The 140,843-nt window shown below is 47.0% G+C and overlaps 7 protein-coding genes across 13 annotated transcripts in view; 3 read left to right on the plus strand and 4 right to left on the minus strand.

Moving 5' to 3' along the window:
• Mlxip (MLX interacting protein) overlaps positions 1-22,570 on the plus strand; it is a 52,413-nt gene extending 29,843 nt beyond the window's left edge. Inside the window, exons 2-17 of the mRNA XM_051176644.1 lie at positions 7,741-7,847; positions 8,459-8,544; positions 9,810-9,899; positions 10,251-10,292; positions 10,574-10,745; positions 11,384-11,473; positions 11,967-12,058; positions 13,198-13,837; positions 14,641-14,762; positions 14,868-15,024; positions 16,787-16,908; positions 17,878-17,976; positions 18,075-18,202; positions 18,421-18,544; positions 20,055-20,184; positions 20,758-22,570. Coding sequence (XP_051032601.1) covers positions 7,741-7,847; positions 8,459-8,544; positions 9,810-9,899; positions 10,251-10,292; positions 10,574-10,745; positions 11,384-11,473; positions 11,967-12,058; positions 13,198-13,837; positions 14,641-14,762; positions 14,868-15,024; positions 16,787-16,908; positions 17,878-17,976; positions 18,075-18,202; positions 18,421-18,544; positions 20,055-20,184; positions 20,758-20,879 — 2,323 coding nt within the window. The 3' untranslated portion in view covers positions 20,880-22,570. The remainder of the gene's footprint in view (positions 1-7,740; positions 7,848-8,458; positions 8,545-9,809; positions 9,900-10,250; positions 10,293-10,573; positions 10,746-11,383; positions 11,474-11,966; positions 12,059-13,197; positions 13,838-14,640; positions 14,763-14,867; positions 15,025-16,786; positions 16,909-17,877; positions 17,977-18,074; positions 18,203-18,420; positions 18,545-20,054; positions 20,185-20,757) is intronic.
• A 24,394-nt stretch (positions 22,571-46,964) lies between these two features.
• Positions 46,965-48,179, minus strand: Il31 (interleukin 31). Its single transcript, XM_051176372.1, has 3 exons — positions 48,164-48,179; positions 47,872-48,020; positions 46,965-47,276 (listed from the first exon to the last, which is right to left on the minus strand). Exons 1-3 carry the CDS (start codon positions 48,177-48,179, stop codon positions 46,965-46,967), a joined length of 477 nt encoding a protein of 158 aa, XP_051032329.1.
• A 6,945-nt stretch (positions 48,180-55,124) lies between these two features.
• Lrrc43 (leucine rich repeat containing 43) lies at positions 55,125-73,344 on the plus strand. The gene is made up of 15 exons (XM_051176373.1): positions 55,125-55,179; positions 56,472-56,534; positions 56,651-56,764; positions 56,873-57,009; positions 59,772-60,032; positions 61,599-61,709; positions 63,991-64,130; positions 66,112-66,350; positions 66,832-67,046; positions 67,532-67,881; positions 70,752-70,893; positions 71,066-71,179; positions 71,269-71,457; positions 71,848-71,881; positions 73,186-73,344. Exons 1-15 carry the CDS (start codon positions 55,125-55,127, stop codon positions 73,311-73,313), a joined length of 2,292 nt encoding a protein of 763 aa, XP_051032330.1. The 3' UTR covers positions 73,314-73,344.
• Positions 73,345-75,499: 2,155 nt separating this feature from the next.
• On the plus strand, positions 75,500-76,899 carry B3gnt4 (UDP-GlcNAc:betaGal beta-1,3-N-acetylglucosaminyltransferase 4). Its single transcript, XM_051176645.1, has one exon. It carries the CDS (start codon positions 75,706-75,708, stop codon positions 76,744-76,746), a length of 1,041 nt encoding a protein of 346 aa, XP_051032602.1. The 5' UTR covers positions 75,500-75,705; the 3' UTR covers positions 76,747-76,899.
• Positions 76,891-88,784, minus strand: Diablo (diablo IAP-binding mitochondrial protein). The gene is made up of 6 exons (XM_051176646.1): positions 88,660-88,784; positions 87,795-87,921; positions 83,338-83,469; positions 81,877-81,987; positions 81,682-81,778; positions 76,891-77,634 (listed from the first exon to the last, which is right to left on the minus strand). Exons 1-6 carry the CDS (start codon positions 88,755-88,757, stop codon positions 77,438-77,440), a joined length of 762 nt encoding a protein of 253 aa, XP_051032603.1. The 5' UTR covers positions 88,758-88,784; the 3' UTR covers positions 76,891-77,437.
• Positions 88,785-93,853: 5,069 nt separating this feature from the next.
• Vps33a (VPS33A core subunit of CORVET and HOPS complexes) lies at positions 93,854-115,297 on the minus strand. The gene is made up of 13 exons (XM_051176647.1): positions 115,176-115,297; positions 113,834-113,899; positions 113,299-113,426; positions 111,826-112,012; positions 109,294-109,410; positions 107,885-108,059; positions 103,911-104,107; positions 100,268-100,394; positions 98,887-98,954; positions 97,524-97,661; positions 95,838-95,975; positions 94,882-95,050; positions 93,854-94,355 (listed from the first exon to the last, which is right to left on the minus strand). The coding sequence occupies exons 1-13, from the start codon at positions 115,275-115,277 to the stop codon at positions 94,174-94,176; spliced, it is 1,794 nt and encodes a 597-aa protein (XP_051032604.1). The 5' UTR covers positions 115,278-115,297; the 3' UTR covers positions 93,854-94,173.
• A 4,189-nt stretch (positions 115,298-119,486) lies between these two features.
• The window catches only part of Clip1 (CAP-Gly domain containing linker protein 1), a 106,091-nt gene continuing 84,734 nt past the window's right edge, over positions 119,487-140,843 (minus strand). For all 7 annotated transcript variants that reach the window (XM_051176652.1, XM_051176651.1, XM_051176649.1 and 4 more), the window contains 6 exons: positions 131,902-131,954; positions 125,414-125,531; positions 125,187-125,337; positions 124,609-124,658; positions 121,547-121,671; positions 119,487-121,060 (listed from right to left, as the gene is read on the minus strand). In XM_051176652.1, the coding sequence (XP_051032609.1) occupies positions 120,835-121,060; positions 121,547-121,671; positions 124,609-124,658; positions 125,187-125,337; positions 125,414-125,531; positions 131,902-131,954 (723 nt within the window). In that variant the 3' untranslated portion in view covers positions 119,487-120,834. The remainder of the gene's footprint in view (positions 121,061-121,546; positions 121,672-124,608; positions 124,659-125,186; positions 125,338-125,413; positions 125,532-131,901; positions 131,955-140,843) is intronic.

Consider the following 140,843-nt stretch of genomic DNA (forward strand, 5'->3'; position numbering starts at 1 on the left):
ATCAACACTCACTAGAGGCAGCCCCAGGGAATCTGACTCTCTCTTCTACTCTTCTAGCCTTTGTAGGAACTCTGTGTGAGAGAGAGAGAAAGAGAGAGAGAGAGAGAGAGAAAGAGAGAGAGAGAATATTTGTGCACCCCCCCATGTACAGACATACACATAAATAAATAAATCTTAAAAACAAAACCAAATGGAGCCATGTGTGGTTCAGTGGAATTGCACCTGCATATAGTCTTGGGGTAAATACCAGCATGGTTTAAAAATAAAGGAAGCCATAGTATATAATACATTGCTGGTTAACAATGCCCTGTATGGATTTTTGCCTATATATCAGCAGTATATAGCAACACACCTGTGTTTTTTAGATTACCTCAGAATGTTCAACTATGTGGATATATTTTAACTAACCTCTTTAATTGAACATGTACTTCATTTCTAGCCTCTTCCTATGATTTAATATCCCTTTATTTATGGCTTTGTGCCCATCTTTAAATGGATCTGCAGAATTAATTCCATAGGAGAAATTTTGGCTAACAGAATGTACATATAAAGTATAAATAGACAGTTGTCAGCTTGTTCTTCCAGAAGACTTAGTTGTTTTTGCCCATTGTTGTCCTCAGTGGCAGCTCAATAATGAGACCCCTCTTCCAGGTCCTGAGTGGCTTGGAAATGCTGTTAGATAGGATTTATCTTGGTACAGGTTTTCCAGAAGTTTGGAAGGACATGGTGGAGCAAAGGTCACCTCCTGGTGGCCCAGGGTACAGAGACAGAAAGAGGCTGGGGACAGGGTCTTTCTGAGGTGTTTCTCCAGACCACTTTCCTCCATTTAGGCCAGTGGTTCTCAACCTGTGGGTTCTGACCCCTTTGGAGTTTGAGTGACCCAGAAAGCACAGAAACTTACATTATGATCCATAACAGTAACACAACTACAGTTAAGAAGTAGCAATGAAAAGAATTTTATGGTTAGGGGTCACCACAACATGAGGATCTGTATTAAAAGGTCACAGCATTAGGAAGGTTGAGAACTACTGATCTAGGTACTTGCTCATTTTTTAATCATTAAATTTTATTTTATGTATATGGGTGGTTTTGCATGCATGTACGTCTGTGTACCACATGTATTCCTGGTGCCCTTGAAGGCCAGAAGAGGGTATCAGATACCTTGGAACTGGAGTTACAGATAGTTGTGAGCCATCGTATGGGTGCTGGGAACCAAACTCAGGTCCTCGGGAAGAGCAGCAGTGAACTTAACCTCTGAGCCATCCCTCTCTCCAGATCCCCTAGACACTCCCTCTTAATTCCCAACAGTGCCATCTGTAGCTGGAGGTTTCTCGTCCCGCCTGCCAGTTCCCAAATAACCATTCTAGGGCTTAATATTAATTATGATTGTTTGGCCAATGATTCAGGCACATTACTGACTAGCACTCCCAATTAAATTAAACCATTTCTATTAGTCTACATTTTACCACGAGGCTCATGGCTTGTTACCTCACATCTTGCTTCCCCAGTGGCTACATGGTGTCTCTGATTCCACCTTCTTTCCCTCTGTATCTTTGTTTGGATTTCCCATCTGGCTCTATTCTGCATGGCCATTGACCAAATCAGCTTTATTTACCAACCAGTAAAAACAACATACATACATTATACATATACATATACATATACATATACATATACATATACATATACATATACATATACATATTCACAGCATACAGAAGGACTTCCAACATCATCTCCCCTAAAATTATATATAACAAAAGAGTTATCAAGCAAGAATTACAGTTTCGATATTTGGTTTGTTTATATTTGGCAAAAATTAAAGAAAATACTCCATCTGTCTTATCTTTCTGAGTCTAAAGTTTTATATCTAATTTACCTTTTTTTATAATGAAAGAAAGCTATAATTAAAGTATCTAGTTTTCAACTTCATCAAAGACCCCAGAAGGATATAATATCTAAGTAAACAGGAAGTGCATTGTAAGCAACTTCCAAAACTCTAGAAATGACAGAGATAGCTGGCTGCCTCTACAGTCACCCAAAGTTCTGTAACATTGGGGCATCCATCTTTGGCCTGTAGGCCTAGAGTCTCTGACAGACTTCTCAATGAAGCAGGAAATTTGAAACTGTGCTGCCTATATTGGCAGTTTGTTAGTCATTTTTAATCTGGCCTGCAGAATGTCTGACAGACTCTTCCATGAAGCAGGAATCCTGAAGGGACTGTCCCATCTTGTTTCGGGAAGTTAAGCAGTCATTTTCCTGTAGGTCCCTGTAGGTCCTGCATGTCCAGTTTATACAGCATATTGTCAAGGTGTTCAGGCAAGAACAGTTTCTTACCCAAATGACTAGTCTTGCCACATTGCTTCTTTGGTGCCCATCATCCTCCTTGAAGTAATTGGTGCTTCCAGGAGCAAATGTGTCTCACTCAAAGTCTTAAGTTCTTAAAACATTTTAAATGCCATATTCTATAGGCATTTGAAGGGTTTGAAGATTACCTATCCATCTGAAATATATCTCTGCATATCTAAAAAACCTATCTAACATGACTACAAGCCTGACTATCATAATGACTATTAATTTATATTTCTTAACTATATGTTATAGTTTTAACTGAGCTGTGTAAACACAATTCCTTAAACAAGAGTAGAGATATACAAACAGTATAACAAAATTGACCTTCAGTGTGTATCATTAGAACAAAATCCATACTAATTTTTTCTTTAGAGAGAGATTGATTGTAACCATTAACCATTTATGATCAACCCCCCCAAACAAAAACAAACATTTATAAACAATATTTGGGAATTTGGTTGTAATTTTCTAGACTACTTCCTGCTGATTAGGGGCTCTGTTGATTTTATGGGGAGCCTGAGAAAATCTAGAATTATGTTCAGATCCTGATTGGGATATTTTGTGTGATTGGTCATCTCAGCCAGTAGTTCTGAAACTGTTGTGGATATTGGATCACCTGGGCCATCATTTCTGGGGGTCTTGTTTGATCAAACCATATTAGTCTGGAAGGAATCCACAGCTTTTCATCTGCTGTGGAAACAGAAGCAGAACCTTTTTTCCAAAGCAACATATCCTTAGACTAAAATTTTGAAGTCAAGATGCCTTTAAAATATATATGTTGGTTTAGCTTAGCAGCCCCCTCATTCAAGTCTCTCTGTAGTTAGCTCATTAACAGTCAAAAAATTTAAAGAAAACACAGTAGTATATAGAATTCCATCTTTACATGTCCCATTATAATGTTTTTTAACTCTTTCTCCTTTATGGACCTCAGTTTATTATCCTTAAATTATTTTTTTTTAATCTATGATTCTACCTGTCTTATATCCTTTCTCTCTCAAGCCCATGCACATTTATCAAACACAGTGTGACCCATTTAGAGGCCTTTTTGTCTGAACTGTTCTTGTTGTGTATCTGTAATCCTTTCTTTGACCAGGAGAGTTTTTAAAAATGGTAAGTGGGCTTGGCTAGGACTAAAGCAGCTGGCTCCACCCCATTCCTTGGCTTCCTGAGAATCTAGCTTCATGGTCAAGGCACTGGCAGGAGCCAGATATATCATTCCCAACTCTCGGGAGGTTTTAGGTCCATACTGCCAGCTACTCATAAAACTCCATATTAGTGTTTGGAGGCAGGGCCCCTTAAAAGAGCAGAGTGGTTTTTGCTGCTCACGCTGAGTCAGGAAGTTGTCTCTTAAAGGAGCTGTGCCTCTGCTTGTCTTTAGCAAACAGAGCCCATCTGTGTTGCTATCAAGAAGCTGTGCTTGACTGTTCTTTTGTGTTTAAAATCCCTTTTTAAGCTTTTGTCAGGTTTTACCTGGAAATTCTTGCTAAACATTTGGGTCCTACATATAGCTGGAGGTTTCTCAGCCTACTCATCAGTTCCTAAATAACACTCTACAGCATAATATTGATTATAATTGTTTGGCCAATGCCTCAGGCATATTGCTGACTAGCTCTCCCAATTAAATTAAACCATTTCTATTAGTCTATATTTTACCACGAGGCTCATGGCTTGTTGCCTCATATCTTGCTTCCCCAGAGGCTACATGGTGTCTCTGATTCCACCTTCTTTCTCTCTGTATCTTTGTTTGGATTTCCCATCTGGCTCTATTCTGCATGGCCATTGACCAAATCAGCTTTATCAAGCAATAAAAGCAACATATATATTCACAGCATACAGAAGGACATTCCACATCAGCCATCAGATGCTAACTACTTATCAGTCCAGTGATTGAGACAGTGATTGGGACAGAGTCCTTAAGGTCCAGTCATTTGCCCAATGCTCTGACCATGCTACACTGGGCAGCAGGACTGTAACACTTAAGACTTCTGGGACAATGCCTCATACCTTTGACCAGTTACAGTGTTGAGATGTCCATTCACTAGCACGGGTAAACAGAATGCAGTCTGTCCATGTGTTGCGTGGCTCTCCCTGGGAGATGTAAACAAATGTTTATCACCCTAGACATGGCACCCATGACAGAGTAGATGTCATTCCACTCACATGGGCATTGTCAAGTTTAATTGAGGGTTACTTGCAGTGGCCATACCACAAAAGTTGTCTAGTTCCCCTCCTTACTCCTCAGGGAGTGGGAGGGCTGGTGGGTCTACAATACTACCTTGCACCCAGAATGGGCCCTTCATGCACTGCCTTGTGAGCCTCCCCCGTTTGCCCTTCTTTAGGGGGATGTTAATAGGCCAGAACTAACCCAGCAAGCTGAGTCCTTGGCCCCTCCTGCCCTCCGTGTTTTCTTGATTACCCAGTGCCTTCTTTTTGAGGCTTGCACTTTAATTTCCATTCTAAGGCAGTCTCTTGCCAGACCTCTGAAAAATGCATGGTTTGCTAGCACCAGCCAACAAAAGTTTAAGAGGACCTTTGTTGTCCTGTGAATTTCCTGGTTTTTTTGTTGTTGTTGTTTTTGTTTTTTGTTTTTGGTCAGCAACCCTCCTTCTAGGAAGGGGGCAGTGGCAGAGTGTTGAAGACTTCTTCATGGAAACATTAAGCATTTGTTTAGTAACTGGATTTAAAAGTTCCTCTGTGCCTGCACTGAACCAGCAGTCCTGAGATGAGTCAGAGCTAGACTGTGATGGCCTTTTCACAGGTTGGGAGTGGGGCTAAGTACCTGGTAAGCGTTCCTTGGAATCATGCCTGTGCCACAAGAAGGACAAAGTTCAAAAGTATGGGCTGGAAGAAGCTTCCAGGTACTGGGGAGAGGCCAGTGATCTACAAATTTTCTTTAGTATTTCTGGTTATGTTTTTATGCAAGGCTTATGCTTGAACTCTTGCAAGTCAATGTGGGAAGCAGAAGTCTAATCAGAGAGGCTTCTGGGTACCCTGCTTTTGGTGTTCTCTCAGGGAGTGACTGACCTCTGCTGCTTTTCCTAGTTTGTGGGAAACTGGATTTGTGGTGTGATGAGAAGGGCTCCTATAAACATAGGCCCTCTCCTTCTGTGAGATGCCGAAGAGCCCAGCAGGAAAGCAGTTCATAGTACTTCTACCACTGAGCTGTATTCCCCCGGCTTTCTTCACCGCTTGTAACCTCTGATATCGTGTAACTATGAGCAATGGTTGTAGGACTTGTCATCCATTCTGTAGACCAGACAGGGTTTGGGTTTGGTTTTTGACTAGTTTCTTTATGGATCTATAGCGCCACCTGCTGGCTGTAGAGATATTATATAAACATGCCATGATGGTGGAGGTTTAGAAATCTCTGTATTCCTGCTGAAGTTTGACTGTATTTGCTGTAAGTATCCTGAATAAGAGAAACATCTTAGCAAGCAGTGGGGGAGAAGTGAGGAATCCTCACACTGTTTACAGCTCAGTATCCTTCCCTGTATCTTTTGTTCCCTTCGTGATACCGACCTGGCGGCACTATGTAGTCTGCCATCAGATGAGATTGTCATAGCACACTGGTCTTCTTTTTCATAGGCACATGGCAGAGCTGAGATTGGCATAGGTGAGCCTGGAGGGTGACTCTGCACAGCTATTGACAGGGTCCTAGCATCTGTTTCTTGCTAGGACTTTGCAGCCATCTCTGAGGTAGTTAGTACTCAGTCAGATTCTGGTACTGCTGAGCACACGACACAACCATGTAACCTTGGGCTTCACGAGGAAGGAGTTTTAGTTAGAGAAAAGGAGTTTTTATTTTAGTTTAGTTTTGTTCCTTAATTTCACTTGTATAATAGAATTGTACATCAGCCAGGCCTGGGATTGCTGGAGGACCTTGCACAGGATGGGAAGGAGGTTTGACTTTGTTGAAGGCAGGAGCTGAAGCCTTGTCTGGACTGGCCCTGCAAGGATCTTACATCTCTGACTAGCCCCCTCTGTGTTACCTCAGCATTGTCGCAAGCCAGGAGGAGCAGTGGGGACCTCCCGTCTTCTCCTTGGCCGTAGCTTGGGTTTAGCCTCTGCATTGGTGTTCTTTCGCACAGGATCTGGGATGGCGTGGGCCTCTGTGTCATCTGTGTGCTCCCCCAGTTCTTAGATCCTTACTCACAGAGTAGGTGCTTACTGCCCATGGCTCTGTAGATGCGTTCGTTTGTGTGTAGTGGGGCCGACCTTCCTCAGATACCTGTTCCTGGGATTGAAGTAACACGAAGCATCTTCCTCTTCTACATGCATACACATGTGTACATGTACAGACACACCCTTATCCAAACCTTCTTTAGCCCCATGTGAACTAAAAACAGTGTCTCAAGGCATCAAAAGGAGCAGTCTAGAAGAGGCCAGCACTGACCTAGAGCAGATGTGTTAGAGCAGGGGCCAGGTAGGAAGAGCTCTTTAAAGAGGAAGAAGCGTGTGTGTCAGACACAGAGTAGAAGGGACATGGATGTCTCATGACTATTTTGCAAGCCCCAGTCAGTGCTGTCATCAATTGTAAGAGTATGTATGCCTCAAAACCCTAGAATTGGATACTGGAGAGGTGACTCAGTGGCTAAGAGCATTTGATGCTCTTTCAGAGGACCCAAGTTCAGTTCCCGGCACCCACATCAGATGGCATATAACTGCCCTATAACTAAAGTTCCAGAAGATCTAAAGCCTTCTTTCACCCTCCATGAGTGCACACACATAAGAAACACACACACACACACACACACACACACTTTAAAATAAATCTAAAAAGTTCTTGTACAGGAAGTTGAAAGCACTCAGACTAGGCTACTAACAGGTAACATGAGCTCCCTGGTGGCACAGCCATCTTGGTAGTTCATTTTCCCAGGTGCTGTGCCAGCAGCCACCTTTTAGCGGCTGAGAAGAATCACTTTCTCAGATGGCTTGAGATGGGCTGTTGGCGGCTGAAAACAAAAGTTGTTGGCCAAGGCCTGGTAGAAAGTGCCTGGTTCCCGTGGTCACTTGATATTAGTCTAGGCTGGCTTTGAATTCAGTCTTCCGCCTCTACATCCTGAGTGCTGGGAATAAAGATGTATGCTACCAAATCTCACAACATGTATTTTAAATGTTTAATTATGAGAAACGTTAAGGGTAAGCAGGAGCCCAAAGCATCCAACAAACCTCATGTCTGCTCACGAATTGCAGCATGTCCTCTAAGCCTGAATATTGTCACACCCCACTCTCCTCATATGCTGTAAAGAAATCCTGGAGTGACTGTGTTCAGTCAGGTCTGTCCATCTTGTAATGGATCAACCCAGGGTTCTGGAGTCTAGAATGATTGGGTCCCACTTTTATTTTCTGAAGAGCTAGTGACTCTCCCCTCTTTGTCTTGTTTTCCAGTGGGAAATTAGTGTCTCCAAAATGGAAAAACTTCAAGGGCCTGAAGCTCCAGTGGCGGGACAAGATCCGGCTCAACAATGCCATCTGGAGGGCATGGTACATGCAGTGTAAGTGTTGCAGGCTTGGCAGTGGGTGGGTTATGCCACAGGGGCCCTTGATTCTGTGGTATCAGAGCTCTACATCTTGGAGGCCTGAGCACCTCAGGTCTGTAACCTGCTCTTAAAAGATGTTTGAGTGTCTGTGATAGGAAACCAAGTGATCATACATCCCAGGAATCAGGCCATTCACCAGCCATCAGGCAGAGTCAGCCAGCAGAGCCCAGAGTCTGGAGGGACAGACATATAAGACCTTGACCATAGTGTGTAGAGTGCATGCTGGGTACTTGAGCCCTAAGGAGAGTTGAGAATGTAGCCAAGAGGTGATATTTAAGGATCCAAAGAGCAGTTTCTGTTTCTAGCAGGTTAAGAAGACATGGGTACCACTATAGAGCTTACTCCTGGCTAGCTTGAGGATGGGAGGATGTGGGCTTGAGCAGTGGACGCTCCCACTCACTGGCTGGCTGCCTTTGTGTTGATGAGCAGCTTCATTTCTTACTCGGTTTTCACTGGCATTCTTTGCCTTGGGCCTGCATGCTCCAGTGGAAGAAGGGTGTGACCGTTTGAGTAGAGCTCCTTCAGACATCTTGTGCAGTTATGATGTTTTTCTTCTCTCAACCCAGATTTGGAGAAACGCAAGAATCCTGTGTGCCACTTTGTCACTCCACTAGATGGCTCTGTTGATGTGGATGAACACCGCCGGCCAGAGGTACTTAACCAGCAAGTGATTCAATAGAGGGTAGAAGGAAGTGTTCTGGAAAGGAACCCTGCCTTCATTTCTCAAGAAACAACGCACCAAAGGGCCACATTCTGTGGGGAAACAGAGTGGAATAACCGAGCCTGTGCTGTGCTCTTAGTAGACATGAGGAGGGACAGTTCCCAGCCTCTGACAGTTGCCAGCCTCCCGGAGTCTATCCATACTCCTTACATATCCCTAGACAAGCTGACCTTATGGGGCTTCATTCTCTGCTTTCACATAAAGTTGGTATTTCTTCTGGGAGATCTTCAGGGAAGGCTGGCTGTCTAACAGATAGAGAAGAGCACATGCATGTCCTCTAGAGCCATCCCTAATGCCACCAGCAAAACAACGACTCCAAAAAAGTTAGAACTCCGTGTTGTTCAGCTCACACTGGAGGTGCAGACCGTAGCATGCACCAAGCCCTGGCTTCCATCCCCAGTACCACATAAACTGGTCATGATGTCAAAACCCTGCAACCCCAGCACTGGGGAGGCAGAGGCAGGGAAATCAGAAGTTTAAGGTCATTTTTGATACATAAAGAGTTTGCCCTATCTGAAAAAACAACTTAAGATGGATGAAAAGAGGTTGAAGGAAGAGTGGCTTATTTTACTTTTACATTTTGTTTTCTTATTTTGCTACTAAGGATAGAATTCAGGGCCTCTTCCATGCTGGTCAAGTGTTATACCATTGAGCTATACTGCCTGCCTCAAAGAACTAAATTAAAAAAGTCTTTAGATGTGTGCGCGCGCGCATGCATGCAGGTCAGAAGACAACTTTTGAGAGTCCTTGCCTTTGACCATGTGGATCCCAAGCCCAGGGTCATCACGCTTGATGGCGGTGCCTTTACCCACTGAGCCATCTCACCACCCCTCACCTTCACTCTTTGAGAGCATGACAGATGTGCTGCAAAGGGGCATTTGTGGGCCACCTGTGAGTTTCCTTAGCATCCGCAGGCAAGGAGGAAGCAGCTCTTCTGCGTCCTGTGTGAGTGCTGTGTGCTTCCTGTACCCAGTGCAGTCACCCTTGGTGTCATTTTTAGCCAGCCTGAGGCCGAGTGCAGTTCAGAAGAGAAGAGCTGTGCCCAGGGAGTGCAGCTGTTGTCTCTGAAGCAGCCTGGGGGTTTTCTGACCAAGAGAACTATCTGAGGCCGCTTCAGTGACGGATGCTGGGTGCTCGTGGGCTGACATTTGATCATCATCCAAGACCTGCTTTTCATGTTGGCCTCTCGGTTGTAGGCCATCACCACAGAGGGCAAATACTGGAAAAGCCGCATTGAGATTGTGATCCGGGAATATCACAAGTGGAGAGCCTACTTCAAGAAGCGGGTATCTACTGGCGAGGGCCCTCAGAAGAGCATGTTCTGGGAGTTCAGGGCCAGGGCTCGGGGTTGGATGGGCAGGAGATGGGCCTGTATTCAGAATGTGACCCTAGGCTTAGGCTCCACAGCTGTCTCACCAGTCATGGAGCATGGCGTGGGAATACTGGACTCAACAGTGGCTGTGGTTTCCTCGGCCATGCATAGGGTTTCTCTGGGTGCACATTCATGGGATGCACCCAGCAGGATCCCATCCCCTAGCTGGCTTCCCACATAGTTCACTCACAGATGAGGAGGTGAAGTTGGGGCAGCCCAGGGTTCTCGGCGGCTGCCCCATCGTGTCCCTCCCACTTGCCCCCAGCTGCAGCAGCACAAGGACGAAGACCTCTCTAGTCTGGCCCAGGTAAGTGAGCTTGCATGCCCTGCCCTGACAAGATGCAGCAGTGACTTTGGTGCCCCAAGAGAGTCCTGTAGTGGAAGGCCAGACCCAGGAGCAGCTCCTGTTCACTTGGAGGCCCTGCAGGTGGCCCAGGAAGCAGGTGCACTCTCTGTTGGGTAGGCTAAGGGAATAGCTCTGAACGCCTGCGCTTCCTCGCCTCTTTTACAAAGCAACCCTTTAACGCGTGCCAGGACTGAGGATAGTAAGTCCCACTGCCTTTTGACTCTTCCTCCCCTGTTGGCTAGGATGATGACATGCTCTATTGGCATAAACATGGAGACGGCTGGAAAACTCCAGTCCCCATGGAGGAGGACTCACTGTTGGACACAGACATGCTCATGTCAGAATTCAGTGACACCCTCTTCTCCACACTTTCTTCACACCAACCAGTGGCCTGGCCCAACCCACGGGAAATAGGTAACTAGTCTCTGCCCTAGGACAACTGGCTTCCTTCTCCATGAAGATTCCTCTAGGCCAGGCTTTGCTTCAGGGCGTCTCTGAGCTGTTACTTGACACTTGTTTAGGCTAGGCAAAGGAAAAAAGAAGGATTGCCCAAGCTCCTTGTCTGAGGGTCTGGTGCAGGCATGGGCGGGGACTGGAAGTGGGGGCTACAGGGGTGGCCACTCTTCTTTTAGTCCCACAGTGAAGAAGCAGCAGGCTCTGATCTGAGCTGCTTCTGATACTGTCCTCGTAGTGTGGGGTGTGTTCCGTGAATACTGCGCTCACGGCATCTCACCTGGAGGCCTCCAGTCTTGCAGGGATGGGCGGCTGTGGGGATGTAAAGTGGGGTGGAAGGTTGGGGCTGCTCTTATATTCCTGGTGATTCTAGCATTGCCTGTCTTTCCTGTCTTCTGAGGGTGGAGAGATCATAGCTATCTGAGATGAGACTGGCCACAAATCCCCAAGAATGTGGAAATCCCAGTCAGCTTCCTACTTTGTTAGAAGATTCTAGAGTGGGTAGGGCCAGGAGGGTCTGTTTCAGAACTAATTGTATGTTTTCCTTTGACTTCGTTTGAGGTAAACGTGTTCCCCTATCCCACTTGTAATTCTTGCAGCACATTTGGGAAATGCAGACATGATCCAGCCAGGCCTGATCCCTTTGCAACCCAACCTGGACTTCATGGACACCTTTGAGCCTTTCCAAGGTGAGGGCAAAGGGTAACATGATACTTGGATCTCCCCTGCCTATCCCTTATCAGACGAGTACCCCTTTTGTAGAGAGGACAGTTGGAAATGTGTGTAAAGGAAAGGTTTAGTAACTGCAAAACCTGGAGAAGTTTACTGGGACATTGGAAGGGAGTTGGCGTTCTCAAGAGTGAGTGCATTCTTCCTGCTCGGAAGCATCCTCTTGGCCTTGACTGTGAGCAGTTCCTTCTCTAGGCAGCAGAGGGCACTGTGACACAGCCACTTGCCAGTAAAGTTCCTGACCTGAGGTTAGGTCACCTCACTGAGCTTGGCTGTTTTCCAGACCCGAAACACTTGGTATTGCAAATGTTCCAATCAGAATCCTCTTTCTATAGAAAAAAATTATCTTTGGGGGGAGGGGTGTGGGGTAGGGTCCAGGTCCCTGCTTATGTGTCATAATTCTAGAAAATGGTAAGCTCACAGACTTCAAAAGACTCTCATGTTCTTTTCCAGATCTCTTCTCTTCCAGCCGATCCATTTTTGGCTCCATGCTGCCTACACCTACGTCAGTACCTGCCCCAGATCCCAGCAGCCCACCTTCTCAGGTAGAGGAAGCTGGGGGAGCAGGCAGGCAGGAAGACAGGGCTATCTTCAGACTTTACAGCCAGAGCTAGGCTAATGCTGTGACCCTGAATTGACAACATGCTGGGGCCATTGCTGGATCCAGTGCTGAATGCATGTGGATGCAAAGAAATTATGGAGCCCTCTTTGAAAGCACCCTTAACTCCCCACAAGGTGGGAGTGTTTTCCTACCTAAGGGCCCACGTGATCTTTCTCCAGCCAGCCCTTTTCTTTCTTTTTTGGGGGTGGGGGGAGGGATTGTTTTGTTTTTATGTTCGTTAGTGTTTTGCCTGCATGCATGCCTGTGTGACAATGTCAGAAGCCCAGGACTAGAATTATAGACAGGTATGAGCTGCCATGTAGGTAATGGGAATCAAACCCAGATCCTCTGAAAGAGCAGCTAGGCCATCTCTCCAACCCCAAGCTAGCTCTTTTCTAAAACAAGATTAGTTACAGAAGAAAACATGGATCACTAATGAAAATATATTGTTTATTATTTTTATTTTTTATGTAGCAATTAATAAAAGGCAATTACAGGTGTTAGGGCTACAGAGCTGGCTTAGGCATAGTTCTCTGCCCTGGAGGAGCTCTCAAGTTGGTACTGTATTCGCTTAGTCACCGGTAACCTGGCACCTTCCCCACCTAGCTCAGATAATCGTTTCCTCTGTAAAGACAGATCTGCACCGGTGATTCCTCATAGCTTCTCCACTCAGGAAGAGCTAGCCTGACTGCCAGTTGATACTGGAAGCCGTCCTGGGGGAACCCCTGAGCAGCTGTGGTCTAGGCTGCTTCTGCTCTGTAACAGAGGATGGCAGGGACTATGGGGAAACCTGGACCAGACTCTAGAAACCAGATATCCATGGGCTTCTGTGCAGCTTTGTCTGAGCTCTGTGTTATCATTAGTTCTTTATGGAAACAAGACCCCTGCTGACACCCAGGGAACACAGATCCATTTCCCCAGTAGAGAAGTGTGTTGGGCCTAGGAGATAACATTTCTATCCCTTAGTCCTTTGGTCCCTCAGTAACCATGTCCACAGTTAGTCTTTGTGTTATGTAATGCTAAACAGTGAGAACTAATTATCTAATCATAGCTTTTGTTTCTTCATGTCTCTTCCTTCCTCAGGGGAACATCTTGCCAAATACAGCTCTTCCCACTGTGAGCCTGCCCAATAGCCTTGTTGCATCTTCTGCAGCCCCCTCCCTGGATCCCACAGATGGGCAGGGTTGTGAACGCACTTCCCAGACTGTGGACACATTTATTCAGCCTGCAGACTTTGGTCCCTCTGAGCCACCACTGAGTGTCCCCCAGCCCTTCCTCCCTGTCTTTACTATGACCTTACTTTCCCCTGGCCCTGCTCCAGCACCTGTCCCAACTGCATTGCCCTTAGTCTCTCCTCCTGCCTCTACTCTGAACCCCTCAACCCCACCAGCTTTCCTACAGCCACAGAAGTTTGCTGGAGTCAGCAAATCAACCCCTGTCATTACTCACACAGCCTCTGCCACTCTTACCCATGATGCTTCTGCCACCACCTTCAGCCAGAGCCAGGGCCTTGTCATTACAGCACACCACCCAGCCCCTTCATCATCCCCCTGTGGTCTGGCACTATCACCCATACCCCAGCCACCCCAGCCTCATTTAACTTTTATACACCCCAAACCTGTGTCCTTGACTGGAGTGAGACCCAAGCAACCCCCCAAAATAGTGCCTGCTCCCAAACCTGAGCCTGTATCCTTGGTGTTGAAGAATGCCTGCATTGCTCCAGGTGAGTTGGGTTAGGCTGGGCTTAGCCTGCCAAGAATGCCAAGGGAATAACGTTTCCCTTTCTCAGAGGCTTTAAAATCCTATCACCTCCTTCCCTCTTCAAACAAACAGAACAGTGTGGATAATTCATACGTGCAATCTGCCTTTCTATTCTGTATGGTTAAATGTTGTCCAGTCCTGGTCTGGGTGTGGTGCCCCATAGCTGTAACTCCAACACTTGAGAGGCTGAGACAGGAAGATTTTGGGTTTGAGGCCAGTCTGAGTTAATATAGTAAGTCTCAGGTCAGCCAAGGCTATATAATGAGACCTTGTTTAAAGAAATTAAAATTGGGCTAGTGAGATGGCTCAGGAAATAAAGACACTGCTAAGCCTTAGTCTGATCCCCAGGATCCACATGATGGAAGGTGAGAATCAGTTTCCACAAGTGTCCTCTGACTTCCACACATGTATTATGACACATGCATACCTGCACACATGTACACACCACACAAAATGTATAAAATATAATTTAAAAACTAAAGTAGATAAAAATAAGAATTAGACCTAAAAACATGCTTTGAGAATACATGGTCATGGTCATCTCTTTCTAGGGACTATAATAGGACTCTGTCAAGTGAAAATATAAAAGTGTTTCAGATGCCCTGGGGCTTTGTCTCCCTGCCCCCTTGGTAAGGAGCCACGTGCTTCACTAGCAGTGAATGTGATACCCTGGCTTTTCCCGCCATCTGCAGCTCGGCCATTTCGTTAATAGCAGCTCAGGCTGAAGGGTCAGGCCCTCACTGTCACCCCTCTTCATTCCTACAGCTGCCTTCTCAGGCCAGCCACAAAAGGTGATCATGACATCAGCTCCTCTGAAGAGGGAGGGGATTCTGGCATCTACTGTGTCCCCATCCAATGTGGTCATTGCTCCTGCTGCCATCACCAGGGTAAGGAGAACTACTAGGCAGGCCTTTAGTGTCCTCACCCCACAGTGGCCTGTGTTTGTGTGCCCTCTATCAGTGGTACATGACCTCCCTCCTGTGTCTCCTTAGGCTTCTGGAGTCACAGAGTTCCTCAGCCACAACACAAGCAACCAGCCTACACCTGTCTCTCGGCTCTTCTCTCCAAGTACAGTGCAAGACTCCCTGGTGAAGGGCGAGCAGGTTCCACTGCATGTGGGTAGTACCCAGGTCCCTGCCACAGGCGCTAGTGAGTATCCTCCTGGCTGAGGTGGTTGGGGCTTCATGGAGGAAGTGAGCGGCTTGCCCCCGGTGGGGAGGCCATTCACAGGTTCCCATAATCAAGCTGGGCCTACAGAACTTTAGTCTGCATAGGCTGGGGAAATGGTTACTGGGCATCAGGGTAGCTGTAGCCACTCCAGAAGAATATGGGTGCAAGGGGTGACAGGTATGTCACAGCAGGGAAGAGCTGGCACACTCAGGAAACCACACACAGAAGGCCAGGCTGCCAGCTTCATCCAGAAAGGGGCTGAAGATTCTTGTCAGCAGTCTGGAAAACTTGAGCCTTGTTTGCTGTAGCTATGAAGCCAACAGCAGGATTGTTACAACCATCTCTCCTCATTTCTAAACCACTGCAAATCTGTGGCCATTTTCATAACCTTACGACTGAGGACAGTCAGGACAGTACTGGGTTTGTGTGCGTGCGTGCGCGCGCGCGCGCGTGTGTGCGTGCGTGCGTGTGTGTGTGTGTGTGTGTGTGTGTGTGTGTGTGTGTGTGTGTGTGTGTTTTCTGTTTGGTTGGTTTGATTTTGGTTTTTTGATACAGGGATTCTCTGTGTAGCTTTAGAACCTGTCCTGCAACTTGATCTGTAGACCAGTCTGGCCTTTAACTCACTTCTGAAGTCTACCTGCCTCTCCCTTCAAGTACTGGGATTAAAGGTGTGAGCCACCGTCTCCCAGCGACAGTACTGGTTTTGCCTGGTGACTTGTGTAGTCAGAAGGTCGGGCAGGGGATGGGGTCCTGTGTCATCAGTATTGGGCTGCAGGTAGAACTTGGGTTCCTTCCAGTGCCATAGTGGGAAAGGAGCTAGAAACACAGCCTGTCACTGTGCTGCTCCTTAATGCCTTTTCTCCTTTGCCAAAACCATGGCTGCTTCTGAGTGTCTTACCCGGGAAGACATGATAAGGAAGGGTTTCCAGCTGAGAGGGGTGGACTTATCCAAGGGCAGCTGTTGCACAATGGGATTCTTCAGTCTGGAAAGATACAAACTCAAGAGCTAGAAGTCAAGTTTCTCATATTATCCAGGGAAGGGAGGCTGGCCTTGCCTGTGGGTCCATAAAGCATGATGTTTAGAGCTGTGAACTGAGGCCTGGGAATCTAGCAGAAAAGAAATTTAACTGGAAGCATTTGTTAGAATAAAGTGAAACAGGCCAGGCAAGTTCTAAGGGACTTAGGAAATGGCTCCCAAGGGGCACCAGTGAGTGGGACTTATGTCCTATGTGACCCATGTAGGTCACAGCAATGCTGTGGTCTCTATTCTGTGTGGATCAGAAGGTGGTAGTACTTTTTATTTAACATTTTCAGTGAGTGAAAGAGTAAGAAAGTATACATGTAGAGTTTAAAGAACAAAAGTAGAGCACATGCCAGTATGCTGAGCACGTGGGTGAAGAGCTACTTATGGCCTTATAAAGCTGTAAGGGTCTCTGGCTGCCTTGAGGTGACATTTTAGGGATTGGGTTTTCAGTTCAACCTTTCCTCTGAGCAATTGCTGACATCAGGCCATATTCCATCCACATCCAGCTTGCCCTGGAAACAAGAAATCCCCTTAGGGATATGGGTAAGGGTTTCTCCAATATTTTCTCTGGGGTAGCCATAAAAGGTTAAAAATGGACTTCCAAGCCTAAGGACTTGCAGGGAGTCCCTGCTGTGGGGCCAGGACAGGAAAGCCTCACTTCTTATTTTTCCTGTCCCCTCTCAAGGTTTGCCTGTTAACAGAATTTTTTTTCCTCAGGCCGTGACTGTCCCAACTCAGGGCAAGCCTCTCCATGCCCATCAGAACAAAGTCCCAGTCCTCAGTCTCCCCAGAACTGCTCAGGGAAATCCACAGACCCCAAAAATGTGGCCGCATTAAAGGTATGGCTGATTTCTCTTGTGTCTTGATTTCCTTGGAGGGGTTCGTAGGGAAGGAAGAGGGAGAGCTACAGATCCAGAAACACTAAGGTTAAATCAGCTCCAACCATTCCCATCCTACTGCAAGTCCATGGTGACTAGGGCCTGTTCAGAGCCCAAGGACCAACCCCGAGTCCTCCTGACACGGTAGGGGTGCGTGTGACCCCGAGTCCTCCTGACACGGTAGGGGTGCGTGTGACCCCGAGTCCTCACGACACGGTAGGGGTGCGTGTGACCCCGAGTCCTCCTGACACGGTAGGGGTGCGTGTGACCCCGAGTCCTCCTGACACGGTAGGGGTGCGTGTGACCCCGAGTCCTCCTGACACGGTAGGGGTGCGTGTGACCCCGAGTCCTCCTGACACGGTAGGGGTGCGTGTGACCCCGAGTCCTCCTGACATGGTAGGGGTGCGTGTGACCCCGAGTCCTCACGACACGGTAGGGGTGCGTGTGACCCCGAGTCCTCCTGACACGGTAGGGGTGCGTGTGACCCCGAGTCCTCCTGACACGGTAGGGGTGCGTGTGACCCCGAGCCCTCCTGACGTGCTGGGGTGCGTGTGACCCCGAGTCCTGCTGACGTGCTGGGGTGCGTGTGACCCCGAGTCCTCCTGACGTGCTGGGGTGCGTGTGACCTTGGCCACACCAGTTGCAGGGAGGAGGTTGGACTATAAGCACTGGGTTGTGGAGAAGCAATAAGTCTGGCCGCCAGGGGCCAGGGCACACACTGCTGCCCAGCCCGTGAGTCCTGCCCACGTGGTCCCTGCTGCCTCGCTCCTATTAGAGCTTTTTAGTCTCTCCCTCTGCATAGTTTTTTGGCCCTGGCTTGTCATGTGCCCCGAGACACAAGTCTTTCTTTGGCTACTCAGCATTGTATTGGGCAGCAAGGAGGAACAAGTTGGTTGCCTGTGTCTCAGTGACCAGTTGATTCCTCAATAGAACCGGCAGAAGCACATCTCAGCTGAACAGAAGAGGCGTTTCAATATCAGGATGGGCTTTAACACCCTCAACAGTTTGATCTCCAATAATTCCAAGCAGGTAAGTTGCCTGGGAATGGCAAGGTATCATGATATTGCATCCTTCCTGTCTGCCGCTGGCCTAAGAACTGCCGCATCTGAGCCACCTGTCCTCCACAGACCAGCCATGCCATCACACTGCAGAAGACCATGGAATACATCACCAAGCTGCAACAGGAGCGGATGCAGATGCAAGAGGAGGCCCGGAGGCTTCGGGAGGAAATTGAGGAGCTCAATGCCACCATCATGTAAGGTTCCATTTGAGCACCCCACCCCATGCATTTCTATGTCTCAAAAGCAGAGGGACCCTTTGTGGTCTTTGCTACCTATATTGCAGCAGTTTAGCTCCCTGTACTCCTCCCACAGGCCTCTGCCTATATCTGGCTGTGTTTTGCCTGGTTGGTCCCCCAGGGCCCTGCTCCACCATCACCTGCCCCAAAGCATCCCCTGACTACTGTTGTTTCAGCTCCTGCCAACAGCTGCTACCTGCCACAGGAGTCCCTGTCAACTGCCGTCAGTTTGACCACATGAAAGATATGTTTGATGAATATGTGAAAAGCAGGATCCTGCAGAATTGGAAATTCTGGATTGTATCCTTGGATTTTCCTTGCTCTTCCCTTCCCCAGGCAGCACACTGAAACAGTAGACAATGCTCTCGGGCACCCCTTGAAGAAGAAAGGTTCTCACAGTTAGAGTTCAGAAAGAGAAGGCTCTGGGCTGGCCCTAGGGGCTGGAGAGATCACATCCAAAAGGCTTCATGGGAAGGGGTAGGTGGTGTGGTGACCTGCTTTACTCTCCTGTCTTTTGCTGCTGAACTCAAATGATCCTCCTGCCTCAGCCTCCCAAGTAGCTATAGGCGGGCTTTGAAACCTGTTCCCTCAGATTTCTCCCTGCCTTTGTGTCCCCTAGTCTTGAGTATCATAGTAAAGTGTGTCTACCAGGTGCCAGGACCTGTCTTAGGGCCAAGGCTCTGATCTCGGCCTTTGAGACGGCAGCATTGCTGTTGTAGGATGATTACTGTCTATCTGCTCCACAACAACCTCTGCTCAGAACATGATCAGTGTGTGACAGGTCACCTACGGCATAGGACAGCCAGTGGGAAAAGACAATTGTATGGACAGAGAGAAAGCATTGTGAGAGTGAATTGTGTATGTGTGTGTGAGAGAGAGAGAGATGGAGAGAGAGAGAGAGAGAGAGAGAGAGAAAGGGAGAGAGGGAGAAAGAGATAGAGGGAGAGAGAGGAGCCCTGTGCTTCAAAGCCAAGTTGATTATATTTTTTTTGCTTGTTGGTTTTTGAGACAGTCTCACTTGTAGTGTAGGCTGGTCTGGAACTTGCTTTGTAGCACAATACTGCATATCCTCTCCCTCTTAGGCATACCGCCATGCCGATTTGTGTATTTGTACTTTTATTAGTATTGAAGATGAGACACAAGGCCTCACGTACACTATCTAGGTAAGAACTCCATCAGTGAGCCGACAGTATGCCTCATTCCCTAACTTGTTTTACTATATTACTTTCTACCAGTGGTCAATAAAATGGCACATTCTTCATTTTCAGACCAAGGTGGGTACTGAAGACATCAGAAACATTTCTGTCTCCCCTGGACCCATCCTATGACCTTTTTTGGGAGCTCTGCAAAAAGTGGTGAGCTTGCAGGCTGTGTACAACACGAAAGTCAGGCCTCAACTTCAGACAGACACTTTGCTCTTGAGTGTTGTATGCTGTGCTTCTCATGTTCCTGGCAGCCCACGTGGCTCCTCTTTCCCCACAGCCGTCTCCTGTAACTGACTGACCTATGGTCTCATGTTCATTCCATTGTGTTTACCCCGTATCTAGCTGAAGAAACTTGTTTTTCTGTCTTCTGTCTACTCAAAGATCACTCATAGTAAGAGCAAACCGCTGACTCTCACGGTGGGCACTCTTTGCCTAGCAATACCTGACCTGTCCCTTCGTCTCTCTGATCAGTTTTCTGTCGGCAATTCTTTGCCATTTCTGAGGGAAGTCAGCAGGTAAGCCTGGCTTGCTTGAGTCTCCTTCCTTTATCTGTGTGCTCCTTAGCCCTCCTCAGTGCCCACGTTTCCTTAACACAAGTGCCGTAGTTCAGCATGATCATCAAGCCGCTGTTTGAGTCTTTCAAGGAGATGGTGTCCACCAGCAGCCTGGAAGAGTTTCACCGGACGGCGCTTTCCTGGCTGGAGCAGCACTGCTCTTTGCCTGTCCTCAGGCCAAGTGAGTGTGGGATGCCAGAGTTTGGGACTTCATGTTGGTCCTGAGAGGAGAAAAACCCTCACCGGGGTAGTGCTTAGGAAAGTTTACACTCTACTGCACAAAACCAGGCCAGCCAGGTCAGAGGTACAAGGACCAGAAAAGCTGGAGGAGCCAACATGGGTCCCTGCAGGCCTGCAGTCTAAGCAAATCCAACTTACATTTATTGAATATTTGCTGTTTGTCAGACTCTTTGTTTTAAGTGAATTTGGTGTTTTCTTACTTAATTTCTTATTTAGTTCTAAAGCTACAACCATATGTTAAAGTTATAGAAGTTCAGTATTAAAGCAAGAGCAATGCTCCGGCAGTAGGAATGGCTCAGAATCCTTGGGCTATTTTGCAGCCCCTCTGGGATCTACATAGGCAGATGTGACACTGGGTTCCAGAATGGGGCCTCCACCACTTTTCCCTGCAGTTGAGCTCTGGCCATCATCCTTGGTGCTTGGGAATCACTGCCTAGGGTTGCATGTGTGAAGTTTACATCCTGTCTTTCTGAGTTTTGTGTTCCAGGCTAATGACTGCCTCTCTCACACACAGTGGTACTGAGCACCCTCCGGCAGCTGAGCACCACCACCTCCATCCTCACAGACCCATCCCAGTTGCCAGAACAGGCGTCAGAGGCTGTTTCCAGGATTGGCAAGAGACTGGGGGAGTCCTAAGTTTAGTTGTCATGTGGCTGCATGAGATGCCTGAAGATCCCCCTGTACCCTTCCTGATGCACCGCCTCAGGGCTGCCCTTGACTCCAGTGGCCCACTGCACCAGTCAGGGTGATGCTGTGCTCAGGTCTGAAGCAGGTTTGGACCTGCCCACAGCCGTGTCCCATCTTGGGAACTCTTGCTGTGACCTCTAACTCAGTGACCTCAATCACCAGTCTCCCCTGCATTTGGGGTGACCCAGACAAAGGGAAACATCGGCTGTTGTAGTCTTGCTCTCCTCGTGGCCTATTGGAGTACAATGCCATCAAGTGGAAGGCAAGGAGACAAAGCCTGCTCCTGTGGTGGTGAGGGTCATCCCGGGTCCTCAGAATGCCTTTCTTGAGACTTAGAGACTTGACCCCTATCGCATTGTTACCTACTTGTGCTCCTCTGGCAACCCCTGCACACTTTCTGACCACTATAGCAGCAGTGAAGTCTCTAACTCCTGCAACCCTGGCAGCCCTCGATCCGCTTGGCTACTGTTCTGACATCTGCAGAAAGGAATGTGCCTCCTCCCTGGTGTGTTCTATTGGAGGGGGAAATCTTCTCCACAAACCCCAGAGCACACATGGAAAACAATGGGTGCGGAGGCCAGCTGGACAGGACGACACCGCAGGCACTGCAAGGCTGCTGTTCTGGGTCAGAGTCCCTCCAAGCAGTGTCCTGTCTATGAGGTCTCAGTTCTGCCCGGCGTTGCAGTCACCATGACCTTCCCAGCTTTGCCAGGGACTTCGCCCACCTGAGGCCCTTCATGCCTGTTCTCCGCCCACTTGTCCTCCTCAGTTGTGGAAAAGGCAGGTGCACTCCAGGAGCAGTCTCATCCTTGGTTCTAATGTTTGGAAGGCCACACTCCATGTTGCTGCTGTCATCCTGGTCATTTTATCTGATGTTTAACTGGGAGCTCCAAATCGGGACAGTTCTCAGACCAAAGATGTCATCCCGCTAAAGAAGTCTGACCCATCTTGTGTTAGGAGGAAGAAACAGAAAGCTGACAGGCAGGATGCCCAAGAGTTGGCCCTTGAAGCTGTCTCCAGACTAGATGGTAAAGAGCTATGCTCAGATTTGGACCAGTGAAGTTTGGAGGATGACATGTGTCTGTGTTCAATTGCCCCAGTATGTGTGTTACAGTTGGTAGAGACAGGGAGATGTTGGGGGAAGGTGGCACTTGAGCCTCATCTTTCTCTTTGCTGCCTCTGAGATGCTACAGGCTCTGAGATGCTACAGGCTCTGAGATGCTACAGGCGGTGAGGTACTCTCTCCGGCACTCAGGGAGCCCAGTCAAGGGCACCTCCTGGGAAGAATGTGCTTTTTTTTTTTTTTTTTTTTTTTTTTTTTTTTTGTCCTGCTGTGACACCTAGAGCAGGTAGCAGGCTTTTTCTTGGACTCTGTCCTGGCCCCTCGTCACCATGCTGCCTGTCCTGGGGGAACCACATGAGGAGGAGAGCCCATCGGAAGTTCCTGCTGATGCCTGAGGCCTGCCCTGGACTAAGTAGGTGGAGAGCAAAGAAAGGGTAGGGGCTGCTGACCATGACACCATTGATGCTGTGAGCCCTGACCACAAGCTTGCTCCGTGTCTAATTTCTATCCTGTTTGGGAATAGCATGGTGGCCCTCCTCAGCCGTCCCCAAAACATGTTTACATGTTGAGAAATGAACACAGGCACATAGGCTGGACCTTGGAATTTCTACCAGGCACCCGTTCCTTTCCCTAAAGCAAGGTGAAATTGTTCCTCAGAAGGTAAAGGCCACTGTGGCAGAAGGAAGAACTAAACTGCTGCTGGGAGGCCCGAGAAGCCCAGCCCTTCCTCCTCCCGGGCCACAGGCCACAGGCCACACCATGGCCGTGAGGACTCCTGCCTCTCTCCGTCCTTGCAGGGGAGTAACCTTGTTTTTAAAACTCTGTGGGTATAAGATTGGCCCTTTGCTTCTCTTGCCTACCTCTCCATTTTGCTGAGTTAATCTCACCCTGTTTCATCACGTTTAAGGCTGTTAGATTGTGTAAAACTGGGGGGTTGGGAGCGGAGAGGAGGATGGGAGGGAGGGAGGGAGGGAGAGAGAGAGAGAGAGTGTGTGTGTGTGTGTGTCTCCGTCCGTGCATCCTGGCAGACTTTATTAGGTGCATGTTTTTGTTTTCAGTGACTCCATTTCCCTCGCCTTGGTGCTCATTCTGCCGTGACTATGAGGTCACAATGCTTTAAAATCTCCAGGACTGATTCTACCTTGGAGATTTTCTTGTTTTGAAATCTTGCCTGATGAACCTGGCCAATCAGAGGGCCCTGGCCTTGACTTCTGTCCTGGACACCAAGGTCAACATTTGGGAATAGCCAAGGCCACTCTGCTGGGGATCTCCACTGGGCGCTGACCACACTTTCCGACCGGGGTTTGTTTACAGTTACTTTCACTCCCATTCCTGTCCCCACTCACGTTGGAGAATAAGACTATCAGCCTAAAAGGATGAACCACAAAGCCACCTGGAAAATCTCTGCAAGTGTTTCTGTTGAAATCTTCACGAGCCATCAGCGCGTACTCTGTCTGTTGTTTCACTATGAGTGAGTGCTGCAGAGGCAGGGTAGCTCTGGCTAAGGGCTTCCTCAAGTTAACAGAAGGTTACGAACCAGCTGTCACCTTCAGGAGAGGCTGGCCATGATCCCGTGGTTTGACACAGCACAGAGGAAACCCTGCGGCATCGGGACTTGGTGTTGACATACCGTGACTTGTAAGAGAAGCTGGGAGTGGTCAGCCAACATGAATTGTCATGTGACCCAACCATGAACCCTGGATCTTGTCTGTGTGCTCAGGACCTCTTACCTCCCTATAATCCCCCCAATATGCATACTTTAGAGATCTGTCCTCAGATCTATGCTCTGACAAAGAATGACACCCCTGTGGATTCTTAGAGCACATGACACCCATTCACCCATTCCTGCCATAGTCCAGCGACCCGTGGCACTATGGCTGCCCGCTGGACCTCCTGCCCTTAGCTCAGGCCTCGGCTCCATTCACTTGCTAGCTCTTGTCTTCCTTCCACACTGTCAGAAAACCCTTTCTGTATCCTAACCTGGCTCCTCAAGGCTCTCAGTCCCATTACCTGAGGCCTCCCAAGAGTGCCTGAGTGTGGGGGTCCTCTCTTCTCTCCTGAGGGTAGAAATGGCCTCTTCCTAGACGCCTAGATACCAGAGCACAATTGAAGCCCACCGGTGTGTGTGGAACTTGGTGTTTCAGTGTCGTGTGGTCCTCTTGGCAAGGTGTGTGGACGGCGATATAAGAACAGTTACCCAGAATGCCAGTGTTGTTGAGAAGTGCAACTTGGAGCTTGGTCCCTTGATGCCTTGTTGTGTTTCAGAGGACCTGTTCTGGGTTTGCATGTCTAACAGCAAAGGGACAGTTAGGTTGCTGTGGAAGAGCAGGAAGTTCAGGGCATGTGTGAACTGTTCCTTCAGCACACCCCTTGGCCAGGATCTGCTTTGCAGGTTTTGAGATTCTTGTTGTTTGTTTTGTTCTGGTTTTTTGAGATAGGGTTTCTCTGTGTAGTTTTAGAACCTGTCCTGGAACTCACTTTATAGACCAGGCTGGCCTTGAACTCATAGAGATCCACCTGCTTCTGCCTCCTGAGTGCTGGGACTAAAGGTGTGCGCCACCACTGCCCAGCTAGGTTTTGTGATCTTGAGGCCTGTGGACAGCCGGTGGGAGACACCAGGAGTGTGAGAGAAAGCCTTAGGAAATAGCCCCCACCCTGTGTCTCTTCAGATGTGGGCAAGAACAGGTCAGCTACCAGCTCTTTCTGAGGAATGGGCCTCCCTGTTCACTAGATAGGACTGTCTGCTTGTCAGAGCTTGCAAGACTCAATCTTCTGGAAGGAAAAGGGAACTTTCCACAGTGAATGTTAACGTGTGTGCACGCGCACTTGCTCGAACTTGTGTGTGTGTGTGTGTGTGTGTGTGTGTGTGTGTGCGCGCGTGCGTGCATGTGTGTTTACTTCGTGGAATTTTATTTTTGTGAAATACCTTTCCAGTTATTTAGCAGAATTCACCTATATCTCCCTGCCAAACTTAGGTTCCACAATTATAACCCTGGGCATAGTGAATTTGGAATTCCTTTGGGATTTCTGATCTGGCATTCTCAAGAGCTGAGATTATGCAAGGGAGGGGAGACACTGACATTTTATACATTTCCTCGTTTACACCCTGCAGGCTAAAAGGTCTCATGGCCTCCACTAGGCTATGTCTCTCTTGGGGGGGGTCCAGTACCCCACCCCCAGGCACTCTGCCACCCGACTCTTCACCCTGTAAAGGGAAAGCAGGCTTTCTCTGCCTGCTTAGTGCCCCTGCTGAAACAGCATGTTTTCCTTCAAGCTCTCCAGGTTTTAGCGTCTGTGCACAGGCTGTCTGCTGTGTGCCTTGGTGATGGTCTAGGGTTCCTTTGAGGGCAGCTACACCTGGGTTAGGGTCACTGTCACCGAAACCAGAGATCCTCGGGACTGCCCGCCTGAGCCCAGTCCTCTTGATGCCCTGCTGTTGACAGGCACAATTCCACCAGCTGTACCCAACACTACAATGCATTTTTAAAAATATATTTGCATCTAAGACAATAAAAAAAAAACTTATTTTTTTTGGAAAGCTTGTTCTGTGTGACCATCAATGCTGCCCATTGAGCAGTGGGAGGGGGGTGAAATGAGGTCAGAGCCATGTGATGTCCTGGCTCGACGGCAGGCTGGCTCTCTGCATCCTGAGGAGTTGATAAAGTTTAGCCAGAAACGTAGGTATGTGGAGTGGGTGAGCAAGAGGATTCTGGAGGTATGTCCAAGAAGATGATGGTCCTAGAAGCCCACATGCCCGAGAGAACTGATGGCAAACACTGGACATGGTGAGTGCTAGCTCTTCCCCACCTCACCCACCGACCCCCACCCCCGAGACAGGGTCTGTCTTTGTAGCTTTGGAGCCTGTCCTGGAAATCGCTCTGTAGACCAGGCTGGCCTAGAACTCACAGCCACCACTGCCTGGCTACCTTTTATACCCGATGGTCAGGTAACTCATGGAGCTCTGTGCCCATAGTGTACATTACTATTAGCATGGCCTATGCTGACCTGACAGCTTTAAAAGGGTCCCAAGCCATGGTAATGGCCAAGGACACAGTGGGTCTCCCTGCTAACTGTTGGCCCAGCACCCTTTGTTCAGCGCTGAGAAGGTTCTGCTCATGCCTGTTTAAATTGAAAGCTTTCCTTTCTCCATATTATCTTCCCAAGTTGCTCAATTCACCCTGACTCTCTGCACCTGGACAGAGTGGCCAATAAGAGTCAGCCTTTATGGGAATTACTAGTTTTTTTTTTTTTTTTTTTTCATGAGGTAACGGTCTAGATCTAAATCTCTGTACCTGAAACTCTGTGAGCTAATAAGCACACTTATCTTGTCAAAACGCCACACCTCCAAGAAACTCATGACATGAAGCAAGATGCTAGGCCCTGAGAACTGGAGTCCCTCCAGAGAAAGGTGAGTGTGGTTCACAGGCTTGTTAGCTAGAAGGACCTTGGTTTCTGCTGGGCTACATGAGAAGTATCTGCTCTGTTCTTACCAACATTCAGAATCCATCTCTATGTGTCTATGGGCTTTTAAAGATTCCACAAGAGGCAGAATTTGGAGGAGGCCAAGTATGGAGTCTGGAGAGCCAATAACAGCAGTTTAAGTTTGGAGCAGAGTGAGGGTGTGGTCAGTGTCCCCGAGAGCCCAGTGGCTGGATGTGTATTGAACCCCTGCTGTGGTCAGACTTTACAGTGTAGAAACCTCTGAACAGTTCTCAAGTTCATGGGATGCGTATTCCTGTTAACACAGGGAGGCCAAGACTCTGAGAAGACGGAAAGGTCATCTTCATCTTTTACCAGGTGCCAAGCCCAAATCTAAAACCTCGCCCTTGATACCCTCATCCTCTCACCTCCTTGGCCCATTAACACCAGACTCATTCCTTCTCAGTTCCAAGTCCATCCGTTTTGTCCAAGCTCCTGTCATCACTCCATGCCTGGTTATGTCATTTCCTAGCTGACACACACAAGGTGTACTCCGTCCCAGTCTGTCTGTGTCTCTGCCTCACAGTGGGGACTTTCAGGGACCCAAGTCTAGTCATGTCACTCTGTGTCCAGCTTCCTGGGTAAAGCTGCACACCCTAATGCAAGCCCTTTCCCTATCTTACCCATCTGGCGCCCGCTTGCCTTTGCAAACCCATCTTTGTTCTTTGTTGTTCCATGCATATACAATGCATAGATTGGTATTTTATTTTCCAAGGTTTTCCCCAAGGCAGGTTCCCTACACCCAAACCCTTCCCTGTTTTAATTCTTCCCCACCCCTACCCCTGCCCCCAGTACTAACACTTTTTTCTTCTCCAGGTTTAATTGGGGGACCGGCCCTAGTTCTCCCTCCAATCAGCTGGCCTCAAAGAGCCCTGCGTTCCCCAGAACACTGGTGTGTTCCAGATCACTCTGGATTTCTTCACAGCCCATTAGGACCAAGACACATTGCCTCTTGTTCACTGTGACACCCAGCACACAACTAGCATACGGGGACCTAGGTGACCTGTGGATCAACTCTAGCCCCAGGCTTACTCACTGGCCACCTCGCCTGCCGTTCCCAGAAAGGGTAAAAGAAGAAAGATTTCTGTGTAACAATTCCAGAAGGAAGGACTGCAGTCAGCAAGTATAAGTGACAGGCTAAAGAGGATATCAACTGTGATCACATAAGAAATTTTAAAACATTGTATAGAAGTGGATCATCTGGGCTGGAGAGTTAGTTCAGTGGTTAAGAACACTCGCTCTTGAAGAGGACCTGCTTTTGATCCACAGCACCCACATGGTAACTCACAGCGTCTGGGGGCACCAGACATGCTGGTGGTGCACAGACATAGGAAAAACACCATATACACAGAATAAGGGGGAAATGTTTAAAAAGTTATTTCTGTTTTATGTGTATAGGTGTATCTGTATATACTACCTACATGCCTGGTACCTACGGAAGCAAGAAGAGACCATTGGATCCCCTGGATCTGGAGGTACAGATGGTTGTGAGTTACCATGTGGGTGCTGGAGGTCAAACCCAGATCCTCCAGAAGAGCAGCCAGTGCTCTTAATCTCGGATCCTTCTCTTTAACCCCAGTATTAACTTGAGTGATTTAGGTTATAGATATAAAATAGACTCTAAATGGCATTACAAACATCACTTTGATAGGAACTCTTCACCACAGCACTAGTGATCAAACTCAGCCTTGCGCATGCTAGACAGATGCTCCACCACTGAGCTACATTCTTGAGACTTTGAGATAGGGTCTCACTATAGAGCTCAGGCTGGACTCCAGCACACATCCTCATGCCTGGACTTTTGGTTCTAGAGATTGCAGTTGAGATTCTTGGGTTTTGATAGCTTTTGTTGTTGTTGGAAGGTTTTTTTTTTTTTTTGTTTTTTTTGTTTTTTTTGTTTTGTTTTGTTTTGCTTTGTTTTTGGTAGATCAGGTCAGAATATAGATTTGTGGAGGACCTAACATTTAGTGAACATCTCTCTCCTCTCCCCAGCCCCCAACACAGGGTCTCTCACTATGTAGTTCTGGCTATCCTGGAATTTACTCTGTAGACCAGGATGGTCTTGAACTCAGAGATCTATCTGCCTCTGCCTCCCAAGTGCTGGGACTAAAGGCACTGCCACCATCTCCCAGCCCATGAACAAGCCTTTTTAGATAAGGTTTCCCATATACACACAGTAGTGGATAATAGTATAATGGACACCTATGTCATTAGGTGTCCTAATGGCCATCATCTCCAGTGATCACCCAGGACCAGTTTGCTTTCTACCTACCTTATCCTCCCTTTCATTATTTTGAAGCAAATCCAGACACCATCTAGATTTCAACTGTTAACAATAGCATTTTTTAAAATTAGTGGGACATGGCGGAAAACATCTCAGCACTTGGGAGGCCAAGGCAAGCCGGTCTTTGAGTTCAAGCCCACCCTGGTCTACACAGCAAGTTTCAGGCCAGCCAGGACTACATGTAAGACCCTGTCTTAAGCATGCAAACTAACAAAAATTCCCTCAAATCCCCCAAATTTCCAGAAATGCATTAATACTTGTTAAGTCATTCAGAAGCTCCTGACAGGTTACAGTAGATTAAAAACTTGGAGAATGGAGCTTTGTAATCAGATTTCTCTTTCACTGAATCATTAGCTAGACAACCCTTATTTAGAAAAGGAAAGAGCTTTCTAAGATAAGAGCTTACTTTCCTGCCTGAATGGGTATGGTACAGCAGCGGCCTAATCTCTTTATCGAGTCTGATTGGGTATAGCTCCTGGGCTGTTTGGTTCCATTACAGTTATAGTGGGGGTGGGGTCTGAGCCAGCAGAGACTGGCACCCTGCCACCCACTCAACCAACCAGCCCCATTCTGTTGCAGCTGTTGCTATCTCTTGAGTTACTACCCATGCCACCCATCCGTGGGGGTGTGAGTGACTTTCACTGGGACACTTAGAATTGCCTCCAGCAATTTCCCCTCTGTCCCAACATCCGCTCCTCTCTTCTGGCCCCCTTTGATCAATATCTATACACTGAAGCCTAGACTTGAACTGAGTGTCAGGAGTCCAGCAGTAACTTTCCTGGAGATCAATCAAAACTGACATTGACCCCAAGTGATGGGATCAGCATACAGGGCTCTGAGATGCTCTGGGAGCTGGGAGGGTGAGAGGCAAGCAGTGCTCTTGTGGTAGCATCTGGGCCAGGAGCCACCTTCCAAGCAAAGTTAGCCAGGCCAAGGAAGGATCGCACAGGCAAAGCCTGTGGGGATAGAGTGAATTTCAAAGGAAGGAATGATTAAGTTAATGATTAAGTTAATAACTTAACATGTTAGATTTTTCGAGAGTTTTGCCCGCCCCAGGGTTTTTTCTTGTCCCTTACCTCCTCTGACTTTTGCATTAATCTCCTTTGTCACTGACTCATTCATTCCTTTCACAAATTTCTTTCTCACCTCTCTACATCTTAACAGCCTCTCTGTAACTTTCAATCTCCCCTGCCAAGAAGGTGTTCATTCCCAGCACACACGGCGCCGGCACCGCCATCTCTCTACAGCCTGAAGCCAAAGCTGGATTCTGTCTTCTCTTCATGTCTCACAATTTTCACTTTCAGTAAGTTCGCCAGAAAGCACACAGATCCATTCACCATTCTTCCAGAACAGAGCCCACAGACACACTTGGACACTCACCATAAATAACACAACCTCCACCTTACACTGCCTTCCCATTCTGTGGCCCGGGCTAAGGATGGCTTTGCCAATATTTCCTCCCCAGCCACATCGCTTTCTTCCTCCACGGTCTGCCAAGGCCTGGCTCAGGCTACCATGGCCTTTGAACTCCCACCAATGCTCCATTTCTGCCAGTCACTCACGTCACACACTAACCTCTACCTAGTAATGTAACCCTCAGTACCACTTTCACGTCATTACCATGACAGGAGGACAAGGACCACATCTCAAGTTATCTGCCATCTGTCATGCATACAGCTGCTACACCCAGAGTGCTTAGTAAGGTCATGATTTAAATCACATCTACCACTACCTGTTAGCATAATGCAGCAGCCTGTGAAGAAGGTACTATTATTACTCCTACTGTAGAGATAAGGAAATTGAGGCTTAGAGAGGCTTATGTAACACCAGCACCAAATGCTGATGTGAGCTGTTGTCCTGGGTGTGTCTGGCTCTAATGCCCGGTCAGGGATTCCCCTGAACTGGTGGCAAGTATGTGCTGTCTCCTCTGCTGGACATTCACATTAGCCCGTTGTGTCATCAGGGTCTGCAGAATAGAGATGCTGTCTCGCATTTTGCACATGAAAGCCAAGGAAGGCTTCCTTTGCTTGACAAATAAAGAGCACGGGGAACTACTCCAGCTTGATAAAGGACATCTGTGAAATGGCTACAGCTAGTATATTGAGTAGTGACAGACAGAAAGTCTCCTCTAGGATCAGGAACAAGATTGGGATGCCACTTTGTGCCACCTCTATTCAGCATTGCTCTGGAGCTTCTCTATAGGGCAGTTAGGCAAGGAAGAGGAATATGAGATGTTCAAGTTCAGAAAGGAAGAAGTAAAGCCACACCTTGCATCTAAGTGCTAATGAGAATCCTGTTCAGCTTCTATGACCAGATGAGAGTGGGTATGTTTACCATGGTATGCCTGTAGGCAACAAAACTATGTGTAGATGGCATGGTGCTATACATAGAGATATCCAAAAAGATACATGCACACATACCCCTGTTGGAGCCAATACTCGAATTCAAGAAGTAAGATTAGTACACAAAAACCGAATACGTTCATGTACAGCAATAAACAGCCTGAAGATGAAATTAACATCCTAGGGCTAGAGATATGGTTCAGTGGGTAAAGGCACTTGCTATGTAAACCAATGACCAGAGTTCAATTCCTGGAACCCACATAAAGGTAAGAGGAGAGAGTAGAGTCTATAATGTTGTCCTCTGGCCTCTATACACATACCATGGTTCTGGCATGTGCACACACGTCATGCACACACACATTAATAAATAGAACAATCCTATGTAATGTACCATCAAGAACAAAATCCTGCCAGGCTGTGATGGCTCATACCTTTAATCCCAGCACTCAGATGGCAGGGGTGGTGGATCTCTGTGAGTTCAAGGCCAGCCTGGTCTACAAAGTGAGTTCTAGGACAGCCTCCAAAACTACAGTGAGCAACCCTGTCTCAAAACAAACAGACAGACAAACAAAAAAGCCAAAATAAAAAAATCCTAGGAAATAAATTTAACCAAGACAATACAAGACTACTACAATGAAGATTTTCCAACAAGCTGAGCTCATGTCTGTAGTGTCTACACTCAGGAGCCAGGCACAGATGAATCTCTGTGAGTTCGAGGCCAGCCTGGACAACACAGTGAGACTCTGTCTCAAACAATTTTTACAATATTGTTGAGAAGTATTACTAATAATAAAAAGGAATGCTTTTTAACTCAGTTCAGTAACACCAAGAAATTTTAACTCAGTTCAGTAACACCAAGAAATGAACTGTTTATATGTAATAAAATATAGGTAAGTGGTGGAATTACAGTCATATACCATAATGTACCACAAACAAACCTCAAAATCATGGTAACTGAAATGGGCCAGTCACAGAAGGTCACATATTATACAGTCACACACAGATGAGGGTCCTGGGTAGCATATAGACATCCAAAGAGAATGCATATCACCAAGGACACTAGAAGGTGACATTGCTTCAGAACCTGTTGGTAGTGGCTATGCAACTTTGTGGACATACCAAATATTGCCAGATCATGCGCTTTAATTTTGCTAACTTTATGCTGTATGAATTTCTTTTTGTTTTGTGTTTGTTTTTTGTTTTTTCCCTTTGGGGCAGGGTTTCTCTGTGTAGCTCTGTCTGTCCTGGAACTACCTCTGTGGACAAGGCTGACCCCAAAGGCTATGAATTTTTCTATTTAAAAATGAAAGAAATTATCCCAGAATGTGAAAGGTTGAGTGATGCAGGAGAATCATGAGTTTGAAGCTAGCTTGAGCTGCATATTTACACACTGGCCCTGTCTCAGGGCATTCTGTGCCCATGGTTTGGAAGACTTGCCCCTGTTACAAATGACATGTCAACGTGAGCTGTAGACTCAGTGCAGTCCTCATCAGATGTCTACCTGCTTTCTGTAGAAACAGACAAACCAGACCTAAAATCGGCCTGTAAGACAGGGAACCAAGAATAACCAGAACAATCTGGAAAGAGCACGAAGCTTAAATCCCAATTTCAAAACACTGTCAGCTAGGTGTCTGGGCTCCTACTGTTATTCCAGCACTTGGGGGGCAGGAACAGAAGGACTTCAGCAAGTTCAAGGCCACCCAAGACTACATAAGGCCCTGTCTCAGAAAACAGACAAAAACCCCATTTGTTGTAAATCTATACTTTTCCTAGAACTTGAGCAAGAGGATTCTAAGTTCCAAACCAGCCTGGGCTACCTGAGACCCTGTCACAAACAAAACTAAAAACAAGATGAGGCAAAAAAAGAGCTGGGAGATATATACATATACATATACATACACATATACATACACATATACATACATACATCTCCCCAGTGGTAGAGGAGTTGCCTGGCATGTGTAATGTCTGTAGTCCTGGGGCAAAGTAAACAACAGAAAGTAAAACTTGTTGGCAAGAATATGGAGACAGCTGTAGCAGGACCTCTAGTGATTAGATAGTGGGGAATGTAAAATATTGCATTGTGGGAAATAAGCAGTGCTTCCATGCTGTGCAAGCATGAAGACCTGAGTTTGAATTCCCAGAACCCAAGGAAAAGGCCAAGAGATGGCTCAGCAGTTAAGAGCACTGGCTGCTCTTCCAGAGACCCCGGGTTCAATTCCCAGCACCCCTGTGGTGGTTTACAACCATCTGTAACTCCAATTTTGGGGATTCAATGCCCTCTTGTGGTATCTATGGACACCAGATACCCAAGTGGTCTTCTGACCTCCACAGGTGTGCCGTGGTGTGTCACACACACACACACACACACACACACACACAGATACCAAACAAGGATCTTGTCATAGTTTTATGAAATGTTTATACCAAATTACAGCCAAATGTGGAAACAGCTCTTGAGTTGTTGACTATATTAAGCTGAATGAGATCTGTTCACATCAGGGAATATTACTCTTATCAAGAGGAATGGAGCACTGATATATGCTACAACATAGAATTTGATAACTGGATATGCACTGTGGTGTTAATTTTACATGATAACTGTGGGTGTTCACTGCAGTGTTTTACATGATAACTGGGGGTGTGAAGTGTGTCAGTGCTTTACATGATAACTGTGGGTGTTTACTGTTTTACATGATAACTGGGTGTTCACTGTGCTATCTTACATGATAACTGGGGGGTGTGCACTGTAGTGATTTACATGATATCTGGGGTGTGCACTGCGTTGATATTTTACATGATAACATGGACTGTGGTGGTGTTTTGATTGTTGACGTGACACAACCTACAATCTCCTGGGAAGAGAGACGCACCGAGACACTAGAGCAGGCTGGCCTGCAAGTGTGTCTGGGATGGTCATTATACTGACTGGCTTAATCAGTAGGGGGGATCCAGCAGGAAGTGTGTGGCACCACCCCCTGGTTTTAAGCCCTGGTCTGCATAGAGGGGAAAGCTGGCCGAACACTAATGCACGCATGTGTACATTTGTCCTCTCTCTGCTCTTGACCATGGATGGGGTGAGACAGATAACTCAAGCTCCTGCCACTGTGACTTCTCTACCATGCCAGACTGTAAGCTGGAATTGTGAGCTCAAATAGACCTCACCCCTAAGTTGCGTTTCTTTTTCAGCCCTCAGACTAGGTCTCACTGTATGTCCCTGGCTTACTGTGTAGTCCAGGGTGGCCTTGAACTCACACCTTCTTGCCTGAGCCTTCTGAGTACTAGAATTACAAGCAAGTGATACCACTCCCTGCCCTAAATGCTGCTCTTCAGAAAAATAAGACTAACCTCTCTAAAGTAACATTGCATAGTAAATGGTAAACCAGAAACAAACCAAATAATATCTGATGTTAACACTGGTGCTGCTGGAAGCAATGTTTCTGGGGCCCTTGGCTAAGAGTTGAGATTTAGAGTTGCCATTGTAAAGGACTGTCATTTTGGATAACCTCCTCAAGGGCTGGGAGAAGGGACAGGGCACTGGTGATGCTGTATACGGCTATACAAGGGGCCATCTCGCCTGACAAGCTTTGCTTGTTCTATGCAGCTGAAGACCAGCGGCGCAGAAAAGAACTGTCAACAGCAGACCGGCTGACCTCGAAGATCCGTGAGGGGAAACTTGTATGTTCCCACCCCACCATTAGGGTGAGAAGTCCTGGGACTGTTATTTACCTTTGCTGATAATGTCTTTTAACCATTTCAGTTTTAAATTTTGAAATCATATTTATTAATCTTCTGGACTTCCAAAATAATACTAGTTAAGCAGGGTGTGGTGGCTCATACCTGTAGTGCTCTCAGGAGGGCTGCCCCAAATCCAACGCCAGCCTGCATAGTGAGTCCCAAGCCAGCTAGGGTTACAGAGTAAGAGTCTGTCTCAAAAATCATTGCAGGATGGCGGTGGAGAGGTGGTTCAGCAGGTAGCGGTAAGCCTGATGGCCAGATCCCCAGAACCATGTGAAAGAAGGAGAGAAAAGTCTTCACAAAGTTGTTCTCTGGCCTCCACATGCATATTGTGGTACGTGTGTGTCCACATGAACACACACAATTCATACATAGATATTTTCACAGTAGATATTCTAAATATTCATAACAGGCATTTTAATAAGCATTCAATATGTTCCTCCCCAAAGATGCTCTTCCTGCCAGGCTTGCTTTCCATTTTCCTGTGAGACTTTAGCTCTAGCTCTAGCTCAGGAAGAGAGCATCATTATATAGTGTGTTGATGGGGGATGTCCTTCTGTATATGTGTTTCTCTTATTGGTTGATGAATAAAACACTGATTGGCCAGTAGGTGAAGGAAGATAGGCGGGGCTAGGAGATGAGAATTCTGGGGAAGGAAAGAGAGAAGGAGGCTGTGGAAAGGGTTGTCATGCTGCCAATGGAGTAACATGCCAGATTATGGGTAAACCACAGCCTGATGGCAATACATAGATAAATAGAAATGGCTCAATAATTAAGACATAGCTAGCCAGTAAAAAGCCCCAGCCACTGGCCAGCAATTTTATAATTAATATAGCATCCGTGTGCTTATTTGGGGCCGAAGCAGTTGTGGGACCAGCTGGGAAAGAAACTCCAGCTACAGTATTTGTTACTGTGAGTCAGGGTCTCTTGTTGCCTAGGTTAGTCTCCAACTCTGTAGCACGGCTGGCCATTAAACTTATGATCCTTCTGCATCCACCACCCAAATGCTAGGGTTACATATGTATGCCACCATGTTTTGTTCTGGCCATGGTGTGTCATACCTATAATCCCAGCCCTTGGGGCCGGGAGGAGGGAGGGCTGCTACATGTTTAAGGTCAACATGGGCTACATAGTGGTTTTCAGGACAGCCTGAGCTAGAGATTTTGTCTCAAAGTCTTATAACCTGCTCTTACACATTCACCTGGCATTTTACCTGCTGTAGGTATCCTTTGAGAAGTGATGTGAAAGGCTATATAGGTTGATCACATAAGGAGGAACCTTTTTTTTTTTTTCTGATCATTGCCTTATGTTAAACTGTTTGGATTGCATGGTGGCCATGAGAATGTACCTCTCACATCCCTTACTTTGAGAAGTGTGATTGGCTGCGAACCTCCAGTGCAGGCCCTGCTTTTTACCGGCTCCCCCCAAACAGTGGTATAGCAGCGACTGAACTGGCTCATCCTTGGGAGACATGGACTCCTCTGGCTTGATTTCCCAGTAGCTAAGTTAAACCCTGTTAGTAGAAGCCATGTGTGGGAGGGCGCCCATGCCTACCAGCCTAGGACTCATAAAGAAGGCAAGAGTGTCAGGAGTTCAAGGCTAGCCCCAGCTGCACAGAAAATTTAAGGCAACCTGTGTGCCCTGTCTTAAAAAGAAAAAAAAGTCAAACCAAGCAGAAAACCATCTTAAACCAGCTCCACAGGTGAGAGCTGCCTGCAGCTCACCCTTCACTCCTTGCTTCTCCTTCAGCAAGGACCGGACCTCCCCTGGGGTCAGATAACCCTGCTGTGCTCCCAGACCCTCCCCATTTTCCCTCACAGGCTCCCGCTTCCAATCTCTGACAAGGTTCTTATAGACACAGCCCCTTTGCCTTCTGTGCGCAGGTTTGTTTCCAGTGGAATTCCTGGTGCTGGTGCGAACATTAGTGTGCACAGCTTGCCCACTTTGTGACCAGGTTAGGGCAGGATACCAGGAAAGCCCCTGGCTAAGGGCATCCTCCTTCCAGAAGACTGACATCTGTTTCTGGGGTGGCTCTTGGGGCTTTTGGCACCGTTTCACTTTATAAGCACCTTGACTGACAGAAAGCCACGCCTCCTCTCTCCTGTGTTTGAGCAGCTTCGCATTTACTGGCTGTTTGATTTACTGTTTGACTTTTCTGTGTGCTTGTGCTTCTGAGGGCGTTTGAGCTTTTCTTTTCCTCTCCTCTGTCCTTTCCTCCCCCTCACATGCTTCTCTCCCCTCTCTCTTGCCTACTAGATCTTCTATTCCCTCACTTTTCCTCATGTATCTTTATTCTCTAGAATAAGAAATGACATCATTCAGAAGTCTTGTCTCGGGCCTGGACAGAGGCTCAGTAGTACAAGGGTACTTGTGACTCTTCCAGAGGACCTGAGTTTAGTTGCCAGCACCCATGCCACACAGCGTATGAACACCTGTAACTCCAGCTCCAAGGGACCCAGTGCCCTCCTTCTGGCCTCCGTGGGCACCAGCTTACATGTGGCACAAGCTCACAGTGGCACACGTATACATGGATACAAGTAAAATCTTTTTCTTGCTACCCACTGTGGTACACAACTCTTCTCCCAGCTACTCGGGAGTCTGAGGCAGGAAAACCACTTGAGCCTATACAGTAAAGGCCAAATTGGGCATCTTAATTTGACCTAGTTTTTGTTTGTTTGTTTGTTTGTTTTGCTTTCACCTTTTCCTCACAGCTTTGTATTCCTAACATTCTTTATAAAGTAGGCAAGCACATGTCTTTGCCCCCAGAAGCTCCCCCCGGAATAAATCAATCATATCTTTATCATTACTTGCTGCTTTGTGCCTCTGCCTCTGGATTGTGGGTACTGACAGCCTACACCATCACACCCAGCAGCACTTGACTTTAACAGTCATTATTGTGTTTTGTTTAGACCGCAAAACCGCACCGTGAAAGATGTTTGGGATATCTAGTCTCCCACAAAATGCCAAGGTCTGCTTATTTATCCTTCAGCCTCTTTCTAGGTTTTGGTTAATCATGACCCAAAGAAATTCTAGCTACTTGAGAGGTTTTTTTCTAGTTGGGTTCCAGTTAACTCCGGTTTATCACACTTACCATCTGTGGTTGGCTCTATCCAACATCACTGCCTCTAGAGAAGGCAAATATGAGTGAGATCCTCTTGCATAGTGCTGTGGCAGGTGGTCTTGATTTAGAATGAATTTCCCTCTAATCTCTCCTATCTCTCCTCTACACTTTTCTTGTTTCTTAGAATCTCTGGGGGAAAGTAGGCATCAAGACAAATGTCACCAAAGTAGTGGGCCACCTGCATCAGGCTTCAGGGCTTATATCAAAAGTATTGGTCCCGGTATGAAAGTCGCTGGGCTACTGAGGAACAGTGGGTGAAGGCACTTGCTATATAATGTACTGTCTTATACTTATTACTGATACAGGCCCTCAAAACAAACAGGAAATAATTGAGTGACAGCAGGTGTACTGATGTCTGTTCTCAGATGGATGAGCCTTAAAGCATGATGCCGGGATAGGAGCCAGACTGGAAGGGCCCACACACAGCATGGGATGCTGTCTACATGACAGTCTAGAATGGGCAAACCCATACAGCAAAGAGATCAGTGCTCACAAGGACTCGAGGAGAGGGGACTTGGAAGGGACTGCTAATGTGACTGGCAAGGAATTTCCTTTAGGAATAATAAGAATGGTTTGGGATTAGATGGTGGTTATGGTTGGTACAACTCTGCGAGGACACAGTGTTTCGCCAGTTCAGGACACAGTTATTTTCAGAGAAATGTGTCATCTAGTATGTTGTCCGGATATGGACACCATAGCGTATACTTGGAGAAACCCAGAGGAGTGGCTCAGTCACTAGGCTTAGCTCGACAGATGGGAAACATGAGGTACAGGATACTGCCAGCATAACAGAGCATATCATTTTGTTGTGTTTTGCATTAGCAAGTAGGAGGATACTCTAAGATAACGCTAAAAGGTGTATAGGGCTGGGAGTATAGCTCAGTGCTAGAGTGTTTCCCAGCTAAGTCTATCACTGAAAAAACAAAACAAAAAACGGTAAGTGTTGATGCATGTCTATCTTCCCAGGACTCTCAAGGCATAGGCAAGAGGATCACTTGCAAGTTCAAGGCCAGCCTGGTCTACATAGGGAATTCCAGGCCAGAGCCAGGGCTATATAAACCCACCACCACCACTAATGTAGTATAGGATAGGATAGTATTGTATTGTGTATATAGTATTGTCTTGTATAGTATAATCTCTCAGTTAACTTTTCTATTGCTGTAATAAAACACCGTAACCAGGACAACTTTTAGAAGAAAGCATTTAATTTGAGAACTCAGTTCTAGAGGGTTAGAGCCTATGACCATCGTGGCAGGAAGCATGGTAACAGGCAGGCAGACACAACACTGGCGTAGGAGCTGAGAGTTTAACATTTGGTCCACAAGGACAAGGCAGAGAGAAAAAGAGAACTAACTCAGAATGGTATGGCTACCCTCAGTGAACCTTCTCAACAGGCCACACCTTCTGATCCTTCCCAAATAGTTCCACAAACTAGGAAAGAAGCACTTAAACACATGAGCCCATGATGGCCATTCTCATTCAAACCACTATATATGTAGTATGGTACAGTATATAGTACAGTATTACATAGCATAGGTAGTGCAGTATAGTATAGTGTAGTGTATGGTACACTATGGTATTGCATAGTTTAGTACTGTTAGTATAATACAGTAGAGTGTAGTACAATACAGTATATTATATGGTATTGTATAGTATAGTATAGTATTGTATTGTGTAATATAGTATCATACAGCATGGTATAGTATAATGTAGTTTAGTACAGTATGGTATTGTATAGTATAGTATTGTTTAGCATAGTACAGTATAGTATAGTACACTGTAGAATAATATATTATTGTATAATAAAATATGGTATTGTGTGATAGTAATATAGTATGGAATTGTATAATATAGTATAAGAATATCCCTCAAAATCTGGGTTAGAAACTTGGAACAATGGAACTACCGGGCAGTGGGTAGAGCCCAGCAGAAAGCTAAGTCACTGAGGTCATCCCTTGAAGGAATTATTGGGACTCCATCCTCTCTTCGCCTTGCTTTCTAGATTCACCATGTACCGAACAGGTTTCCTCCACCACGTTTTTGCTATGGTGAGCAGTCCAAAATGACTGTGAACAAAACTCGGTGATACTGTGAGTCACGATAAGCCTGTCTTCCCTTTCCCATTCTACTTTCTTCCAAGAGACTGTGAGTGAGGTTATTCTGAGCCAAATATGAGTGGCCCCTAGCAGGAAACACGGAGTCAGGTTGCCCTGAGTCCCTCTTCAGCACGGAAGCAGTTACTAGAACTTCTGTCGTTGCCCAACAAAAGAAAGTCGCAGAGCTGCCTAGACGACCCAATGGCTATGATGTTTGCCGTCGAGCCCGATGACCTGAGTTCAGTCTTGGGGCCATTATGTTGGAAGGAGAGAACTAACTTATGTAAACTGTCCTCTGACGTAAATGTTATACCTAAACACCACACACACATAAATGAGTAAATGAATAAATGTAATTAAAAGAAAGTCCTAAGTCAAGGAGGCATTTGCCATCTGCATGGTTGGGGACTTTGGGTAGGCTGGTGTCTTGGTTTCTGTGAAAAGACACCATGACCAAGGCAAGCATTTAACCGCAGGGCTTGCTTACAGTTTCAGAGTCCATGATCACTTTAGTGGGCAGCATGGTGGCAGGCAGGAAGGCAGGCATGGTGCTAGGGCAGTGGCTGAGAGCTCATATCTGATCTGAAAGTTGCAGGCGAAGAGAATGAGACTGGACTTTAGAAACCTCAAAGTCCACCCTGGAGACACACCTCCTCCAGCAAAGCCACATGTCCTCATCCTTAAACAGTCCACCAACTGAGAACCAAACATGCAAATATATGAGCCTATAGCGGCCATTTCCATTCAAACCCCCACAGTCCCTTGCAGCAAAGTGGGAAAAACCCAGATAGAGGCTTCAGATGTTATCTGATGACATTTTTTTTTAAGATTTATTGATTTTATTTTATGAGTATGAGTGTTTTGCTGGCTTGCATGTATGTATGCCACATGCGTGTATGCAATGCCCACAGAGGTCAGAAATCCCCTAGAAATGGAGTTACAGATGGTGGGTTCTGGAAATTGAACTCAGGTCCTCTGCAAGAGCAGCAAGTACCCTTAACTGATGAGGAGCCATGTCTCCACTTCCCAGCTCTTGATGGTATTATTTTTAAATATTTTTATTTATTCTGACAATTTCATACATGTTTATAATGTATTTTGTTCCTATTCAGCCCATTACCTTCTCATGTCCCTTTCTAATGTCCTCTGAATGTCTTCCCAAGAAATCCCCCTCCTAATTCATATTGTGTGTGTGTATGTGTGTGCTTGTGTGTTTGTGTGTGTCTGTGTTGGTCTGTGTATGTATGTGTGTGTCTGTGTGTTTGTGTGTCTGTGTATGTCTGTGTCTGTGTATTTGTATGTGTGTGTCTCTGTGTTTGTGTGTCTGTGTATGTCTGTGTCTGTGTATTTGTATGTATGTGTCTCTGTGTCTATGTATTTGTGTGTCTCTGTGTCTGTGTATGTGTGTGTCTGTGTATTTGTGTGTGTCTCTGTGTATGTGTGTGTCTCTGTGTATCTGTGTGTATGTGTATTTGTGTATGTGTGTGTTTGTGTGTGTGTGTCTGTTTATTTGTGTGTGTCTCTGTATTTGTGTATGTGTCTGTGTATGTGTGTGTCTCTGTGTATATGTGTGTGTCTGTGTATGTGTACATGTGTATCTGTGTATATGTGTGTGTCTATTTGTGTCTGTATGTGTGTGTGTGCGTATGTGTACGTGTGTGTCTGTGTATTTGTGTGTGTGTGTACCTGTGTGTGTCTCTGTATATGTGACAGAAGTGGGGTGGGTGGAGAGACTGAGAGTTTAATTAGTGTTGCTTGTACGAACATGGGTGTGAAGTTATTTAGTGAAGCATCAACAACTTAGCCAATATCTACAGCACTGGTGAATAATGCTACCCCCCCCAAGCCATCAACCACCAGTGGGTCCCCAAGGGCTTCTTCCTTTTAAGTTGGCATCTCAGGTGTTTTGTCACAACAATGATGGGAAGTGAACATGTATAGTAATTCTACAGACCAGTAATGACGTTTATTTATATTGTTTACTGTGCCTAATTTTGTATGCTCTACATACTTTTTGGTTTAGATGTTGAAGACTGAGCATACACAGCTCTGCCACTGAGCTCTGCCCCAGTCTCTGTGCTGTACTTTTGTGTGATGGCAGTGCAGTAGGCTTGTTTGTTCCTGTGTCGGCACACACAGTAGGCTTGTTTGTTCCTGTGTCGGCACACACAGTAGGCTTGCTTACACCTGTGACAGCACGCACAGTAGGCTTGCTTACACCTGTAACAGCACACACAGTAGACTTGTTTACCCCTATGTCAGCACGTGCACCCATGAATGATGTGTTGTACTATAACATTATAGCAGTCAGTAGGAACATTGATGAACATAGTGACTGGAGTAGCATAGATGAGTGCCTAATTCTGAAGACTCAAGCACACTCAACACATTAACTATGTCAATTATAGTCCAATAAAGTTGTTCAGCCAGGTGGTGGTGGCGCACACCTTTAATCCCAGCACTCCGGAGGCAGAAGCAGGTGGATCTCTGTGAGTTCAAGGCCAGCCTGGTCTACACAGCGAGTGCCAGGACAGGCTCCAAAGCTATACAGAGAAACCCTGTCTCAAAAACAAGCAAACAAACAAATAATATTAAAGTTGTTTATGTGCATGCCACACACCTACCTAGACCACAACTCAGAATCTCCAGGTATCAATCAAGCCTAGGAATTTGGTTTGTGTTTAAACACTCCAATAGGACCACCTACATACTTTGGAAACAGTGACAGGAGCAGAGACTTAGTCAGACCCAGCACATGCCTATAATCCAGGACTCAGGAGTTCGTCAGGAAAATTGCAGCTTCCAGGCTAGCTGAGCTATACAGCATTAACCTCACTGAGAAACAGAGTAGAGCATCAGAATACGCGGGGCCTCACCACTGCACACAGGCTGAGCCACCACTGGTGTCCCCCACAAGGTTTGAGACACTCCATCTGAGGGAGCATTCCATAGCGTGGAATTATGTTTAGCATTAGGAGTGGTGGTATTGTGTGTAGATGGGGTGTGTGTGAATGCAGATGCTGCAGCATGTTTCCGGAAGTCAGAGGATGGCTTCCACCTTGTGTCTGAGGTGGGTCTCTCTTGGTTTTGCTCTGTGGCAAGCTCTATGCTGGCTGGCCCAGGGTCATCAGTGTGGATCTCCTGTCTCCACCTCCCATCTTGCTGTATGAGTGCTGGGATTACAGATGTGTGCTACCACATCTGGCTTTTACCTGAGCTCCCGGGATCAAACTCAGGTCTTAAGACTTGAGTGACAAGGGCTTTATCTGCTGAGCCATCTCATGTCTAGTCAAGCAGGAAATTAAAGAGGGATCAGACCTGTCATAAGGTGTCTTATTCCTGCAAAAACAGCTGTTTTTTTAATGTACCTATACATGATATGTATGCATGTATGTGGCAGTCAGAAGACAACTCCAGCTGTTAAATCTAGCCTTCTACCTCATTTGAGACAGGGTCTCTGGTTCACCACCATATATGCTAGGCTGGCTGGCCCACGGCTGTCTAGGGGTTCTCCTGTTTCTATTTCCCATCTCATCATAGGTGTGCTGGGATTCTAGGCATGCACCGCCACTTGGGCTTTACCTGGGTTCTGGGGATCTGAACTCAGGTTCTCTGAGCACTTTACCCCCTGAGCCATCTCCCCAGCACAACAATGCAATTTGAATCAGAAGCTGCTACGGAGTCCCCCAGCCCGGAGCTGACTCATCTCGAGAACTGTGGGCTTCCAGTGACGGGAGACAGGCTGAGGGACCTAGTCCCTCTGCGGGCTGATTCTAGTGGAGTAGGAAGTTGAAGACACTAGGGATAGGCAGTGGCCCTTAGAATCTCTGTGAGCTTATTGTCTGTCACCACTTAAATCTGGGACACTGTGTAGCCACTGAGACCTTAGCCTTCCTGCTCCTAGGCAAATGAGGACTGATTTCCAGCCATCTCGGCTGCCCTGCGTCATGACCTCCTTATTCAATGTACGGCCCTTTGGTCATGAGTACCAAGAAGGCCTCACATTTCCAGGCAGCATGGTCTACTTGGCACACATTATCAAAACAGTCCTCAGGTAGAGCGGGGACATCCTCATGACAGAGTCAGCAGGACATGGTTGACCCAAAGCTAGAACATAGAGATCAGTGACGAAAGCACCAGTTGGGAAGAAACGGCTCAAGCACAGCACCCACCTTACCCTGCTCTCCTCAACCAGCTCCTCTACTCCATAGAAATCGCTTTGGTTCTTGTCTCCTGGACTCAATCAGTAGTAGATAGATAATGTGTCAACCAAAGGCAGTGTTCCAAGAGCAGCGCTGACCCAAGAGTTTGCTGTGCTGGCAGGAATGTTCTGCATCTGTGTTGTTCAATGAAGAGAGGGTGGCCATCAAGCCATTTGGACTGTGTCAGTAAGACTGAAAACTGAGGAATGGAATTTAAAAAACAAAACATGTTTCAGAGGCTGGATGTGGAGTTCAGTGACACACCATGATTTCAGCAGGTGGAAGACTCCAGCTCAACCCCAGCACAAAAACAGACTAAACCAAGGAGGTGGGGGTGGTGGCACACACCTTTAATCTGGGTTCCAGGCCAGCCTGGTCTCCAGACAGAGCAAATTCCAGGGTAGGCAGCCAGGGCTATAGATAAGAGTAGGACCTTGTCTCAAGACACAAAGCTAGGCATGGTGGTACACAGCTTCAATCCCAGTCCTCAGGAGGCAGGCGGATCTCTGTGAGTTTGAGACCAGCCTGGTCTACAAGAGCTAGTTCCAGGACAGCCTCCATAGCCACAGAGAAACCCTGTCTGGAAAAAACCAGAAAGAAAAGGAAAGAGAGAGAGAGAGAGAGAGAGAGAGAGAGAGAGAGAGAGAGAGAGAGAGAGAGAGAGAGAGAATGGCACAATCTCTCAAGTTAGTGCCTAAAAAGAAAAAAGAAAAGGGAATCCCCATCCACCTCCACTGAAAGGAGGTGTGAACAAGAGTTTGTGGACATTTTTGAAAACCATCACCAAGTTTGCCCATTGCAAAGAAGATGGGTTTAGCCATGCCAGTTTCTAATTTTCATATTTTCCTTGGGAATAACTGCAGCATTTTGATGATTTTCTGTTCCCCTCATCCCCCCCCCTCTCTCTCTGTGTGTGTGTGTGTGTGTGTGTGTGTGTGTTTTAAGATGCAGGCAGTTTCTCTGTGTAACAGCCCTGGCTGTCCTGGAACTCAGAGATCTGCCTGCCTCTGCTTCTCAAGTTCTGGGATTAATAGCATACTCCACCACTGACTAGCTACTGTTTATATATTTTTCATTCTCTAAGGAACATTTGTCTGCCTCACTGTTTCTCTGGCAAACCATTTCTTTCATGATGGCCTCATGTCTGCTTATTTTTCTCTTTGAAAGGACAGTTATATTTTGTCTTTACCTCCCAGTTTGGAATAGATTTTCTAATAACAAAGGTGACCTAAGACAATCTGAAGAAGTTATGGACTGCCACAAAAGGGGAGGATAGCCAAACACTGCCACTGAAGACAAGAATGTCTGGGATTCCGAATTCTGCGAGCCTACAGCCATATGCCACCCTGAGCCTGTTGGACCGCATGTGAGCATGGTGGGAAGTCAGAGCAAGAATGGGAAGTCTAGCTGGAAGGTGTGCTGCATACCTTTAATCTCAACACTGTGAGGCAGAGGCCAGTCTGGTCTACAGAGTGAGTTCCAGGACAGCCAGGGCTACACAGAGAAACCCTGTCTCAAACAACCACAAGGAAACAGGGGATGGGGAGACATGTCCTGCTTAACAGCTCAGAACCCTGACGACATCTCCCCTTCTGTGTGCTCTTCGGTTCATCACCTCTCTCTTCCCTGCACCTGTTTTACTAAAGAGACGATGAACGCACTGGATGACTCTAGATCCGTGGTTCTAGATGTGAGCACATATGGAAATGAATGCTCAGGCGGTGTTAGGACCAGGATTACGGGGCTGATAGTTTACCTTATGCACAAGTGCTGTCATGCTCAAGGCTCTGGGTTCCATCCCTGGCATTGCAACAAATAAAACTTAGTTGCTAGCCCCATGCTTAGACTATGCAGGCGAGCAGGTGGGGCCAAGGCTTTGTGTTTCCAGCATGACACTGGGTGCTGTTGCTGCTGAAATTTCCCAGACACTTTGAGACCTCCTCCATCCAGATGCCCACTAAGGACCTTATCAGCTTTCACCCAAACAGCAAACCTTGTGTCTTCTGTGAAGAAATCCCTAGTGAAGAGGTCTAACAGGAGAAGATGCTGGGAATGAAGTGAACACTGAGTGGCTGCCCTGTACCAGGACACTGAGCACCTCTGAGACCCAGTCTGTCCAGGGAAGGACTAAGGTTGGGTAGAATAATGAATTACAGGCTGGAATCTGGGTTATACTCCTAAGCAGCTGTGCAGCCCTGAGTAAGTGACTAAGGGACCGCGTGCCTCAGTTTTCTAGCCTACGTACAAAAAGGACATCTGATGCTGTTGGCACTATTTGTTCTTAGGTCTGCCCAGTGGAGGGAAATGGCAGTGACAGACCACTCACTATTTCCACAACATTCCCACTCAGCAACGCCGTCCAGTCTGGATCCCCACCCTCTGATTTCAACGCCATCACAAACTGCAAACTAGATTATGAGATCATGTCAATATAATTTATTAAATAGCCTCTGAGGGTTCCTCCAAGGAGTGTTAACAACTCAATATATAAATACCAATAAATAAATATAGCTGCCACTTCCAGCCCCCACAAGGGAGGAAGAATAAGGTTCCAGTGGACAAAATAAAGGCATCATAAATAACAAGGCTTCCATGATGGCACAATCCCTTTTGAGTTAATCCCTGCCGTGCAAGCCCAGCCCTCTAAGGACAGGTGCTGCTGAGAACACAAGGGCTCTTCCTTCCCTAGAGCGCTTCTCCATCAACCAATCAGCACACCCTGTCCTTAGCCTCCAGTTCTGCCATGCAGTCTGAGAACCGTTTCAAGACAGTCAGTGTAAAGATTTTGCGAGCATAGAAATCTTTAGGCCCAGATATGTTTGGTTTCGGTGGGTTGGAACACCTGATGTCGTCGAGCCGTTTTGTGACATTAGTGGTGTCTGCTCTGTTATCACTCAGCCTTTTGGCCATCTCCAGATACGCTTGGATGGTTGAGATGTTGGTTGATGCTTCGCAGCCCAGGGTGAAACACGGCAGCTGGAGGGACTCATCTGTTGGCACCCCAACCGCATCTTTTTTGTGCTGTAAAGAGGACAACGTTTGAAACACCATGAGGACGAGGTTTGTAAGAACCCCCAGAGATCTGGGCAGCTAGTATCCAGTGCCTTCCTCTGTATCTAGCACGACTCAGATCTTTTGTAATTGGCACAGCAACCCCGTGAGGCTCAGGCCATCACTAACCCGGGGTCTGCAGGAATCATCACTGCTTTATAACTGTCATACATGGCATACCCACCCAGGCTGGCCATGTTGATGTTTCCCTAAGGGTGCTCTTTGCTCCTGTCCCTCTGCCATCTGGCTGAAGCCACCCCAGCCTGCAGCAGGCTGCTCTCAGATGCTCAGAGGTGAGTGGTGAAAGGGGACTTATCTGAGTTCCCATGCAGCTCCTTCCTCTTCCTGCCTGGGTACAAATGCCACTGTCAGTACTTGCTGGTAGAGGGTGGTTTAGTCTGCCTCCTCTGTTAGTGCATTTACCCCCTCATAAATACCCCACCCCAACCTGTCTGGTTCTTTCCCTCCATGGCCGATTTCACATATGGAAAGAATAACTGTTCTGGAGAGCAAAATAAGGCATTTTAAAGAAGCAGATTGGAAAAGAAATCTCAAGGGCACTTACATAGTCTTCAAAAAGTTCCTTAGACTCGAGTTTCAGGAGTTTGAGTATAGTTTGTATCATAGTTGCTGTTGGCGCACCAAAGGATGGGCTGCAGATGGCCAGCCAGGTTCCTACGCAGCATAGCAGCACCAGGGCCGGCTTCGTTGGTCCTGGAGAGAGAGAAGGGTGCCATGAGGCTCATGGGTGAGATGCCTCTGCATGGCTCAGCACTGCCTGGTGTCCCTATCGCATGCCCCTAGTATGATCAGAGCCATGGAGCTGAAGCTATGGTGAGCTTCAGGGCCAGTGGTACCTGTGTGGAAGATCATAGTGATGGTGAGGGACTGAGGAAAACCTGCTCTGCTTGTGGCTTCTGGAGCTTGATGTGTTCGCCATGGCCACCAGGCAATATATAAAGGGCTGGCGTGAGGGAAATCAAAGACCCGCCCATGGCAAAACCATTGCTCAGCTTTTCTCCAGAAAACACTTTCAAAACGCTGCCAGCCACGGCTCGGGGAAAGCAGGGCTGGAAGGAAATGCTGAGGTTACCCTCAAGGCAGGCAGAGGCTTGAGTCATGACCATACATGCACGCGCGCACACACACAGACACAGACACATACACATACCACACAGGAAGGCACATGCATTTTGGGCATCTATTTCTTCTTGGAAAGTGCTTGTTGACTTAATGAGAGGAAATTTTGAAGCTCAGAGTTGAAGAGTACACCACTGAGGAAGAAGTGGCTTAGCGGGGGCTGAGGGTTGGTGCCCTGCAGGGAATTTCTGGGAGGCCACGTGGAGGCTTAGAGTCACCATGAAATCCACAGAGTGATCCGTCTGTGGGCATTCCTGACGCAATCTGTGCCGGTGAATGGGGATGGCTCCAAAGAGCACTGTGTAGGTGTGAGTACGAAGCTTCCGTGCCGGGATGCTTGGGGTTGTCCATGCATGCTCACCTGTGTCTTCATGACTTCTGGCTCCAGGACCAGAACCAGGACTCTCAAGAGTTACTTGGTGGTGGTGCCTTCCATTTCCCAGGTAATGGGAGTAAGTGGGGGTTAGTTGTTGGAAGAAAGTGAGGTGGCACACACCTGCAATCTTAGCGCTCAGGAGACTGAGAGACAAGAGGGTCACAAGTTCAAAACCAGTCTGAGCCATACAGAACATCACTGTCTGAAAAGTAAATTAACTTTTTAAGCTTTGAAGAAACATTTACTACTGAATTTCAAATAATACATGCAAAGTAGGTGAGACATTCTTTTTATCATCTTTAGAATCAAGATATCCTTTAACTATTTATTAAAAATTAAAGAGTTGTTCATGGTTTGGAGAGATGGCTCAGTGGTTAAGAGCACTGGCTGCTCTTCCAGAGGTCCTGATTGATCCCCAGCACCCACATGGTCACTCACAACCATCTGTAACTCAGTTTCAGGGGATCCAATGCCCTCTTCTGGCCTCTGTGGTTACCAGGCAGGCAAGCAGTACAGGGACACATGCCGGTAAAACACTCATACACACAAATTTAAATAAAGAATTATTCAGCCAGACATAGTGGCTCATGCTTGTAATCCCAGCATCAGGAGGCAGAAGAGGGAGACTTGATGCCAGTTTGGAGCCACCCTTTTGTCTACACAGCCTAGATAGGGCTGCAGAGTGAGACTGTGTCTCAAAGAAGAAGTTTATTGATTACTGGTGGACACTTCCATCACATGCCCAAAGCTCTACATTCAATACCCAGTGTTTCAAAACATATATTGAAATCTTTTTTTTTTTTTTGTTAAGATTTATTTTGAATGTGTCAGTGTCCATGGAGGCCAGAAGAAAACAACCATTCTCCTGGAGCTGGAGTTACTGGTGGTCATGAGCTGCCCAATATGGGTACTGAGAACCGAACTCAGGTCCTCTATGAAAGCAGTGACACTGGCCATCTCTCTAGCTTCCCATTTGCTCTTGTTTGTTTGCTTGTCTTTGAAGGTTCAGGGTCGTTTGGTGTTTTTTGTTTTGTTTTCATTTGCTGGTTTTTTTTTGTTTGTTTGTTTGTTTTGTTTTTTGGGTTTTTTTTTTTGTTTGTTTGTTTTGTTTTTCAGATAGAGTCTTTCTATGTAGCACTGGCTGTCCTGGAACTCATTACATAGACCAGGCTGGCCTCTGCCTCCCCAGTGCTGGGATTAAAAACGTGCACCACCAACACCTGGCTATTTGTCACTCTTAAAGACTATTTTTGACTGGATTCTGACTTAGAAGCAGCCCAGGAGTATTTTTCTTGCCTTTTTCCCCCTCACAGTAGCCAAGGTGAGAACACTCAGACTGACACCCACAATGCACCCTGAACAGACTTGTGCTGCTGTGCTCCTGTTCTCCTCAGTCCTTAACTAGAATGTTCCTAACCCACCAGGCGGTAATGGCTGCACCTGTCAGCCCAGCAGAGTCAGGCAGGAGCGGGTGTGTCTTTGAGTTCAAGGCCAGCATGGTCTACAGACCTACAGTTCTAGGACACCCAGGGCGACACAGAAAAACGCTGCCTTGGGGAAAAAGGAAGGAAGGAAGGAAGGAAGGAAGGAAGGAAGGAAAAAGAGGATGAGAGGGAGGAGGAGGCCTTTCACTCAACAGCCATGGGTTAAGACACCCTTCTTCATTAGAAAACCTTATTTGTCATTCCCACCACAGATTCGGACCACATAACCCCCCACCATTCACCAGAGCAGCAGCAGCTACTTCTGTGGCCATGTGCTTCTCATAGAAAGTACGAAGTTTGCATTCCTCATCCACTTTAGTGGGTTTCTGACAGCGGTGGCTGGGAAGGTGATACTTAGCTTCATCTTAACACAGCCCACTACCTAAGGGGTGCCATGACAGAGAGCTCCCAATCTATTTATTTATCTTTATGGTTTTCTGAAACAGGGTTTCTCTGTGTATCCCCGGTTGTTCTGAAACTCACTCTGTAGACCAGGCTGGCCTGGAGCTCAGAGGTCCCCCTGTTCCCCCCTCCCCTGCCTCCTGAGTGCTAGGATTAGAGGCCTGCATCACCACCACCTGGCCCCATTTTTTCTTATTTTGAGTGTCACCTGTGCCCTCTTCTAGGTCCTCAGGAATTGTGACAACAAGCTCAACAAAGCCCCTGTCCTTAAGCCTTTTAGGGGACAAGAGGCAGAATTAAAAAGCATTCACAAAGTCAGGCGGTGGTGGCCCACACCTTTAATCCCAGTACTCAGGAGGCAGAGGCAGGCAGATCTCTGTGAGTTCAAAGCCAGGCTAATCTACAGATCAAGTTCCAGGACAGCCAGATCTACACAGAGAACCTGTCTCAGAAAACAAAACAAAACAAAAGGTACTCACAAGTAGGAAAACACCCAGCAATAATAAAACTATGAATAACTACCTCATGATTGGCTAGAGAGTGATGTACAAAATACCTTAAGTCAAGGGATAAGACATTTAAACTGAGACCAGAAGCTAGGCATGATGGCTCACAAAAAGTTTGAAGCCAACCTGGATTATGTAGTGTTTCAGGTTTGCCTGGGCTGTGGTGTGTGATAATCTTAAAAAAAAAAAAAAAAAAAAAAAAAAAAAGCTGACTTAGCAGTTAATTGGTTGGTTGATTAAGACTGAGACCTGGAGGATAAGAACAGCTGTGGGGCGGGCGATCTGAGGACAGTGTTCCAGGCAGAGGATAGGCCACTGCCAAAGCAGGCATGGTGAAGAGGGAGAGAGACCGTGGTGGAAATGTGGGCAGAGGCCCGAAGGACCTTGGGGCCACGATAAAGAGCTTGGGTTTTCTTCAAAGTGCGATGAGACACCACCAGATAGCTTTAGATAGGGACATAGAGGACCTGGTGTGCTTCTGAAGAGAGAAAATGGGCTGCCGAGCTAAGAGAGGAGTGGTGATCCCAGATGGAGGCAGGGAGCTGAGGAGGCATCATTGCACACGTGTCCAGGTGAGAAGAAAGGACGGCCTGGACCGGAGCAGGGTAGGCGGAGGAGGCGGCGTCAGAATGAGTGCACTGATGGCGGAGATGAATCCAAGGGATGGACCAAGGATAACTTCCGGGTTTGGGAAGCAGCAGCGGGGCACATGGTTTGTGATGAGGAAAGAAAAGTCTGCAGAGAGGAAGTTGAGAGTTCTGCTAGGAAGAGTACACTGTGATACCATTGGTCATCTTTCTGTTACACTTAAGCCATGATGCTGGAATCCAGAACTCAGAAATGAGGTCAGGAGTGAGAGGTGCATAGTCCCCGGGATGTACAACAGGGCGCACCGCCAGGAGCGTGCATAGTCCCCGGGATGTACAACAGGGCGCACCGCCAGGAGCTCTCTGCCACTTTCAATTCCACCTTTGCTTCACTTCAGCGTCCTTTCCTGTTTTTCTCACCCATGCTTCTTTCAGTTTTTTGGAAGTTCCACTCTTACCCTAGACTGCCTTGGAACTTACCATGTAGCCAAGGCTAGCCTCAAAATCACAGAGATCCTCCTGCCAACTGGATCAGCCATGCTTCTCCCCATAGGGGTTAACCCTGGCTCTTTGCTTCATTTTCCAAACCCCAACTTAATCTAACCTTATGGTAAAGCCAGCAATAGGCAGGGCTGGACCGGCTGTTGTTTATGTTCACTGTTAGATTGCATGGCAAATGGGACCCTGGAATGGAGATCCGCTTTAGATGAGAGATTATCTGGCTACTTGAGTTGGTTTAGTGCAATCACGTGAGCCCTAAGGACTAGATGCAGTACCACAGTATAGGGCTTACCTACCTTTTCTGAGGTTCTATGGATCCATTCGAGAAGCCCACCAGACAACAAAACTGAAGGAAGGTGGGTATGATGGGACACACTTTAAAAAAAAAAATCTCAGAACTTGGGAGGTGGAGAGACAGGAGGATCAGGTCAAGGTCACCTTTGACTATATGTCAAGTGCCAAACCAGCCTGGGCTATATGAGACCTATCTCAAAAAACAAAACAAAACAAAAAAACCCCCACAAACCTATAAACTATAACAAATGGGCTGTGGCTCCGTTGGTGGAGAACTTGTTTAGCCTACATAGAGCCCCAGGTCCCGATCTCAGCACCATATAACCCATATAACCCGTATAAACTGGTGGTGGTGGTGCACGCAGTACTCAGGAGGTGAAGACAGGGGAATCAGAGAACCAAAGTCATCCTTTCTACTTACCAAGCTGGAGGCCAGCCTGTATGCCAGACAGACACAGCACCAAGTTAGGACAGAGGAGAAAGGCAGAAATGTCATTGAGGAGGAGTTAGATGCCATCGCTGACTTGAAGAGAGAGGAAGCTCTCTGGAATGTATGAGAGCAAACAAATTTAACTTAAAGGTGTGAGCTTGGTACAAGAACTTGAGCCCTAGGTGGGAACAGGAGTCCCAGCCTGTAGCTTCCTCTTTTCCTCTTAGGTCTGTAAGAGAAAGATTGAAAGATCTACCTACGGAGTGCTGGACTTTCATTTGTTTGCTTTGTTTTTCAGATAAGGGTCTCACTTTGTAGCCCCAGCTAAGCTAAAACTCACTGTGTGGCCCAGGCTTTGAGCTTAGAATAATCCTCTTGCCTCATCCTCCTAAGAACTGAGATTGTTTTTACTATTTTACATAATAATGGGCTTTCATGTATGTATGTATATAATGTATTTTGGTCATATTCACACACACACACATACACACATGCATGCATGCATACATACATGCACACATTCTTGCTTCCTTTTGTCTCCCTCCTCTGCCCCCTGCCTCTCCCCAGCTAGTGTCCCCTTCTGTTTGCATGTCTTGTTTGAATGACCCAACAACTTTCATAGGGTTTCTAATAGGAACAGGGTAAAGTGTTGACAACAGCATGAGCCCTTACCAGTGGCTACGCCACTGAAGAAAGTGCATCAGTCATTGAACTTACATAAACCCTCAGGGAGGGATGGGGGCCATGAGTCCTCCCACCCTCCCTCCATGATGCTGAGTCAACAAGCCCAGCCTTGTGCAGATAAGTGTTAGTGTGTTCTCTGTGTAACAGCACTAGCTGTCCTGGAACTAGTTCTTGTAGACCAGGCTGGCCTCCGACTCATAGATCTGCCTGCTTCTGCCTCCCTAGGGCTGGGACATGTGCCACCACCACTCTGAAGATAATTGTTTTTATGAGAAGGGGGTCTCACTGTGTAACCCATATTGGTGATCCTCCTGCCTCCACCCCCCCTAGAGCTGGGGTCATAGGAGTTCACTATGTCCAGCAACTCAACAAGAGAGGAATAATACAGCCCCCAGTGAGCACTGGTTCCTTTCAGCTCTCCTCCATGATGTGCCAGAATTCCAACCATTGTTATGCCACAATGCCAGCCATTTCAGCAACTTTCTGTGGAGACTGGATTCAGGTCTTTGGTAATACAAAACAAACTTTCAAATGAGCTGAAGCCCCACCCCCATTTCTATTCTCTTAAAACCCCAGTTTGGGGCTGCAGAGATGGTTCAGTGGGTGATTGCTGTCCAGACATGAGGACAAATCCTCAGAGCCCACATAAAGCTGGGCACAGTACTAGGTGTTCATAGCCCTAGCCCTCCTGCCGAGAGCCGGTGGAGACAAGAGGATTCCCTGAAGTTGGTAGACCAGTTAGCCTGGTGTATGCACCTGAGAACAGTAAAGAGACCCTGCCTACACCGAAGTGGAAAGTTCAGACCCAGAATTGTCCTCTGACTTCTACATAGGAGTGCCCTACCCCACTCACACACATTAACACATACACTAAAATACAGTCTGAGCTAGGCGTGGTTACACACACCTTTAATCCCAGCACTCGGGAGGCAGAGACAGTCAGATGTCTGTGGGGTTGAGGCCAGCCTGGTCTGCATAGTGAGTCGCAGGCCAGGAAGAGACTCTGTCTCCAAAAAGGAAACAAAGAAAAATCCAATCTGGCAGAGCAGTGGTAAACACAGTTGCTTTCCCAAGCCCCCTCTTCCCTTCTGTAACCACATGCTCTGTCCTGCTTTCTCAGGGTTCCAGACTAAGCACCTGCCTGCTTGGCTCTTTTCTTCATGGACATATCTCCAAGGCCTCCATCTTTGACCTATATTCTACACCTTTAATGACCCCAAGGATGTCTTGACTGGATCTCAAACAGCACAAATTCATGGATGAACCAGGGTAATTGGAGAAGTGGATACAAAGAGATGTGGCCTGGAAAAATGTAGAAGAGGTAAAATCCAGAGAAGATGGCTGGCTGTGGAGTTGGAGGAACAGGAGGGAAGTGAGGGCTACTTAGAGGTTTCTGGCATAGGCAAATGGGTACATGGCAGTGCTGGGTAAGAAGATGGAGCGGGGAGAGCATTTGGGGCGTGAGGAAGGTAAGTACTTGGGTCCTGACACTGAGGCGAAAAGCATGGAAAACAGCTGGAGATCTTAGCAGCGCACTGGACTTGGATTCCTAACACAGGAGGGAACTGGAGATGCCCATTGCCATACAGTGCCTGACACAATAGCAAGCCTACAGCAGAAAACCAGCAGAAGAGGAGCTGGAAGAAAAGGAAAACAAGAGGGAAGGTGACGTGGTGTACAGTCGAAGACAATGCGCCCAGGAAGGAAGGAAAGGGAAGCTGCCATGAAACAAGCTGAGAAGTGGCTTTCACCCAGAGGACATGACTGGTACCCTCGTAAGCCATGGAACGGAAGGACCAAAGATAGGCCTGCACAGCCTCTGTAGGTTGTAAAACTGCGGTCACAGGCGCTCTGCGAGGGTCTTTGAATAAGTAGCTGGGGTAGCAGTCTCACTGTGGCATCAAGGGAAAAGCCAGAGTAGTTTGCACTGTCACGAAGCTGGGTGAGAAAGACAAAGTGACGGGAAAGGGGGGGGGGTGGTGAAGACAGCAGGGGCGTGCCTTAAGTTCACTGGACTCTCCAGAGCTGACCACATCCTGAAGCCAAGGGGAAATCTCAGCTCTCCAGATATTTACAACTTAAATTGCAACTTAAAACCACTAACTGGGGGAGTGGAGAGATGGCTCAGCAGTTATGAACACAGGCTGCTCTTCCTGAGGACCCAGGTTCAGTTCCCAGGACTGACATGGCAGCTCACAATTGTCTGGGACTCCAGTCCTAGGGGAATCCAATACCTGCTTCTGGCTCTATAGGCACCAGGCTTCCATGTGGTGTACACACTTACACCCAGGCAAAGACACACACTAGCAACAGTTTAAAAAAAGTATAGTGAAGCCCGATAAACAATAAACAAGTTGTGAAGCCCTGCATGGTGGCACACGCTTTGTAGTCCCAGGACTCAGGGAGTGGAGTAGAAGGATCGGATCAGGGTCCTTGTCTGAAACCAGCCTGGGCCCTGTGGATGAATCTTGAAAACATCACAGATAAAACAAAAAGACATTAAAACAATCTTGCATATGTCTCCACCTTTGGAATAAGCTAACAAATGCATAGATACCAAAGTGAATCACTGTTTGCCACTGGCTGAGCAGATGGTAGAATGCCCATTTGCTTCATTGGTTTGTAACTTGAGGGAAAATGATTAGGTTCACAGTGATTATACCAGAAATCACAGAATTGTGCACTCTGAGTTTTAGGGTTCACAAATCATACCTCAACAAAGATGTTGCATTTACTAGTCACTTCATTCCATTAATTTCAGAGACCACCAGCGGAGAGCCCCTACTGTGTGGAGGTGCTTCGGGGGATGGCAAGATAAAATCGGGTGAGTCTAAAATGGGTCTAGTGGTCAAATGGTTCACGGATAAACAGAGAATCATACTGGGATCCCCTAATTGGAGTCCTAAGATGTTTAACCTTGGGCTGATTTTTCCTCTTCAGATCTACCAAATGGGGCAACAGTCAACACTTTCCACAGACAGTATGTGAGAGGAGGGAAAGAATCCCCTAAGAGGCGCCCACCGCCTGATGTTCCAAGGTGCTGCCGCCAAGGGGGTAGGAGCTCAACCGGGGTCTTTGCTGCTGGGAAAGTTAGCGTCCACCAGCTTCCGCACCCATGGTAACGCGTCTAGAGGTTGCCTAGCAACGAGCCTTCTTCGCAAGCCTTCCGCATGGAGAGCAGAGACTCCAGCTCGAGGAGCAGTAAGACCAAGGGCATACCCGGGACCTTGAGCACCGCTGTGCATGAGCACCTGCGGAAGCTGTGTCTGCGTGAATTCCCATGTGGCACCGGGAGCTGGGTGCGTGCTCACCACGCGGGGGGGGGGGGCGGGGGGCGGGGGGCAGGCAGTAAGGGAGAGAAGGGACACAGGGGTGGACCTGGGACTGGGCCAGAGTAGCTGCAGGGAGTAGACCGGAGTAGGTGGTACCTAGCTGGGAACTAGGCTGCCTTAGGGGTCAGGACATGCTCAGATACAAGTTTGAGGCCTGAGGGGAGGTCAGCAATGTGATCATTTGGCATTGGCTGATTTGGGAGTTGGGGTGAACTGAGGGGAGTAGAACATCGAAGGAGTTAAAGGACCAAGTGCCCACCTTGCCATGGGAACACTGATCCAGAATGGACTGACCCAGCACATCAAGCTGACCTTTTGGCCTCATGCTAACCTAGAGCACCTGGCTGGCCAGGCTCCAGATGCCATAGTGACGAGATCCCTGAATGGAGAGCTTTGGTCTCCAACAGTTTGCTCTACAACCCCTCATGAGAATAAGTAGAGAACATGGATCCCCTGTGCTCTGGGGCTATGGGACTAGCTTTCCCCTTCCTGAGGATCGGGTGGGAAGGGTCTTCTGCCCCTCTATCCCTGTCCCCTTTCCTCATGTAGCTGTGCTGGACTTGGGATGCCTAGGGTGCTATATGACCCTGCCCTCCTTCCAGGCTGAGGAGAGACTGAGGGAAAGATAGCCAAGGGCATACTCAGCACAGCTGGGGGGAAAACTCTGGTCCAGCAGGGCAGCAAAGTCCTTTCCTTATTACCTCCCCGTGTGCATTCACCCTCGATGTCACCAGCTGGGTGCACAGGGTAAGGGCAGGAAGCATGATGAGATTTAGAGGTCCATCTAATGAGGCTGTCAGCCGAGCCTCTCCACACTCTACCCTAAGTAAAACAGCCAAACTGCCTTTCCTGCTGTAGAGGAAAATAGCCGCCCATCAGCGATGTACTCCATTTGTTTAGTCAACAGACGCATGCTGAATGGCTACCCTGTGCTAGGTGCTGTTCTAAGCTTTAGAACTTCAAAGATGGATCTAGGGAGAGTGATGTAGCTAGGTGGCGGAGTATTGTCGGTAAGTGTCCAGGGTGAGGCCTTTAGTCCCACCCCCGGCACCAAACCAAACCAAATAAAACAAGCCCATAAAAATCCAAAGAGCCATGTTTCAACTGTTGCCTGGAGGCGGTAGATTCTGAGGAGCAGACTCATCTTTTACTCACCAAAGCTCAAATTTCACCTTTTACCTTGCTGCCTCTTCAGAACGCCTTCCCTCAGTGAATTCTCGGGTTCCCAGATTGCCCACTGAGCCTCCTGTACACACTTGTATTGTCGTGTCAAACATGAAATCTTGTATTCATCACATCTCCGTGTGGGCATGCTCATGTCAGGGCGGGCGCTCTCAGGCTGGAAGACAGCATTGGATCTCCTGAAGCTGGGATTACAGGCGATTGTGAGCTGCTTGACATGGGTGCTGGGAACTGAACTTGAGTCTTCTAGAAGAGCAGCAAGTACTCTTAACCACTGAGTGCCAAAATCTACTCCAGAGTGAAGTGAGGACTAAACTGGTCTTTGAACTATTCTGTGTCTTGCTGACACACATCGGCAGCCCTAGCACTTGAGGGGCTGGGACTGTACAGCAAAGCTCTGCCCCCCACAAATAATTACCATGTGCCAGGCACATAGCTCAGTAGGCAGAGTGCTTTCTGGCATTCACAGAACCCTGAGTTTGAGTGCCTACATCTCCTCACACCTAGTGTAGGGATGCATGGCTGAAGACCCTCAACTTGGGAGGTGGAAGCAGGAGGCTGAAGGGGTTCAAGATAGCCATCTGCTATGCAGTGAGTCAAAGCCAACCTGGTCTACATAAGACCAGGACCAGAGCAGTGGCTCAGGGGTAAAGTTCTTCCTGTCAACCCTGATCCCTGGGGACCACATGGTAGCAGGAGACAAACAGTTCCTGCAGATTGTTCTGTGAGCCTGTGATAGCTATTCTTGCTTACTTCTAGAATGAGCTAAACTCCAGGTAGCTGGGGACATCTGCGAGGTAGTTTTTACCTGAATTAAAGTCGTCTGAAGTGACAAGGCCTACTTTTTGCTGCTGTTGTGTTGTTTGGTTTTTTTTTTTTTTTTTTTGTTTTTTTTTGTTTTTTTTTTTTTTTTTTTTTTTGAGACTGGGTTTCTCTCTTTGTGTGTGTAGCCCTGGTTGTCCTGGAACTCACTTTGTAGACCAGGCTGGCCTCAGACTCACAGAGCTCTGCCTGTGTCTGCCTCCCAAGTGCTGGAACTAAGGGTGTACACCATCACCACTTGGCTAGAAGACCCACTTTTAAAGGCTCTTTTGAGGTGGGACGATCCACATTTGTCTGGGCCACACCCTCTGGTGACAGCCTAAGGGGCATGGAAGAAGGAAGCTTGCTCTCTCTGCCTACTTCTCTTGCTCTCCCTGGCAAGTCCACTGCTGCTCTGGCATTAGCGTTTACTTCTTCAGGGTTCTGGCGTATTCTGAAGTCGAGCTGAGACGGTCAGCCTTGTGGACTGGGTCTCTGTTGGATTCTTGGACCTTTCATTGGTAGACAGCCACTGTTGGACTAGCTGGACCACGGCCTATAGGCCATTCTAAGTCCCCTTTAATCCTGTGTGGGTGTGTGGTTTCATGTTTTGTAAACTCTGTTCCTCCAGAAAACCCTGACTTCTACAAAGCCCCACATGCTCTCGCTGTGATGAACACACGAACACATACCCAGGCACAACGCAATAAGTCAATGTGAGAAGGGTTCCATCTCTCCTTCTGCAGAATAAGTCACGCTTTCTTCCTCAAACATGGCGAGCCTGGAGGGACTTGGTCCCCGAGGAGGAAGAGACCTTGAGTGCCAGGGAAGAGACTGTGGAGGCCCTGCTCGACCTGGTGCAAAGCGAGCACTCGCCCTGGGCTCTGCTGAAGGATTCCAGTACTGAGGACCGGTTCCTGAGAGAACTGGCCATCCAGAATCCACTGATGATCAAAGACACTTTCTTCTACTCCTACTTCCGGTCCCTGCGCATGGTGGACAAGGAGGTCAGTGCTTGGCATGAGCACTGGAAAGGAGAGGGATCCAGTGCTGGGGAACCCTGTCCTTTAGGGCTCTCCTTATGCAGTAGGAGGGCCTCGGTGACCTTGGTTGTGTATGTATCTCTGTCTCTAACCCTGGAGAAGCTCAATCCTGTATCTTCTTTGGCTGACTCCTTGCACACTCTGCAGTGGGCCCTCTAGTAAAGACATTTCAAGGGACCATGATGCTTCCTTTTACTTGGAAGTGTGAAGAGAGAGTCTGGAGAGGATTGGTTAACATCAAGTAAGTCTGCTTTTGAAATGGCAAGGATGCCTAGCCTCCCTGTATCCTTCCTTCTTTCTCCTGTGACCCACTCAGACCATTTTGTCTGGAACTTTCTGGGTCCTGGGGAAAACCCCCAGTCCTGGACACACTAGGAGACTTGGTCACTGTAGGAAATGGAAACTCATCCTGGAAGGACTTCTGATGTCCTTGAGGCTATAGGAAACTGGGACTCATGGGTAGGGTGATGAGGCAGCTGGTAGGCCTTGCTCCATCTGACCCACAGTAATTCTGGAAGACCCAGCAGGCCACCTGTTATATGATTTTCTTGGGAAGATGTAAAATTTAACAGGAAGTTCCAACAGCCCTAAGAATGACTCCCTGAAGCTCATGTTGATGAGTATGTTTATTGAGTTGCTTATAGAAGTGATGGATACAAACATTCCCCTCCCTATCCACATCTCCCTCCATCCTTCCATTCGTCCATTTACCAAAGTCCTGTTTTGTTTGTCTCTGAGTTCACAGAGGGGCTTTTGTAGGCCTGAGTTCTCAGTACCATGCAGAGCTAAAGCTGTAGATGTGACTGTAAGGCTCAGACAACAGGGTGCAGGCAAAACCAGACCATGCCAACAAATGTTTCTGTGTGCTCTGCCAGTCTCCGGAGACTCTGTCCCACCAGGGGAAGGATGGCAGCTTGCAGCAAGATGGAATTACCCCGAGGGCTGGTCCTCTCATGGCAGTAGTTCTTGGGCTGTTCTTGTTCTCCCAAGAGTCCCGTGATCCACTGGGATGGAGAGCAGAAGCTCGCTTTTAGAGGTGGACTGGGCTGCAAGAGCCCCTTACCCCTCAGAACTCTGCCGTGTGGTGGCTGTGTGGGAGGGAAAGAGTGGGAAGTTGATGGAGGTTGGGGCTTAACTAGGAATGGGTGAGCAGTTGTAGCACTTCAACTGAGGGATGTCACCCGCAGATGTCAGGTGTCTGGACACTTGTATCGGAGCCTTTGGGAGGTGCAGCCTTGCTGGAGGAAGTCCATCACTAAGGGTCTGTAGCTTCCCCCGCTTCCTTGTTCTCTCTGCTTCCTGTGTGTGGTTGGCACGTGATCACTCAGCTTCCTGCGCCTGCTGCCATGCCCTCCCCTCCGTTATGGACGTCTAGCCCTCTGGAGCCAGAAGCCCGAACTCTCCTTAAGTGGCTTTGTGGCGGCCTTTTGTCACAGCAGCAGAACAGTGGCTAACACAGCTGTTACCCTCCTAATATGAGTGTGCTACCTGGCTTGCCAGAGTCCTCGGTTTCCCTTCCTTTCCTTTCAGGTGAGCCTTGTGGACAAAGACCTCTTAAAATTTCTGAAGCTGGAGGAGTTGGTTCTGAGTGCCAACAAAATTGAGGAAATCGATGCTAACAATCTGCCCCCAACGTTGAAGGTACGGATCCTGTCTTTATGGGGTCTGAGCCAGCAGCTCAGAGGTCCCTGCCCCAACCTGTCCCTCATAGCTCAGGCTAGGGTGGCTGTGTGCTGAGATCCAGCCCCAGCTTTTACAACATGTTCCTCTGAAAGGTACTGAATCCTGTGGGACTCTGCAGTCCCTCCCCTCCATGGTGCATGCCCCAAGAACCAAAGGGAGGCACAGCAGCCAGAAAGGGGAATGACCCGAAACCTGTGACCAGATGAACAGATGAGCAAATGTGGCCTCTCCATGCAATGGGACATTGTTCTCTTATAAAAAGGAAGGATACTGATAGTCACTTAGAGAATGTCACAATAGATGAAAGAAACCAGGTTTTAAAGAGAAAGGGAGTTTTTAAATTATTTGCTGCTATTTTATGTGCATTGGTGTTTTGCATTCATGTATGTCTGTGTGAGGATTGTTGGAATCCCTGGAATAGGAGTTATACAACAGTTGTGAGCTGCCATGTAGGTTCTGGTAGTTGAACCCAGGTCCCCTGGAAAAGCAGCCAATGCTCATAACTGCTGACTCATCTCTCCAGCCCCAAGAGAGAGATCTTATGTAAACTTGCACTTAATGAAATATGTAGAAGTGAAAAATCCACAGAAATAAAAGCCAGTAGAGGTCTCAGGCTAGGAAGCTTACTGCTTAGTGGGTTTTTTGTTTGCTTGTGTTTCTTTCGGATGCCTGTTTGAGGTGAAGATGGTAGCTGGCACCGTGAATGTAATTAAAGCCTGTGGATTGTATACTTGACATAAAATTTGTCACATTAAAACAATAGATGAGGAGCTAGGTAGGAGAGATAGCTGGCTGTCAGGAAAGAGCTTGCCTTGCAAGCATGAATGCTTGAGTTGGGGCTCCAGAACCCATGTGAAAAATGTGGGGTATGCTTTTAATGTCAGTGTTGGAGAGACAGAGACAGGGGGATCGTTGGGACCATCTGGCCAGCCAGCTTGTCTATATAGCAAGTTCCAGGTCAGTGGGAGACCCCTCAAAAAAACAAGTGGTCTCTGAAGAAGCTGAGACTCTCTTCTGGCCTCCACACCCCCCCCACACACACACACGCACACACACGCCGGACTTCATCCTGAGTCTTCAGCTAAGCTTATCAAAATGGCACCACTGACGTTCAATGCTGAGATAGCAGTCATCATGCCTTGTCTCCGCCCCACGCTCAAGACAGTACCAGGTGGGCCTTAGGCAAGAAGTCCCTGTGAAGGAAAGAAGGCTGCTGAAGCAGAGCTTATTCTATGGCCCACCCCTCCCTGTGTGTTCCCGTAGGCTAAGAGAGTGCTGGGGTGGGAGTTCGAGGCTGGCCTGGTCTGCAGAGCAAGTTCCAGGATAATCAGAGCTACACAGAGAAACCCTGTCACGGGGGGGGGGCGACGACTCTAGGCTGTATGCATCTGATCCCCACCACTCCCCACCACCTCTGTAAACGACCTTCCCTTCTGCTGCAATCGGTTCTTCCTGCCCCCCCCCCATTCCCTTTCTCTTTTGAGACAAGGTGTTGCCCTGTAGTCCAGGCTGACTTGGAATTTGCTGTGTAGCCCAGGCTAGGCAGAAGTTGGAGCCTTCCGTTTCTGGGCCCTGAGTACCCGGTTATAGGGACACGCCGCGGCACCCACTCTTCCTACATTATTCTGTGTGTAGGGAGCACATGTGCCACAGGGCGCATGTCAGATTAGGGACAGCTTTATAGTTGTTTCCACTCTGGTCATCTGGCTCGCACACCAAGGGCTTTTACTAGTTCCCATCCAAACCCCCTTTTTTGAGACAGGGTCTCCTCAAATTCACTAAGTAGCCAAGGATGGTCTTAACTTTTTTTTTTTTTTTTTTGAAGTCAGGGTTTCTCTGTGTGGCTTTGGCTGTCCTAGAACTCACTCTGTAGACCAGGCTGACCTCCACCTCACAGAGACCCGCCTGCCTCTGCCTCCCCAGTGCCGCAATTAAAGGGTTGTGCCACCACTGCCCGGCAATCTTGAACTCTATTCTCCTGCCTCCACCTCTCAAATACTGGGCTTACAGGAGCACGCAGCATGCTGGGTTATTCAGTGCTGGAGGTATCACCAGGGATCCTGCACATGCTCCGTCAGGTCTCTACCAACCGAGCAACGAGCCAGCCTCTTACTATATTTTTTAAAGCAAGTTGGCAACTCATACTCTTCTGCTGTGTCTCCCTGGGTGGGGTTAGGAGATTAGGAGCCGGGTGCGTGAGACAAGCCCGTCAGTCATGGTTGGTGCTATCCTTTCTCAGGTGCTGGAGCTATATGGCAACTTGATCACCAGTATGGAGTGTCTGTGCTCACCGCCACCCCCAAACCTGCAGCACTTGGGGCTAGGCCACAACAAACTGCTGGGGCCTCTGGAGAGTCTGTATGTCACCTCCAACAACTGGTAACTTGGGAGCCTGGGTGAAAGGAGGGACAGCCATGAAGGGAGAGGTGTGGGGGCCGGAGGACTCGCTTTGCGAGTTCTGTGACTTCTCCATGGCTGCTAAAACCCACACTAGAATTTTATTCTCGCTCACTCACAAAGTCCTACTGATGACAGGGCTGGTGGGCGGGAGTGGAACCCGTGTCTTATGACAGGGTCCTCAGCACGGCTCTGTGACATTGCAGCTGATCGTGTCTGGGGGACACTTAGCAGCACATGGCCTCCAGCTGCTGGGTCTCTCTCTACCTCTCCCTGCCCTTCCTTGTGGAAATGAAAAATTTCTGCAGGTAGAGCCCAAAGTCTTCCTAGGGGAAAAGCGCCCCACACTGAGAACCACTGTTAGAGACAACTCTTGGGTTGCCACTGTAGCAGAACATTCATGAGAGATCAGGGAACCCCGTCCCCCATTTTTTGTTTCCTCGGAGGATTAACAGTGGAAATTTTCAAATTCAGGATGTGAGAAGTATGAAGAAACCAGTCGCCATTTATAAAAGACCATCATGGGGGCAGAAAGATGCCCCTGGGAGAAAGAAGCCTCAGGACTTTAGCACCCCAGGGTACTCCCACAGGTGGCGGTTTATGCCGCCCCTTCCCCTTCTGTTTCCCCTCCCCCTTCCTTCCCTTCCCCTCACCCCTTCCTTTTGAAGACAGGATCTAATGTAGCCCAAGCTTGCCTCAAACGCAATGCATATCTGAAGATATGGTAAACTCCTGATCCCCTCCTACACCCGACCCCAGTTTCTTAAGGACGGTCTAACCATTCATTCCCTCTTGGAGATGGTCTCTGCCGCTGCCATCCTATCTGCATCGTCTCAGCCCCCCCCCCCCATCCCTTGCATTGTCTGCTGCCTTCAGCAAACAACACAGATAGGAAACCATGCAGCCGGTCTCCTGGGACCATTAGGTTCATGCCACTGGCTGAGCGCAAGTATCTGGCTTTTTATTCAAAGTATGTATTCTAACCTTGGGCTTAATGCTAGCTCTGGATTTGACAAAAAGCTTGCATGAACCCCATTTTTTCTACGGTTAGAAGGGAGATCTTTCCTGGGAACCTGGGAATCCATTTCTCCCCAGGTCTCTGTCTCTCTCTCTCTCTTTGTTTTTGTTTATTGTCCTCCTGCTTCTGCCTCCCGAGTGCTGGGACTAAAGGCGTGCGCCACCACCGCCTGGCTCTCCCCAGTTCTCTTGAGGAAGAATGACATTGTTCAAGGCCTGTGATGATGCATAGTTCCCCTTGCCACTTTCCAGGGACTGGCCAATGGCCATCATAGCAGAACAGGACGTGGTGAGAGGCGAGGCAGAAGGGGGAGCGTGGAGAAGCTGGGTTCAGCCTGTGGGAAAGCCACTGGGTGACCACGACAGTTGGTGTGACGATATTCCCCGGTGCTTCTTTGGCCTCTGGCCTCAGAGTCAGCTTGCTCTGTAGTTTGTGGCGTGGGGCAGAGCTCTGCCTGCTCCTGCGTCTTTGTCCCTGCTGGAGGCCAGTCCTCTCATCTGCTCATACTACCCCATTCTCCCCTCTCATATCCCCTGTGAGACGCAGGCATGCTCCCTGTGGCCACGGCCATTATTGCTTTGAAGAGAGGGTTCCAGCTCAACATCTCTGGATGCCACAGCCTGGTGCACCCCCTTCCAGGTCCCCGTCCTCTCCCTTCTCCCTCATCTACCCTCCTGCAGCGGCGTCCGGCATGTCTGTCAGTGGGGATCTGTGAAGAACATTCTAGAGGCACAGCGCTGGGCTGATAAGTTAACAGAGAGGGGAGTACAGGCAGAAGTGAGGTGGGAAGGGCGGAGAGAGTCCATGAACACAGTCTGTGTTCTGGAAGAGAAACGGAAACATAGGCTCAGGAGCTAATCTGGGTCCAGACGAAAGGTATGTGGCCCAGAGCGCTGTGCCTTCACTCACCCAGCTCCCTAAGCAGCATCTTGGCCAACCTTCCAGGCCCAAACTCGTCTCCCTGGACCTGGGCTTCAACGACTTGACGGACGTGCAGAGCATGGTAGCTAGTCTCGGTACCTTGCAGCACCTGAGGCTGCTAATACTGCAGGGCAACCCACTGGCCCTGGTGCCTTACTACCGCGGCTTTGCCGTGGACAGCCTGGCACACCTCTGTGTGCTGGACGACATCACCGTGTCTCCCAGCGAGAAGCACCACTTCCGGGGACTCAGCATACATGGTGGTAGGTGCAGTGCAGCACGCACCCTGACCTCGGCTTTGCCCACCTCAGCCCTCTCAGCTAGCCAGCAGCTCCACTAGGTGCCTGGCTTGGGCTTTCTCTTGTGGGACGCTGTGGCTGGGACTTGGGCCGCTTCTGTGGCTCTTTGTTTCTATGGTGGCTGGACATCACCCCCTTGTGGCCCCTGATACAAGGTGCATCAGAGCCCTTTGGCATCCCCCGGGGTGAGTGATGATGGTAGTAGTCACAGGCACCAGATGAAGGAGCTGGTGTTCTCCACCTCCCCCTCCCTCAGAACTGCCTCTGCCAAGCACCTCTCAGCAACCAATTTGGCAAATAGGAAAACAAGGCTCATCCCCAACTCACTCCCACTGAACTTGGCGGAGACCCAACTCTAACTCTGGGGGGGGGGGTGTCACCAGACCTATGCCTTTGCTTTCCCACTCCAGCCGCTCTCTCTCAGCCCTGCCTTTACTCCTTGCAGACCTGTTGGCACGTGAGGCACAGTTTGTGGTGACTGTTGGAAATGTCAGGGGGGTCATGGACTCCTCTGTCTTGGACCCAGAGCCAGGGCCTGAAGGGCCTTTCATCAGCTACAGCTATTATGTGACCTATGACTTTGTGGAAGATGAAGACAGCGAAGGGAATGTGTCCCACAGTGGGATGGCGGAGACACATCCAGACAGTGTTCTGGCTGAGGTATTTCCTGCTATCTAAGGGGCCGATTGGACTTCACACAGGCCTGCGGGCTTTTGTATGCACACAGGACAGCTTTCTATGGCCCCAAAATTCCTCAACACAGAATCACACGCCCCTCCATGCAGGGACCTGGTTTCCACCTGATATCCCCTCCCCCAGGCAGGGTGAGTCTCAGCCCCCGCTCACCTTCTGCCCTGTGACACCTGAGGAGGCAGAGCAGAATTTTACCCTCAGGCAGTTGTCCCTGGCCCCACTGTAGAATTTTCACAATGTTTCCTGCCGACCTCTGCATCTCAGGCAAACCCAAGCACACTACCCAGGCAGAGAAGTGTACCATCTTTGTTCAGATGGACCTTGTTTCTGCCTCCTGAGTTTGTGTTGTCGGGCTATGCTTTGAGTCTGTGAGGGCTGGGATGCAGGTAAGAGCTGTGCACTCTCTCCAGAGGTGCGTGGGAAACAGTCTGAGGCGTGTTTGTCCTCTCCAGGAGATTGTCCAGCCCTCCTCCAGTGTGGAGCAGTTAGATGAGATAGGGGGCGAGGAGGACCAGCAGAGCCATCCAGTGCCCCAGCGCCGGACCAAACAGGCTCGCCAGGCCCGCCAAGGTGGCCATCATCCGGAGTCTCCTGAGGTCATAACCAAGGAGATGTCTGAGTTTATAGCCGAGGAAATGAATCTGATGGCCGGGGACTCCGCCGAGTCTGGGGTAACAGATATGGAGGAGTCGGAGACAACCATTTCCATACGCTCTGCCCCCCTGCCACAGTCTCTTGCCTCTTCAGAAGAGCTGTCCAAGCTGCGGCCACTAATAGATCCACCGCACTGTCCATCCCCAGGGTAAGAGGAGAAGGCTGGGCTGTTGGGGTAGGCAGAGCGTCTATCTGTGCTTGTCCCGGGCCAGAGCTGCCCTTGCATCTTCCCGTGAGTGTTCTGACTGCTGAGGCACAAAGAGCTACCAAGGCCGTGTCTTCTCATTAGCTAGCTGGTAGGCTGTAAGCTAGTGGTAGCTTTGGGCTTAGCCACAGACCCTTTTCCGGAGCCCTAACCTCCCACTCAGTACAACTGAGCCCCTGATGCCTGGGGGGGGTGGGGTGAAGGACAAAATTCTCTGAAACATGGACTCTGCTGTCAATACAGGGTCCATCTCAGCTATTAGAATCCTATTCTTACTGCTTTTCTTTTAAAATCAGAACAACAACAACAAAAAAACCAAACGTGCTTGTTTTCTGTATATGCATGTTTTTCCTGCACGTACATGAGTGTACTGTGTATGTATCTAATGCTGGAGGAGGCTGGAAGGTCCAGGGTCCTCTGGAATTGGAAGTTAGAGCTGGTTGTAAACTGCCATGTGCATGCTGGGAACCGAATCTGGGTCTTCTGTAAGTGGCAACTGGTGTTCCTAATCTCTGAGCTTTTCAATCCATCTGGGAATGTGTTCATGTAAAACGTAGCATAGCGAGGCCCCGGCTTCAAGGCAATAGGTTCTTCCTTTTGTTTGCAGTACTAGAGGCAGAAGTAATGACCTCATACTACTAGACAAGTGCTCTGTGGCAGATTCCCCCAGCCACAGCCCCTGTTTCACTTTGTGCCAGCCTTGAACTTGGGGCCCTCCTGGCTCAGTCCCCTGAGTAGCTCAAATTCCAGGCACCACCATACCTAACAACCAAGTTGTTGTTGCCTAGCTGAGTGGTGGTACTGCACTCGGGAGGCAGAGGCAGGTCTGAGTTAGAGGCCAGCCTGGTCTATAGCGTGAGTTCCAGGACAGCCAGGACTACACAGAGAAATCCTGTCTCAAAAGCAGAGAGAGAGAGAGCATGCGCTTGAGGGAGAGCATTGTGGTACATGCTTGTAACCACAGTTTAGGGAGCTGAGACAGGAGGATAGTGAGTTTGAGATCTGCTTGGACTCTATAGTGAATGTCTCTGAATGAATATATCTTTTGATGAAAGGAAGGTTATTTTGTTGACTTTTTGTTTGTTTTTCCAGACAGTTTCTCTGTTCAGGACGATGTTTTCTGTATGGAGATCAGAGGACAACTGGCAGGACTGGGTTCACTGCTAGAATGTGGGTCCCAGGGGTAGAAATCAGGTAGTTAGGCCTGGTGTCGAGCTCCTTTACTCACTGAGATATCTAGCTGGTCTGCAAATACAGTTTTGAAATCTGCCCCAATATTGCTGAGTTGTTCATGTCTCCTTTCAAATCTGTCCATATTTGCTTCAGATATTTTTGTTAACTGTCTTTTTTTTTTTTTTGACAGGGGCTCATGTAGCCCAACCTAGCTGTGGGCTACGTAGCCCAATTTTACTATGTAGCTGAGACTGGCCTTAAATTCCTAATCTTCCCTGGGCAATGGTGGTCCACCTATTTAATCCCAGCACTTGGGAGGCAAGGCGGATCTCTGTGAGTTCAAGGCCAGCCTAGTCTACAGAACGAGTTCCAGGACAGCTAGAGCTGTTAACACGGAGAAATCCTGTCTTGAAACCTCCCAGCACCACACACACACACACAAATCCTAATGTTCTTCCTTCTACCTTCCAGATGCCACCACATGTGGTTTTGAGTGAGGCTGGAGATGGTGGACTCCAGGGCTTTGTGCATGTGGGCAAAGCTCTCCATCACCGGGGTCACATGCTCAGTACAGCCCTTTGACATGTACTCACATTTTAAAGTCCATTTCTTTTCCTGATGTTTACTGAGTCATATGCATAGACTAAAGCTGACAGAGTTTTATCCTTAGCAAAAAGCCCAATTGCAAGGTTGGCTGCTATCTGAAGCTATCATCCTTGGCAAGATTATACCGTCTTCAACCCTGTTGCTGGGGCTGAGCCACAGTGATCACTGGGAGACCAAGCTTCTTTGTCATCATCTCAAATCAGAACTCTGTGTTTAACGTCCCTTGCCCAGCTGTCTGCCCCCCCCCCTCCCCCGGCTTTCTATCTGCTCCTCTCTATATGTCTGTCCTGATTTGGCTTCCATACAATCACAGCATTTGCCTTTCCATATCTGGCTCATTTCTTTGAGCACTGGTCAGTACTTTCTTCCGTGTGGTCTTCTAGTGATGGAGAGACCTCCTCTTACCCATCCACCGCTTAGCCATGGCTAAGCTTCCAACCCTTGGCCTTTATGAATGATGCTACTGAGAACTTTGGCTATGAACACCCATCAGTCCCTGTCAACTCTTTATTGTGTGTTCTTTGGAATTCCGGCTTTTCCACACATCCCAAGAGAACTCTCATTGCTATTAAAATGTCCCTTTGTAATGATTGTGTTTAAGATTTTTTTTCCATTTTGCTGATTTTTTTTTAACTTGGGAGTTGAATATAGTGGTACAGACCTATAATTCTAGCATTTAGGAAGCAGAGACAGGGGGATTACTTCAAGTTTGAGACTAGTGTGAGCTATTTACTGAGTTCCAGGCAAGCCAGGATTACAGAGTGAAACTTTTACTTCAAAACAAAAACCTTTATGGATTCCAGCTGGTGGGCATCCGCTGTCCCACACTGATCGTGCCCAGAAGGAATTATCGGGTCAGTCATTTGTCTCTCCTTTGCCGATGTTTCTTCCTGGCCTTTTGGTTCCTCTGCCCGGCCCAGGTCTTGGCCTTCACTATTTGCGAGTGTTGGCTGTCTTCTTGGGTGTCCCTCGGCCTTGCCCCAAGTTGTCAGCACAGCCCCTGACAATTACACCACATGTCTCTCATTCCCAAGGACGGTCCTCTTCAGCACTGTCCCCAAGCCCTGGACCGATGTCATCCCTTGCAACTATGAGATGAAGCATACCCTCAAGGAGCTGGTGCGGGTCAAGGCCTTCCTGCTGGCAGGGACCACTGTGACCATCGTAGAGGAGAAGGTGGGCAGAGCAGGGGCTCTGGCCTCTCATTGGCCTTTCCAATGACCTTTTTATCATCGTGTTGTCATTTCCCGGCTCCCTCCTTCGCTGCCTGTCAGAGCCTTTCCAGAAAGGACAAGGCGGCTGGGACCCCAGTAACCCTGCTCATCACAGCCTGGCTCTTGACCTGTAGATCCTCTCCTGGCCTGTGATGCCAACTCCTGTGGAGAGTCCCTTGCCTGCCAAGAAGGGGAAAGGAGACAAAAAGGAGAAAGAAAAGAAACAGAAAGCAGAGGAGGCCGCCAAGGTACCGGCAAGGCCTGCGTGGGTCACCTCAGGGCAGGGAGGGAGTGGACCGGGTCCTGCTCACACCTGTGCTTGTGGCCTTGCCCACAGGAAAAAAAGGGACTCAAGAAAAAAAAGGAGCCTCCCAGGGAGCTTCGCCAGGACCCGCCCGTGTTGCGTGTGCTGGGTAGTGGCCTGGTGTGCCTGGAGCCCTTGCTGGCAGGGGAGTCAGTGGTGACCACCGTGTGTAATTTTGGGGTGGTCCGCACCGTTGAGTCCGACAAGCTGACTTATGCCAGGGTACTAAAGGGCCCGCGGTCTTGCCCTTTTGGCCCTGCCCCGCCCCCTTCCTTCCTTCCTTCTTTCCTTCCTTCTTTCCTTCCTTCCTTCCTTCCTTCCTTCCTTCCTTCCTTCCTTCCTTCCTTCCTTCCTTATGTATGGCTTGCTGGGCCAGGCAGGGATAGGGTGGAGACACCTCGGAGTGGCCCTGGTTGTCTGTCAAGTCTGCTGGGCACCTTTGATGGTGTGGTGACAGCTTCTCCTCAAGTGTGGCCCATGTCAGGCACCCTCCTCAGCAGGAGCACCCAGTTCCTGGGGGAATGCAAGGACCAGGGAGGGGGTGGGTGTCCCCAGAGTCAGCCTCTGGGCTGGCCTTGGTCCCAGTGAGCCCTGGCCTTGTGGTTCTTTCAGGAGTCAAAGAAGATAAAGAAAGTTCCCAAAAAAGGTAAGTCCCATCTGCGGCCACTGAGGGTGGGGTGGGGACTGAGGCTAAGGGGTCATCCTGGGTGCAGAACCCCAGGAACGAGGGGACTTTGGGTGACTTTCATCCAGCATGGAAGCCACTCCAGAATCGTTGGGATAGCTGCTGAAGCCTGGCTGCCAGCTGCAGGCTGCCATGCGCTGGGAGGGCTCTGGGGTGGGGGCTGGGGTGGGCTGAGTCTTCCTGGCTCAACCGTGCTTTCCCGAGCCTGTACTCGGTGAATACCTGCATTTCTCAGCTAGGTTCTGCTTATGCTGGAGCTTTCTAGCTTCCTTCCCCTTCCCCACCCGTCCCCTCTTTCGTCTTTCATCTACCTGTGTAGTCCAGGCTAGCCTCAAACTCAGGATTGCCTGCTCCCAGTTTCCTATGTGTTAGTTTTGAGTTTTTCTCGTTATTGTTGTAGAGTCAGGCTTCTGTCTCCCTGACCAAGTTGGGACTCACTAACCCTGAATTCACAATTAATGGTACTCAGAGATTAGTTTTTAAGCACTCAATATCTTTAATAGAAAAACGTCAAGCCGGGCGTGGTGGTGCCAGGCTGGGAGGTACAGGCAGGAGGACTGAGAGCTTCAGGTCATCCTCAGCTGCCTGAGTTTAAGGCTACCCTTGGCTGTATGAAACCGGTTCAAGAAGCAAGCAAGCAAGCAAACAAAGAAGGCTGGGCCCTGATGGCCTATGCCTTTAATGGCAGAGGCAGAGGCAGGTGGATCTCTGTGAGTTTGGCCAGCCTGGGCCACCAAAGCTCTCCACAAATTGAGCTACATCCTCAGTGTCTTTCCTTTTTTCTTCCAGACAGGGTTTCTCTGTGGCTGCCCTGGAACTAGCTTTGTAGACCAGACTGGCCTTGAACTCAGAGATCCTCCTGTCTCTGCTTCCTGAGTACAGTGAAGAGATTAAGGGTGTATGCCACCACTGCCCTAATCTCAGTGTCTTTTCTTCTTTTTCTTTCTTTTTAATTATGTATTTATTTTGTGCATGGGCCGTGGCTTGGACGTGCACGGTCAGAGGGACAGGTGGGTTGAGGGGCTGGAACTCAGGTTTTTACACTTAGCAGTAAAAACACTTAATTTCTTTTGCAACTCAAACATCTGGGTCTTATTTAATGATCTCGAGAGATGGAATTGAATTTATGCGTTATTACGGCTAATGTTCTAGGCCTGATCTCTTGCGGAAGCTGACTTCCTCAAAGTCCGAGGACAGGGCTAGAAGTTTCAGGATGAGGGAAGTGCACCCTTGCCACTCATTTGCTTGCACTTTTATTTTCTTAGAAAAGTCAAAAATGGCGACTCCAACCTTCGAAGGCTCGTATCAGCCAGAGCCCCTGACCGTGGAGATCCAGATCCAGCTGCATCAGTTCCGCTCGGTGGAGGAAGCATTCCTCAGTCTGATTGACTAGCCGTGAGAGTAAAGGATGCTCTGTGGCTAGAGCTTGGGTGTCTGTCTGGCCGCTGGCCGGTGGGGTGGAGGGCGGGGCGAAGGGGAGTAAGGCGCGGCCCCACAGAGGTAGCCGGGGACAGAGAGCAAGGTGGGGCGGAGCCCGAGGCCCCGCCCCACCGGGAATGCCGTCCTTCCACGTGGCCCGGACCCCCGAAGTCCCGCCCCCGCTCATCGCCCACGGGGATTGCCTAGCGCTCCGGGGATAAGCTGCAGCCTGTGCAGGTGCGCGGTCCCCAGCGGAGCTTAGGTAGGTCTGGGAGTGCCGGGAGGGGCAGGGGCCGCACCCTGAGGGCACCTCTGGCTGGCCGGCTTTCTGTTGCCCCTCCGTCTCGGGTCTGCTCTGGGCGGCTGCCGGGACACACCGCGCCGCGGGCTCCGGCGACCGCAGCCGGGTAGATTCTGGCCGAAAGAATGGAGCTGACGCGGGCGCACTTCCCCGGAGCCTGAGGCTGGCGACACCCCCAGGGCGAGGGCGCGCGGGACGGTGGGGGGATCTGGCCTTGCGGGACGGAGGTTCGGACGGGGAAGTGGGCTTTTCGGGGCCTTTGGGTGGGTATGGGGTGGTGCGGCTTGGGAGGGCTACCAGGTCCCGGAACAAACCAGAGTCGTCCTCAGTGAGTAGCACAGACGGCTGCGGAGTTCGCACACCTGCGACCCATTTCTCACACCTGAGACCCCGAAGCAGTTACAGCTCTGCGGCCCCGCATCGCCCAGAGGCCCAGCTCCGCCTTGCAGCCAGAGAGCTTTCTAGCAGCCTTAGTTCCCTCCTGCCCGGGAGGTCTTTCACACTCTGTTACTTAAGCCACCACGACAAGAATGATACTAAAACCATAGGCACTTAGTCTTGGGCTACACCCTCAGGTGTTGCTCCTCAGCCTTGTGGGGCATTCCCAGCTTTTTCTAATAAGCCTCACTCCAGCTCCCACATGCTCTTCTCATCTTCAGATTTGTCTGCGGCTCCTACTCAGTGCGGAGCTTGGCTGTCGTTTCAGCCTGCCATCCTTTGTTCCCGTGCTTCATGGACATGCTCAAATGTCCCGAGTCACTTCATCCTTAGCATTATCTGGTCTATCTCATGCCTGTGAGGGTGTTCCTAGCTGCTTGGCTAACACTAGAGATGCTAGAAGAGATGCTCGGAACATCCCTGGGGACGAGGCTGACCCAGACAACCAGATAAGACCGTTTTGAACTGAAGGATGGAAAAGAGATGAGATGTTGTGTATTCAGATACACAGTCACACCTGTGACTCTGTATCCCACGTGTAGGTGTGGAGCTGGTTCTGGCTGCAGGCTGCATGCTCCAGGGGAAGGAGGCGAGGAGAGCTACTAGAAAACTTGTATTAGGGAGGGGGTGTGGCTCAGTTATGCTTGGGCAGCATGCTTCCTCCCCAACACTACATAACCTATGATCCCAGCACTGTTGACCAGCACTGTTGAGGTGGAGGCCGGATAGCCAGATGTTTAACATCTGTGGCCGTACAGCGAGTTTGAGGTGATTTTGGGCACGATAATCCTGCCTTTGGGGGAGTGATCAGAAAACTTTATTAGACAAGGCTGGGCCACATCTGGAGCCAACAAATGGCAGGAAGGAAACCAAGGGTGAGCTGTGTTACCGCAGGCCCTGGGCAGGCTCCTCTGGTGAGTACCATTTGTCTCTGGGTCACTGTAAGGCTTTGGAAGTAAACCAGAACTCTAGAGAAAGGGGACAGTGGCATATAGCCCAAGCTGTGGTTCCCTGGATGAGCCCGGCTCCTCCCCCAACCTCCTCTCATGCTGACTTTTGTTCTGTGGACCACTGCCTCTTGCCCAGTCATGAAGTTCCCTCTCCCAAGAGGCCTGCGACTCTGCTTTTGCTGGGACTGTATCACCCAGAAGCAATACAGAACCTGCCAGAGGCCAGGCTGCCCCGGGCTTTGGCTCACAAGGCATGAGTCCACAAAGCTCAGAATGTCAGGTTTCATGCTTGTGATGCATGTGCCACAAGACTAAAGCTACGCCATTTTCTCTAGAATTCCCTGTTTATTATATCTCAGCTTTACAGCAGCTACAAGCCACATGGGAGGGAAATGTTGGCTGCTGAGCCCTGCCAAGAGGGTGGCAGAAGGCAGGTGTTTTTAGTTTTTCCTCTAGGGAGGACCTGTGCAAAGTGGTTCATGTCTATAACCTCAGTACTTTGAGAGGCTAAGGTAAGAGACTTGCCACTAGTTCAGGGTTGGGCTAGACTACTCCAAATGAGACGGTTTTGAAAAAATCAAGACACAGGTCCCAGAGTTGGGCAAGGACTTGGCTGAGGGTTTGCTGGCAACTCACTGAGCCTAGCTCAGGTGCTCTCTCCCCACAGGGCCTCAACTATGTTGCCCAGGTTGGGCTGTGTGCTGTTCTGCAGCCTTGTGGCAGTACTGCTCAGCTGCCTGCTCTTTCTGAAAGAGCACACACCAGCAGGGAGCTCCAAGGCCCACCAGCACTCAGGGCCCCAGCACAGGCAATGCCCACCCAACCTAGCAATCGCTAACGCCTCCCTGTCCCTGCCCAGCCGCCATCGTCTCTTCTTAACCTATCGACACTGCCGGAACTTCTCCATCTTGCTGGAGCCTTCTCAGTGTGCCAGGGACACCTTCCTGCTCCTGATCATCAAGTCCCAGCCTGGTCATATTGAGCAGCGTGCAGCCATTAGAAGCACTTGGGGCCGGGCTGGGGGCTGGACTCGAGGCCGGCAGCTGAAGTTGGTGTTCCTCCTGGGGGTGGCAGGACCTGTGCCGCCAGCCCAGCTGCTGGCCTATGAGAGTTGGCAGTTTGATGACATCCTGCAGTGGGACTTTGCTGAGGACTTCTTCAACCTGACACTGAAGGAGCTACATGTTCAGCGCTGGATGGCAGCTGCCTGCACACAGGCCCACTTCATACTAAAGGGAGACGATGATGTCTTCATCCATGTTCCCAATGTGCTCGAGTTCCTGGAGGGCTGGGATCCTGCCCAGGACCTCTTAGTGGGAGATGTCATCCACCAGGCCCGGCCTAACAGGAACACCAAAGTCAAGTACTTCATCCCTTTCTCCATGTACAGGGCCCGCCACTATCCACCTTACGCAGGAGGAGGCGGCTATGTTATGTCCCAGGCTACCGTAAGGCGCCTTCACACAGCCATGGAAGAGGCAGAGCTCTTCCCCATTGATGATGTCTTTGTGGGGATGTGCCTGAAAAAACTGGGGGTGACCCCCACACATCATGCTGGCTTCAAGACATTTGGAATCCAACAGCCCCTGAACCCCTGGGACCCTTGCCTGTACAGAGGGCTCCTGCTGGTGCATCGTCTAAGCCCCCTGGAGATGTGGACCATGTGGGCACTGGTGACAGACGAGAGGCTCAAGTGTGCAGCTACCCCAAAACCCTAGCCCTGAGCTTTAGTGACTGCTCATTTCCTACCACAAACTGACAGCACACTTACCCAGCGTGTGCGAATGAGTGTGTGCTGCCCAAGGTCCCTACGACTCCCACCACCTACGCAGTGAAGGAAGACATTGCACGAGAGCCCCAAAGACTTTTTTTTTTTTTTTAATGCAAACACCAAACTTCTCTTCCTTTGGACACAGCAGAGAAACTCGAAGGGAGGAACAAGAAGCATGAGTTGGAGAAGGCCCTGTGGGGAGCACCAGGTGAATGAACACTGTCATGCTCTGGTCTGAGCTGTGCTCACAGGGACAAAGGACATTATAAACACAAATCTTACAAACATTAAATTATACTTGAAAATCTGAGTAATATTAAAAACTGTAGCTAAACAGCTATTGAACTTAAGGGTGTGGCAGAAAAGGCCCCTCGGCCTCTGGCCCAGGTTGGTGAAATGCTTTGGGGGTGAGGTAAAAAGATAGGCAAGAAAGGAGCCGAGTGGGACAGTGTTGAATGAAGCACGCTCAAGGGCTAAGAACCAGACTGAGACCAGAGACAGGCACAGCTCACAAAAGGCTTCTGGTCTGACTGGCAAGGGCAGAACCTGCTGTCTCCGCAGAGTTGGGGTGACACTAGGTGGATGCCATCACCGGCTTTCCCCACTGACTGGGTGGACAGCGCAGTGGGCTCAAGCCCTCAATCTTCACGCAGGTAGGCATCCTCTTCCTGGTCAGTCCTCTCGTCACCTGCTTCCTGGGTTTTCTGGTGCAACTCTTGTGTCTGTGTTTCAGCCAGCTTGGTTTCGGCTTTCTGAGAGAGCTGGCGCACCTCCTGCACCTGCGACTTCACCAACTGGATGTGATTCCTGGCGGTTATAGAGGCCTGATCGGCTCCTGTGGAGAGAAGGGACAACGCACTGAGCACAGACAAATCCGACATGAAGGCCGGAAACTGCAGCCGTCCCTCATGAGGCTCCCTTCCCTGACACCCTGTTCTGGGTTCAGGTCTGCATCTTACTGCTTTTCAAGAGATGGGGTATTAGATGCTGGGGAGATGACTCATGGGCACCTGCTGCTCCACAGGACCCAAGATTGGGAGTGTTCATGTTGGGTGGCTCACAACCGCCTGTAACGTGAGCTCCTGGGGACCTGATGGCCTTTTCTAGACTATGGGCAACTACATGCACATACACTAAGTTAAAATAGACAAAAATAGTGTCCCCAGTACAGCCTAGGCTGGCCTTGAATTTTTCTGTCTCACCCTAGCTACACTTCCAAACTCGGGTGGGTGCTACATTTGAACGTTGTTCGTGTTCGGCTATCTCTGTATTTAAGGACTTGTTACATTTCTATTTCCCTTTCTTAGCTTGGGTTTGTTTTTTAAACAATTTTGTCTATGTGAGAGGATGTTACATGTATGAGGTACCTGCAGAGACCAGAAGAGGGCGTCAGACCCCTTAGATCTGCAGTTGCAGGTAGCTGTGGATGCTGGTCCTCTGAAAGAGGAGCAAGCACTCTTAACCACTAAACCATCTCTCCTGCCTCCTACCTAGAGCTTGAGATTCTGAAGAGCCAGGCTTTTGTTTTTCTGAGGTGTTAAGAAATCCAAGGCCAAGCCAGGCATTGGTGGTGCACAGCCTTTACTCCGAGCTCTCAGGAGGCAGAGACAGGTGGATCTCTGTGAGTTCTAGGCCAGCCTGGTCTACAGAGCTAGTTTGAGGACAGGCTCCAGAGCAATACAGAAAAACCAAAAGGAAAAAAAAAGAAGAAAAAAGGAGAAACCCAAGGCCCCCGCTGGGCTTGGTGGCTCCTAGCACCATGAGGCAGAGGCAGCTGATCTCTGAGTTTGAGGCCAGTTTGAGCTATAGGGTTCCAGGACAGCCAGGGATACAGAAAAACCCTGCCTCAAAAAACCAACAAGAAAACAAAACCAGGCCTTTGTACATGCCCTGCCACTGAGCTACATTTAGCCTTTTATAGAGCAGGGATGTAGAAGTGGGGTGAAGGGAGGGAAATAAATTAAATCTCAAGAAAGTGACATTGGCACACAATCACTATTTTTGGGAGGCAGGTCCACACTTTATAGTGTTAATCTTGGTGAGGAGGCTTAGTGGTTAACCACTTGACACCCAGATTCAAGGGCCAGAGTTTGGATACACAGAGCATGGGCATAGAGGCCAACTCTAATTGCAGCCTTGGAAGACAGATGGGGGAGCCTGTCTCTAGAGCAAGCTGGCTGGTGACACTCAGCACACTGGTTAGCTCTAAGTTGCCCGAGAGACCCTGACTAAGAGGATGATTTCCATGTCCTTGGTCCTGTGGGTCACAGAAGGTGCAAAGCTCATTACACTTGTAATCATATCCGTTTCTGCCTTGTTCCACTCTTCAGTTCCCTCTCCACTGTTAGCTTCTAAATTTTCAGTTTTCTTTATTTCTACCTTTCCTGTGCTGTTTGGCCTGCCCTGTCACCTGGCAGAATGCACTCAGGCAGTACTCTGGTCAGCCCAGGTTCCATGAGTACTAGTCTGCAGGCAGGTGTAAAGGACCCCTTTAAAAGTCAGACTCGTAGCCGGGCATTGGTGGTGCACAGCCTTTAGTCCCAGCACTTGGGAGGCAGAGGCAGGGGGATCTCTGTGAGTTCAAGGCCAGCCTGATCTACAGAGCGAGTTCCAGGATAGGTTCCAAAAGCTGCAGAGAAACCCTGTCTCGAAAAACCAAAAAAAAAAAAAAAAAAAAAAAAAAAAAAGTCAGACTCCTACCCACTCATGCTCTCTCTCTCCCTCCTGCTTTCAGTTGGCCACCAGCTACCCCCCTCTTCTCTCCGCCTCTCTTCTGTTCCCAGTGCCTCTAAGTCTCTTCTCCCCACTCCCCTAAGTAAACTCATTTAAGCTCTATCTGCCTGGCATGTTATTCCCTCCACCTCACCTGCTATGGAACACACTATGCTTTCCCATGTTGTCCCTTACCTTGGGACCCCCCCCACACAGAACCACCCCCCTTCTCTAGCTTTTATTCTTATAACTGACTAAAGAACAACAGTATTGTTTCCGGTATGCTTCTGTTTAGAATGTGGGAGTGCCTGTTCCACACCACAGTGTTCACACACATCAAGGTCGGAACAACTCCTTGGAATCTGTTTACTATGTGGGTTCTAGAAATTTAACTCAGATCATTAGGCTTAACCTGTTGAGCCATCTCGCTGGTTCTGGCACACCCTTTTAAGGTTTCTCTGTGTATCCCTGGCTGTCCTGGAACTCACTCTGGAGCAGGCTGGCCACAAACCCAGAGATCCACCTGCCTCTGCCTCTCCAGTGCTGGGGTCAAAAGTGTGTGCCACCACGGCCTGTCTGTACTTTGTTATTTTCTCCCTCAACTCTCCCCTCCCCCACGTCTTTCTGCAGCGTGTGAAACCAGTCCCTGTGACTTCTCAAAAAGCTTTGCCTGCTTTCATTTCCCCTCTAGTTCCCCAGTCAAACTTTCCCAAGTTTTAGAAAAGTGAGTTCTTTGACACTTGACTCCAGAGTAGTACTTCCTAGAGTAGAGGCTAAACCTTTGCAGCTAAATCAACTATCTGGTTCTAGTTCTTTCTAGTACCTTATAGGCTTTTTTCTGAGAACAATTTTGGCTCACAATTTAACATTTCTGAACAGAGAGTCTTTTCTAGCAGTGCTCCACTGGTGAGTTGTGGGGTTGCCTGGGAAGCTGCCCTCCACCCCTGCTGAACCCCCTTCCTCCTCCCCCCTTCCCCCCCCCCCCGTGTCTCTTTCTGTGAAGTTTAAGTGTGCCTGTTCTCCACTGTAGTACAAATCTGATTTGTAGCACTGACTTTCCAAAAACTAAAACCTGCTGAGAATGGAGTTTAAGGCCTACAGTCCTCTAGCCTCTGGGAGGCTGAGGCAGGGGGATCATTGCAAGCCTAAGGTTGGCTTGGGCTGCAGAGTGAGAGACCCTGTCTCATCTCACTACTTTAAAAAGTAATTTTTAGGAGTTAATGCTGTAAAGCCTTAATCTGATATCCTGATGTGAGAAAAAGTACACATCTGGTTTTGGAACTAGATCAGATTACATGTTGAACATTTAATCATTTCTCTTAGATCCACTGGACAGACACCGACAGTCAAATCACACATTGGTACAGAAAAGAGAAATACATCTCCTGTGCAGGGCAGTATCAAGAGGACAGAGGTCTCACCTCTAGCTCCAAGGTTCCTCTTTTTTTTTTTTTTTTTTTTTTTTTGAGACAAGTCTGTCTTTGTAGTCCAGGCTAGTCTCAGATCCAAGACATCCTCCTGCCTCAGCCTCCCGTGTGCTAGGATTATAGGCATGAACCACCACATCCATCACTAACATTTGTATACAAAGAAATAGGAAGCAAAGGCTCAATTTGTTCACTTCCTAATTGTAGCCTGGTGTCTTACGTGCTGGCACGGAGCCTGAGCAGACAATGCTCTGCTGGCTTCATCTCTCTGGCCTCTTAATTTAAAAGTTTCTATACAGAGGAGGACATGAGGTCCTAAGTGTAAAGATGAAACCCTTAAAGCTCTTCAGAGACATTTTGACAGCAGTTCTACTAAACTTTCTGGACACTTGCAGCCTGACTTCTATGAAGTCAGATGAAACATTAAAGCTTCACGTGGAAGCTTGGCTAGCCAAGGCTGTATAATGAGACCATGTCTCAAAACAATATAGAAAAGGGAAAACCCTGAAGTCAGTGGTTCTCAACAGCTTGGGGAGGAATACTTATAAATTTAATTTTTCTACTTACGAATTGTAAGTAGCAATGGCAATGAAAATTTGTTTGCGTTAAAGGGTCACAGCATTAGGAAAGTTGAGAACCACTGCTCTAAAAGATTTGTATCATCAATCAGGCAGTCTAACATAAGACCTCATTTAACATCTAAATTAGAAGTAAAAACAACAGCAACACCAATTCTTTCCTACCAGTCTGATAGGCAGCCTCTGCAGCCATCTCGGACAGGCTAACTGCAGTCATCCAAGTGGTTTCGAGCTTCATGTATTCCTGCTGCTTTGACGTCATCTGTTAAGACACCATGAAGGGGTTAACAAACAGTCTCAAGATAACAGTTTAGACACAATAATGACCATTATATGGAAATGGCTGACAAGTCTGCTCACCTCAACTCTGGCCCCTATAATCACCTGCCACACTTCATCTTCCTCCTGTGAGTTCATTTTCCCAAGTAAACTTGTATATTGTCGATACAGAGACACTAACGTATAAACAGCCTACAAACACAGAATAAAGATTGTGTAAAGTAAGTGAAGGACTCTGGCAGGACTAGTGACAGTCACACCTTCAAAAAACCATCAGTCCTGAGGTGGTAGTCCATACATGTAATCTCAACACTTATCAGGAGGATTGCAAGTTCAAGGCCAGCCTCAACTACATTTCTGGATTGGAGAGATGGCTCAGCAGTTAAGTCCTCTTCCAGAGGACCCTGGTTCAATTCCCAGCAACCACATGGCAGCCTTCAACTGTCTGAAACTATAGTTCCAAGAGATTTGATGCCCTCACACAGACACACACAAAGGCCAAACACTAATGCACATAAAAAAAGTCTTTTGTCCATTGGGCTGTGGGGATATCTTTTCTCAGCTGCTGCAAACATTCAAATGGGTGGGTGGGGGGCTTGCAGAGTTCAGTTTGCAGAGCACACACAGGCTGGGCAGCTCATAACCAGCCACCCCCACCTGCAGCCTCCCTGGGCACCTGCACACATGTAATAAAACCTCATTACAGTAAACCCTTGTGCCTCACCGAGTTGAAGTAGAGCCATCATCCAGGACTTCAGTTGTGTTTTTTGAGCCAGGTTCTCACTGTGTCAACTAGGCTGGTCTACAATTCAGAGGTCTGGCTGCCTCCTGAATGCTAGGATAACATGCAGCCTGCCTTTCAAAAAATTTGTTAGTAACAGAATCTCAAGTTCAAGGCCAGCATGGTCTACATAGTGAATTCCAGAGCTACACTGCGAACCCTGTCACACACAAAAATAGAAATTTTATTTGCCGTTCAGACAGATGCAGAGAAAAGACAGTATCTTGCTGGCTATGCTTCCCAGGATGGCTCCACAATCAATCTCCAGAGTAGCTGGACTGGAGTCAGGTACCACTGCATGCTGGCTGCCCTGGTAACTATCACAGACCCTCTTGAACCACATTGAAGCAGAGAAGATATTTTATGCACTAAGCTATCTCCCTTGACCTTCTCATCTTCTTGCCTCTTCCTCCCAAGTGCTGGGATTATGTGTGTACACCACCACGTTATTGAGAATAAAACAAAGACAAGCACTCTATATGGCCCTCAGCAACATTTTTTTTTTTTTTTAAAAGGGCCGGACTGTAATATTTGAGGCTCAAGAGCCTTATGACTTATGCTAAACTCTAGCAATACATAAGCCTGGCTAAGTTCCAATAAAATACTAACACAGCTATTAGACCGGATATGGTTGTGAGCCCCAGTTAAGAGGGGAGTGTGGATTGTAGCTCTGTAGTAGAGTACTTGCCTGGCACCATAAACCTCTGTGTTCCATGTCTTTGCACTGGAGGAAAAAAAAACATACACAAAAGGAGACATACCTTTGTATACTCCGTGATTGCTTCAATAAGAGCATACGTGGTTTGAGACAGAAAGGTGGAGGTGCTATCTGTCACCAGAGACACAGCCCTTCTCATTAATGCTTCATTACTAAGAGATTGAGGCTCCGATTTCTGAAAGACAAACAGCCACTCAATTTCCAACCTGAATAAAGCTTAAAATGAGGAGTTTGAAGTCTCAGAAGATCCTCCCTGCACTTCATGCAGGTGAAGCTCCGGCTGCATACTTCAATGTTCCTTTTCACTCACCTAGAGAACTGAGTGTCGAGGGAGCTGTGGCAGAGTCACAGGAAACTACCAACCCTGTGTTGAGGGGTTAGTAGCAAAGACTTCAGAGCTTTGATGTGAACCGAGCTGAGTCTAATGGTGAACGGGTGGACTTGGGATGACAATCTGGACAGGGGGAGATCTACTCACTCTAACCTCAGCTACTACACGGAAAATCAGAATTACAGGATTTGATCGCTATGACTCATCACCTAAATAACATTTTCCCCTTCTGGACAGAGACCTCGCTGTATCAAAACCACTGCTCAGTGGTCTACTTACTGTCTTGGTTTTGCTGCGTGGAGTGTAAAACTCCAGAGTAACCGTTAAAAGCAGCCTGACTATGAAATGGTTTTTAATACATGAATAAATCAAGAATGTCATCACATCTATATTTTATACACACCTCAAACTGAAGAGTACACACTGCTCGTAAGAAGGGAAATGCTGACATATCATCTTGAAAACCTGAGTTTAACAATGCTAACTTTACAATGTGTTTTCACTACTATTTACAGAAGATGAAATCTACACACAGAACAGCCAGGTAACTTTCCCTAGAAATCACACAGCTAGTTAAATCTCAAAGCAAATTCTCTCCAAAGCCTATACTCTTTTTTTCTGCTGACCCAACATGGTGTGAACTTGATCATCAAACATCAAAACAAGACACTAATCTCACAGTCAGAACGAGAAGGTGACTAGGAACTGAGAAACCCTTTAAAGGGAAGCTAAGGCTGAAATGCTAAGGTCCTTGGAAGGGAGGAAGTGAGCCCTGAAATCAAAGCCTGGTTGGCACGAGAGGAACGAAGGTGGTTGTGGACCCGAGTGCAGGCAGAACTAGGTCCACTTCAGCTGTCTGCAGCACATGAGTCCTGGGAGGTTGGAAGGGCAGACTGACACTGCAAGGGAGTGACTACAGCAGCTCTACTGGGACCTGGAACTCAGACAGCAGTGTATCAATACAGAAGGACTCACCCCACAATTCTCAGAGAAAAACAAAGAATGCAGGGGGCTGGCAGACTCAGCTGTGGAGGAGGCACCAGATGCTGAGCCAGACAACTCATTCAACCAGCTCCTGCAGTTATCCTTTAGTAACTCACCTACCACACACACACACACAAAAAAAACCGTAAGTTTAAAAGGGCTGTCTTGGGCTGGATGGCTCAGCTGTTAAGAGCACCAACTGCTCTTCCAGAGGACCAGGGTTCAATTTCCAGCACCTACATGGCAGCTCACAACTGTCTGTAACTCCAAGATCTGACAGACTCACAACATACATACAGGCAAAACACCAATGGAAATAAAATAAAAACAAAAGGGCTGTCTTGTCATCAGGATGACTGCCTTTAAGTGGACATTTTAGAGCTAAGGTTCATCAGCACAGACATGATAGGTGAAATGAGATAGATTGATACAAACCTCAGATGTTCAAAGTACTTGTAATAAATGAATAAAAAATAGAATTATTTTGATAACATGAGTTTACAGGTTTCTTATCTAGCTCTTCGCCATAAACATATCCAGTGACGAAAAAAACTACTTTCATGTCAGGCTGCTCACTGATATCTCCACTGAGCTCTCACTGACATGCTGTAACTTTCTTCCTATGGAGACCACTCCTCTACCCCAGCAAATGACAATTCTCCCTTGCTCCTCTGTTGCTGGCCAGCCTAACTACCACTATCTCATCTAGACTAATGATAATCTCAAAACCTATACAAGATTCTAATATTCCCAGAGCAAATCCTTTGTGGCCTCATCAGAATAAAACCCAAAGTCTCAGTGACCTTCAAGACCGAGGTCACATATCTGATCCCTGGTTACCTCAGTGGCCTCACCTATTAAACAGTTGCTCATGCCACTCTGCCCACCTTGCTTTGCTAAACACCACACAAAATTCAGCTTCTAGGCTTTTGCCTGTAATCCCTCTGCTGCAGGCTTCTCCCTTACATAGGTCTTTACCATGGTGCATTCTCTCGTTACCCAGAGTAGCTTTCTCGAAGCACACTTACATGAAGCGTCCCATCCCACAGCACCCTATTTCCTTCAGATTACATCACCAGATGATTTTTCTTTTTTGGTTTTTCAAACAGGGTTTCTCTGTGTAGGCCTGGCAGTCTGGAGCAGGCTTTGTCTGGGATTAAAGGTGTGTGCCACCAGGAAGCATTTTGTATTTTTCCTTTTTTGGTGTGCCTTTGAGAAATCTCAAGATGTAACTAACCCAAGCTAGCCTCAAACTTTGATTTTCTGACCTTAGCCTCCCTAGTGTTGGGATTACAGGACTACATTACCATACTCAACTTGTATTTGCTTATTTTCTACCCAGAATATATATTTTATAGTAGCCAGTGTATGGCACAAAAAGTTCATTAGTAAAGTTCTGCTGAATGACAGACTTCTGCCAATAGACTGTCGTATCCTTTTATTTCTATCCTTTCTGTTACCTAAAGTACTGTTTACCCCAGTACTCACTAGGTTTCCTGGCTAACTCTCTGGCCTCATCTATTAGGCAGTTCCTCTTTCCGGTACTAATCCTATCCTCCACTTCTAAGCTTATCTTTGAAGACAGGATACCTACACAAGTTCCTCAGTAAGACAGTCTACACTGGTGGGATCTAAAATGGTAGCCAGTGACAGCCAAGCAACCTCTAACTTCCTGAAAGTTCCAAGACAGTCAATGGATGCGATCTCCAGTGCCAGGGCAGTTGAGGATTACCTCAGTGAAAACTAAACCATTAAAAAAAACAACCAAGGGGCTGGAGAGAGAGTTCAGTGCTTAAGAGTACTGGCTGTTCTTCCAAAGGACTGGGGTTCAATTCCCAGCACCCACATGGCAACTCACAGCCATCTGTAACTCCAGTTCTGGAAATTCTGACACCCTCATGCAAACACACATGCAAGCAAAAGCCCCAATGTACACTAAATAAATAAATAAATAAACAAAACAAACAAACAAAAAAAAATACAAAAACAAGCCAGGCCCCGGTGGCTCATGCGGTTAAGCCCTACAGTCCAAGAGACATCTCTCTGAGTTCAAGGCCAGCCTTGTGCACAAAACTAGTTCAAGGACAGCCTGGGCTAAGTAGAGAAATCCTGTCTGGAAAAACAAACCAACCAAAAAGAAGTAGCATATGAATTCCCAGGAAATAGCCACCCATTCTCAGAAAAACATGACTACTGCCCCCCAATTTTAGCCTACCACCCCCCCAATTCCTTTACAATATATTTTTAACCTCTGGACCCCCAAAAGTTGAGACTCAACTCATTTGCAAAATTTGTCTTTAACTTCTGTTTGGTACTAAAAGGGGTAAACCAATAAAAAAGGCCCAGACCCTCACTCAGCCCCCTGCTTTAGCAGCCATGACAGGCTACAGAAAAGGCATATAGACCTTTGACTCAGCACATGACACAAAGAAACTTCAAAAGCCCTGGCCCCCAGGAGCCTAGGGTCAAAACTGAACATAAAGAAACTCCAGAACCCCCAGCCTCCTAGATACTTGGTTCCTGGGAACTGTTGGCCACAAAAGAAACTCCAGGGTAGACCAAAACCTCCCCTGTAGTCTCCAGGACACAATTCTAAAAACTACTGGTCTCTATGAATGACAGACCACTTGTGAGTAACAAGACAAAGCCAAAGCCATAGAAACCACAGAATGTTCCTCTCATCACTGACCAATGAGAATAATTGGTATACAGGTATTTCATGCCAAAATATGACTTTGAGAAATCCTTGATTGTTCCCCAAATGTCAACCAATCAGAAACCAACCTGTACCTAGTGATGTAATCCTGAGATTCCTCTGGTGGCTGCTATATCAGCCAACTAGAGGATGTGCCTGTCATGGATGGATGCATTTGCATCAGTGGGCCTGTCTCTCCCTGGTGGTCACTGGGGATCTTTGAGACTTGGGCACAACAGGTACACGAATAAGAGTCTACTTCCCAGTTCAACTGGCGATCAGCTTCTCTGGTTCCTCACTTCTTGGGTGGTGGGGTAGGGGTGATGAGCAGTAACTGCTGTTTCTACAACACGAGACAATGGAAACGGGAAATCTGCCCAATTCTTCGAAGATGCTGGTATAGCACAGTGAAGAGCATCATGGGAGGAGGCACCTGTGCAACTATGGCATCTTCACTAAGACCGGGAAAGAGTCACATGGCTATCCTTACCTGAGCAATAGGAACTGCACACAGGGTCATGCCGAATCCGGCCAACATCGTTTTGTGCCATGGTCTTATCAATGCTGAGAAACAGCGTTTCTTAGAGTTACTCGCAACGGGGACACGCTGTCCATACCTGGAAACATAAATCAAAATTTTAAACCACACATCAATCTGTCAAAGGCTCTTGGGTCTGCAAGAGTTGGACCAAGCAGGAAACTAAACAAGGAGGTAGCAGTCTTCCCAGAAAATAAACCACAGAAACGGGGAGGGGTGGTGGCAAATCTTTAATCTCAGCACTCAGGAATCAGAGGCAAGCGATTTGAGCTCCAGGCTCGCAAGTGCAACAAGCCAATGCGCTTGGGCGCTTTCCACTAGGTGGAGAAGTTTAAAAGTTGTCTCAGAGCTGCGTAGCAACCTGACGCCAAGATAAAACTCTCCGGCCGGCCCGCAGGGTTTAGCTTTGGGCCCCGGGCCTGGGTTCCAGGTGTCTCCAATGATGGTTGTTCTCAAAGCCCGGGAGGCAGCAGCTGCAGAGCACTACGGGCGTCGGGTGCCCGAGTGTGCTGGGACGTGCGCTAACAACGCGCTGCCTGCCCAGGCCCGCAGCTACCGCCGTGGCCCGTCTGTCCCTCCGTGTCCTCCGGGACCTTGAGCTGACTGGAGGCTCAACGGCCCCATAAAGGCAGCCGGGCTTGGAGGACCCGCTTTCGTGAGCCTGTGATGGAGGACGTGGGGGACGGAGGTGGCGTCCACCTTAAACTTCGGAGGGAGGCGGGACGCAGCGGCCCGCGGCCTGGGGCCAACGCGCTGGCCGGCGCTACGGGCCCGGCTCCTCCCCGCCGCTGCCCGCCCTCTGCTGCCACCGCCCTACCTGAACAGGGAGGCTACGCTCCGGGACATCCAACTTCTCAGAGCCGCCATCCCGCGGCGGACGGACGCTGGACGCACACGCCGGAAGTGACGCAGCATAGCGAGTAGACCGGCGAGCGCGGCTGGCTCCAGTGAGCCCGGGCCTCATGGCCACGCCCCCACAATTGCGATTGGACAAGACAGATGGGCGGGGCAGGAGCGCTAGGAAACGGCTTTAACGGTCACACCTGGCGTTCAACCGCTCGGACTTCGGCGCCGGACGCGGCTGGTCCGGGGGCTGAGGGTTGCTGAGCGGGGTCGCGCGCCCTAACGCGTGCGGTGGGCTGGGACCGGGGAGGGAGGGGCCGCGCCTGGAGAGGGGAAGCTGCTCCACCGGGAGATGCTGGGTCGCGGCGGGGCGGGGCGGGGCGGGGCGGGGCGGGGTGGGATGGGGCGAGCCGGGGCGCTGTCACTTCAGCACCAGGAAGTAGGTGGTCCAGCCGGCCAGCAGCAGCGCCCCGATGAGCACCGTGTAGCTGAGGAGCACGAAGGCGAGCAGCTCCCGCAGCAGCTGCAGCACGTGGACGGTGGACGAAGCTGGCATCGTCCTGCAGAGACCTGGAGCCTGAGCACGCACAGGGTGCATGAGGCGGGACAGCACCCTTTCAAAGCCAAAGAAGCTCAAAGTGCTGTTCCGCACTAAAAAAAGTGCCTTCTAAAGCAGTAGTTGCCCTCTCTCACTGGCACCTGAGCTCCAAAAGGGGAAAAAGCCTGGCCTTTCCCAGTCCTTCTCAGACCTGACTTTGCATTAGACTTCAACCCGGCCCTCTCTTGCCACCATCTCTTGCATTTTTAATGCAGCTGGTGCGCTAATGGGCTGGTGGAGGTCAGCTTTATTTTCCTTTTACTCAAACTGCAGTCCTGTCTGTTGGCCTGCCTCGGAGTGGAAGAGAAGCAGTGGGCCATTGCATATTGCCCCCATCATTCTCCTGACCCCAGGATTGTCGATAGTAGACCTGAAGGATTTGCTTGCGCACGCGCGCCCCAGTATACTCGCCTAAGAGCCCGTCAGGATTAAAACCGAAGGGTGCCAAGTGATAGGTACCAATTTTATCTTGGGCTCACATCCTTCCCAATATGCTTTACACACCCCATCCTTGCAAATTTCACCTCAGAGTCACAGACCCTTTCATCTTCATTGCTGCCTTGTCTAGCAGATCCCCTCAATGCTAGCCGCTAGCTTCCCACTCTTCCCCATTTACTCACTTGGCAAAGTTTCCACGACTCCTCCTCCGCCACAGCCTCCAAAGCTGTTATCTGGTCTGGAGAAGGAAGACTTGTGCACACTCCTGCGATCTGGGGAGAGCTGAGAGGTCTTCAGACAGCTAGAGCACTCAACTACTAGGTGTGGTCTAGCGACCAATAACAACCTCTGTGTGGTTTCCGAGCTCCCAGGGAGCTGCGCACAGGCAATCCTAGGCCAGGCGGGGCATTGGCAACCCTGCCCGCCCTCTGTCTGTGTCACCTCCACAGTCAACGGGATGAGGCATCAGCAGTTTTCAAGGCTCCTGACTTAAATGAGCTTAACAAGTGGTACACCCGGGGGTATTTCAAGCCCCTTCTTGTCTTGCTTGTCTAAACCCTCCAGATGGGCCGTACTTCCAGTGTCTAAAACAGAACCACTGTACATTCACTAGCCTTAGTGTGCTGTCTTAATAAAGGCAAGTGTGAACATGCACAAGTGTATGTGAGAAACACAGATGATAGCCTCAGAGTGCATGGGCCTGATTTACAAAGTTTAGCAGTTTGCAAACTCATTACCCAGTAACCTTCCTGGTGTAGCCACTTCCAAGTTCAGCTGCAGAAGTGAGGCAACCAAAGGACGCAGCTGGGAAAGAAAAAAACACTTTCCTGTTCCCCGATGTAACAACGAAGGGAAAGCAAGCACAAATATACAGCTCATTCTTCTGCTTATACTAGATTATGAAGACTATTTTTTGACCTTTGGAAAAGCAGGCAGTGTGGACGTCAACCCTTTTATAACATCATCATCCAGAAAGCAAATGGCCCCTTAATTTAATCAGGATCTCTTATTATCAAATCATTGCCTCGGTGAAGCTTTGCACGAAAACAGGGGCAGAACATCAACCCAGCAGCTCAGGAAGCCAGTGAGTAGTAATTGCTCCCCCAGAGGACTGGACATCTGAAGGGCTCGCATGTCCTGCCCTGTCACAAGATGGGAAGGATGGCTAAGATGGATACTGTAACCCAGACCAGAGTGGCAGGTGAAACGGACAGGTGGTTCAGAATAAGCCTCTCTTCCCTCCTCACCTTCACTCTTCAAATGGATGCCTCAGGCAGTTATGTGGTTTATACTCTGTAGCATCTACAAACCTGCCGGGCTGGGGTATTTTATAGCAATGGAGTAACTAAAGCTAACAAGTACTCCACGGGGGCTGACAAGATGGCTCAGCAGGTAAAGGAGCTTGCCACCAGGCCTGACAACCTCAATTCGACTCTCAGGACTCACACGGCAGAAAGAGAATTAACTCCTTGAAAGCTATCTTCTGATTTCTGTAAGTGTGAATGTGTATACACACAGATACAATATAAAAAAGAACTACAATATGGAGTAAAATTCACATTAATACATTTATGAATAATGAGAAAGTTTACATACGGTCTTTTCCTTCACTGCCTGACAAGACAGAAGACAGCCTCTGTCATATGACTAAATACACTAGAGACAACACTCTATATGTTTGCATTCCTGTGCTTTGTTTTTGATTTTCGAGACAGAGTTTCTCTGTGTACCTTTGAAACCTGTCCCAACTCACTCTGTAGACCAGGCTGGCCTCGAACTCATAAAGATCTACCTGCCTTTACTTCCCAAGTGTTGGGATTAAAGGCGTGCATTGCCGCTGACTAGCTACTTTGTTATCTTTTATCATAGACCCTCTTCCCCTTTGCTTTAGATACTTAGTTCATTTTGCTGTTTAAAATTTTGCAGCATGTAAATCCTGGCACTTGGTAGTCTGAGGCAGAAGGACTGAATTCAAGGCCAGCCTGGGCTACAGAAGTTGTTTGCTTGAATTTAACTTCTCAGAACACAAACATTCCCTTCTAGGGTCAAGCTACTGGAGCCTTTTTTTTTTTTTTTTTTTTTTTTTTCTTCATGTGGTTCTGAGGATTAACCAGGGCCACATGTGTGTTCAGCACCCGCTAAATGAATCACCCACACACACTTTTTTGGGACATGATCTCAATTATAGCCCACCTGGCCTGGAGGTGTCAGTCTTTCTGCCTCAGCCTGCTGACGCTCACAGGGACGGTGTGCCTGTGCCCAGCTTCTCCATAGCCTTTATGTACAACTGAGAACAAGGCAGACCAGCCCACAAGGGTCAATCACACCCCAGTTCCAGTACAAGCACAGCTGGAATGGAATAGAGTTTATATGAAGCCTTCCTGGCTCTCAAGCCCCATTTTAATCCCCCTCCTTTGACCATTTCTCTCTTGCTCTACAATCAATCCAGTTAACACACTTGCTTTCTGGGTTCAAGGCAACAGAAGATGTGTAAATTAACTGCACCTATGTAGATGTGTTTAATCAGGATGTCTGCTACAGTAAAATGGTCTGTCTGTCTAACCAACTCAACAAAAGTGCAGACGTGAACACCTCTCTCAGAATAGGTATCCATTCCCACACTCTGTCTCGGTTACAGTGCTCTTACAAGGCAAAGGCAGCCACCGAAGGGCATGAGATATCATTAGCACCATTTCTCTTTGTATACAAATGATGCAAGTGTGCGCTTATTAAAAAGTCTCCTGCTCCACACAGTTTTGGAGCTGACCTTGCTATGCTCTGAGCAAGCAAATACAGACACAGGGACAAATGCAGACACATGAGATAACAACTAGGCAACTGTTCACGGGACAGACATCCCAGCGGAAGAGACTTGACCAGACTTGAACTGACTCCTGGGAGTGGAAGGCATTGAGGCCAAGGTGGATTGCATCCCCAGGCAGCTGACAAGCCACTGCTGGCTCAAAGGTAAAACCAACTCCCTGGGAGAACAAGAGCCTGAAAGAGAATCTTCTAAGCCAACCCCCTCCACCACTCCAAATACGCATATCAAGGATAAATGAATTCTATGCCACCCTTTATTCCTGTTTGTTGTTGTTGTTGTTTTTTTTAGTGTGCAATTTCTTTCACATATAAAGTGCAGTGTATTGTTCTTAATTCCACATGAAGAAAACTTGTCTTCATAGAAACCACAGCTGGGATGGGACCTGGACAATGCTGAGACGGGCTAATTTTTCTGACCACTTGGGTGATGACAGAAATGCTTGGCGCCCTTAACTGCCCTGGATGCTGACAGGAGGCGGGTGGAAACGCGTGAACTCCCCGCTTCACCGACACGCCTGCTCGCAGCAGTGGTCACTCCCTCAGCAGGAAAGACACCTGTCACTGCTGGACTGAGACTAAAGGCTGACCACAGTGGCTGTGGTCACCAGGCCAGGGACTGAGCAGCAAAAGTAATGTGTGAACTTGAGTACAGCCTGAGTACTAGAGAGGTGCATATGGCAGATACCATGGTAACAGAGTGGCATGAAGAAACTTAAGAGCTGCCACTGCTCACAGTTAAGGTCAGCTGGATGCTGGGGCCACAGAGGACATGGAAGAAAACTGAAGCTCCAGCAGCAGCATCTACACCAGTGTGGTGTGTCTTGGAGTTATCGTTCAGTCACCAGTGCCTCTGCTAATACGCAGAAGCTGCCTGGTAATCAGCTCCATCTTCAGCAGAGAGTCCCTTGTAGGCAGAGAACCTGCACAGCTGAAGCTAAGTCAGAGAGGGCAGAGACTTCATTACATCAAGAAGCTCCTCCATTTTTCAGAAGGGGAAAAAACAAAAAAAAACAAAAAACACTTGCCTTAGGAATCAAACTGGAAAAGACTGGAGGCACAAATGTGCTTTTATCTGCAGGAAGAGCAGGCAATGCTGGCTTAGTCCTCAACACAAAACCATGATCCTGGGCATGGTGTGTCTTCCAGAAGACACTGGGAATTAGTGGTCCAACTTGTGACTTCTGTTTTCGTATTTACCCCCAGGCTTTGCTGTTTAGTTACTGTGCACATTTGTGTGGCTGTTGGGGCTTTCCACCCACATTCTTAACTATTTCCAGAAACTACTAATGAAGACTGTAAGCTTGAAAACTCCAAATCAGAGTCTCCTTTATTTTGGTAAGGGAGGCTTCTGTCTGAAACTCACTATTCAGTCCAGGCTGGCCTCAAGCTTGCAGCAATCCTCCTGCCTCTGTCTTTCTCTTAAGTGGGGGGTTATAGGCATGCGCCACCACACCCAGCTCAGTGTTACCCAAGGCGATCCTCCTTTCTTTAGGATTAGGGAGCACACAGATAAGCAGGAGGGAGGATGAAGCATCAATGTGAGCTTGTGGCTGGGCTTTACATCCTTCCAGTGACTTGTTCACAGAACAGCCCATTCCAAGCTGATTTGTCCAGTCTCCTCTCCACACCCTAGAAAGGCTTTTCCATGAGAGCCTCTATCCAGCTGCTTCCATTCATCAGTTTAGTGGTTGCAATTACATACTCAGTGCCTCCATCTTCCAACTGGGAGAGAAAGCGCAGGGCAGCGATTTCAGCAAAGGTGACACCCCCGAGGAAAAATATCAGCGTGACTCTGTTTTCTCCTGGTTGGCCTAAAATGCAAACATTGCACAATTCAAAAATATCTATTACTGCTGCCTCTTGAAATAATTTCTTTCATTTAAAAGTCTATAAAATGGCTGAAGAGAGAATTAAGAATGAGTATTGTTTTGCTGAGGAAGAGTTTAATCTTCCAGTACCCACATCAGGCACCTCACAACGGCCTGTAACTCTAGCTTCAAAAGATGCCTCTGACTTCTCTAGGCGGATGTGTGCACACATGCTACACACGTGCACACACACTAATCATAGATATATTTTAAAAACCAAGAAGTATAAAAAGGTCAAGTGCATCTTGGCACAGCAGGTTCATTTGAGACCCTGGAATGCCAATTTTGATCTTAATACCGGAGTCCTGGGGGTCTCAGTGCAGACTGAAAGCTGCTAATCCCAAGGGCACAGCACAGCTCCAGGCTTGCTGACTCCACTGCCTCTTAGGAACTTCATAAATGTCTTTTACAAAGCAACTGCACAACACGAGCTACAGCAGCACAGACTGTGGATGGGAGATGAACTCACGTTTCTTCTGCAGCCCGGTGGGCAGCGGCTGCCGTTCTTCAAAGTGAGGCCCCGGGAGAATGCGGAGGACTTCCTCGATGCTCCGCCAACCCGGCCGGGAAAGGAGTTGAGCGAGTCGCACACTGAGTGGGGCATAACCACTGTACACATAGGATATGTCTGTGGGATTCTGTCAACAGTTAAAGAAAAAACATCGATTGAGAGCCACCCCTGGTCTATGACACACGGAGACCAGAAGCCCTCAGCCACACAGTTCTCTCTGGTTCCCATGACAAGTTTCTCTAATAACTCCTGTTACCTGCCCTTTGGGCCTCAGGTGGTATGATGGTTGCTAATTGCAGAATGGACCTCTGAGCATGAGTGATTACATTAGGGGAAGGGCTTCTTAACTAATAAGTGTGAAGAGTGTGACGTGAGCACTGGCAAGCACAGGTACGTTCACTCCTCTCTGTCCTGACTGGATGTGACATGCCTGGCTCCCTCAAGCACCTGCTGCTGTGATTTTCCAGCTATGATGGTCTGTAGCCTGGGACTGTAGGTGGCAACAGTTGGTGAGGGTTCTACGATGCAACACCTCTTGCTGGACCACTCTGTTCACATCTTTATTAATCTCAAGCTATCCAATCTGACAGCATTCTGTCTGTTCTGGACAGGGATGAACACAACACATACATGCATTGCTTTTCCGGAAGCACAGGGAGATGATTAGAAAAGAGTAAAGAGTTAAGAGTAAGGGCACTTGCTGCCAAGTCTGGCAACCAGAGTTCAAGCCCCAAAACTGACAGGGTAGAAGGAAAGAACCAACTCTTTGAAGTTGTACATGCACGCACACACGCATATGACTAAATAGGTCAATGTGAAGAGATACCTAGACGTTGGAGCAGATCAGATGTGGAGATTATGGGTGTATCCCATCACAGTGAACTACAAGAATCAAGCACAGGAACATATCTTACTTGTTCATTGACATCATCCATCCAGAGCCGTAACGTTTTTCGAATTGTTGGGTAATTGTTTCTGCCTCCTGTCTGAGCCTTTAGCAGGCCAGCCTTCTCCAGGTTGTTCAAGGTCAGTATGTGCTCATAGCCATAGGTCTGAAGGAGAAGGCATTAGGCAGTGATGTTAGGTCAGGCAAAGGGCTTCTGCAGATTTCCAAAGAGGAGTCCTCCAAAAAAAAAAACCAATGTGCTCTGTACCCCAGGGCTCTTTAGCAAAGTCAGGGCTGAGTATGGCAAGTAAGTGTAAGGGACTCAGAGAGCCCGCTCACTGAGACGCTCAGACTCTTGCCCACCAATATTAATCCTGCTCTTTGTCTCATGAATGATTTAAGATTTTTACTTTAAAGTCATCATTTATGACCCAACCTGAAAATTAAAGAAATATCTACATACAGTATATACTTAGCTCCAAAAAACCATATGTGCACACTGGTAAGACCTCTAGACACACTTAAGAACAAAAGAAGTTAATGGTAAAATATTGCACACAGAATTGCATTTCTGGTTTTTAAGAGACAAGTAATGGCTAACCCTGTGAAGCACCTATGGTGCTTTGCAATCATCAGCTACCAGCAAACTGCCGCATTCAGCTATGCTAATCCTGAAGCAATACTGCCTCCAAGCCTGTGTCCAAAAACATCCCGTGTGCAAAGAAAAAAAACAGGAGTAGGAAGGAAGCAAACCAGACTGCTGGCCTGCACTGACCGGGGGAGAGGAAGGGAATCGAAGCAGGGCTGGGGAACAGTCTGTTTGCTCCAAGTATTCTTGCATTACCGGAATCTCATGAGAATTTCTGTCACTTGTATAACTAAAGAAAGAGGAAAACAAAATCCACAACAACTAATAATATATTGAGCACTAATTGGTAATAGAAAATAAATACTGCCTGAGACATTCAAATGGCAGAATTGGTTTTTTTCCAGACAGGGTCTCAAGGCACAGCCTTGGTGGCCTCTGCCTCACAAGTGCATGTGTACGGCATGCTGCCAGGCTATGGCAAACACTATTATTATTATTGTTATTTTTAATAGCAGTGGGTGTCCCCCTCCTATAAAGTCTAACAAGCTAAGCCTGTTAAGGAACAATCAAAAATTTGTCCCATACATGGGCCCATAGACATACACATATATGCAAATCAATCAAAGAATGCAATAAAACTATTTTTTACAGAGGCTAGCGAGATGCCTTATCAGATAAGGGTGCCTGCCGTCAAGCCTGATGACCTGAGTTTGATCATGGGTCCATATGGTGGAAGGAAAGAGCTCTACCTCTGTCGTCCTCTGTCCTCCACAGGAATGCCATGGCATATATGCATGCAAAATACACATGTGCAAACACACATAAGCATGCTATATAATTAAATGCATAAACATAATTTTAAAATGTAGAATAAAAAGACAATGATAGACAGGGCTTGTGGGAAGGCTCAGAGGGTGAAGCACCTGCTACCCTGCCTGGTGAGCCACAGAGAAGTAGCAGCAGACCCTGAAGTTGCCCCTCTCACCCTGCCCCCCCACCCTGCCCCACAAGCAAAAGCAAACAACAGGTTCTAAAAACAAAACAAGATCATGTTCACGATACACTAAAGTTATATCATTAAAAGACACTTTCCTTCTCAGCAAATAAACATCTTTAGTTTTCTACCTGGAGAATTTCCCTTTTGTAGTAGTCCAGAACCTTCTGCTTGAGCCCACTATTGCACACAGACTGAAGGCAAACCAGTCTCAACACCTTGATGAGCGGATGCTTCTGGGCAATACAGTCCTCGATATAATTGTTGACCTAGGAATGAAGCATAAACAGACTAACGAGCCAGGTGGTGGTGGTGCATGCCTTTAGTCCCAGCCACGGGAGGCAAAGGCAGGTGGATCTCTGTGAGTTCGAGGCTGATCTGGTTTAGAAGAGCTAGTTCCAGGACAGCTTCCAAAGTCACAGAGAAACCCTGTCTTGAAAAACAAACAAACAAACAAAAAACCCAAACAGACTAACTGGTCCAAGGACCTAAAATAACTTGACATCTTCTCTATTCAACTAAGTCAGTGATTCTTAATCTGTGGGTTGAGACTTTCACAGGGGTCACCCAAGACCATCTGCATATCAGAAGTTTACAATCCACAACAGTAAAAGTAGCATGATTGCAGTTATGAAGTGGCAAGAAAATGATGTTATGGTTGGGGTCACCTCATGAGGAGCTGTATTGAAGAGCAGCAGCATTAGGAAGGTTGAGGACCACTGCTCTCGGCATACACGAGGGAGGAGGGCTGTTTCCTTACTTCCTAACACCTGCTGAAGACATCTCCCCTCATCCCTCTGCCCCCAACCTGATGGCCACCACATAAACACCAGCATGAGGTGGTGAGGACATCACTGGCCAATCAAATCACCTGCTCAGACATATCTACTTCATGGACAAACAACTTAGTGGCTGCCAAATGTTTGGGGTTTATAAGACTTGGTCTATCTAAGAAAAACAAAACAAAACAAAAAACAATTTACCTAGTATGAAGTGATAAGAATACTTTTAAGAAATAGGAACCTTTGTAAATTGAACAATTAATTAATTTTAATAATGATGAATATTTAAAGAATTACATGACAAAATTTTTAAAAAGTTAACCTGGGTTTGTTGTTATTGTTTTGAGATAGGGTCTCCTGTAACCCTGTTGGCCTCAAACATGCTATGTAGCCAAAGCTGGCCTTAAATGCCTCCATCTCTCTCAAGAGCTAGCATTACAAGTATGAGCCACCATGCCCAGCTGGTTGGTGTGTGTGTGTATGTATGTGTGTATGTGTGTGTGGTGCTCACCTTCAGTCTGAGCACTCAGGAGGCAGAGGCAAGAGGATCTGAGTTGCAGGCTAGCCTGGTCTACATATCAAGTTCCAGTCCAGCCAGGGCTACTTGGGTGAGTTTCAGTCTCAAACAATAACAACATAGACAACAGCACAATGGACCGCTTATCTTAGGCGATGGACTCCCAGCTCTGGGGGAGAACAGGTTCCCACATACCTTGTCAGTGTCTATCCCGGACATGAACTCTTGCTCCACTGTTAACTTATCAAAGAAGTCTTCAGAAGCTAAAATGTAATCAGCAAATTTTTGACTTAGAAACTGCACAGTGTCAGCTGGTTTAAGGGCTATGCTTCTGGTCATAAGCAGGGTTAGCAAATGAGGCAGAGGTAACCAGGAAACTGGAGCACTGAGCCTTACACTTGCATATGGCTCCTTTGAGGTCCTTTGCTCCAGATGCACAGGTCAGGACTGGGCAGGAGTCTCAACTCAGTGTCAGCTGGGCACTCAGGTCCCCAGGACAAGCTTCCTGTCAACTGACTCGCTGCCTCTGACAGCTGGGATTAAAGGCGCATGTCACTGGTTTAGTTAGTTTTTGAGGGAAGGTGTAATGTTGCCCAGGCTGGTCCTGAACTCATTATAAACTGAAAATGGCCTTAGGATCCTCCTGCCTGTGATGGCCCAGTGCTGGTGTTACAGCACATGCCACCAGGGCAGGTAAGCAAGCTACTAACAGCTACAGGTTCTTTTCCTCCTTGTCTGAGAGTCTCACAATGTAGCTCAAGCTGTCCTTGAATTTATGGTCTTCCTGCCTCAGTCTTTCAAGTGCTAGGATTATGGGTACTGTTCTTAAGGGGACCAAAGCTAGAGTCCCAGCACAACCCTAGAACTTCATACTGTTCTAATTAAATAATCCTTCACATAGGAAAACATCATGGGAAAAACATTAAATGCTTCATATTATGGAGTAATCTTCTGGGTATGTGCATGTGAGTGCACCTGCCCTCAGAGGTCATGTTTTACTTCATGATTAAAAAATCATGTTTTAGAGATATATGTGTGCCTGAGCGTGTCTGTCCATGGGTATGTGCATGTGAATGTATGTGCCCTCGGAGATCAGTGGGATCCCTGGGTAGAGTTATAGGAAGCTGGGAGCCACCAGCTGTGGAGGGACCTGAACTGGGGCCACAGCAAGAGCAGCAAAAAACGGTAACTGCAGCCGGGACAAACATTCCTAACTATTAACAGTCGTATACTTAGTCCGGTAAAGTGGTCAAACTTGTCATCCCATCCCAGAGAGGTGCAGGCGGTCATGCCAGACCTGGCTATATATCAAGTTTAACGCCAACCTGGGCTACATGAGACCCTACCTAAACAAAGTCACACACTTCTGTGACATGTGCACGATGTGGCTCAGTGGTCAAGCACTTGCTTCACATTAAAAAACCCTGGTTTCATCCCTAGCCCTAAAATAACAATAAATACACAAAACACAGCTTAGCCTTCCCAAAGAAGGACCAAGGTGCCGACAACCAGGATGCCAGACAATGTATACACAAGCCAGTGTCAGATGGGAAGACCCACAGCCTAGGGTACTTACTGGTGACGTCTTTGATTAACTCCGCAATTGAGGTGTGGTTGGCGAGAGAGCCCCTGGCAGCCTGCATGTGGGGCAGCTGGGAAACGAACTGCTTAATCTCCCCCACTGTCTTGGCATTGTGCCTCTCCTGCAACAGAGCACAACAGACTGCAGCAGGAAAGCGGAAACGCAAACCAAGTCAAACCTCCAAAGTCATAGGAAAGGTAAGTGCAGTGACATGGTGCAGCTCCATCCGAGGACCTACAGGGCACGTGCTCGCACAGGCACGTACGCCCCCCCCACTTAAAAAAAAAAAAAACCTCAAATTCTACATAGAAGGAGCAACAAACAGCAGAAAATGTCTAGGTCAGGCATGCCAGAACTGATTTATAATCCCAGGATTTGAAAGACAGAAGGATCAGAAGTTCAAGGTCACCTTTTGCCATGAGACCATTCCAGAATTCAAAAACAAACAGCAAAAAAAATTTCTATTTAACAGAAATTTCTAGCATTAGATCTCAATAGTCAATGTAGCTCACAAACACAGTAAACGTCAACTATTGATAGGAATGCTCTTATTTTTTTTATTTTTATTTTATGTGCACTGGTGTTTTGCCATGGGTTTTGGGTGCCTGGAACTGGAATTACAGATAGTTGTGAGCTGTCATGTGGGTGCTGGGAATCCAACCCAGATCCTCTGGAAGAGCAGCCAGTGCTCTTAACCACTGAGCCATCTGTCCAGCCCCAACAAGAATGTGTTAGTGTCATCCAAAACTACATACAGGAATATGGAGCTAATCTACAGGTAGAATCCCTAAGAAAGGTAATACCCAAAACCAGAAAAACGACAACAAAAACAAAAAGCAGTTTTCAAAAACTCTCCTGGTTTCTGTCTCCAGAGTCTAAACAGTCATTTTGTAAGTCTACCCAATCTTCACATTTCGAAACCAGCTCAACAAGAACAAACTGGTTAACGATCAAAGGAGGCAGGGAAGTGGTAATGAAGCTGTGGGCGGCTGGGGATTCCAATCTCATTATCATTTATCACACATGGGGGCTCCCTGCCACCCTGGCCAGACCTCATGTGCTCTCCTCGAGCTGCATACTCCATGTCCATGTCTAGTTCAGCTGGCATCCTCTAGGGAGGAGGGAAGGATAGAACCGAAGGTGGGAACTCGTTTATGAACACACCTGTGCTCTCTCGTGCCCTAAAAAGAGGAACCCTTACCACAGCGCTGCTGTTAGAGGCCTGAGAAAAGTTTTAAAATGAGGAAAGCCTAGGCTGGTGATGCAGCTCCAGGGTACAGCAGTGTCCAGCAGGACCAAGGCCCTGGGTTAAATCCCTAGTACTAGAAAAAGAAATGAATGAATGAATGAATGAAGAAACAAATAGATTTTAACGAGAGAAACCCTTAGGTTCTCTTGAATCTGCAGCTATTAGAGTGAGACAGGTGTGCTATAGCCCAGTTTCTTAAAAATAAAAGACTTATTTTTAATTATGTGCATGTGTACACGTGTGCATGTGTGTTTGTCTATGTGTGGATATGTCCATGTGAGTTCAGGTACTGGAGAAGGCCGGAAGGGGGCCTCAGATGTGCTGAGTGCTGGGAATTGAACTCGGGTCCTCTGCAAGAACAGCCCTCCACGGCTGAGCCGCCTCCCCAGTCTCAGCCCAGCTCCTAAGCTGTGGTCACAGTCCACACAAAGCTGGGTAAATGAACATGGGGGTCACAAAAGTCAGCGTCTGAACACGAGTTGTCCACCAATGAACTGGAACACATTTCTGGCAGTACTCACTGAAGCCTTGGCCCTGAACAAACACGGAGCCTTTATGGGCGTGTGTCCTCACGCCACTGCAGCCTCAAATGCTGCCCAAACACTGAGGCTCACACTCAGTGCTACTTCGTACTATGAACTGCAGTGTCTTCACCATGTGAAAGATTTTTGCTCTCATAGAAATATAATTGTTTAATTACAAAAAATTTACTATTTTCCTATAACAGTTCCAGGCCAGGGCTACATAGTGTACATAATGAGACAAATTTTATATATAATTTTGAAAATGCTTAGCTGAGTATGGCGGTGATGGAAATGGTTCTCCTATTGATTGATGAATAAAACACTGTTCAGCCAATGAGGCAGGAAGATGGGTGAGGCTAGGAGACGAGGAGAATTCTGGGAAAGGTAGGCAGGCCCTGGCAGAGTAGAGATGCTGCTGAAGGAGTAACAACATGCCAGGGCATTACTGGGTAAGCCACAGTCTTGTGGCAATACACAGAATGATAGAAATGCGTTAATAATTAAGACAGAGCAGGCTTGGCGTTGGTGGTGCATGCCTTTAATCCCAGCACTCAGGAGGCAGAGGCAGGCAGATCTCTGTGAGTTCAAGGCCAGCCTGGTCTACAGAGAGAGTTCCAGGACAGGCTCCAAAGCAAAACAACTGTCTCAAAAAGAAAAAAAAAAAAAAAAATTAAGACAGAGCTAGCCAATAAGAAGCCCTAGCCACTGGTTTAGGGAAACTCTATAACATGGCAGTGTACACCTTTAATCCCAGCACTAGGGAGGAGGAGGCAGGCAGATCTCTGTGAGTTTGAGGCCAGCCTGGTCTACAGATGGAGTTCTAGACAGGCAGAGCTACACAAAAAAAAAAAAAAAAAAAAAAAAAAAAAAAAACACCCTGTCCTGACTCCCCCCCCCCAAAAAAAACAAAAGCCAACAATAACAACAAAAAACAAAGTGAATACTTCCTAAGAAGTATCCCACTCTGAGGGTGGGATGATTTCTAGCTTCCATATGCACACGTTGGCAAACATGCATGAGTTGGCAAACGTGTGTGCACCTGTGCGAATTCTCTCCCTCTCCCTCCCTCTCTCTCTCTCCCTCCCTCTCTCTCACACACACACCCCGAACGGGGAGAACCTTCAATTTCCAATGATTTCTCTTTTCTTCCTCTCTGTTCCCCCTCCCACTTTTTTTCCAGACAGGGTTTCACTTGTAGCCCTGGTTGGCCAGAGCTCCATCTGCCTCTGCCTATCAAGTGCTGAGATTAAAGTGGTGTGTGAGCATGCCCGGTTCCAAGTATCTCTGAAATAGCCCTAAACACACTGCTGCCATTCTTTACTGTAGATTATATGGGAAGGGGCAGTGTCAGCACTCACAATTATAAAACAAAGTATCAATCCACTTTTTTGTTTGTTTGTTTGTTTGTTTTTTGGTGAGACAGGGCTTCTCTGTGTAGCCCTGGCTATCCTAGAACTCCTTTTGTAGACCAGGCTGGCCCTAAACTCAGAGACCATCTGCCTCTGCCTCCCGAGTGTTGGGCTTAAAGGCTTATGCCACCACCACCCAGCCAATCTACTCTTAAACCACTGAAGATGCCCTATGTCCGAGTATCAAATATTCAGCCAAGATTCAATGTTTACATAGGAGTCAGCAAGCACAGTCACCTCCTATCATGCAAATTTGCTTCTGTCTTCAATAGTTGGTAAAATTATGAGCCTGTCAAATAAATTTCCTTATGCTTTGTTAGTTTGGTGTGTACCTGTCTTACAGACAGAACATCTCAGGCAAAAAGAAGTCTGAGCTGCAAACACTCCTGCTATGACCAGGCCCACTGTTCCCTCTGCACTCCCAGGGGTGGGGTGGCGGCCAAGGCTTGCCTCACCTCAAAGGCTGCGGAGATGATCTTCGCTTTCTTGCTGAGCACAGAGCCCACAGCGTTGAAGTTCTTGTCTCGGATCTCAGCGTAAAGCTCCTCCGCAGAGTTCAGCTGAAGCTTCTTCGCCTCCGTGGGAAGGTCCTTTCCACCACCACCACCCTGCTTCTTGGGTGCAAATTTCTCTGGCGGTAACTTCACATAACCTGAAGTTGGAGGGAACACGCCTTTAATCCCAGCACTGGGGATACAGAGGTAGGCAAATCTCTATGACTTTGAAGTCAGCCTGGTCTACAGATCAAGTTCAAGGACAGGCTCCAAAGCTACACAGAGAAACCCCATCTAAAAAAAAGACAAAAACAAAATCCTACATATGGAATCTGAGGACAGAAAGTTCTGACTGACCATAGAAGGTTCATTCTATACATGATTATAGAATGTAAAATGATACAACTGCCTGACACTTGCAATCTCTCCTGCTGCCTCTTGGATATGCTTTGTGGAGACCTACCCCTTGTTCTGATACCCACCTATGGTCCAGCATCTTGGAATGAACGCTTCTGCCAATTAAGAATGAGGGGAAGATCCATTTTAGGGAACAAGTTTAAAACAACCATATTCCTAAGGATCTGGCAACTCTTAAGTCTTTTATGGAAATGCCTCTTCGTCTCCATCCTCAGCTGTCCACCTCCTGTCCCCTCAGTGGCACACTCTTTCTCACAATAAAAAGTATGGAATACAAAATTTGCCACTTTGGCCATTTTACAGTTAATAATTCAGTCATTTACTGCATAGCTTTAAGGCTGCAGCTGCCATTTCTAGACTTCCTCACCCTAAAGGAACAAGCAGCTCCACACCCTGCTTCCTAGTCTCTAGACTCTACAACGTTAACTATACACAGCTCCAGATTGTCATTAGAGGCCAGGTCATGACAGACAGAAGTGTGTGCGTGCATGCCTGTGTGTGTGTGTGTGTGTGTGTGTCCATCCATGGTAAGGGTCAGAACAGACCTTGTCTAAAGGGGCCATCTCCCGTGGATACTGGCTGCTGGGTGGGAATGAGGTCTAGGGACTGCCAGAACACAGAGGATTTTTAAAGACATGGCATGAATCGAGACTATTAAGAATTCCTCACAAGACACTGAAACGCTCGCTAACAGAATCAAGTATGTTGGCCAACACCAACCAAACAAAACATGCTGTAACCTCTGGCCTAATCACTTGTTAAGCACAAACTAGCTGGCCTTCCAAGACTTTCACCTCGTGACCGCGCCTCTCCTGAGCAGCTGCTGAGGATTTCACCATCTGCGATCAACTCCCGGTAAGCTGGCTGCCCCCAACTCCCAGCATGGACCACACCACTTGCTCCTTTTCTGAGCCTCCATCTAAACTTGACCCCTCCTTCCAAACCCACAAGCTCTCCTATTCTCCACCATCAACCCAGGGCTAGCTTTGGCTCACGTAGAGCAGGGACAGCCAGGGCAAGGAACATCTGATCAGCCCATGAGTCAGCAGTGTGCTCAGACTGAAATGGTAAACTAAACTCAAAGGCTTCACTTCTAATAATTCACACATACAAATATGACAAAGCCTTAAGTTCCCATACTAAAGGGAACTAAAGAGACCAGACCCTCACTCAGCCCCCTGCTTTAGCAGCCATGACAGGCTACAGAAAAGACATGTAGACCTTTGACTCAACACATGACACAAAGAAACTTCAAATGCCCTGGCCTCCAGGAGCCTAGGGCCAAAACTGAACAAAAGAAACTCCAGAACCCCCTAGCCTCTTAGATACTTGGTTCCTGGGAACTGTTGGCCACAAAAGAAACTCCAGGGTAGACCAAAACCTCCCCTGTAGTCTCCAGGACACAATTCTAAAAACTATTGGTATCTATGAATGACAGACCACCATAGAAACCACAGAATGTTCCCTCTCATCACTGACCAATGAGAAGAACTGGCCAAAATATGACTTTGAGAAATTCCTGATTGTTCCCCAAATATCAACCAATCAGAAACCAACCTGTACCTACTGATGTAATCCTGTGATTTTTGCCTTTAAAAACCTGACAGTAGACAGGGAACTGGCTTCTTCTGGTGGCTGCTGTGTCAGCCAGCTAGACGAGGTCCCTGTCATGGATGGATAAACCTTATGCATTTGCATCAGTGGGTCTGTCTCCCTAGTGGTCTCTTTGGGGATCTTCCTGACTTGGGCACAATAAGACATCTAACTTTAGGCTCACAAGACAAGTCAGCTCTTTTTCAAGCTGTTCTCTGCCTTCTATGCAAAGGGAACTTTCTGAATAACCTGTGGGCTGAGTAAGGTGGCAACTGTCTATAGCCTAAGGCTGAGTACAATTGTGACCGTCTATTCCTTATGCTGAGTTCCATGGTGGCTGTCTATCTACAGTCTAAAGCTGGGTATGGTGGCGACCATCTATAGCCTAAACTCCCAGCACTTGGGAACTTAACCAGGAAGACCAGAGCTTAAGTCCAGTCTGGGTTACAGAGCAAAACTTTCTCTCAAAAATATAAAAATCCCTGAGCCAGTGAGAGGGCTCAGTGAATAAAGGTGCTTGTCACCAAGCCCAATGACCTGAGTTCAATGCCCAACACCCACATGGTGGAATGACAACCAATTCCTGAAAGTTGTCCTCTGACCTCCATACATGTACAGCAGGTACCCATGCACACGTGTATGCACATACACACAATGAATAAGTACATGTGGAAAGAGTTTTAAATAAGGTAAGTATGACCAAAATATATACATATATATATGAAACTGTCAGAGAACAGATTAAGAATTTTAAAAAAATCTTTTTTTTCTTTATTTTTATTTTATGTTCATTGGTGTTTTGCCTGCATATATGTCTCTGTGAGGGTGTCAGAAGCCCTGGAACTGTAGCTACAGACAGGCATGAGGTGCCATAAGGGTGCTGGGAAGAGCAGTTAATACTCTTAACCACTGAGCCATCTCTCCAGCCCCAAAGAATATTTTTTTAAGATACACATGTTTAATCTCAGTTCTTGGGAAGTAGAGATAGGTGGATGCCTAGGCATTCCAGGCTAGCCTGGGCCACACAGTAAGACTGGGGCTCAAAATAAACAAATAAATAATAAAGAAATGATAGCAGAGTAAGATACAGAGCCCCATGGAAGCCTCTCTCCCCTTTTACCACTTCCCTGTCCTGCGTGTTCTTATCTGGTTACTTGTTCACTGTATATCAACGACACAGACACAAATATGAACGCAGTTTATAACGAGAATAAATCGGCCGTATAGTTTCTCATGGTCCACATTTGTGACTTTTATGGCTCTGCAATGTTGTATAATGTTCTCAACTACTTAGAACAGCCTGGAAAATAAATGGTACCACAAAGTTTCACACACACCTCCCTCATTGTTTCTGGAATGATGTTCCCTCAAGTGACATACATTCCTGGGATCTTTGCAGGCCAAGAACTAATAGCTTTTTAAAATTTTTGTTTGTTTTTGTTTTTTGACACAGGGTTTCCCTGTGTAGCCCTGGTTCTGTAGACCAGGCTGACCTCAAACTCAGAGATTCATTTGTCTCTGCCTCCCGAGTGCTGGGACTAAAGATGTGTACCACCGCCACCCAGCTCAAGAATAGTTTATATGCTTCCAACTTGCTTCAAGAAAAAAAAAATATTTTTATTAGTCTCTACTTTCAAACCATCATTAGAAAATGAATCTTTAGTTGTGATAATTCACACCTTAGTATAATCACAACACTAGGGAGGGAAAGGCCGGCCTGGACTACGCAGTAAACTTCATGTTAGCCCGGGCTATACTATTTTAGAACACGAGGTAGGGGAGGCGAGGGAGAAGGAAATTAGAACCCTGGACCTTTACATTCAAACAATGCTTGAGAGCAAACCCTAAAGCGGCAGCTCTGCACGAGAGGGGAGGGGGCTTTGATCCTACCAGTGACCAGTGAGAGTTAACATCACTTCACTTACTGTTCTGAATGCCGTAAATCTCATCAATGAGTCCTTCGTATGTGAGCTGGGTGGCGAGCGGCGTTAATAGATCCACATTGCGATCAAGCAGCAGGAGGTTATCGAACATGGGGAACACTGAGTTTTGGCTTCCCGTAAACTCCCTCTTCATCCTGACCATCATATTGGCCACTTGCTGGAGACAAAACATCGGGTCAAATGAAACCTCCTGGGATCTAGCAGAGGTTAAGATTCTGCTTCAAACAAAACAATAATCAAAAGTTTAAAAACAAAAGAAAGGTGGGGGGAGAAAAGCTCCTAGGGCCAGACTGATAACAAAATAAACAGCTACAGACAAGCACCTGTGCTTAACCACCCTCCCAACTTGGAGCCTAGAGTGGCCCCTGGGCCTCAGTCAGACATGGGATCAGACCCAGTGACACTCGATTCTATAGTGCCTGGAAATGGTGAGGTAAGCAGCCGCTGTTCCAGACAGAAACCCAGGGACCTGTGAGCCTCTGTTCGTAGCTTTTACTTTTATTTATTTATTTGTTATAGATTTAGTTATTTTTAGGGCATGAGATATGGCTCAGTGGTTAAGAGCACTTACTGGTCTTGCAGAAAACTTGGGTTGAGTTCCCAGCCCCCACCTTTGGTGGCTCCCAACCATGTGTAACTCCAGTTACAAAGAATCCTTCAGGACACCCTCCGGCCTCCATGGGTACCTGCACCCAAGTGGTACACACAAACTCACAAGATGCAATATCCCGCCCCATATGAAGTAAATTTAAAGAAAACTTAGTTATTTTTACTTATGGGTTTATTTGTGTCTGGGTGTGGCTTTTGTGCATATGAGTGCAGTGCCCACATTGGTTACAGGAGAGCATCGGATCCCCCGACTCTGGAAGTACAGGTGACTGTTGCCTGATGTGAGTGCTGAGAACTGAACCAGCTCCTCTGGAAGAGCAGGAAGTGCCCTTAACCACTGAGCCAGTCTCCAGTCCCTGGTCATGCCTTTGTCAACAGGTCAATACTAAACCTTGCGTCCTGTGTATGTGTTGTCACCTAATGGTATGTTATTGAGTCATTCATGCAGGATGGAAGGCCAAGAGCTCTGTGACTCTGGCCCAGAAGGACCTTATCATCTGATGCATGACATTCACCGTAAGTCACACTACACATCTCACACCACACTTAGGATGCACTTAGACAGCAAAACCACCCAACGAGTGTAAAAGTGTGAGAAGCCTGAGGCTAAGTGGGCTATGAAAGAGACACTTGTCACCTGGTCACCTCTGCTAACATGTCCGGTGGGAAAGCACTGACTGGAGAGTGATGTATGAACGCAAGAGTGACAAGGGCTGGCTGCATCTCTGGAGTTTCCCTTTGACCGCTACCCTGGATAAAAGCAGAGAACGGAGGGTTCTCACCCGAGCACACTCTCCTTTCCCGAAGATGTGGGGGATGGTCCCATACAGTGCCTGCAGGGTCATCAGCCCCTTGGCTGCATGGTACAGGCTTGTCTGGTCGCCCTCCAGGTAGCACTCCTGTGGAGACAAAGACCACTTACTGTGGGCCATCACTTACTTTGGGCAGTTGTAAAATTACCATCCACTTACATCAACAGTGGTGGCTGGGGGTGGTGGCTCAGAGGAAGAGCGGGGGACAGGAGTCCCAGGCCTTGTTTTTGGTAGTTCTGGGAATCAAACCCAGGGCCTCAAGCACATGGTTTCACTTCTGAGCTATACTCTCAGTAACAACAGATTTAACCCTGAATGATGATTATATTGGTTCTCACTGGAAACACTGATCAGCTGGGGCCCTCTCCTCCCAGAATAGTCAGTGAGGGATGCTATGCATAAACAGGTCACTCCTGTGGCATTTCAAGCTACAAGGACATTTTAGGATAAATGCTACTACACATTAATATTTAGAAGCTCATATTTTAGGTGCCAAACTTACCCACACAACAGAAGCCCTATAGGTTTTATTTTTGTCTGTTTTTTAACTAGGCTGACTTTATATATATATATATATATATATATATATATATATATATATATATATCAGCTTTTAGTTACTAAAGTGAAGGTACTAACACTATATACTAGCACTGAACATTCAGTGGGGTGAGCACCATCTCAGATTTTATACACTACACAATAAAGACAGAAGCATGCAAAGATCTAGACATCTCTCCAGAAGCCAGGAAATGCCAAGCTGTGCTGAACTATTTATTTATGTGACCTCCATCATAACTGGGGCTGGCATTAACTTCAGTCATAGCTTTCAGTCCAAAAACCCAGGGAACATACAGACAGAATACTGTATGTGCTAAGAGTGAGGGCTGCAGAAAGCCTGTCTGAAAAAGAACTTAAAGAATGAGGTGAGCTCAGTGCGGCTTCCGCAAAGAGGTCTGGGTGTGTGCCACCATGCCCAGTTATTTACAAAGCTTTCAAATTACTGCTTTAATTATTGTGGGTTTTGTTTGTTTCTTTTGAAGTCTCCCTATTGTGAGCAAGCTGGCCTCAGCCTCTCAATCCTTCTGTCACAGCTTCCCAGATGCCGGGATTGTAGGTGTTTAATTGAAGAATTTAAAGGGGGTGACTTTGGGGCTGGAGAGATGGTCGGCAGTGAAGATCACTGGCTGCTTGTCTGCAGGACCTGGGTTCAATTCCCGACATCCAAACGGCAGCTTCCAGTCATTTATAACTCTGACCTACTCTTCTGGCCTCTGTGAACACCAGAAGCACCTGTGGTATATACCCACACTTGCAGGCAATGAAGCAACAAAAACAAAACAAAACAAAACAAAAAAAAAAAACAACAAAGGATAAAAAATCTTCACAATAAAGGAGTGAGTTCTACAGCATGTGGATGAAAATAAAACTAAAGTATTATATAAAGAATTCCCAGAAGGTGCTGTGGCCCACACCTTTCATTCCAGCACTTGGGAGGCAGAGACAGGTGGATCGAGGCCAGCCTGGTCTATAGAGGGAGTTCCAGGACAGTCAGAGCTATAAAGAGAAACCCTGTCTCAGAAAACAAAACAAAATTCCTGAAAAACAAAAAAGGGGGGTAGCCAGGTATAGTTATACACACCTGCAATTCCGGCATTTAGGAAGCAGGAGGATCAGGAGTTCAAGGTCAGCCTGGGCTACATGAGACCTTGTCTTAAAATAGCAAAATGGATTTGAGTCAAATGCATTGTGTCCACCAGTGAACATTAAACAAAATATCAAAAACAAACAAAAATAACAATGGGAGTCAAGCAGGGCCATACTCTGGGCACTTAGGAGGCTGAGGAGAAGGATGGCAAGTGGGGTGGTCACAGACTCCACCTTTTAAAAGGGTGGGGGTGGGGAGCAGCTGTCTGGAGAAGGCTTAGTAGTTAAGAGCTCTTGCTTGCTGTTTAAGCCTAAGTACCTGGGGTCAAATCCCCACCCACGTGTGAAAATCCTCCAACCGGCACTTGTGTAACCCACAGCTGTGGACACAGATGTCTGAACCTGCTGGCCACCAGCCTCACCTTCAGTTCAGGAAGAGATCCTGTCTGAGGGGAGTAAGATGGAGAGTGATGGCGCAGGGTGTCCTCTTCTGCACACACACGCCCGCACACACATGCACGCATACACAGAAAAAGGAACAGAATGAGAGGGAGGGGAAACAGGCAGAAACATGAGCAGGCAATCTGCCAAAGAGACCATATTGGACATCAGTAACATGAGACGGGCCTCACCAGATGCAAATGGAAGGGTTAGCATGGCACTGCAGTAATAAGCTCAACAAAAATCAAAGTCTTTAATCCCAGCACTCAGGGGGCAGAGCAGGTGCAATCTCGGCGAGTTCCAGGTCAGCCTGGTCTATAAAGTGAGTTCAAGGCCAGCCAGGCCCACACGGTAAAAACCCTGCCTTTACAGAATATAAACAAACGTTTGATGTTAAGGAAATGTCAACCTTACTTTGAATGCACCCTCTGATTCCATGGATAAGAGGTCCCCATCAAATGGAATGAGATCCAAACTGTATTCCTCTCGATGGATAAAGGATCCCAAAACACCCAGGTCCTTCAACCGTTGTTCACACAGCAAGCTCCGGCGTGGCACAAACAAAATATGGAAATCCCTGTTAGGGCCCCGTCTGTCTTCACTGCAAGGGAAGTAACCATTGTTAGCTTATGCACTCTTTGGGTCAGAGGTTTTCTTATTTTGCCCCCATTAGCTGGCAGGTGCTAAACAAACACTGCTTAAATACACAAGAACAGATTCTGAAGGGGCTGGAGAGGTTAACAGTACTTGCTGCTCTTCCAGAGAACACCAGTTTGGTTCCCAGCACCCATGTGGCAATTGACAACTATCTACAATTCTAGTTCCAAGGTATCCAGCGCCCTCTTCTGACCTCCACAGACACCAGGCATGTGCACAGTATATGTGCAGGCAAATATACACATAAAATAAAAGTAAGTATATCTTTTTTAAAAAATACATTGCCTGAACTGTTAATCAAACTCTGATTCCAGCACACATATCACATGATTCACAAGTGCCTGTAACTCCAGCTCCAAGGGATCCACAGTAACCTACACACCACACCACACACACACACACACACACACACACACAGACAGAGAGAGAGAGAGATAGAGACAGAGAGAGAGAGAAAACTAAAAACCCCAGATCTCACAACAGGATGTCTGTGTTTTGTTGAAAACCAGTTAAACACAAAGTCTTCTATCAAGTGAGACCCCCCCCCCTTCTCTTCTCCTTGTTTGTGGACTTCTAAAATTAGCCCATATGCAGCCACGGTTTTCAGGGGCTGCATCAATCAACTGCACCACAGAGCACAGCCTGTGCCGAAAGCTTCCTCCACAGATTGGTTTCAACATTAAACTTTAATCACTTCTTACTTTTTTCGCTGATGAAATTCAAGCACACATCTGGCATTTTGAGAAAAAAAATGACCATTAGAGGTTTTTGTTGCTGTGTTATTTAAGGCAGGGTTCTCTCTGCTGATACAGGCTTGAACTTCTAGCTATCCTGAGGGAAGTTATTTCCCTCAGACTCCTAAGAGCACTCTCACAAACCTCCCCCCCTCCCTTAATATTCTTCCACATCTGGTCCTACTCTTCCAAAAGATGACCTTCCAACACTCTGGCAAGAGGGTGCTGCAAGGTCAAGGTACTCAGAACATTAAAACCACTATAAAAACAACTTGTAGGCAGGAAAAGTTCAATTGCCCGCCGTTAAACCTGATAACCCAAGTTCAGTCCCTGGGACCTCTGCGGAAGAAGGGAACCCATTCCTACCAGTTGTCTTCAGACCTCCACACAGACACCATGACACACACACACAGCCTCTAAAATGAATAAATAAATAGGTTTAAAAAAAAGAACTCTTAAAGCCCAACTTGCTTTGAAACACAAAGCTCTGAAGTACCTGAGCACATTCTCAGCAATTATATCCATCAATTCTAGCCTGGGTCTGACCAAAAATATGATGTTCTTGACATCGGCTGCCGGCAAACGATTTCCTTTAAGTGTGAACATTTTTTCCACTTCATGTTCCTAGGGAAGCAGGCACGAAAGGTTAGTAAGAACCCTGACCTCTATTATCTTCAGATTTATAAATAATTCAGTCATGTAGAGGACCAAGCCTCAAGATAAAGACATTGTTTCTGCATGCCCAGGACACAGTCCCACAAGACAGTGCTGTTGACAAAGTGATTTTTGTTTCTGTTTCTTCTCTGTGACACCAGACATTAATTCCAGCCAGGGCCTCGTGCATGCTAGGCAAGTACACAACCACTGAGCTGCACCCTCTATGAAGAATGTTCGACATGTATTGATCTCAGTGTTTATACAGATCAAATAGCTTTGTAAGTGATCATCCAGGAAGATATGTAAAACTCCCATTACCAATACTGAGTTCAATTAATTATTAATTCCTGAACAAATCCCATATGCCACATTACCTTTAGTAGGGAATACTGGGCAATCAGTCCAAATGGTCCTGTTAAGTACTCATCCCACACAATTGCCTGTAAGAGAGGAGAAATGCACCTTACTGCAGATATTCTCAGGAGGCCCAACAATAGCAACAGAAAATGGCAGTTATACACAGTACGAATATATTTTTGAAAGTTTATTTTCCCCTGGGCCTTACCCCCATTTTATTGTAATTATGTGCGCTTGTATGTGCAGTTGCCTTTAGAGGCCAGAAGAGTCACATCCCCCTGGATTGAGTTATCAGTTGCCCACTGTAGATGCTGGGAACTGAACTGGCTCCTCTGTAAGAAAAGCGTTCCCTCTTCATCCTCTCCAGCTACCAAGAAATATTTTCCTAAAATCTGGAGTTAATATTTTTATAGGTTCTGATCACATTCATAGCCTAAGGCTCAAAATAAAATTTTCATGAGAGGCAGATGTGATACACTGGGGTCAGAAATCCCTGGTTCCACTTAGTAAAGCTATAATATACTACCACAGTCATAATACTGGTGTCCATACATGTATTATATCTGATTTCAGCATCCTTTGTGGTCTAATCTGAGCCCCTGTGATTTAATCTGCCTTCTTGACTCAGTGGCAGCAAGCAACCATCTTACTTAGGGCCCATTCCCCCCCCCCCCAAAACTGGTTCTTTAAGCGCCTCCGATTTATTTATCTCTTCAGATTAGTACTGACAGATCCCTAGAGAGTACTGGGGGATGATTCCTAAACTTCAGAATAGAGAAAGAATACTGCTTCAAAGAACATCACAGCTAGGCAAATGATGGCTCGTGTCTGTAATGCCACAACTTAGTAGGCTGAGGCAAGAGAATGAGGAGTTGGAGAGTAACCTGGGTTGCACAACCAGGCACAGTCTATGCTGCCCAGAATCGACTCAAAAATAAATGAAGAGCCGTGCACACGCCTTTAATTCCAGCACTCTGGGGCAGAGGCAAGTGGATCTCGGTGAGTTCGAGGCCAGCCAGGGCTGCACAGGGAGACTCCAACAATGAGGGAAAAAAGGGGAAGGAAATTCTATAAAGTCCCCGATCTAGCCCGCCTCCGTGTAATGGGCAAAACGACCCGTGTTAGAGACCAAGTTAAAGTTTCAAGGGCCCCCCATCCTCTCTCACAACGTGTGTGGAGGGAGCTGTGGGCGTGGGTGCTTCCAGACTGGAGGGGACGACGTTCCCGCAGGCGGGAGAGCTCGGGGCTGGGGACCGGGGTGTACTCGGCTGTCACAGAGCAGCGGCCCGGTCGCCCCCGACGCCTCGCACCGCCGTGCCAGGCCGGGCAGGGTGGCGCCGAGCACGACTCGTCCCTCACCTTGCTCCCAGCGCACTTGTCCAGAAACTCGCGCAGCTCGCGGCGCACCGCCTCGCGCAGCACATTCAGATTCACTCGCCCGTACGACAGGTGCGCGGCCATCTTGCCTGGCCACCGGCGTTTCCCAGGCGCCGCCGCGGTCACGTGAGTGCACGTCCACGTGACCGGACTCACTGACGTATACTTGTCAGGGAAGGAAGATTCCAAGGCTTGGCTACGCGGGAGGTCTTGGAGTGTTCCCCAACCCTCCTCCGTCTGGGAATGGTGGGCACTGAAAAATGCGAGTTTGGGATGGGTGTGTGTGTGTGTGTGTGTGTCTGTCTGTGTGTCTGTGTGTCTGTCTGTCTGTCTCCAGACCCGAGTTCTCCTGTAACAGCCCTGGCTGTCCTGGAGCTCGCTCTGTAAACCAGCTGTGCTGGAATTCACGGAGATGGCCTGCCTCTGCCTTCTGAGTGCTGGGATTAAAGGAGTGCGCCACCAATGTCTTTGAAAAGTGCATTTTAAGAACACAGCTGGGCTGGAGAGATGGCTTAGCCATTAAAGACTAGACTCACAACCAAAAATATAAGAGTTTGGTTCCCAGACCCCAGGGCTGTCTCTTCAGCCAACCAAAACAAATAAAAAACACAGCTACTGTCTCAAAAAACAAAACAAAATAATTAGATGTTATTTGTCCCGTTTAAAAGACACCACACATGTCTTAGTGGCTAAAATACTAGTGTCAAATGTTGATTGAGGCCAGACTACAAAGTGGGTATTACTACACCCAGCCTAGTGTTAAAAGCGGGTTAACCTCAGTGCAGGCAGACCTCTGTAAATTCGAGGTCATTCTGGTTAACAAAGCTGGTTCCAGGACAACTAGGGCTACACAGTGAAACCCTGTCTCCAAGTAAACAAACAGTAAACGGGCTGAAGAATCATCGGGGCAGTAGAGAGCACTTGCTGCTTTTCCAGAGGACCAGGTGTGTGGCTCATAGCCATCCTCAACTCCATTCCAGGGGATACAATGCCCTTTTCTAGCCTACAAGGACACTGTGGGCACACAGAGTTTATATATACCTTCAGGCAAACACTTAAAAAATAGAGAAATGGCTTAGTGATCAAGAGCACTTGCTGCTCTTCCAGACAGCCAGACTGGCTTTCCAGCACCCATGTGACAACTCACAAATATCTGCAACCCCAGTTCAGACTAATGCCCATTTCTTCTGACCCCCACGGGCTTGCTCCATGTGATGAGTGTTTTGTCAAACCCAGAGGCTCTACAAGAGCAGCAAATGCTCTTGACAGCTATGACAGCTCTCCAACCCTCACAATCGCCCAGTCACATCCAATTAATACTAATAAATTGAGAATTTTCTGTTGCAAGGTATTACTTAATTTAACATGGTGTTTTTGAAACCACTGTTTGGGGAGGTATCATATAGTCAACTGGTACAGTAGCTATCCTAGCATTTGAGAGTTTATAAAGGTTGTGGGTTACCAATCAGAAGACAGAATGGCATGTGCCTATAATCCCAGCACTTGGGAGGCAGAGGAAAGGGTAGTAAATCCTGACCTATCTGATCTACATAGCAAGACCAAGCCCAACCTGAGCCTTCTCTCAAAGTCAAGGACTGCACATGGTGGTGCGAACCTTTAATCCCAGCACTCTGAGGCAGAGGCAGGTGGATCTGTTTGAAGCTAGCCTTGACTACAGAGTGAGTTCCAGGACAGCTAGGGTTGTTACACAGAGAAACCCTGGCTCAAAAACCAAAATTTTAATTTTTAAAAGTTATATGTGGATGTGTGTATGTGAGTGCAGGTACCCACAGAGGCTTCAGATCCCCAGGAACTGAACTCACAGGCAGTTGTGAATTCTCACCTGGGTGCTGGGAAACCAACACCAGTTCTCTGGAAATAGTAGCAAATGCTGTTAACTAACCACTAAGCCATCTTTATAGCAATGGATCTGAGAAGGCCCATTGGTGGTAGGGTATTGCGGTAAATAAGGATCAGGATAAACAAATAGGCCGAATAGATGTTTATTCAGGGAGAAATAACTTACAACCTAGACAGATGAACACCAGGAAATTCAACCCGATCCTCTCCTGTCCGAGTCACGCCAGAAAGAGAGCGCCTTCCTGGCCCCCTCCGACCTCCTTCCTCAGGTCACCTCCGCCCATCGCTCCACCCCCCAATGGGCGTGGTCAGTGCTACAGAAGGATTATCTCACTACAGTAGGGGGCGGAGGAAGTGCATAGGGCTGTCAACTGTTTGGGAGCTCAGTGTCATCCCTCTGGTTAGGAGGTCCACCACATTACCTCTCAACATCTGGATGCCTAAGCTAAGTCAGCCAGTGTTGACACTGTGTTCTTCCAATGCCATCTGTAGAGTTAAAGCAAGCAAGCTGTTAGTAGTGTGCACTAAGCTAGCAATTCCCTTTTACGATATTGAGTGTAGAATATCTGCTCCCATCCAACACCCTGTCAGATCCACCTAATATGCTATGATAAAGCAGTGGGTTACCCAAGACATTTAATTTTTGAATAATTCACAAAAGAAACCCTGTCTCAAAAAAATGTTATTTTTTTTCCAACTTCTAGCAGGGCCTCATATAATCCAGGCTGGTGTTTAACTGACTGTGTAGCTGAGGATGACCTCGAACTTTTCCCTCCCAAGTACTGGGGTGACAGATGTATACCACACATGACTTCTTTTGATTTTCTCTCTCATGTTCTGGTGTGAACAGAATTGGTTGGTGGTGTTTCATGAAGTCACTTGGAAGCCCAGGATCCTTCCAAGAGGTTTGCGGTCTTCTAGGACACTCTTCCCCTGTTGGGTTGGAAGCATTTTCAATCTTTGTACACCCCACCCCCATCTTGAGACAGAATCTCATCACAGAGGCCAAGCTGGCCTTGAACTCATGTCAATCTATCAGCCTCAGTCAGGGTAACATCTCTCCACCTGTCTCTCCCCAATTCCCCAAATCCATGACATCACCTGAATGTGTAGCATCCTATCTTCTGGTTAACAGTGGTAACTTACAGAGATCAAGGCCTGCTAGCTCCTGGTATTTACACACTCAAGTGCAGGTACATGCCCAGTACAGAGGACAACCTCAGCTGTCGTTCCTAAGGGGCCATCTACTTTTGTAAAATTCTTCCACTGACTTGAAACTTGCCAAGTAGGTTAGGCCAGCTGGTCAGCTAGTGCCTAGGGACCTGCCTATCTGCCTCCTCTGTACAAGAAGCACAAGTGTGTGCCAGCTACCAGGCTCAGCTTTGTGGATTCTGGGATCAAACCCATGTCCTGACTGAGCTATCTCCCCAGGTTCTGTCCTTTCCAGACAGGTTCTCTCTCATGTATCCCAGGCTAGCCTTGAACTTGCTAACTGGCCAAGGAAGACCTTGAACTTTTGATCCTCCTGCCTCCACCTTCCCAAAGCAGGGATTAGGCACTTGCCACCATACCCGGTTCTGTATCTTTTCCTTGTTTCAGTGAATGGCATCATCATTCCCAAGCAAGCCATACCGTTCCCAAACAGTGTTCAAATCAATGAACGAAGGAAGCTGCCTTTGGCATTTGTGTGTATTTGTATGTGGTGTTAAGGATTGAATCCAGTCTTTGTGTATGGTGGGCATGCACTGTAACAGTGAACCACATATCCAGCTCCTGCTGACATTTTTGTTGTTGTTTGTGGAGTCAGGGTTTCTCACTCAGTAGACCAGGCTGGCCTCAAACTCAAAGTTCTGTCTGCCTCTGCCTCCCAAGTCCTAGGATTAAAGGCATGTGCCATCATCGCCTGGCTCATTGCTGACATTCTTATAAGCAACTCCAACAATGCTTCCAAGGCCTAACACTTAGGACATAGCAGGTTTATTTCTCTTCTTTTTAAACAGTCTGATGTAGTTCTGGCTGGCCTCCAAGTTGCTATGTATCCAAGGACTGACCCTTCTGTCTCTGCCTCCAAAGGGTCTAGCTGGACACACCAATTTCTTACAGGTGTTTATCAAGTTGTTTTATTGAAGTGGAAAGAGCTATTTTTGAAACTATTGTTGCCGCTTAGTGGTAGAGGCAGCAAGGGATTACCTTTTAGATTTAAAGGGCTCTCCCCATCCCCCAACCCCCAAAACATAGTTTCTCTGAGTAGCCCTGGCTGTCCTGGAACTAGCTCTTATAGACCAGGCTGGCCTCAAACTCACAGAGATCCACCTGCCTCTGCCTCCTTAGTACTGGAATCAAAGTTGTGCTTTCTTACTTGAAGAAAAAACATAACAAATAATCCCCAAGACTCAGATTTTAATACTGCTTCACATATCTTGTTTGTGAAGTAATTCCTATAGTTTTATTAACCAAAAATGTCAACTGGTAACAGATTTGTTTAATGTTCACTCATCAAGCACAGTGGATAATCTTGAGGGGGAAATATGACAAAGGCTTATATACAATAATGGAAGTTCTTATCATGCAGGCTGCATGATGGTGCATTTAATTCCTTTTTACATATTCTCAAAAACATTCAAGTGAAGACAGACTCAGAGTGATAAACTCTTGTATGTTGAGGTCCTTCGTTTTATCTTTTTGTGATAAGAAAATTCAAAATTATTAATGTTGAATTTCTCATCATACATTCATTAAAAGATACAGTAAAAAAAACCCACAAACATATAAAGGAGGGCTGTAGATCAGTTAGTTTAGCTGTTGTAGAGTGGCTTAGTTCGCTACTGGGATTATCTGCTAAAGAAGGGAAACAAAAACAAACAGCTGGAGGTCGTTCTTCCAGCTATTCACATCTGGTTAAGAAACATGGTAAGGAAGACAACAGGTATGAAGCCACAGATGCTGCTTCTGGCCTAGTCAGTTACATCCTGATGAGCCTTTTACATGTTTTGTTTTTCATAAAGGTAAAAAAATCTGAAAAGAAGACACATTGTATATACTTTTTCCCAAAATATAGATTTTTAAAAATATATATATACATATAATATATAGAGGTTGAAATTATGTGAAACTGATAAAGAAAACACCACTGTGGGGCCCATGGGTGCAGCATATAGATTATAAACGTCCCCACAGCAGTTTGGGGCTCTCCCCTCCCTTTTACCTGCTTCATGACTTACAATCACACCTATGTATTGTCAAGCCTGGGAAAAGGTACCACTGAGAGCAGGTAGTGCAGAGAGCTTGGATATTTAGGAATAAAAGTATTTAAATGAGTACATGAAAATGCAAAGTGGCACATTTGTTTTTGCAACTCATTCCAGTGTTAAAGCGTAACAACAACAATAACAACAAAAACCTTAAATATACATATGTAGCCAGGAAATATTTTAGTGCAAATGTGAGAAATAATGGCATAATTTAACATTTCTTAAATAAGATATTGTCAGGGTCCAGCTTGTCCCTCGATGTTTCTCTAGGAACAAAAAAGTAATGGCACCCAGTGCAATGTCTTAAATGTTAAAAATCCAGAAAATAAAGATGGAAGTGAAAGCCCACCTACCAAATATTTATTTTAACTTATGAGGGGAAGTAAGGGGGTAATGTGCTGAAGATCAAAATATTTTCTTAGACAGGGTCAAAAAATAACAAGTTCTTCTGAAGTCGCACACACGATGCTGGTGGAAAGCTGCTTAGATGTCAGAGTCTGAGGAACCCCAGTCCCACCCTTGAGGCTCCCTCAGAAGGTCTCGTCGTCATTGCAGTTGGTTGCCCAGTGCCCAAACATCTCACAGATCTCACAGTATGGCCGCTCCTCGCTCCGGCTGCCGTGGTGCGTAGAATGTGGAGGGTCTTCTGACATCTGTGCCTGGGTGGGGCAGTCCTCTGTATCGTGGAGATCAAAGCAGTCACAAATGTCACAGAAGAGGCGGGGTTTCTTCTTGGATTGTTTCTCCTGGTCATCACTACAAATGTCAACATAGGAAATCAAGAAGTTGGTCAGAAGGCATTCAGGAGGTCACAGTACTCACAGAGAATTTAAAATTTAAAAGCACACAGGGACTAAAGACAGCCACATCTAGGGTTTTCCAGGAAAGCCAGGACAAAGCTTTGTAGAATGTGCACTGTAGGCTGGAGAGACGGCTCAGCTGTTAAGAACAGAGTTCCCAGCACCCACATGATGGCTCAGGGCATCTGATGCCATCTTTTGGCATCCAGGGTCACCAGGCTCACATGTGGTATATATACATGTCAGCAAAATATTCACACACGCAAACAGAATCTAAACAAGTGAGCAGGTTGGGCCGCTGTGGTCTGGCGCTCTTGCCAGATGTGTGGTGGTTTGTCCTGGCAAAGTGGGCACACACAACCGATTCTTTTTATCTGACAGCCACTGGAGAACCTGATCACTGACACTCAAATCTCTTCTAATGGACTGTGCTCTGTCATACCTGTCGTAACTGTTCAGGTCATCCCCGTTGCCATTCAGCGCAGCTTCAGACATCATCTCCACCTTCATCTTGAGGTCTTGATTCTTTCTTTGAAGATCCACTATTACCGAATTCAGGAAATCAATCTGATTTTTTTAAAAGAAAGAAAAAAAAGAGCAGTGAGGTATGTATGTAAATGCCTACTCCACATACAGCTGGGGTCTAGAAATTGGGAAGTATGTGCTCACACTACATCTGCAGGCATGTGTCACAGCAGGACCACCTGTGCCTGCTACAGAGCCTGTGCTTCCCAGTCTCACCAAGGAACAGGCATGCTGAGGGAACAGGACCAACTACAGCTAACTGGGATGAAGGTGAAGGTGAAGGGGACAAGGAGGTTTCTTTCTTAACTTTTCCATCTCTCGTTGTTTGCTACTAAGGAACTGTGTGTGTGTGTGTGTGTGTATTTAAACACTTTAAATTCATGTCATTGAATCTGAAGCTATGAATGGATAAACTTCACCTGTCATTCAGACTCATTACATTTAAATTGCTAATCTGTGGATTGGTGAAATGCTACTGATATTTTTCAGCAAAACAGAACACCTTGTACAGTCCACAGTTATAATTTCACATTCTGAATACACAGGCATGGTTTATTTTTCGTGTGTGTGTGTGTGTGTGTGTGTGTGTGTGTGTGTCCAGGCCTGAAGATACAGTTCAGTGGCAGAGCTCTGCCTGGTATGTGTGAGGCCCTGGGTTCATTTCCTGGATTCATCAATCAATCAATCAGTCAATAAGCATTAAGCATGTGTAAAGTCTAGAACTGATTGGAGACTTTTCTGATATGTAGACTTGAAAGTGGCATGGAAGTTTCTTCAGGTCCCTCGACTGCTCAGCAATGGGATAGCACACCAGGACATCTTCAGGGAAGATAGAGCAGGGCTTCATAGAGAAGGCCAAGCTCCCTTTCTCCTGAGTGTGACATGTATGACGTATAGGAAGGGTATCTGCTCCAAGAATAGCTGGGCAGCAAGCACAACAAAATGACTATCAGAATGTAACATGGCATGAACACTTTCACGTCCTTTTGAACTTTGCAAAGGTGCTCAAAAGCAAAACATTCTTCCCTCTTTTACAAAGTAAAAGAGAACATTGAAGTTCTCTCTCAACACACACCATACTCTCTCTCTCTCTCTCTCTCTCTCTCTCACACACACACACACACACACACACACACACTCCCTTTTCTTCTTTTCTTTTTTAGATAGATTCGTGTTATGTTTCTCAGGCTGGCCTTAAATTGGGAATGATGAACACCTCTAATCCCAGTACTCAGGAGGCAGAGGCAGGCTGCCCCCTATTACTTTGAAGCCAGCCTAGTCTATCTAAGTTAGTCCCTATTTGAAACAAACAAGACAAAACCCAAAACCCAATTCATTTTGTGGCAGAGGATGGCATTGAACTTTCTTTCTTTACTATTTTTTTTTTTAAGACAGGGTCTCACATTGTAGCTAGCCTCAAATTAACAGAGATCTTCCTGTCTCTGCCTCTTGCGTGCTGGGACTATGTGGATGTACTACCACACCTGGCTTTCTTTCTTTTTTATTCTAGATTTATTTCACGTGTGGACTGTGGAAGTCAGGAGGGGGTCACTGGACTCCCTGGATTGGAGTTAAGGATGGTTGTAGACCACCACGTGAGTGCTGGGAACTGAACCTGGCCCTCTGTAAGAGGAACTGCTGCTTTTAACCACTGAGCCATCTCTCCAGCCCTGACACCTGTCTTTCAAGTTGCATCTTCTAAGTCAAATGGTTAGGAGCTCCATCGCAAGAACAAGGAAACCATACACACAGCCACATGTACATGTGCACACAAGTAAGAAAGCATAAAACAAACCATTTGCTGATGGGAAGAAAAGTGTTGGCAGCAGCAGCAGAAACAAATGGAAGCAGGAAGGAAACAGGGGAGAGGGAAGAGAAAACAATGTTAATTCTGTACTATGCCTATGAGACACACTAAGAGACAAAGCTAATTCCTAGTCAGTTTGAGTCTGACGGCTGTTTCCTTGCAGCACTGTTTATAATACACACACACACACACACACACACACACACACACACACACACACACACTTCGAAGGATCACAGTGCCACCAAAAGGGAATTGACTAAATTATGGTACATGTACACAAGGGGATACTATATGACTAAAGAAAGGATAAGAGGGAGCTGGAGAGGTGGTTCAGGGGTTAAGAGCACTGGCTGCTCTACTAGAGGCCCTGAGTTCAATTCCCAGCACCCACATGGTGCCTCACAACCATCTGTAAAGATATGGTGCCCTCTTCTGGCCTGCAAGCATACTTGTAGGGAGAACACTGTATAAATTAAAAAACAAAAAACAAAACAGAAAAACCATCAAGGGAGCCAGCTGCAGTCCAGCAATTGGAAGATGGGACAGGAGAAGCACCAAAAAGTTAAAAGACAAATTAGGGCTAATGAATCCCCGTCTCAAAAAAACAAAATTGGGCGGTGGTGGTGCACATCTTTAATCCCAGCCCTTAGGAGGTAGAGGCAGGCAGATCCCTGTGAGTTCAAGGGCAGCCTGGTCTATAGAGCGAGTTTCAGGACAGCTGGGGCTACACAGATAAACCCTGTCTCAAAAAACAAAAACAAAAAAAAACACATTAAAGTAGGGGAGATTATATTATGTTATTTATATTGGAGTGAGTGAGTGATTGTGTATGTTAGAGACTTGCTAAGTCACAATGAGTTGAGGCTAGTCTTAAACTCAAAGGTTCCAACGATCCCATCTCAGCCTTCCAAGTGCTAAAGCTATAGGTATGTGCTGTGACAAACCACATTTAGCTGTACATTAAAAGAAAAAACAAGATCTTTGCAAAGGTAAGATGTGGGTAGCGGTGTCAGGGATGTGGCAAACTGAACAGCCACAACTGGAAGACTTTTTTACTGGATACATTTTAAAACTTGCAGCATTTAGTCTCTAGGGATGCATTAAGCTCTCAAGCTATCTGCTGACTTTGAAGAGCAGGAAGACAGAGAAGCACAATGGAGGAGCATTACCTGACTCTCCTGGGCTCTCTCATCTTCTTCTGCCTGGGCATCAGTATTACCTTAGATTTAAAAACAAGAATGAGAACAGTCAGGGGCTCGTGAAATCACTGCAAGTCCACTCCTTGTTGCTGCACTGATGGGCTGCCATAGGATACTAATTTTCAAGTGTGTCCAAGAATGGGGGAAAGCTCCTGCCTGCTCAATGGCTGATACTGGGCCTCACAGATGCTGGCCCCACCCCTTCAGGGAGTCTCTCTCCAGATGACCACCTATGGGGGTACTGGTACCTCATTTTTAAGGACGTAGTGATCTCTGCTCTCCTTCCCTGCCTTGCACTTTAAGACCTCATGATTGCTTGTATGATGGCAGCTGACATGTCCCTGCCTTATGTGTGCTGTGACAGTTATGGCATGAGAAGACTCAGCACCAAGCATACTTGTGACTAGCCTGTTAGACTCAATAGTGGGGCAGGATGGTGGGAGGGGCAGCACACTGGAAGGGCACCTTTGCTGAGGACCCCTGGAGGAGGTACAGTATGGGAAAGGGAGAAGGGCGGGGTGAGGAGGAGGCACAGGGCACCCTTTTACCCGACGAGCTGCTGAGCTGCCTCTTGTTCTCCTTGAGCTGAAGCTCCAAGTTCTTGACCTTGAGCTCAAGCTTCACCTTATCGGACTCCAGTGTCTGCACAACTGAATGCAGGGACTTGGCAGAGGCGTTCTCTCCCCGGAGCACCGTGACCTGCAGCACAGATATTGGGCTCAGGCTGGGAGGAGGGGCAGAACGTGGTGGCTGGACCATCCTCACAGCACCTTACCTCATTCCTCAGCTTCTCCAGCTCGGCGTCCTTCTCTGTGAGTAAGGCACTGGTGAGACTGATGGATTTCTGCAAAGAGGCTTTTTCTTCATCAGCGTCTTTTATGTACTCGGATTCTCTAAAAGACCAGAGAGTTCAGAGAGTTCCAGAAGTCAATGGGGGGAGTGATCAGTGAGCAACTGTTCTAGAACAGACTTGAGAGTAACTTTATTTAACATTGTAAAAAAAAGAAAAAAAAAGATATAACAGGGAAGTTGCATAGGGATCAAGGCTGTTATGCCTGTAAATTTTACTTACTGCGAGGGAGAAAAGGTTTAGCTATGCATAGGCATGCAGAACCTGCATGTCATTGTGTCCATTTGAACTCAAAAAGACAAGTTAATACTGTTGGAAGATGTAGATTTTTAAAAAAATTGTTGCACTATCCCCCACAAAAAAACTACAGCAAAATAGAACCCCACGTTGAATATTGTTACTTCTGGAATAAATAATTACCAAGCAATGACAATTAAAATATACACATGCAAAGCAATTATACAGATGTCATGCAGAGCAGTTTGATGCTGGAAATATCAGTTGGTTCTCACTAATTTCAGTTAATTTTTCAGTAAGCTCTGAGGTTGTGTTTTTAAGATTGTGTGAGCCAAAACAGTAGCAAAGATTAATGTTATCCAAAAACTGAAAGATAATTTTTTCAACCAGTCTGAAGAAGGCATTGGCTGACTAGAATTGAAAGGCACAAGGCTAGGGGCAAAATCAAAGTGAGTCCATTCACAAAGTCCCGCCTGTTCTCTGTCGGCTCACTAGAGGGCGGGAAAGGCCTCTGGAGGAACTGTCCACTGTGGAGTCCAGGTTGAGAGAGGAAAGGATGAGGGGGACACATGGAGGCCGGGCAAGACACAAGGGAGTCAGCCCCAAAGGACGGCAGGTACAGTGTATACATGTAAGATGTGCAGGTGTATTTCAGGTTATGTGTGAAATGCAAGCGTGCTGAAGTCATGAAAGGCACGACTTAGTGAGGGACTGTCACAGATCTGAAGAGACTAAGGAGACAGGACCATGTGAGTGCAATGTTATTTCCTGGCTTGGATCCTGGATGAGAAAATTCACTGTGATGGACAGTTGCAGAGAACTGAGTAGTGGTAACTTTGTGGTTTGGGTACTGGTACTGTGGCTATGTGACGTTCATAGTGGGACAGCTGACTGGGGAAATGAACTGGCTACGCCACCTTTATAACACTTCTATTAACCTAAAGCTGGTTTTTTTTTTTAAATAAAAAGTTCTTAATTTTTAATAAACAAATCGTGTATCACCAAATTACATTAGGGTAAATGAAACAGGAGGAGAGTGTCTCAGGCTAGTGCTCAGGCCACACAATCTCAGACCCTGCATCAGTGGAGACGGTGGACAGCAAGTTTTCACTGGGAACTGAGCCACTGCCAGTGGTATGGGAAGAGGTGGGTGAATGCGGAGCAAGGGGCATTTAGTATGTTTTCAAATCAACTGGGGGAACAGGAAACAGAGGTCCAAGTTAGAGATGGCAGAGGAATGGCTGGTTAGTGAGACCCAAGGGATCCGGCACATGAAGTACAAAATTCTCATGGCTCATGGTAAACTGAAATTCTACACAAAGATGGAAATAAACGTGTTGTATTGACCTCGTTGTGTGGCTTACATCTTTACACTCCAGAATGATAAGTAGTAAGAGACGGATCTGAGACTTTCCAGAAGGGTTCTGAATTAACAACACTGGGAAGGAAGGCACATCAAGTCCTGAGTGAGTGCTAGAAAATGGGGCGTGTTAGAGTTAAAGGAGGCTTCTGGAGTGGAGGAAGGGACAGGCATTTCTGCAATGTGCAAAGTAAGGCTCTGGTGCTACCCAAAGTACACTTGGGCTCCTTGGATTTCTCTGAAACATATTTGGTATTCTGTTGTATTGTAAAAATGAATTCTGGAGCTTCATTTGTCTTCAGGAGCACTCAGATCTGAATTTTTAAAACATGTTTTAACTAAATATTAGCAGGACTAGGGTTTGCTGAAGACAGATATAGATTTTCTTATGCCTAAGACCTAGCTGGTTAAGATCCCATGGGCACTTTGTATTGGGGAGGCACAGTCACCATTAACCAGCAGAAAGATCACTAACCCAACTCCGTGCTTATCCTGTCTATATACAATCTCGATGGAGGCAGGGTGTTTCCTGTACAAATCAAGCACAGGACACAAGCTGAAGAAAGAGATGGCTCAGTGGTGAAGTCACTGCCACCAAGCCTGATGACTAAGAATCTGCACCCCCTCAACACACAGCAACTGTTAAAAGAAGAAAAAGAAAGAGGAAGAGAGAAAGCAGGAGGTCTACCAGATGACAGGGCACACAGACTTGGCAGCTCATCTTTGTGACAGTTCTTCAGTGATGGCTTCTTAGGCAATTTCTATGCCCTAATTCCTCTGTACAATCCAAGAGGGGCTGAATTAAACCATCCATGCCAACACTACTAATGTATGAGAAGTAAACAGTTTAAGCCATGTTGGCCAGAAGGGTTTCCTCATACTACTAATACCAAGAAGGGACAATAACACATTATGAAAGAAGGGCTTCAGGGCCAGGAACTCTTGTCCAAGGGAATGTGTCACTCAGATTCTTCTCTTACTACTTACTTAAGAAATAAAGTTCAGTAATGAAGCAAATACCTTAAAGTGTTACTGGGCAAGCTTTAAAATGCAAGATAATAAGAACCAAATATTAGAAACATGAAGAAAAATGCAAATACAGTAAGGAGAACTAAATTTGCACCCAAGTTCTTTGCTGTATATCAATATCAAAAAGAAATGTGTGTGTCTGAGTGTGAGTGTGTGTGTGTGTGTGTGTGTGTGTGTGTATGCACTGCTGAGCATATTTTACAAAACAAAAGCAAGACACAGAGGGACAAAGGCAGCCAAAAATATATACAACAATTTGGTTTACTAAAAATATATGAGATTTATTTATTATAACGTGGATAGACTTTCTTTAGTCTTACCATGAAACACACACAGATATAGCAAAGGAAGCAAGAGTAGGAAAGGGAAAAGAGAGGATGAGGTGAGCATTGGTAAGTAGCGCAAGCTCGGAGACAGTCAGACAGTTACAACCCACAGGGAGCTGAATGAGCCGGGGCAGCGCAGGCTGCTTCAGACGTGGAGGCAGTGCTTGCGTTCCTCAAAGGGCTTACATTCTGTACTACCAGTTGAATTTAGACCTCCCATAAACCCATGTCTAAAACTTGGGCTTTGCTGTTTCTTCTCTGACATTAAAAAGCTCAGAGCAAAAAGGGGGCCAAGCCAGCGCCCCAGTGTGCATCACCAGCCTGGGCAGCTGAGGAGGAGCAGATGCCTCCAATCCCATCAGACAACTCTGCTTTATCAGCCAGATCCCTAAGAATCCGATTTTCCTTCTTTTCTGATTTTGTTTTAAGACAGGGTCACTATGTAACCCTAACTGACCTAAAACTCTCTGCATAAACAAGGCTGGCCTTGAACTCAGGAAGATCCTCCTACCTCTGCCTCCCTAGTGCTGGGATTAAAAGTAGGAGACAATACACTGGAACCTGTTCTTAAAGACGTTTCCAACTGCAAATACAGGAGGATGCTACTGATCTCTTTAAGACAGTTTCATGTAGCCAGGTTGGCCATCTACCTCTCAAGTGCTTGGATTGCAGGCTTAGTCTACTATGCTTGGTTTATAATTCATTCTATTTATTAATTTACTCATTCATTCATTCACTTATTTTGTACATGTGTGGAGGTGTGCACGCCATGGGTGCGGAGGTCAAACAACAACTTGCTGGAATCAGTTCTTTCCTTCTACCATGTGGGTCTGCAGGATCAAACTCAGGCTGTCAGGCTTGGCGGCAAGCCCTCTTACACACTGAGCCACCTCACCCCCCTTTAGCTTACAATTTCAATTTACTTCTCCGGGGAGGGCAGCTTTAAGATCCTCAGATCCCACAGGTTTTTCCTAGGGTGGGGATGCTGTATGGAACCCAGGGCCTTACACAGCTGGTCTGGAGCTCTCACACTGACTCCTCAGGCCTGCTTCACCTGATGGCGGGGTCCTGCAAGACCCTCCTGCCTTTCCTTCTAGTTTAAACCACAGACAGGCTATTGACTGCAACAGAGAAGTGTGTGTGCTGCAGTGCCTTAGGCCTTTGGAAGGTATTTATTTACAACAGGATCATATAAAATCTTTAGTCTTCTTGGCAGAGTAGACAGAGTTAGCCGTCACAAGCATATATCCACAGAGGAATCCTTATCAAGCTGACATTGGGGAGGCATTTAAGGGTCTAATTTGTAACTTGTTGCTATTTTAAAATACATTCAAATCCAGTCTTCCAAAATAGAAGCAATTGTCCATGAGGGTTGATTAACAAGAGAAAGTCATTTTAAATATAGAAACTATTTTTTATAACTTTTTTGACTTCAGAAAAATTATTATCTTTATGTTTGTTCATCAATATTGGCAGGAGTCATTTTAGTGTTTGTTTTTAGTGGGGGTAGATTAACACTCGGCCCTCCCATGTGTGGGCAAGTGTCCTATCACTGACTCTGTGGAGCCCTTCTAGTGTTTTTTCGAGACAGATCTCATTAAGTTGCTTGGGGCTATCCTTGAACTTGTGACCCTCTTATCTCAGCCTCCCCAATAGATTCTGGGCCTGGTATAAATTAGCAATTTTTGAGAGACACTTTGCTAAACATATAATTTAGTCAGTCACATGATAAGAACTCATGAAGTATACAATCTTTTAAAAATTAGTAAAATACAAGGTACATGGAGAAGAAAACACAAAATCCTGAAGTTCCAGGTCTCAAGCCTGCACCTTTCACTCATGAGAGTGCTGGGCTGGGGGCTTCTGCTTTATCAATGAAAAAAAAAAAGCACACCCCACATCTTCCACTGGGATGTTTAGAGAGTATATGAATTTGTGAATTAAAAAATGTTGGGTAAATGTAAAGAGACTACATATTACATCAGCCCATTTTTTTTTCATTTGCCCCCCTTTGAGAAAGCTACAGGCACAAAGCCTCATTGTTTTCTGTCCAGTGGAAGCACAGGTGATACATTCTAGAGTGTAAAGACCATGGAGAAACTCAACAAAGGAACCCAAGTATTTTTTGTGCGTGTGCATGTGTGTGAACATATGTATGGTTTTTTTAAGACAGGTCTCTCTAGATAGCCCTAGTTGTCCTAGAACTTGCTGACTGTGTAGACCAGGCTGGCCTTGAACTCAAAGATGTGCTCACCTCTGTCTTCTGAGCACTGGGATTAGAGGGATATGCAACCACTGCCTGGTGAATCTTAAGTGCTTCTTAATTAAAGCCAGAGAGGAGAGGCTTCCCCTGGACCAAGGCCCAACAATCTCTAAAATACAGCAGTCCATTTTGTGTAATCCAAATGTTTTGGTAGGCTAAATAAAACCTTGAACTCTCAAGGGTGAGACACATCTGTCAGACATCAGTGGGACAGGGAAACCTCTGCTCTGACAAGGACAGCAGTTCCTAAGAGCCTGGGAAAATTCGGGGTAGGCTGGGCTTCTCTTCAGTTTTTCATTTTTTCTCTTTTAAAGCACAGGGTCTCAAACTTGCTATGTACTGGAGGTCGACCCTGAACTACTGATTCCCTCACTCCCAAAGATTACAGGTGGTTTTGTTTGTCTGTTTTTGGTGTGGGGATGAACACAGGAGCTCAATGAGAAGCAAGCTCTCTATTGCTAAGTTATATTCTTAAGCCCTACTTTAATTATTCATTTGTATAGGGTCTCATTATATAGTCCTGACTGTCCTGTCTGTAAACCAGGTTGGCCTCGAACTCAGAGAACCATCTGCCTCTGCCTCCCAAGTGTTGGCATTAAAGGCATGCTCTACCACAGCCCAGCTTTTATTTTATTGTTTTTAAAGGAGGATTTTGCAATGTAAAACAGGTTGGATTCAAACTTAAGATTTTCCAGCCTCAGCCTCCTGAGTGCTGGAATTATAGGTGTATTTTACCCTCACCTGACCTAAATATTTCATGTCTATGGCCCACATTTACCTCTACTCAAAGGAGCTTGGGAAGTTATAAAATATTATGGAGAATAATGAATAATAGAAACAAAGTAGCTTTACCTATTATTGAAAAGTCAAGCTTTCCCATAATTGAAATCAGTGTTCTATCTAAACTGGTTATTATATATGCGATTATAATAATGTTCATTACTAAAACCATTGATATGAGGCAATCTGAATTTAGTTGTGCACCTCTGAGGATATGCAAGTGAAAATGGCTTAAAAATTTAAATTTCTGAAACTTGCTCAAATGGATCTTCATAACTTGTCAATTGCAAACACCGAACACCACAGTGCCATTTTCTGAATATAGGTAGTTGACTATTTTCTACAAGCTAGCACCCATGGCACGTTCTGAAGCTTTCCTTGTCAAACACACACATCAGTAAACACACAGACAACCTACCTCTTTTTCATTTCTAACAACTGATTATTGAGTACAGATCTTTCTTCTTCCAGCTGAAAAACAAACACAAAGAGTTCAGTCGATAGCAAGTCCACAGAGGTCCACGGCTCCTTCCCACGACCCACTCCAGGGCTGCAAGTGCTGCCGGCTTCTCTCAAGCAGTGACTCTGGCAAGGTCACACCAAGAGGGCAGCTACTACTTTAAAAATTGCTTATGATCTGATGGCTCACCCCTCCCTGATAAGCATGAGAATCAGAAATATTAAATCATAGCACTTTGAACAGGATATAACAATTTTATTGAGACAGGGCCTCAACATGTAACCCCTGCTGGACTGGAACTCACTATATAGACTGCATCCCCCTCCCTCTGTCTCTCTGTTGTTAGGACTGAAGGTGTGCACCACCATACCCAACTCCTTTTAAAACACAGTCACATGTAGTCCAGGCTGGCCTAGAATCTGCTATGTAGCCAACAATGGCTTTGAATTCTCAATCCTCCAGTTCCCACCTCCAGAGTCCTGGGATATAGACAGGTTAAGGTTACCACACCTAGCCCTATACAGTATATGTTAAGCTTTCAATAAATGTTTGTTCACTGAATGACAGCTCCACCATTAGCATTGTGGCTGCTTTGTTTAGATAAGAGGGGTCAGTGTCAGGAACTTGCAGAAGTCAAGAAAGAGGTCACCTGTACTTTGCAGAGCTCCTGTGATTCATCTACTGATTCAGCACACACCCAGCAAAGACACTTGCCTGTGTCTACAAAACCAGGTTACAAAAGAATTCCCTGCAGTTCTTTTTGTTATAAAATCCTGTTGTTACTGTTATCCCATAAAATAACACAAACAAGGGCCAGGGAGGCGCCTACAGATAAAGACACTTGCTGCTGTTATACAGAAATAAACCCCCATGACCAGCTTTTAAAAAGATCAAAGTGTGCATGCATGTGTGGGGAATATGAGAGTACATTTATCATGAAATCTAAAAGGGTTATCATCCAAGTTTTTCACTAGAGCCTTTCTGCTTCCGAGTCCTTAATAAATGTTTGGAGGGCTGGCAGGTTAAGCCTGATGACCTGAATTCAATCCCTAGAAACACACTTAATAAAAATAATAAAAAACGTACTTTTACTGCACGTATATACAATTCATAGGAATTATGTTTTAAAGTTTCCAAGAGTGAAAGATGAAAATGAAAAGGGAAGGAAGGACAACATCTGGAATGGAAAATGCGGAGCTGAGACACGCTCCCACTTCTTCGTCTTTTCCTTTGTTGCTTTTGAGGCAGGGTTTCATGTTCTCGCCCCAAACACACAATAATCCTCCTGTCCCTGTGCTAGGATCAGAGGTATGTGCCATTGTGTCCATTTTATAATTTATATGTAGATTACAATATTTCATATCTTTATAATAGTCCTATTTTATAATTAAAGAATTAAGCAAGATGTGACAGATCACATCTGTAATCCCAGCATTTAGGAGTCTGAATGAAGCAGAAGGATTCCTGTGAGTTAAAGAATTATTTGGGCTACAAAAATTAAACCTTGTCTCAAAAATACAAAACTGTGTGGTAGCACACACAGTAGCAGAAGGGTCACCTATGAGTTTGAGTTCAGCCTGGTCTATCTGATGGATTTCAGGCCAGCAAAGGAAAGATAGTTAAAAAAACAAAAACAAAAACACACACAAAATAAAAGAGCTGAACTGTAGAATGTGGTTCTCATGAAAGAGTTCACTCACACACACACACACACACACACACACACACACACACACACACACACTCACTCACTCACTCATACACACACATTCACAAAAGATGAAACAATATTTTAAAAGAAAAAATCTTTTGCTGTTGTTATAGTTTTGGTTTCTTAAGATAGAGTTTCTCTGTGTAACAGCCTTGGCTGTCCTGGAACTAACTCTGTAGACCAGGCTGGCCTCAAACTCAGAGACCTGCCTGCCACTGCCTCCTCAGTGCTGGGATTAAAGATGAGCACTACCACCGTCCACCTTATTTCTTTTGATAATCAAATCTGTTCACATTTGGTCTGCTATGCTTTTGACTAATTCTCATTATTCTTTGAACACTTTCCTGCTGTCTCATAAACATGTTTCAGGCTATCTTACTCTGCTACCCTAGCCCTGAAATCAGCCACTTCTCCAAGGACTATTGCTTCCTTTTGGTGAAGAGCATTGAAAAGCAAGCTCTGGCCTGAATGGTGACATACACCTTTAGAGACCCAGCACTCAGGAGTCAGAGGCACAGGCAGAGTCCCAATAAATAATTAATAAATTTAAAAATCAAAACAAAATTTCTGCTATTTATAACAACATGGGTGCCTCTTCTAGGCTATTATGCTAAGTCAGTCAAAGAAGACAGAGATATAAGGATACAAGCTATTTGGAATTCCCTAGTTTCCTTTTATTACAGTTTTTAATTTCATAATACTATAGTCAGACTTTAAAACATTTCAACTTTTATCTGGGCAGTGGTGGCACACGCCTTTAATCCCAGCACTTGGGCAGCAGAGACAGGCAGATCTCTGAGTTCGAGGCCAGCCTGGTCTACAGAGGAAGTTCTAGGACAGACTCCAAAGCTACATAAGAGATATCCTGTTGTGAGGAAAAAATTCAACCTTTTTCTTGACTTAAAATGCCAGATTAATATATGGTCTGGTCTGCCTTGGAGAAGACTTAAAATGCCAGATTAACATATGGTCTGGTCTGCCTTGGAGAATATTCAATATGGCACATGAAGAATATATATTTAACTTATATGGAATAATAATGACTAATTTTTTTCACAAACCAGGCATGTTGGAGCATGCCTGTAGTACCAGTCATTCAGGAGTCTGGGGCAAGAGGATCATTTGAGCCCATTTCAAGACTGGCCTGGGCAATAAAATAAACCAGTTCTAAAACAAAAACAAAAGATGTAAAGGAAAAGAAAAAAATTTTAAATTCACTTTAAAATAATTATCAGGTCATCAGGAATGGTGGCATACACCTATAACCCCAGCAGTCACTGAGTGGGCAGAGGAATGGCTATTAGGAGTTTGAGGCCAGTTTTTATAGAGACCCTGCCTCAAAAATCAAAAGCCAAATCAAATCTAGTAATTTAGGGTATCTGGGTGTAGTAGTCTAGGCCTATAATCTCCACACTCAGGAGACTGAGGCAGAGAACAGAAAGTCTGAGATCAGTTTGGACTGCATAGCAAGCCCTGTCTCCAAAACAAAAACCACTCAGTTAAAACTGTAGAAGGTATGTGGAGCACTACTGAAACAGGAAGGAGCAACCACGACTCATCCATCACTGGTGGCGTTTGATACGGAAGCGTGGCACTGGGTGGTCCCTGCCCCTACAGACGCTCGACATTCGTCATAATTAAAGCTTGAAAAGAAAACACAGATGACTGGAGGGAAAAAATTGAAAGGTTATTATTGAGAGAAAAAGTGTGCAATGAAAGCTGTACACAAATGATCACAGTTTGGGGCTATTAAACCACGAGAGCTCACATCAAAAACAAGAGAGAGGCCAGGCAGTGGTAGAGCACGCCTTTAATCCCAGCATTTGGGAGGCAGAGGCAGGCGGAGCTCCATAAATTCGAGGCCAGCCTTGGTGTGCACAGAGAAACCCTGTTTGGAAAAACCAGAAAGAAGGAGCTAGAGACAGCTCAGCAGCTAAGAGCACTGGCTGCTCTTGTAGGGAACCCGGGTTCAGTTCCCTGTGCACACACAGTGGCTCACAACTGCCTGAAACTCCAGTTCCAGGGGATCCAATGCCCTCCTCTGGCCTCCAATGGTACTGCATGCACACGCAGCATAGACACATGCTCAAGGAAAATAGACATATAAAATAAAACGAAATAAATCTTTAAAAAACAAGAACAAATAAGAAGTGGGGAAGGTGAGACAAATGGACAAAAAGCATACTAAGTACTTTGCTTAACTTTCAGTCCATCATTTAAGCGTGGGTGAAATGAGCGCCTCAGACAAGCCCAGGGTCAACACCAATTCTGACTTCACAGGCTCAGTAAGGCCACACGAGTAACGGGGGCACGGCACGCATGTTCTGTTTTGCTTCTGCTGTAATTTAAAACACACATGCAGTAGGTGCTCAGTAACCACACAGAGTGAATGAACGAACGTGAGGATGCTGTGCTCTCGGGGAGTATGATAGTAGCACACTTGGAAGCCCAGCTTCTCTCGGGATGAGCTCCCTGCTGACAGTCTAAGCGGAATCTTTTTTCCACCAGTTCATTTGGGCTATTTCAGTCTCTTCTCCAAGTGAGTGTTCTGAGGTCCAAAATAGCAACTCTACCTTGACAGCACAAAACACATTCTCTGTGTCTGAGGATTTCTTGTCTCGCCTCCCACACACAGACAGACAGACTTCTGCTCTTAGAAGAACAAATGGAGATGGGAAAGGGAAGGAAAGATCCAGCGGATCTGTCTGTGACAAAGTGCCTTCAGAGATGAAAGGGCGACAGAGAGAGGGTGTGCTGCTCTGGGACCCCTCCCTCTCAAGGCAGAACTGCTAACCAGCTTCTAGGAGCACGGTCAGGAGACAGCTCTTTCAGGGGTTGCCAAAATGGCAGAGCCACCTCTGCAGGCCCACATCCTCTCCTAGTCACTGGATGGACCTCATCCAGTGATGATCAGTGGAGAATTTAAAGGCTGTGAGCCATCAAGATGGCTCAGTGGGTAAAGGCTCTTGCTGCCAACTCTGACATTTAATCACTGGGACCCATATGGTATAAACTGTTCATACGTGGTTAGTGGCAATAAATTGTAATTTTAAAACTAAGGAAAGAAAGGAAAAATAACCCTAGACATTTCAGTCTTATTTGAATGGCTACCTCAACTCCAGCATGCTGGTAGAGTGAGCCAAGGCTACTCTTAGGCTGGTAGGACAGCTTCCTTCTGCTGGAGGGCAGGGGCTACATTTAGAACCACTGTATACACATATACCCTCATCCCTGAGGCCCAGGGAAGCTGGCCTGCAACAGTGATACACATTCAGTTACCAATTTCAGTTATATAAGCTCTCAAAAGATGCGTGAGGAGGTAACGTATCTTTTTGTTTTTTCCTTCCTGCCTTCTTGCCTTCATGTCAGTCCGTGTGAAGGTATCAGAAGCCCTGAAACTGGAGTTACAGACAGCTTTGAACTGCCATGTAGGTGCTGGGAATTGAACCTGGGTCCTCTGGGAGAACACACAGTGCTCTTAACAGCTGAGCCATCACTCTAGCACTGAAATAACATATCTTAAAAGCTTGTTTGAGTTTATAGGAATACATACACAAGGCAGCATTCTCAAACACATACACCCACAGCTATTACTGTCTGCCAAATAACGCTATTATGTGGCCACAGGATGAAAAGCCTGTAAGTGACTGAGGCCAATACATACAAAGTAGGTCTTTATGCCATGCATACAGAGTCTTAGCACCAGGTGCTGAGGAAAGCCACTTCCCTGCAGTATCCAGTATCTCTGTGCCATATTCTCGAACCAGTGGCAAACACCCTTCATTGCACAGACAAAGTGGAAAAGAACCATCCCTTCAGTCCTAATGCCCTGGTAGCCATTCGCATCTGAGGCACTAGTCAGGTCCAGGGAATAGCTCTGTAAAACTTGCCTCAAAAGCTAGAGAGGTAAGCAGGATACTGAAGAAGTCTAAAGGGAGATCCCAAGCAAGAAACTTAAAATATGTCTGCTCAGGGAAGACGGTGAATATCTGAACAGGTCCCTTGACCTTTTTCCTAATGTAATGCTTGACAAGTGAGAAAAAAAAAAAAAAAAAAAAAAAAAAAACAGAGCAGGTGGCTGGCCTCAGGGACGACACTGCACACAGAATTACTATTTCTCAGAGAATAATTAACACACTCTTTTAAAGAGATTCAATGTTGATGGGCTGTGGTGGTTCAAGCCTGTAATCCCAGTACTCGGGAGGCAGAGGCAGGGGGATCCTTGTGAGTTCCAGGCCAGTCTAATCTACAAAGTGAGTTAGTTCCAGCATAGCCAGAGCTGTTACACAGAGAAACCCTGCCTTGGAAAAACCGAGAGAGAGAGAGGGACAGAGAGAGAGAGAGAGAGAGAGAGAGAGAGAGAGAGAGAGAGAGAGAGAGAGATTTTAACAATACTATATAGAAACAAAAAAATTAAAAAAAAAAAAAAAAAAAAAAGGAAAATATCCCTTAATGTTGTCACTTATAGACGACTCCGAATAGCATCAGCTGAGTGGGACTAGGATGGACAGTTGGTGTGTGTGAGTGCTTGGGCATGTGTCTGCTGAGGTCAGAGGACTGCTGGGGATGGTCTTTGCCTTCTACTGTACTGAGGCGGGCAGGCTCTCTCCTGCTTCTGCACTGTGTACTGGAAACCAGATGGCCCAGGAGCTTCTGGGCCAGTCTCTTGTCTCCACCTCCCATCTTGCTTCATAAGCACTGGGATTACAGATGCACACCATCCCATTCAACTTTTTTTGCTTGTTTGTTTTTGTTGTTATTCAGACATGGTCTCTCTCTGCAGTTCAAGCACCCACTATATAGACCAGATTGTCCTGGAATTCATAGAGATGGACCTACCTCTGCCTCTCAGTGCTTGGATTACAGGCAGTCCTTTGTCCCATAAGGGACAAATATCCCTGACCCTCTCCCTTGTCCTCTATGTCCTGTCTTTGTATTTTATTCCCTGCCCTCTGTCCCTTTGGGGCAAATAAATCACCTCTGTGCTGAGAACCTGGTCTTGAGGTGTCCTGAGCGGATCATACACAATTCTTAAAAAAACAAAACAAAACACAATAGCAAAATATTAAATGAATTTTGACTTGGATTAGGACAGAACTTCCAGCATTTTTGAAATGGCCCTAAACATACTTCTGCCATTTTGCATTAAACATTTATGTGAAGCACTGTTCTCAGCTTTGACAGTTATAAAATCATCGCTCATTTGTTCGTTTTGAGACAAGGTCTTCCTATGAAGCTCTGATTGGCTTAGAACTTACTATGAAGACCAGGCTGGCCTCAACTTACAGAGATCCACCTGCTTCTACTTCTCAAGTGTTTCGAGTAAAGGTAAAGTAAAAATCTGATCAACTCTGATAATGTTGAAGCTACCCTCCCTTCTGCAATATCAAATATCATTTATTATTAGCATACAAATTTTCTTTAAGTGGTGAAATTACATTTACCTCAAAGAGCTGTTTTTAAAATAAATTTGTGATTATCAGTAAATGTTTAGTTAGTACACTTATTTTATATGTCTATGTACCTGAGGGCTCTAAAATTATTTCTCAGGCAAAAAGAGATCATAAGTGGAGACAGTTCAAGGAGCCTTGGTTTTAGTTAGTTGGTGCAGTGGCACACGGCTGTCTCCAGACTGCTTGGGAGGTAGAAACAGGAAGATTAAAAGTTCAAAGTCAACTAGCTGTCCTTATCTACATTAGAAAGGCTGAGGCCAGCCTGTGCTACACAGGACCCTGTCTCAAACAAAACAAAAGCAGCAGCGGCAGCAGGCCATATTTAAATCGCCATTTGTACCATTAGACAACAAAGGGAGAGACCCCGTGATCCAGCTTCAAACAGCCCTATTTTCTAGTGTTCTCTGAGCCTAGATAAAGACTCTGATGGTTGCTGTTCACTATTGTTACAAAATAATGTGAAACAGGCTAAAAGTAGCTTTCCTTTTTCTAACCCATGTCTGTGAATTTAGGCCTACTTAAAAGGCAGGCAAATTCTTATGGATCAATTTAGATGTCAACCCCAGTTTTTGTATATTCTCTGCTGTAACTTCACTCAGAAATGACTTTTTACAAAATAGCTATTGACCCATCTTTGTCAAGTTTCCAAAAATCAAGCCATGGCCTCATTTTGCAAATACCCCTGGGGAAAAGCTGCTGTTTCCATGGTGAAAGCTGGGTGTACCTGCTGTCTTTATAAGATGGAATACATGTGAAGTTTGTAAATGATAGAGCAGACATTCACCTCAAAGGTGGTCTCCAGGTGGTCATGTCTATTGAAAGCTGTACATTACTGCAAATAGTTAAACGTTCTCTTTTTGCTCAGAATACAGTGAGGAAATGACAGAACAGACATCTCAAATGATTCATCAGATATCTGTCTCAGCATGGGCCACCTGAGGGACCTTCTTGTATTGTAGAGCACACCTGGTTATTTTTAGAAGTCTCTATGAAAAGAAAATAATGCTCTGTGCAGTTTCCATTTGTATGATGGCCTGAATTCAGTCTGAGTGCTTCCAATGTGCACACAGCAAATCCCAGGTAGAGGGATCAAAAGTTTATCTGGTCAGGTGTGGTGGCACACTCCTTTATTCCCAGCACTCAGAAGGCAGCCTGGTCTACAGTGAGTTCTAGGACAGGACAGCAGGGCCACATAGAGAAACCCTGTCTTTAAAAAAGAGAGAGAGAAAGGAAGGAAGGAGAGAGAGAAAGGAAGGAAGGAGGGAGAGAAGGAGGGAGGGAGGGAAGCGGGGTGTTAGGGTCTCAGTGTGGAACTTGCTTTAGAACTACTATCAAGGAGAAAAGGGAGTTCCTAGCTCACAGAACATCCAAGGTGGTAACTTAGAGGCAGCTGCCATAGGCAGGGCTGCAGACCTCAAGGGAAAGGTATGAATGGAGAAAGAATGATAGCATCCAACAAAAATGGGTAAATAATCATCACCACATGTCTATCAGGGGAAATAAAATTCAGCAATGAAAAATAATAACCCCACTCCTGAAAACATTACGTTAAAAAAAAGAAGTCATACAATATTTGATTTCAATTATATGTCATGTCCAGAATAGACAAACCCTGGTATTTTCTAGGGGCTAAGAGAAGGGCATGTGGAGTGATTGCTTAAAATGGGCATGGAGTTTCTCCCTAAAGCTTTGTTTGGTTTGGTTTGGTTTGGTTTTTGAGACATGGCTTCTCTGTG

This window comes from Phodopus roborovskii, unplaced genomic scaffold, assembly GCF_943737965.1.
Source record: "Phodopus roborovskii unplaced genomic scaffold, PHOROB, whole genome shotgun sequence".
NCBI lineage: Eukaryota > Metazoa > Chordata > Mammalia > Rodentia > Cricetidae > Phodopus > Phodopus roborovskii.

What these genes read in the sequence shown, in the direction of transcription:
- Il31 (XM_051176372.1), bottom strand. An exon ending in AGGAACTTTTTGAAGACTAT is followed by an intron (nt 47,277 to 47,871) that starts GTAAGTGCCCTT and finishes TCCTCTTTACAG; the next exon opens with CACAAAAAAGATGCGGTTGG.
- Diablo (XM_051176646.1), bottom strand. Translation starts at nt 88,757, where the DNA reads ATGCTGCGTCACTTCCGGCGTGTGCGTCCAGCGTCCGTCCGCCGCGGG. An exon ending in GTGCAGTTCCTATTGCTCAG is followed by an intron (nt 83,470 to 87,794) that starts GTAAGGATAGCC and finishes TTTGTCTTTCAG; the next exon opens with AAATCGGAGCCTCAATCTCT. An exon ending in CAATCACGGAGTATACAAAG is followed by an intron (nt 81,988 to 83,337) that starts GTATGTCTCCTT and finishes CTGTGTTTGTAG; the next exon opens with GCTGTTTATACGTTAGTGTC.
- Lrrc43 (XM_051176373.1), top strand. Translation starts at nt 55,125, where the DNA reads ATGGCAGTGCTGGGTAAGAAGATGGAGCGGGGAGAGCATTTGGGGCGT. An exon ending in AAGGTGCTGCCGCCAAGGGG is followed by an intron (nt 56,765 to 56,872) that starts GTAGGAGCTCAA and finishes CTTCTTCGCAAG; the next exon opens with CCTTCCGCATGGAGAGCAGA. An exon ending in GGGACTCAGCATACATGGTG is followed by an intron (nt 66,351 to 66,831) that starts GTAGGTGCAGTG and finishes TACTCCTTGCAG; the next exon opens with ACCTGTTGGCACGTGAGGCA.
- B3gnt4 (XM_051176645.1), top strand. Translation starts at nt 75,706, where the DNA reads ATGTTGCCCAGGTTGGGCTGTGTGCTGTTCTGCAGCCTTGTGGCAGTA.
- Vps33a (XM_051176647.1), bottom strand. Translation starts at nt 115,277, where the DNA reads ATGGCCGCGCACCTGTCGTACGGGCGAGTGAATCTGAATGTGCTGCGC. An exon ending in GGAAAGGAGAGTGTGCTCGG is followed by an intron (nt 108,060 to 109,293) that starts GTGAGAACCCTC and finishes TTTTGTCTCCAG; the next exon opens with CAAGTGGCCAATATGATGGT. An exon ending in CACCGGGCTGCAGAAGAAAC is followed by an intron (nt 94,356 to 94,881) that starts GTGAGTTCATCT and finishes TTTGCATTTTAG; the next exon opens with GCCAACCAGGAGAAAACAGA.